The 131,108-nt window shown below is 41.8% G+C and overlaps 7 protein-coding genes and 1 long non-coding RNA gene across 15 annotated transcripts; 4 read left to right on the top strand and 4 right to left on the bottom strand.

The window, feature by feature from the left end:
* Positions 1-13,318: 13,318 nt before the first annotated feature.
* Positions 13,319-17,477, top strand: LOC121681848 (CBY1-interacting BAR domain-containing protein 2-like). 2 transcript variants are annotated; one of them, XM_042061795.1, is made up of 9 exons: positions 13,320-13,421; positions 13,579-13,813; positions 13,924-13,992; positions 14,149-14,250; positions 14,527-14,532; positions 14,742-14,846; positions 15,090-15,203; positions 15,346-15,486; positions 17,008-17,477. In XM_042061795.1, the coding sequence occupies exons 1-9, from the start codon at positions 13,402-13,404 to the stop codon at positions 17,164-17,166; spliced, it is 951 nt and encodes a 316-aa protein (XP_041917729.1). In that variant the 5' UTR covers positions 13,320-13,401; the 3' UTR covers positions 17,167-17,477. The 2 variants fall into 2 exon arrangements, with proteins under 2 accessions (XP_041917730.1, XP_041917729.1); XM_042061796.1 differs by lacking the exons at positions 14,527-14,532; positions 14,742-14,846 and having other exon boundaries at positions 13,319-13,421.
* Positions 17,478-30,458: 12,981 nt separating this feature from the next.
* On the top strand, positions 30,459-36,567 carry LOC121681854. 3 transcript variants are annotated; one of them, XR_006022318.1, is made up of 4 exons: positions 30,460-30,582; positions 31,139-31,207; positions 35,330-35,462; positions 36,136-36,567. It is a non-coding gene; the product is annotated as an uncharacterized LOC121681854 (long non-coding RNA). The 3 variants fall into 3 exon arrangements; XR_006022317.1 differs by lacking the exon at positions 35,330-35,462; XR_006022316.1 differs by lacking the exons at positions 31,139-31,207; positions 35,330-35,462 and having other exon boundaries at positions 30,459-30,582.
* A 1,668-nt stretch (positions 36,568-38,235) lies between these two features.
* Positions 38,236-43,368, bottom strand: LOC121682321 (protein phosphatase 1 regulatory subunit 3D). Its single transcript, XM_042062418.1, has 2 exons — positions 43,241-43,368; positions 38,236-42,737 (listed from the first exon to the last, which is right to left on the bottom strand). Exon 2 carries the CDS (start codon positions 42,508-42,510, stop codon positions 41,593-41,595), a length of 918 nt encoding a protein of 305 aa, XP_041918352.1. The 5' UTR covers positions 42,511-42,737; positions 43,241-43,368; the 3' UTR covers positions 38,236-41,592.
* Positions 43,369-43,441: 73 nt separating this feature from the next.
* si:ch73-103b9.2 (uncharacterized protein LOC100150067 homolog) lies at positions 43,442-45,689 on the top strand. Its single transcript, XM_042062521.1, has 3 exons — positions 43,442-43,605; positions 44,303-44,526; positions 44,660-45,689. Exons 2-3 carry the CDS (start codon positions 44,329-44,331, stop codon positions 45,623-45,625), a joined length of 1,164 nt encoding a protein of 387 aa, XP_041918455.1. The 5' UTR covers positions 43,442-43,605; positions 44,303-44,328; the 3' UTR covers positions 45,626-45,689.
* A 1,005-nt stretch (positions 45,690-46,694) lies between these two features.
* Positions 46,695-55,069, bottom strand: atmin (ATM interactor). The gene is made up of 4 exons (XM_042062111.1): positions 54,776-55,069; positions 52,176-52,301; positions 51,287-51,486; positions 46,695-51,070 (listed from the first exon to the last, which is right to left on the bottom strand). The coding sequence occupies exons 1-4, from the start codon at positions 55,055-55,057 to the stop codon at positions 49,288-49,290; spliced, it is 2,391 nt and encodes a 796-aa protein (XP_041918045.1). The 5' UTR covers positions 55,058-55,069; the 3' UTR covers positions 46,695-49,287.
* Positions 55,070-55,268: 199 nt separating this feature from the next.
* Positions 55,269-62,828, bottom strand: cenpn (centromere protein N). The gene is made up of 10 exons (XM_042062449.1): positions 62,476-62,828; positions 62,089-62,134; positions 58,575-58,634; positions 58,269-58,342; positions 57,981-58,154; positions 57,339-57,440; positions 57,019-57,073; positions 56,625-56,734; positions 56,363-56,489; positions 55,269-55,667 (listed from the first exon to the last, which is right to left on the bottom strand). Exons 1-10 carry the CDS (start codon positions 62,644-62,646, stop codon positions 55,537-55,539), a joined length of 1,050 nt encoding a protein of 349 aa, XP_041918383.1. The 5' UTR covers positions 62,647-62,828; the 3' UTR covers positions 55,269-55,536.
* Positions 62,829-63,204: 376 nt separating this feature from the next.
* Positions 63,205-66,168, top strand: cmc2 (C-x(9)-C motif containing 2). Of its 4 annotated transcripts, none has more exons than XM_042061607.1 (5): positions 63,205-63,412; positions 63,648-63,734; positions 63,969-64,071; positions 64,387-64,458; positions 65,627-66,168. In XM_042061607.1, the coding sequence occupies exons 3-5, from the start codon at positions 63,991-63,993 to the stop codon at positions 65,711-65,713; spliced, it is 240 nt and encodes a 79-aa protein (XP_041917541.1). In that variant the 5' UTR covers positions 63,205-63,412; positions 63,648-63,734; positions 63,969-63,990; the 3' UTR covers positions 65,714-66,168. The 4 variants fall into 4 exon arrangements, with proteins under 4 accessions (XP_041917541.1, XP_041917543.1, XP_041917542.1 ...); XM_042061606.1 differs by having other exon boundaries at positions 63,206-63,412; positions 63,966-64,071; XM_042061609.1 differs by lacking the exon at positions 63,648-63,734.
* A 1,074-nt stretch (positions 66,169-67,242) lies between these two features.
* On the bottom strand, positions 67,243-110,586 carry LOC121681860 (chromodomain Y-like protein 2). Of its 2 annotated transcripts, none has more exons than XM_042061804.1 (7): positions 110,317-110,586; positions 87,232-87,853; positions 80,551-80,768; positions 74,954-75,126; positions 72,951-73,161; positions 72,431-72,574; positions 67,243-70,879 (listed from the first exon to the last, which is right to left on the bottom strand). In XM_042061804.1, exons 1-7 carry the CDS (start codon positions 110,338-110,340, stop codon positions 70,721-70,723), a joined length of 1,551 nt encoding a protein of 516 aa, XP_041917738.1. In that variant the 5' UTR covers positions 110,341-110,586; the 3' UTR covers positions 67,243-70,720. The 2 variants fall into 2 exon arrangements, with proteins under 2 accessions (XP_041917738.1, XP_041917737.1); XM_042061803.1 differs by lacking the exon at positions 110,317-110,586 and adding an exon at positions 107,389-107,642.
* Positions 110,587-131,108: the final 20,522 nt, after the last annotated feature.

The following is a 131,108-nucleotide window of genomic DNA, read 5'->3' as shown; positions in this document are numbered from 1 at the left end:
GAGCCAGGAATTATGGTAAAGACAGACAGAGCCATTTCCGCGGCTAAGCCATTATCTTTACAACAATAGATACACGTATTGATGTACATTTAGATACTCTCTCTCTCACAAACACACACACACACACACAAACACAGAGAGAGTGAGAGATATATACACAAACACACATACACAAACACACACACACACACACTTACATATGCCCATATGCCTTGACTCATTTATAAAACATGTCAAACCACATGGAGAGCACATCTGCTGAATCAGAAACGTTTAGTCTGAGTCACACTGAATGATGAGTCACAGTGGATGATGATGAGGAATGTTCAAATATTTCAAAAATGGATCATGTGACTCACTTATCACCCCGCCTGCCCTTGCTGCTTGCGCACACACACACACACACACGTCTCTCTCTGTGTTTGTAGGTGTGTGTGTGTGCGTGTGTGTGCATGTGTGTGCATGTGTCTGTGTGTGTGTGTGTGTGTGTGTGTGTGTGTGTGTCTGTGTGTGTGTGTGTGTGTGCATGTCTCTCTCTGTGTTTGTAGGTGTGTGTGTGTGCATGTGTCTGTGTGTGTGTGTGTGTGTGTATGACTATGAACGCTGATGGATGTCTGGCCAGGGCCAGGCGAGCTCTTAGGTGTGAGTTCAGAGGGCGCCAGCCTCCCTCGCTTTCCACTTGTGCTGTTCCCACTTCACTTCAGCGCGAGGAGGAAATGTCTGTTCACCTTGGTCAGGCCGTGAGGAACTTCAACTCAGAGTGCACTCTCAGATTGAAAAAAAAAAACAAGACACGTCCTTGGCCCTATCAAGCAGGAGACGAAAGAGAGGGAGGGAGAGAAGTGAGAAAGAGAGAGAGAGGGAGGGAGGGAGGGAGAGAAGTGAGAAAGAGAGAGAGAGACAGAGAGAGAGAGAGGGAGAGAGAGAGGAGTCAGTCTGTCTGTGCTCCTCATAGCCTCACACAGAGAGACTACTGTACAGCCATTTTTCCAAACCCACACTCGCGTACAGAGGACTCTATTTGTGACCACTTACATTCCTCTCCCAGCCAGAGACAAAGAGAGGCCCTACCTGCGATGCTTTTACAGCCAAATAAATAATCATACAAACACAAACACACAAACACACATACACACAAACAAACGCCCCATCCAAATACAAGAACACACACACACACACAAACATATAGGAGAGACAAAAAAACAGAACAAGCCCCCAAATCAGGCTGCTCATAAAAGGAGAGAAAGGGGGGATAATGTGAAAGGAATGTGGCGTTGTGCGGCCCTAACGGGTCCCAGGAGAGCAGAGCCAACGGAGCCTTCTGGCCCTAGCAACGGCAGGCTTACAAATCAGCTTCCAGCCCCCTCTCGCTCTCTTCCTGTGCCGACCTACTGGAGTCGGCTGTTGTTGTTGGCCGCCTGCCCCCTTCGGAAGAAGCTCGCGTTCCCTCTCCACACACACACACACACGCACACACATACACACACACTTGCGCACACACACAAATGCACACACACATACTCCCTTCCCTCCCTTGTAGCGAACTGGTGGGGAAATGCTGATGACATGACATCTTCTGAGAAGTCCCTGGAAAAAGTGATCGGACCTGTGTGACCTTGCCCCCCCCCCCCCGGCCCTCCCAAAACCCCCCGCCATAAACACACACATAGGTCCCCTCTTCACATTCCATCACCCACCCACCCCTCTCCTTGTCCTTCTCCAATGTGAGCCTCCCAAGTTCTGTCCTTACTCCCAACACTGACCTGCCCTGCTACCCAGGAGCTTCTCTCAGGGCAGGCAGGCCACAGTCACATGCCATTAGTTTACTGGATATGGAGGAATATCTGTATATATTAGTTATGTGTGTGTGTGTGTGTGTGTGTGTGTGTGTGTGTGTAGGTGTGAAAGTGAGAAAAGAGAGATGTGGGGGTCAGTGTTTACATTAGATAAGTGTCCACTGATAATGACGAGTGTATTTACAGATGAAAAAGAAAATCTCTTTCTGTAATATATACCTCCACTGACACTGGTGAGCTAAAGGTTGAGTATACATGTTGAGCGTCTCACAAAAAGCACCTCCCTTGACTTTGCCCATCTGTAAGATGAGCCTGTGTGAGCGCATGTACAGTAATGCCTCATTCTGTCCACCCAAAGAACACATCAGTCCACCCCTGCATCTCCGAAAGCTCACGTCGGCCCTTGCATCATTTTCCACCCACACAATACTCACCTACTTCTTCAATGACAGGCATGTCCAGACACACGATTTCCAGCCTTTTCCAAGTTTGGTGTACATGTGTCTATGTATGTATGTAGGTGTGTGTTTATGTATCTCTGTCAAATCTGCTTGTGTGTGTTTGGGTGTCTGTGGTGTATGCCAGAGGACAGATGTACACGTGTGTGTGTGTGTGTGTGTGTGTGTGTGTGTTTCCTTACCCGTGTCCATGTACTGTAAATGGATGAGAATAAGTGTCAGATTGATATCTATGCATGTCTTTTGTGCGAGTGTGTGTGTTTGTGTGTGCTTACATCTGCATGTGTGTGTGAGTGTGTGTGTGTGTGTGTGTGTGTGTGTGTGTGTGTGTGTGTGTGTGTGTGCTTACATTTGCAAGTGTGTGTGTGTATGTGTATGTGTGTGTGTGTGTGTGTGTGTGTGTGTGTGTGTGTGTGTGTGTGTGTGTGTGTGTGCTTACATTTGCAAGTGTGTGTGTGTATGTGTATGTGTGTGTGTGTGTGTGTGTGTGTGTGTGTGCGTGCATGAAAGTGTGTTGAAGTGGGGTTTCCTGTCTGGCTGAAGAGTCATTTCCTAAGGGAAGAGCGGAGGTGCTGGGTGATGCATGAGGTGTCTGGAGGGGCCTGTTCTCCACGCGGCAAAGTTCAGGTGATGCTGAGAGAGAGAGAGAGAGAGAGAGAGAGAGAGAAAATTACCCTGCTTCCCTGAGATTGTGAAGGATGCCTGTGTTCCACTATTTATTTGTTCTTAAAGTCACATATCTGTGAGGGCAAAAGAGAGAGAGAGAAAAAAAAACAAAACCAAAGAGAAAATGACAGATGGAAAAAAAGAGATTTTCTTGGCAGACCAGCCAGGCATTGTGTGAAAAACAGGGGTAGCACACATGTTGAAATATGAGATTACAAGGCCAAAGAATAAGATGGAAGAAGTGAGAGGCTCGGTACACTCACTAGCTGGGCTCTGGCAGCGTTCAGATAGGGTCAGGAACTGGCGTGGCATGAGGGAACGGGCAGCGGGCAGCCTCCGCCGGCCAACACATCCACCACTAGCGCGGGCATGGAGTCTGTGTCAACACGGGCAAGGTGAAGAGAATCATCCAGATCGTTCCTGACAAGTCCCCCACGCATCCTCCAACAACAACATCCTCATGGATTCATCCTATCCCAGTTGGGGGAAGAGAGCGAGAAATGTGTAGAGCTCACAGAGGGTAATATTCACCACCCACTCACACTCTTGGCTGTGCGCACACACACGGACACAGACAGACACAGACAGACACACACACACACACACACACACACAGAATGAATGAATATTTACTCAAAGGCTCACACTGAGACTTTATTAAGCTTCATTAACTCTCGCAAATAGAGCAGACATTGTTTACACATTTGAAAAGAGAGTCTCTCACATCCAAATGGATCATTTGATGGATATTGTAATATCCACCAAATCAAAGGGCCTGCTGTTTGAGCTATAAGCAAGTTCTAACTAAACCCTGAACACAACTGATAACTGAGAATTGATATATCATGTGAACCACCGTGAGTTATTTGTATATAAGGATCAAGTGTTTGTCATGGTTATGCATGACCTTTAAGGGCTGCTTCGGCTGTGGGGTTTGCTGTTGGGGTGGGGGGGGTTTATTAACTGCTCCAGAGCACAGATATGTTCTAGATGCTGGAGGTGCTCACAAGATTGGCCTGTGAAACAGAGGCGCCATTGTGTAAAGGCTTTGGGGAAATCAGAGCATTGCTGAGGAGCATGTACAACATGTGCTTCACCGGCACAGGGAAGAGGAGGAGGAAATGGAGGAGGAGGAGGAGGAGGAAGAGGAGGAGGAGGAGGAGGAGGAGGAGGTGAGCAAGGCAAGAGAACTCCCTGCATGACTTCATCCAGAGGTGGCCAGCCAGCGCGACTCTGCTAGCTATCTGATGTCCCCCTCAAACACACACACAGAGACACACAGACACACACACACACACACACACACACCACTCCACCCCATCCCAGACCTCAGTTTCAAGACTCGCACGTCAGACCCACCAAGCCCAAAACTCAGGGCGAAGTGGAATCGGAGAGAGACACCCTCAAGGAATAATGAGGGATACAATAAAGAGGAGGTCATCGGCGCCACGGACCCAGACCCCTCGGGCTCCAGACTCCTCTCTCTCTCTCTTTCTCTCTGTCTCTCTCTCTCTCTTTTCAGAAGCCGGGCTGTAGGGCAGCCAGGCCTCCCAGCGCCAAATACAAGCCTTGGCCTACTTAGGAGAATGAAGGAAGAAAGAGAAAGAGAAATAAAGAGAGAAAAAAAAACGAGAGAGAAAGAGGGAGAGGGTGGGAGGGGAAAAAAAAAACAAAAACAATTTAAGCATAATGCTTCGCTACCTCATCCCTTTCCACCTCCCCCATTGACGACTGTATTAGTCATAGCATGCCTGTAGAGGGGCCTGCTGCTGCCAAGGTAGTTAAGCTATTATGTGCGCTCCAGGAGCAGACCTGGAAGTGGTGGCGGCACTGGGCCTAGGAGGGGTGGACAGTGGGAGCGCACAGGGCTGGAGCACTGCTATGTGTGTGTGTGTGTGAGTGTGTGTGTGTGTGGGTGTGAGTGTGTGTGTGTGTGTGTGTGTGTGTGTGTGTGTGTGTGTGAAAAGTGATTGTGTGTGTGTGTGCGTTGTGTGTGCTGTATGTGTGAGCGACAGAGGCTGGAGCACTTCTCGCTGCGCTCGCACTCGCCGGCCGCTCAAGGGTTTGGACAGGACACTGCCTGCGGCCGGCGGCCATCTCTACGGCAAACAGCTGTGGTCAAAGCGCACGCCAAGTGCCATTCTATTCACTTAATTGGTGAAAAACATATTTGTGACGCAATTTCTAACTAGAGTCTAACTGGCAGCATACCTTCTATTAAGGACTGGCGGTTGTCTTAAAAAGAGCGTGTTCAACTCCTAATGGAGGGAATTTCATCATCAGTGTTGAGTGTGTGTCTATGAATACATTGTGCAGAAAAAGAACACTGTCGTGTACACACAAGTGCTTTTGCCAGAGAGCCAGACACGGCGAGCTGTGAACAGAATGCGATGACATCGCTCATTTCTTGATGTGAGCAGTCTGAGAGTGTCCAAAGGAAGTGTTGCATCAGCCTCGAGCTTTGCAGCCTCTTATTGTCTCTGTCTTTTCATATCACGCTCTGGTAGTAACAAAGTGCAGCCCAGATGTTCAGAGACGCAGACAGACTCCCTCATTAATGGCTCTGTGTCTTTGTGTTTCCCCATTTCTCTGTTCTCTCTCTCTCTCTCTCTCTCTCTTTCACACACACAGACACACACACGCCCACACACACACAATCCTTTTTACACACACACACACACACACACACACACACACACACACACACACACACACACAAATACACGCACACGCACACAAACACACACGCACACACACACACACACACAAACAGTGCTCCTTCTCCCTCTCTGTCTTTGGGCTGCTTGGCCCTGGGCTTAAGCAACAGCGTAAGCCCATAAAACCTGAGCATATAAAGTGCAGAGATAAAAATGAACAGCAGTAGGTCTCGCCGGACTCTCTGGGGCCTCACTCTTTCTGTCGCTCTCTCTCTCTCTCTTTCTCACTCATTCTCTCTCTCTCTCTTTCCCTCCCTCTCTCCCTTTTTTTTCTGCAATCCTCCAGAACATTTTCACAATTCAGATCCCATCCCCTCCCTTTCCCTCCCTCCGACTCTCTCTCTCTCTCTCTCCCCCTCCTTCACTCTCTCCATCCCCCTCTCCCTCCATCCCTCTCTCTCTGGGCCAGTAGCCAGGATCTTGGTGAATACCCCCCCTGGGCAGGCGGCTCCAGCTCTGGGGGAAGTGCTGGGCTCCAGCGGGGTGCTTCTCCTTTGCGGCTGGTGGCGCGGCTGCTCCACACACTCGCAGCACAGCTGGACGGCTTCCACCAGCTCCTCCAGTTGCACTCCTGTCCCCAGGGCACACCGGAGAAGCGTCCGTGAACACGAGCAGACTGCCCCCCTCCCGACACACACACACACACACACGTGCATGAACACACACACACACAGAGAGAGAGAGGGAGAGAGAGAGAGAGAGAAACACACACAGAGAGAGAGAGAGAGAGAGAGAGAGAGAGATAAAGAGAAAGAGGGAAACACACACACACACACACACACACACACACACACAAACACACACACACACAGAGAGAGAGAGAGAGAGAGAGAGAGAGAGAGAAACACACAGAGAGAGAGAGAGAGAGAGAGAGAGAGAGAGATAAAGAGAAAGAGGGAAACACACAAACACACACACACACACACACACACACACAAACACACACACACACACAAAAACACACGCACACACACACACACACACACACACAAACAGTGCCAGATCAGGAATGACACATGGAGTAACACCTTCTTAAAAGCATGTTACTGTATCTGGCATGGAGTTATAGGATTACATGCCTATGCAACAGTTGCAAACATATACGAGAACACAGACAGACATGCTCATCTCATACACAACATTATTAGTGCAAATTGTGGTACAAATTTGGGAATATTTGTGGTCACACCTTGAAGTACTGCAGTTTGATGGCATATGATACAAACAAAGATTGCTACAATAGTTTGCAACACAGTTCCAGAAATCTGGAATGATAAACACGTTTGGTCCAAAAAAAGATCTCTATAATTAAAATGATCACGCACATCTTTATATGTGGGGAAATCTTGAAGCTTAGTAATAATTCACAATGCTTAGAGATTCAGTGTCATATCTCCAGATTGAAGAGTAATCATGTCAGAAATTGGCAGAAGGCCTTTTGAATGAGTGAATGATGGTCTCTTAAGGGTAGTGGAATTTAATGGAATATATTCTGCCTTGGACAATCAAATTCAGTTCACTGGCTTTTGTGAAGTCCCTGCACATTTTTTTTTTCAACCTTAGTGAAAACTGCGTGAGGAGTTTAATGGAATCTTGTCCGTCTGAATAGAGTGACACAATGCACATGTCAAAATGGAACTTGGCTGCAAGGGGATCCCTACAGTTTACTTGTGCACATGTGAAAATGATCAGTCACCACAGAACCATTCTCTCCTACATGATCCTTTTTGCAGATTGTATCGTATGGCTATGATTTGGGACTTTCAGTTATGCTTGCAGGCATGTCCATTAGGCTTGTCATCATGCAGTTCAAGTATATTCCACTAGAGGGCACCTCTATCAATGAAAGGCAGACACTACACAGTGTTAAAACTGAGATCAGCATTGCAATACAATGAATTTCCAAGGTGGATCCCCAAACTTTAGTCATTCATGGGCATTTAAATGTCAGAGTGATTTGCCCCTTTTGCTTCCCTCTGTTCTGTCCTCTTTCTTCCTCACTTTTTCGATTTTCCTACTTTACAATTTTTTTTCTCTCTCTCACACACACACACACACACTTTCTCTCTCTCCTCTCTCTCTCTCTCTCCCTCTCCTAGCACTACTGTACAAAAGTAAATGAAACCTCAGACTTCTGGGGCTCCACAGCCAATTAGGAGTGTTTATTTAGCTCGGGGGGGCTCCAAGAAGGAGGGAAACTTTTCATCCGGGCAGAAGTGGAAACATCACGCAGGCAGGATTCCCTCCCTCTGACTCTCCCTCTCTCTTTGCCTGTCTCTTTGAATTTGCATGTTGCACACACACACACACACAAACACACACACACACACACACACACACAAACACACACACACACACACACACACACACACACAAACACACGCACACACAAACATACACACATAAAGTCATAACACAAGAAAGCACACAAATCCACAACCCACGGACATATCAAGTTCAGAGTTGAAATAGAAACCAGCAGGAGATCGCTGGATCTTCATGCAAAGCTTAGGAGCTAGGAATGGAAGGTCATGCACTCACAGAAAAAGCAAATCCCTGAGGAATACTTAAGCTTGTGCTCTTTAAAAGCTGGATGTCTCATTTTTAAGTACCACAAACATCATCTGCAAAGGTGAATTGGGGACTTGATCAGAGGACAATGCGTACCTGGTCACATTCGTTTTTCCCCCTGTTGAGGAGACAAGGATATATAGCCTAATGGACGTTATGAGAAGGCCCAACAGAACACTGGCCTGACAGACATGCAGAGGACAAACAAGCACCAATAAAAGCAGTTTAACAAAGGTGCAGAAGTAACACCTAGCACCTACGTGATACTCAGGACTACACAGTAACCCACTTACCCACTTAAAATAGGCAAGGATACGTATTAACATTTGGGGTTGATAACAGTATACCCACTACAGCTAACTAGACTACACCACAGTACAGTATACCCACTACAGCTAGCAAGACTACATCAGCTAACTAGACTACAACACAGTACAGAATACCCACTACAGCTAACTAGACTACACCACAGTGTACCCACTAGAGCTAACTAGACTACACCACAGTGTACCCACTACAGCTAACTAGACTACATCACAGTATACCCACTACAGCTAACAAGACTACACCACAGTGTACCCACTAGGCCTACAGCTAACTAGACTACACCACTGCACCTAAGGATGGAGTGAAGTGTGCGGAGCTGTGTGTGAAAGACGTGGTGGAGCCCACCATAGTGGAGCAGGAGAAATGGGCCCTTAAGCGAGACACAGATTCCTTGGTAATCCCGTCTGGTCTCTTAGGAAGGCTCCGGGATGTGAGCAGACAGAGGTAAGGCTTCAGTGACCTGTGAAAAGCTGTCTTTCACTAAACCAACAAGGCTGTTGCCCTTGGCAGAGTGGAGCTGACCACAGGGCATGTTGGCTGCCCGAAGTTGGCATGCATGCACACACACACACACACACACACCCACACACACACACACACACACACACAAACACAGAATCATGTATTTTCCCTTCGTACCTCAGCGCACAAAAAAATACACAACACATTCACCCATCCCACTCACTCAACTACACACACACACACACACACACACACACACACACACACACACACACAAACATAAAATCATGTATTTTCCCTTCGTACCTAAGCGCACAAAAAATACACAAACATTCACCCATCCCACTCACTCAACTACACACACACACACACACACACACATGAAATGTTATTTCCCTGTAAGCAATACATTTGGACTCATCAACATAAGTGTGCAACAATGTGCTTGGCCTCAAGCTTGAATCATTGCTCTCTTCCCAAACTCTCCTTCCTCGGCCCTAATTCACAAGAGCAATGTGATGAACAGAGAAGGATGTGTTCACTGCTTTGAAACACAACTATAAATCCTTCTTGTCATTTTTAATAAAAAGCAGTCTTGGATAATATGGGCCTAACTAAGCTCTTATTGCAGACAGTACCAATGCAGCCACTGTTTTCTCTCTTTTACTCTCGTGCACAAACATGCACACACAGACAAACACACACACACACTCTCTCTCTCTCTCTCTCTCTCTCTCTCTCTCTCTCTCTCTCTCTGGTTCTGTGGCTTTATCTGTGCACCCTTTCCACTCCACAGGTCATAGTACTCTTAAATGAAGTTATTTCTCACATAAATTATTAAAGGGGCTGTTAGTGACTTAGAGTGACCTATCTATACCCAGCAGTCTCAGGGACCTCTAAAAAGGGCCCATCCATCACTACCCCCACACCCGCCCAAACTCCAGACTCCTCTCTTTGTGTTTTCATTAAGGACTAGTGGGACGTTTTTGGTCAAAGGAAAATAACTATCGCACAGCTAACTTTCTCTCATTAATCAACCCTCCCCCCTCCACCACACACACACACACACACACACACACAGATGGCAAAAGTTGTCGTGATGTATTTGGTTGGTGAGTGATGCCTTAGGCAAGGATGTTTGGAGGCACGGTAATCGCTAGATTATACTGTGCTTATGACTACCCTCTGATTACCACCGACCACCAGAAAGAAACAAAGAAAGAGAAAGATAGAGAGAGAGATAGAGAGAGAGAGAGAGAGATTAAGTCACACTTCCCTGGCCGAAACTCCTCGAGGTTTCACATTATACATCCTCCTCTTGACTGAGGCCCTCTAATCACACCCGTCACAGCCCAGCCTGTGTTAGCGCCAGCACAGTCTAATCAAAACACCACGGCGCCCCGCTTGGAGGGCAGCAGGACAAGAAGGACACGGCCAGGCATTAATCAAGACAGCCCAACAACGGAGCGACGTCAGGTCCTCTCCATGGACGGCTAAGGGAAGTCTACGGAGGGCGTTGGGTAAAAATGAGGCCACACTTTGTGGGAGAGAGCTGATACTCTGGGGGCATTGGAGGGACCTATAGTCACCCTACTGTTACCCTAGCCTGGCCTAGCGTGCTGTCTTCAAAAGTGGGAGTGAGTCGGTGTGCGTACGTCATGTCACGTAGGGGGAAGGAAGTTCAGTGACATCTCCAACATGGCACTTGAGGCAGAGGTGAGCTACATAATCGGATCGGGCCTGACCCTACGAGATGAGAGGCCCGCTGACAGTCATGCAGGGGCTCCATCATTAGATGGGGAAAGAGCAGAGGAGGAGAGGGGGATGATAGAGTGATAGAATAACAATGAGCGGGCGTGCGTGAAAGTAATATCTCAAACACAGCGATCCTCTGGCTCCACCTCAGAAAGATGTCATCGCCTCTGATTGTGTGCGTTCAACATTTATATCCATGAGCTTTCTCTCTCTCCTCTCTTTCTCTCTCTCTCTTTCTGCCTCTCTCTCCTTCTCTCCCTCTCTCTATTTCTGCCTGTCTCGTCTGAGTGCTGTGGTTTGGCTGCCTGGGAACCGATCGTGTGTGCGTGTGGGGGGAAACGGTGTATTTTATTGTGGCGGCAGCCGACGCCATAACTCATTTTTCTATTTCTCCTCATTTATGATGACGCACCCCCTCCATCACACGCAGCTGGCGGGAGTGAGCAGGAAGTGGACTGACACCGAGAGGTCTGAGCGATCCATCAGGGGTAAAAAAATAAATAAATAAAAAACCAAACAGGGCTCCACGCCAGACATGAGCAAATGTTCTCCCTCACCATTAGGACGAAACAAGAGGATTGTGTAACATCAGAGAGAGAGAGAGAGAGAGAGAGAGAGAGAGAGAGAGAGAGAGAGAGAGAGATGAGAAAGAGAGAGAGACAGAGAGAGATGAAAGAAGAAGATTTGGGGAACATCATGTCAGACCACACAAAGTGTAATGAAGGGGGCAGAGAAAACACACCAGCGTGACCTGACCTGGGTTACCCTTTATCTGCCCGTATCTCAAGTGAACTTGCTATCTCTGCGCTGGCATGGCCCTTTCTTTCAGTTTCTCTCCTCCTCCTCTCTATTCCTGTCCTCTCCCTCCTCCTTGTTCCTCTTTATCCATCTGTCCTCCCTTCCTTCCTTTCTTTCTTCACCGGGGTCCCCTTGTTCACGCGAGCGAGCACAGTGTGTGGCCGCAGCAGGCAAGGGAAGTGTACCTGCCCAGGCCTTTGATTCCCTATTTAAGAGGCACGCTGACTGGAGCTCCTTCCTCCCCGAGGCCCTCTCCTTCAGCCCGGGGTTCCCCTTCTAATTAGCACTGCGCATGGGAACCATTGTGTTCGCATTTCAAGGGCCATCCGCTTTTGGAGTCATAGCACAGATGTGTATGACAATTCATACTAGCACAACTGTGTGTAAGGGTGTGTGTGTGTGTGTGTGTGTGTGTGTGTGTAACTGTGTGTGTGTGTGCATTTTTGCGTGGGGTGTGTATGCACGTGCATGTGGACTTCTGTGTATTCATGTGCATTTATAGCGCATTTCTGTTCTGTTCTTGGATATCCGCTTTTGTCGCAGTTGCAGCGTTGTACACATGCCACATGTTGCGTGTTAGTTTGTTTGTGTGTGTGTGTGTGTGTGTGTGTGTGTGTGTGTGTGTGTGTGTGTGTGTGTCTGTGTCTATGTGTGTGTGTGTGTGTGTGTGTGTGTGTGTGTGTATTTATACAAATACAGTATGTGTACAGCTCATCTTTCATCTTTGCAATAATACAACTTGTGCATTTTAAGTTTTGTGTTGTGCTTGTGTATGAAGGTGCATGATACAGCCGTAAATGTATGTGTATCTGTGATAAGTGTGTTAGTGTGTATTTGCTGTTGTGTGCATGTGTGCACTTCCTTACCCATTTATAACCCTCCAGTAATCTGTGAGCATCAGCGTCAGCCAGGCTGTGCTGGTGAAGGGGTTGGCATGGCCAGTGTTTTTGTTTCCCTGTGCAGAGAGCAGCAGGAGAGGAGAGAAGGGGTGGGGCTGCACCTAGGGAAGGGATCTGTTGCTACTAGACAGCAGTGTTTATCATAACAGCTGTCCACCAGGGAAACTTGGCTGACAACATCAAAGCCTAATTCCCAACTCACGTTGTCTTTTTCGCTCGCTCGCTCGCACGCACGCACGCACACACACGCGCACACACACACACACACACACAGAGAGAGAGTGCACTCACTCATCCATAAGAATGCAATATGGGGGTAGGCCCATGGGATGAGATAAATTTGCTGTATTAAAAAAAAACATATATCATTAAGATCCAAGACCACTCAAAATTATTCTGTAGCCTGCATACCTTAAATGCATACTAAAATGGTAGCCTGCATACTTTTACCATTGCTATAGGTTAGGCTATATGAAAACGATATGTTAGCTATAGGCTTACACATCAATAATTTCATTATGACTGATAATCTGAGTGCACAGAGAGGTAATTGAAATTTAATTTGAGTTAGCCTCTCTGTTAGCTAGCACATCACCTGTTTCAGGGAGGTGAACAGAAGGTGAAGGATGGAGTTGGAGACCTCCCTCAACAACCCTCTCTGAAATAATAAGCTGCAGGTTTAGACTAGGGAATACAGTTGGAAATAGGAATGTTTTTTTTTTTTACTTTTGCGTTTTACTAGAGAGAAAGAAAGAAAGCTTACCAATGCCGTTGCCATTTAGTTTACCATTATTTGCGTGTTTCTAGGAGTCTTCTGCCACCGTGTGGTCAACTGCTTCATTTTGTGAGGATCGTTGCCTGAGATCTGTTGTTGTTTCCATAGAAACTCCTCGGCTACCTGCAGCAGGTGAACAGTCAGATAGGCTATTTAACGAAATCGATTGGATTAATCATGAACTCACTTTTCTCAAGGTAAGTCTTATTCCTCGCGCGCATGAAATACGTTTAGTGACTATACATTTGGCAATGCTCAAGCGTTGAATTATAACGTTGAAATAACAGCCTATGACCTAAACGTTTCTGCATCTTCTGGTGGCCAAGTGTTACTACAGACTGTTTTTGCTTTCAGAGACTCTCAAATAAAAGCGATAGAATCATTGTTGAATGACGCAGAAAAGTACCTTGGTCAATGTTGCACTACACTCGCCTCGTATACACGAAAGACTGCCAAACTTCGAGACAAAGCTGACGTTCTCGTTAGGCAGCTGAATGAATTTGCAAGCACTGAGGATCCCGAACTTCGAACATGCATCAACAACCTAGCAGAGGACATGGCAATGGTCCAAGACTACAGACAAGCGGAGGTGAACTGTCACACTATTTAGATTTTGTACAATGTCTCCAAATACTATTTATTGTAGATGTCGTGGTACCCTAACAACCTACTAAGTCGATGATAATGTGTTCTTTTCAGGTCGAGAGACTAGAAGCGAGAGTTGTCACCCCACTGAAAGCATATGGAGATATAGTGAAAATCAAGCGGGTGAGAGGGCACATATCACTTTCCTTTTTTCAAGATACAGCATCTCTCACTTTTTATGGTCTAATAGCAACATCAGTATAATAAAGGACTGGATAGCACTACTACAGTATATAATACAATATAATCTGAAATATAATATCATACTCTTTGATATAGGCAGATCTGAAGAGATTCAATGCTGATCGCAGCAGGGAGATGAAAGAGCTACAGAAACTGGAGAAGATCAGACTGAAAAACCCAGCAGACCGACAGAGCATTGTATCCTTTATCATTTGAGTGACTGTGGTTTGTCCTCTGTTGTGTTGTTGATTCAACTAGATTATTTTGGCTCAAAGAAACACCTTTAATGCAGTCAGATTGCAAACGCTATAGATAAACACGGATATAAAATAGGCCTAAATGCATTTTAAAATCTACTATGAAATGGCAGAGAAATTCACATGGTAGAAGATGAGTGTCATGACCCTTGTCAACTGCCGCAGGTTTGTCGTATATCATTAAGGCATGCTTCATTACCTTGACATATCACCTCAGTCCCAGGTACTCCATTAAGATTGACTGTGTGGATCATTTCCTACAGAGAAGTAGTCCTAAAGGACAGACCTGGCACAGATTTTATTCATTATCCCATTTTAACTCTAACCATTTATTTTCAGTCAAACTACATGTTAGTCATTGATCAATGTTTCAGTCAGCCTCTTAAAATCTGTACATTTTGTGGATATGTTATATGGGTGGACTTTTTACAGGCTGAGGTGAATGCACAGAAAGCCACCAACAATGCCAACAGAAGCACCAGGCAGATTGAGGAGTCCATCATTGACTTTCAGAGACAGAAACTAGAGGATGTGAAGGTTAGTCAGAGACAAACACACATCCAAGCAGCTCACTCCCATGAATTGACAGACCCTGCGATTAGTGTCGTTGGCAGTTATGCACGTACACAATGAGTGCAGTGAGTGATTGCCATTGACATGCTCCCAGAGACTACTGTAATACTGAGGGTTGATTGATTATGTGTTCACTTCTACAGAGTCTGTGCTTGATGTTTTGCTAGAGTGTTTAATGGTTGTTATGCCATTTCTTGACAATTACAGAAGGTCTTTTCAGAGTTCATTATGGTCGAGTTGCTCTTCCATGCTAAAGCCCTTGAGGTCTACACCCACACCTTTCAGAATCTTGAGACGATGGATATTGACAGAGACCTTGAGGTAGGCTCACAGACGACTCACTTTCACTAAATCACTTACAAACTTTGTCCAGGTGAAACTCTGAGGAGGTGACAGACTAGACAAGCTAAGAGTAAAGTGTCTGTGAGGTTAGATCATGATTGGTGGTCTTCTCTCTTCTTAGTTGTTCAGCAGGAGGATCCAGGTGGCGGATCTACCCGTGGACAACCAGACACTCCAGACTGTCCGCTCCACCTCTTCAATCCCACCTTACTCCAGCCGTACCTCCCCCACCCTCAGGCAGACAGCCGACTACTTCACCCGAGTGAGTCTCTGAATGTCTCTGATGCTTAGGCCTGACTGACATTTCCAAACAATCCAAATGCAAAATTGACACATCAAACTTCTGATCCTTAGTTTTGTATAATAGAGTGACCTTTCTCCAAATACTATGCCTCCATTGGTTAAAATGTGCCACACTACACACAATGAAATATGTCTAGTAGTTGATGATGAGATCCAAAGATCCAAAGGTTTGGGAACAGTGGTTTATTGAAGGGTTGGTGAGAAACTAGGACCCTTCCAGAAAACAAAGAAAGAAAACTATAAATATATATATAACAAAGAGAAATGTATAAAAGAGTGACAGAAATCTAAAGGATGGATTCAAAATTCATCTGAATGATGTGGTAAACTAAGAGAGCCTGTAGCATCTGGAGTGCAGGAGTTGGAGGAAAGGACTAATGGAGGCAATTGAAAGAAACTGCACCGAGCCGAGAGAGGGAAATATTCCGTCAGCCGGTGAGAACTCCCAGGCAGGGTGACTGCGGCCGGATGTGTTTACTGAAGGAGCTGGCGCCAGACCATGTTGGAGGAAATGAATAGACAGGTGATGGAAGAAAAATAGATGAACAGAGAAACAAATGAGGCAAGCGAGAGGGAGAGAGTGCCAGAAAAGAAGTAGAGCGAGGAGTATCAGAGGATCCGGAGAAAGTGAACCAATGGTGGAAAGCCCAAATGAAGGTGGAAAGAAATATCTAACAGAGATACAGTATTCCAGGTGGAATACAGTAAACACCTAAATTAGATGGAGAAATTCAGATGATTACTTTGATATGACATCCTGTACTTTAAACTGTCTCTCTTCATCTTCTGAATATGCTTTTGGTTGAAAATCAGAGGTATCGCTATAGAAGAGATGCCATCTTCAAATAGATCCAAATATTTTGGCATGTTACATAGTTTTTTGCCTTTTTTCTCCTGTTTATGTAAAAGTGTTTTTGAGCCTTTTAGTCACCTAGCTTTGTTGTCCTACCATAAGAGGAGAACATAAAGGGCATCACCGAATTAAGAAAATGGGCATATTTAATGTTGTCATCTGATGAAGTTTTCTTATTTTTTCTGAATAAAGTATTGGTGCTAAATAAAAGGCACATTAAATGAGCAGGTTTATAGTATGCATTCCAAATAGTGTATACATTAAGAACATACACATTTTCTACTGCCCAACCAGTGCCAGAATAATTTGGAACTTCACTTCAAGTTTGAAGTTTCATTTTCAAGCCAAGTGGTAAACAGTTGTAATATAGCAGAATAGTACATATTGCAGTAGTAAAATACATAGTGCCCCACTTCAGCTTGTGGATTCCCAGCGTGTTGCTATAAGTACGCTAGCATCCATACGTAGTCCAAATCATTAATGCCAGTCCTGAGAGTGAGAAATTTGACCAGTCATGTTACCATGTTGACCTATCACGGGAACATTAATGCTTTTGTGTCCTTATTCAAAAGTCAAGCCGTTTTTGCTGTTCCGCAACTCAAAAATGTTTTTTCCTGAAAATCACAGTCACAAAGGAGCACATCACGTCGACAAGAAGACATTGAGGATGAGGAAGACGAGGACGAGGAAGAGTATGAGTATGAGTCAGAGGGGCCGTATGAGGAGCCGCAGACACTGAGGGAATCATACGCTGCACAGTTCTCCAGAGTGCGGAGGCAGACATGAGTTGGCATCCAAGATCCAAGATGTTTACTATTATCTTGTGTGGCACTTTAATTAGCTATTTTGTTAATTCCTGAGATATTTATTGTTATTATATAATATTTCAATTCTGTTTGTAAACTTAATTGAATCACGTTGCTGCTAAGAAGAAGAAAAAAGTAGAACAGCCATGAATAAATGAATTTCAGTAAAGATGAAAGCATTTTTCATTTTTTTCTTGGGCACAATTTCATAACAGCTGTGACTGTTATGACTGATTCAATTTCAGAGAAAAAAAAAGTTTAGAACAGAATTTGAAATAAATATTTGCATGGACCCAGATCATACATCTTATCATTCTGTCTAATTGCAAAGTAAATACATTGTTTGTAATAACAGATGATTATAAACCTGACTTGCCTAAAAACCTGCTGTTTTGCATTTTACTTCAGTCTGTCTATTCATGGACATAGTTTTCTTTTCAGCAGTTGTCCATGATTGAAACCTAAGGCCCCCTTACATAGGTGCCAACAGGAGTAAGGAACACTTTCGGTGTTCTATTACTTAGATTCTATTGTGCTCAATACAACCCCACACACCACCGCCAAATCCTCTCACCTTCGCGATATAGATCACAATACGGTTTAAAGTATGGAATCACCACTCTTGGAGGATGTTCATTCAGCTGTTTTATTTATTTATTTATTTTTAGAAAAAAGGCAAATCACAAATGAGCCTCAAAAATATTTTTCTGTAACAGATAAACATTCTGGCTTTATGAAACATAGCTAAAAAAAACATCAAAAGGCAATTTATTTTTTAGATCGATTAAAAAAATATTCTAGATAGATTTAAATATATTGGAAAATATAAAAATATTGACTCACTCAATCTTGAGGGGAAAAAATATGGAATCACAAACCAAAACATCATAATTAATCAAAAACCTTCTTTGGTTTTTAATGACAACTTAATTTATCGGAGGCATAGACACTAATGTAGATATTCTTGATCAATCATATTCCAATTTTGTCGAATAGCAGTTGACAGATCAGCCTTGCAGGATGGAGCCTTGCCATGCACCTTTTTCTTCAGTTTCCACCATACATTTTCAATGGGATTGAGATTCAGACTGTTTGCTGGCCAAATCATTGACTTGATATGTCTTTCCTGAAATTAAGTTTCATTCCTTGCTCTATGGCAATCTACATTATCATCCTGTAAAATTGACTACCTCATCACCAAAATTCCTGTTTGATTGATAGAATGGCAAAAGTGTCCAAAATGTGAATACACTTGTGCATTCACTGTACCGCCATCCTTCTCTCTTGGTCCTTTTCCTGACATGCAACCCCATATCATCAGTGACAGTGGAACTTTTTTTTGTTTTCTTCAGGCAGTCATCTTTATATTACGCACATGCATGCACACACACACACACACACTCACAGATATGCATACCCACATGCAGTAGACACACTCATGCTCCAAACCACACACTCACACACACACACAAATCCCATATTGTGAGCACAACCCAGAGAGCTCAGGGAGATGGAGCTCTATTTTAGGGGTTTCCAGCTTTCTGCCTCTGACACAGAACACTCATCTCCTCTCCTCTCTGCTCAGCTCAGCTCAGCCACGTGATGGTGAAGGGCAGCGGGGCACGTGTCTGTGAGCGTGGTCTCCGTTTGTTTAGAGGTGACACACACACACACACACACACACACACATGATCTCACTCATCTATTTTTATCTCCTCCCCACAGCCATACAGTTTGGACCAGAATGTATGACTAGGAGGCAGAGAGGCAGCAGGAGGCCAGTGTGGATCAGCACTGTGCTGTGGTGTGCACCATCTCTTATGGCTGTGAAGGAGGGCAGTGTGGATCAGCACTCTGGTCTCAGCCTGTGCGGTGCTGTGCACCATCTCTTATGGCTGTGAAGGAGGGCAGTGTGGATCAGCACTCTGGTCTCAGCCTGTGCGGTGCTGTGCTGTGCTGTGCTGTGCACCATCCACGTCTGCCTCTTATTCACACATGACTGCAGAGATTACAGCCTGAGCTCATTCTCAACGCAGGCCATGGTGCCATATCTGCATAGGGAGAAGCTTTCAACAGAGATGCCTTAGTTGTGTCAGTGTGAACTTTTACAGGGTTGCAGGAAGTACGGTGTGTGTGTGTGTGTGTATGTGTGATTATGTGATGTGGTTTTGATATACATGCTGTAACAGCCAGCTGTTGGTAAAGCAAGCTTCCTTACCTTACCTTACCACTTGGAGGCAGTAGAGGTTTGAATGATCAAACACAACATGGAGGGATTCGCATTTCCCATTCATCTATTTGGACCGAATATAATGACAGAGGAAATGTAAGGGCTCCTTGCAAAATGTGCCATATAGTAGATCTTCAGAAATGGCTCTAATATTAATCACTTTTTTATATTTGATACATATAGTTTCTTTCTTGACTGTATTGCCAAAACATATACATTAATAGCTAGTATTATCACAGGGCTCCTGCAAAAATAAATAGCACATACTGGTTGGTGATGATCATCCACTGTGTCAGAATAATTTGCACACTGTTACCTGCAGATCTAGTTTGACAAGATAGGATCATGTGTATTTTGTCACTCACCTGCAAATGATAGTGGTACTATAATTGTAACATCGATGGTGTTACCAGACTGGCAGGGAATAGAACACAAAGGGGTTGCCACTGAAGAGCTTTGTTACCAATGGACGAGCACACATCGCATTTCCTCCATGACAGAGCTGGGTTAAGGGCTCGCTGACTTAACATGAAAAGGTTCCGGTACTCTAGTATGCAGACAAGCCTCATACATGTTTTATAATGACTGGCACAACCTCAAGCAGAGCTTTAGTAATAGTAACCCAAACCACCGTTGTCATTGTATCTATGGTTAACTGAGATCTTCAAGCACACACACACACACACACACACACACACACACACACACACACACACAGAGACAAATCAAAAAGTCTCTCCTGGGTATTGTTCCTCCTATCAAAAACAACTAGTGAGAGCCTTAACAACTCCCAGTGGTGGCTGTTAAAGGGGGAAAGGCATGCCATGTCAGATGGATGGCTGTCATACCCAGAGCACAACAGAGAGGCTAAAGAAGAGATGACGACAGAATAAATTGGGCAGACCTACATGAACAAAAGCACTTGAGTGAAATTAAATGGCTCATTATATACTAAATGACACAGCATTGCAATGTCTGGACCTTAGGGACAGGTGGTTGAGGGTCTTCTTTCCCAGTCTGCTGCTCTTAGCTCAGGTTGACTCTGTGTGACCCAGACTTGGCCAATTCTCTCAAACTCAATTAAGTTCAATTCCATTTATTTAAATAGAGCCAATAGTAACAAAAACAGTCTCAATGCCGCTTTATAGAGCCCAGAGTCAGAATCACCTGCCAATCAAATATAACAAATCACTCCAACCCTGTAGGAGTCTGGAAGGCTTTTCAAGTTAGAGGTTTAGGTTCTCAGAATAGAGATCTCAGATTGGAGTGGTATTTTGGCCAAGACTGATCAGCAGTAATCAACAAATTGACTTTTCCTTAAAACAAAGGTCATTAGACCTACTTCAGATTCAGAGAAAGCATCTCTTGAGTGATTTCAGTTTAACCAAGAATTGTGATGCAGGGTTTTACTAACATCCTCTGAATAAGTGTCTTTCCTGTATGATAGTGTGTATGTGTGATGTTTGATGAGAGCACTCTAAAGACCACCATCATGACGTATCTGTAGATGACATTGTGTGATACATCACCAGGAGATGGCGCCACTAGCAATTCATATCTCATTCATGATCACGGTGAAGGGAATTTGCAAGCAGTCGTAGGCATTCATGCACGTGTACACACACACTCGCACGTACGCATCCACGCACGCACATGCACTTGGGGACTTGATAACAAACCACAGCAGTATCACGGTGCAACCACACAAAGCTGCTCTGCTCTCTACATGCATCAGATAGTTTCGTTTTTGTTTCACATTCTTATAACAAAGCACGCCATGGACGGCTTATTTTCTATAGCCACCGCAGAGGCCTCTGTCCGACTGTTAAACACGTTTAACGGGGAAAAGTGAATTTCTTTAAATAACACATGAGTTGTAAACACGGCAACATGTGTCTGCCCTGAGGGACGCCACGGTAGAACATGACATTGAAACGGCCAATCAGAGAGGCAGTGTGACTGACACTCAGAGTATGGCTCATGTGTGTGAGAGAGAGCTGATTTTGCATGTCTGCCTGTGTGTGTGTGTGTATGTGTGTGTGTGTGTGTTTGTGTCAGTGAAGCGTGAGTGTCATAATCATGTAATATGCACTCGGCTCTTTAAGAGGACAGTCCCCACGGAGGGCTGACCCCGAGCCTGACTCTACTGAGCTGCCTTGTGATTTTTTCATGAGCCTGTGCACATTGCATCAGCCATGGCTCAGGGCACAGCACGGGGCCTATGAAGCAGACATGATGCTCTTGATGCCATTTCACCAGAGGGACTATAGGCACGCCGCTGAGAGCCCGTCACACCCAGGAAACACCCCTGTGTACTCTGCACTGTGCGCACACACACAGACATAGCCACACACACACACACACACACACACACACACCATATGCACATGCATGCACTAACGCACACCTGTGCACACACGCACACACAAATACACATGCACACACATGCACACACACATGCACACACGCACGCACACACACACACACACACACCATATGCACATGCATGCACTAACGCACACCTGTGCACACATACACACGCACACATACACACACACACACACACACACACACACACACACATACACACACACACACATACATCCATCAAGTGAAGGATCACATGACCTCACAGTGAAGACATGCTGTAGGCGTGATAAACTGTCGGAATGTTGCGGCCATAAAGAGGAAGAGCAGAAGAAGGTGGCACTCAGAGGGAAGGAGAGATGATGGTGAGACTCAGAGGGAAGGAGAGATGATGGTGAGACTCAGAGGACAGGAAGGAAAGAGAGAGATGATGGTGAGACTCAGAGGGAAGGAGAGATGATGGTGAGACTCAGAGGACAGGAAGGAAAGAGAGAGATGATGGTGAGAATGGGAGGAGAGAAAGAAAAGAACAACAAAGAAAGATGATGGTTATCTGTGTTGACCGGAGTCACGTTTTGCCGAGTCATGCATGCGCCTGGTGCTGTTGCGTGTCATGTCACATGGAGGCGGGGGGGTAGCCGCCTGGTGACATCACACCCTAATGAATCCCCGCGCAGCCACTGTGGCATTGTGGGAAGGCAAAGGGGAGGAGCCACTGACGCCAGACGCTGCCCTTTCTCTGACCTGACATAGAGACATGTGGCATGGTAAGTGTTGATGGAATGATGAATTGAAAGAAGCACAGGAGTGTGTGTGTGTGTGTGTGTGTGAGAAAGAGAGAGAGAGGGAGAGAGAGATGCAGGGACAGACAGAGAGAAAGAGAGAGTCAGAGAGACTGATGTTGTTGCTCGCTTTATGTGGCCCAAGAGATCAATCTTACGCTTTCCACATAAACCTCCTAACTAACCTCATCCCATCTCCTCATATTTTGTATGGTAAATAAAAGACCGATGATAATTACTTGTCATATTCAGCAAACGCAGAACACCTCATCTTATCCCTCATAATTCCTTGCTTATTGTCTCACTCATGAACTGCACCCTGCATGGAACCCAACATGGAACAAGTAAAGCACACAGCCCCGACAGTGAGACAGATATATCAATCTGACCAGTGGCAGGCAGACAGGGAAGGACAGCAGGAGTGGAGGGCGGTGAACAGGCTGACCAGGCATGATGAACATGGCGCCGCCTCTGGTGACTTCAGGGTACTGCAGCTTTGACAGGCAGAGCTCCTTGCTGAACACACATAGCTGGGGCAGAGGAATTGGACCAGATGGCTTGTTCAAAAACACGCCACAATCACACGCAGTCATGGCACATGAACACACACACACACAGAGAGAGAGAGAGAGAGAGAAAAGGAGAGATACAGAAAGAAAAAGATACAGACAGACAGACAGACACACACACACGCACACAGACACACACACACACACACTGTGAGAACCATACGGCTTAGGACAGACATCAAAACAATCTATCAGCTAATCAGTGTTCAGACTAAATGTTCACAGTTGACAGATTTATACACGTGAGAGAGATAGAGAGAGAGTGATGAAAGACACATAACTGCCATTGAGGGATCATTGGACTCTCCTCTAAACATTATTGATCGAACAGGACATGAGCGGACACGGTCTGACCTAGTGGTGATAATGTTTCCACCACATGCAACACAAACTCTGTGCGTGTTACTGTGAGAGAGAGGGATAAGGAGATAGCCAAAATAAGCATCAGCATGTTCATTATTTATGACCTTGGCGCAGGAGAGTGCCTCTAGCCTGTCAGGGCTGGTGATTAAAGGTGTCTGTGCCTCTGTGGCCACAGCCAGTCTAATTGGAGTGTTTTTTGTCCTGCCTCCCAAGGAGGCCCACCCAGAGGCAGAGGCAGCCATGGTGCTGATGTTGGGAGGAAATTATCATATGGGGAAGAGAGAGAGAGAGGAATAATGTGTGTGTGTGTGTGTGTGTGTGTGTATGTGTGTGTGTGCATGCCTGTATGTATGTGTATGGCTGTGTGGGTGTTTGAGCGTGTGCAAGTGTAGCGGGTAGGACGTAGGCAGTGGGACTTGCGCCTTGATTGGACGTCTTGATTGAATCAGGTGGTGGCCGCTTGGCGCTACACCTTTAAATCCAGCAAACTGCCGGTGCCTCATTAGTGTGTCTCGCCACCCAGACTCTTGGTTCCTTGGAGTATCGGTTGGTCATACAAGTTAATGTGAGTTCTTATCCTTAAATGTATTTTAGCATTACATGTATCTTAGCCATGGTTACCATGGACCTGGTCTGACTCAGGACTATTGCATTGTTTTGTAGCTTGGCCTGGTGTTTGTGCGGTTAGTGCCGTGGTTACGTCCAGCTCCTTGTCTCCACAAGCCCTCGCCGGCTACAAATTGTGTCCGCGTGTTTCAATGAAAATGTAAGTTCTCTGCTTTTACACATGAGCAACGTTCAGCCTTTTATCCTTAGGCACTGGCTGTAATGAATTCACATTAATTTGCGTTCTGTTTATATTACAGTCACCGGTCTAGAGTGTGACCGCTAACTTGCTGAGTGCTGTTTGTTGTGCTGAGAGTGTAAGTTCACTGGCTTCCTTTCTCCCTCACGTGTGTACATCTGTCACAGAAAGCTTGTTCATATGTATGTAGCAGTGTTGACTCGCCACGTCTGTATTATAGTTTGGCCTGGGTATGTACGAGTAAAAACCTGACGGCTTAAAGTGATCGCTACGGAATTATAACTAAACAAGCTCCTGGCTAGACGCCGCGGCCTGCGTTCATACAGGTTGGTAATGTAGGCTACTTTAGCATCTTGACCTGTTCCGACTGCTTATACCCAATTGAGGACCTTTGCAGCTTAAGCCCATTGATGCATAGGCTGCAAATTAGGCATAGATTTGATTTGACCTATATAATTACTTGTATGATATCATAGCCATGTTTTCTTTGCAGGAGGACCGTCGTACGCCACCTTGGCCACTGTTTTTCCTGTGCCCTGTTTTAGTATTCAGTTCAGTGTGTGTGTGTGTGTGTGTGTGTGTGTGTGTGTGTGTGTGTGTGTGTGTATTCTAGGCCATTGGGTTAGTGCAATATTCGGGAGGGGGGGGGGGGGGGGTAACAATCTTGTTGTGTGATCACTGGATTGCTGTGTATAGTAAATTAATTGCTGTGTGTGTGACCTGTGACGTGCCCTATATATATTCGGTGTTTGCTGATTGAAACTTGCTGAATCTTTGAGTGTTACTTATCCAAACACCTTAATTTTGCACATTGTTGTCCCTGTGAGTTTACTGCCCAGAGGCCTAGTGTCTGTTCTAATGTATGCATCTACGTGAATAATAAAATAAACTGTTTTGTTACTTTTATAATACTCCAGTCCCTTTCTCCATTTTATTTCCCTTTATTGGGATAACCTGCTTGTAACATCTAAACTCAGATTGTTGGTTACAAACTGTAACTGGTTTGAAGGACCCCCCCTAGGGGTCACACAAGCAAGAAGGAGGGAGGGAAAGAGAGAGACAGTAATGCACATGTGTGTTGCATTGATTTCCAATATCAGCATGTTTGCCCATTTTACCCAAAGCTTGCACAAAGTGCAGACTCACTGTTCACTGCAGAAAGTTCTAACATTTGGGGCCATTTGGGCTAAATGAATGTGCAGTGCATCTGAATTTGAAGTGGACTTACACAACTGGGACTTGGTTGGCTTATGGTAAGTAGCTAAGATGCTGAGGATTGTGTTTCTGTACGAGAGATAAACAACCTTTTAAACTTGTTTTAGGAGAAACCCTTATAGTAAACACAACAAGCCAAGAGCTTGACTTTATGAGAGATAAATGTGTATGTATCTCTCATAATCTCTGAATCCATTTGTTTCCTCCTTTTCTTATTGACCAGGGGACTAAAAGGAAACACCGCTACCTCTGTGCAGGCTCGTAAAACACTGTGCCTTAATCTGTGGAAATAAATTCAGGTGAGCGTACAGAGAGAAGGGAGGAAGACAAAGTACTGGCAAAGGAAGGAATAAAAAAGAGAGAGAGAGAGAGGGAGAGAGAGAGAGAGAGAGAGAGAGAGAGAGAGAGAGAAAGGGAGGAGGGAGAGAGAGGGGGAGAAATGAGGAAGGTGATTTGTTCTGACTGCCGTCATACCTCATTCTTATCTCTGTGTGTTTTGGATGGAGTGCGGCTGGAGCACAGAGAGGCACCACAGACCCAGAGAGTGGGGGAGGCAGGGAGGGGCTGTCTGGCCTGGGGGGTGTCTGTGTCTGGGTGGGTGGGGGTGAAGAGAGATATCACACAGCAGCTGACACTCAGAGAGGCAGCCCAATGTCACCACACTGGCGCTGAGGCAGCGAGATAAATTAAAGGAACAAGCTGGACAGCAGTGTGCAGAGGTGTCCGGAGACAGAGAGCATGTTTTCAGAAGGGGTCAAACAACACCTCACCATTTACTGTTGCTGGTGTGAAGAATTTCACCACACCTGCTGTCAGCAGTATGTAAGAAGTCATCTACAACAATCCACATTCTCACTCTCTCTCCCTCACGCTCACTGTGGGTGGACCACGACTACCTTCTGCTCTGCTTGAACTTTCTCCCTTTTCCACCCTCTCCCGTGACTAAGCCAAACCAGCCTCTTCTGCGCTGCATGATACAGCCCTTTATCATCATGCTTTACCTTGATGACTTGAACACGTGAAACAGTTTAACAAGAACAACAGTTTTTTCCTTACATGACCACACCATGAACTTCAGCATATTACGTTAGTTCACCAAGTCATAGTTGAGTGTTTTGCTACCATGGTTAATGCTCCAGGATGTCCTCAGTTACGAATCTTTCGGTAACAGTGAGGTTGACCGTTCTCCATACTCACAACAAAATAGAAGAAAAACAAGTCATGTTTTAAATACTAAGCAGTCAGATAATAGTGACACTATGTTGTTAACTAAACTAAAATGTTTTACTGGCATTTTTTATACAGCACCAGATGGTATCCAATTGCCATCTGCCACATGAATCAGATATGACTAAATTCCACTAAATACAGCAATGATCCTCTAAATAGCAACAGTGTTCAGAACTTTACAGCAAACAGCTTATGTTAAAGGGCATTACATATTTGTTTGTCAAGCTAATTTGTAAACAGACTTAGGCCTACCTTGCAAAACTTAGACAGTTTCATTGCTCCATCCATGACTTGTTCCAAGATGGTCAGAGGTCTTCAGAGCATACTTTTTGTTTGCCTGCATTATTTGTATTTTCTTCAAGGGGAAGAAATAGCAATAGTTGATAGTAACACATGGGAATGCATTATAATGATAGGTATGATAGGTAGTATGAAAATAGTCTGTGGGAGGCAATATGCTGTCATTGGTTTGAGGTCAGAAGATAACATTGATAAAGGCATTTTTGACAAATATATAAAGTGTTCACAGGGCAACTATATTACACTGAGCTAAATGGAAGGTGAGAGAACATCGTAGGAAAACAAAGAGGTAAACATTAAATATTTACAGAGAATGTACCAGTGAGTTAGCTTGGCCATGTCCACCTAGATCTCCTTTCAAGGAGAGAGTCTGGAACCCCATAATTCACTAACATTTCCATCAGACCTCAGAAAGGTCAAGCCAATCAAAATCAAAAGTGGCTGTAGTAAATGGTAGTATCAATGCCTGCAAACATCAAAAATGACAATAAGAAGTAGGCCTACATACCGTTTTTGCTTATTGCTTACACACTTTTTGCAGAATTTGGCTCATTATGTCAAAATTTTACACACAGCCAAATAAGACATAGCACTTGGAGATAGTCAACTCACATCTATACCAAAGAATTTTCCCGGTGGATTTTAGTGCCCCACTCCGCTCCTGGTGGGTATTACCAATTACCATTTTGAATGGAAGTGTTTTCCCAATGATAACAGGAAATTTTGTTTTTGAACAAATGTCTAATGTAAGAAACCGTGAGTAGTGTTTCGCAATAAGTGTGTTGCAGAATTGCAAACAATGTGCCAGTGTGTTTAAGGTATGCTACAAGAAGTTTAGGCATTGAAGGCTTTGGTCTAAGCATTTGTTTTTAGTGTGTAAGCAATTGGCAAAAACTGTAATATGCTATACCAAGATTTCCAGACAATGAAAAACAGATAAATACTTTGTGAGTGTGACGCCCCAGTGGGCGTGGCTTCCTCCATGCGCTACGTTGTATTGTCTTGTGTCTGTTCGCAGGTGGACGGTATGCTGACTGATAGTGATTGGCTGATTAAGGAGGATGGTGCACAGGTCACCTGATCCCTTTTAAGGCCGCTGGTTCCCATTCTGGGGGGGGGCAGCAGAACGAGGCGTTTGCCTTTGTTCGATCTGGGTTGTGTGCCTCTTGTGGGACTATATGCTCAGTCGCTGCCTACACCTGCTATCGATTGTCTTTTAATTTTAAATAAAGTTCTGTGTTCTGACTGGCCGAGCACAGCGCGCGTATTCCGCCTTGTCCACTGACGACAGTCAGATTTATGAGAAGGTAAAATCTGCTGTACTGAGTTAGTACCGGAGGCGTCAACATCGTTTTCGTTCTATGCGGAGAAAACCTGGTCAGTCTCATATGGAGTTTGTGCGGGACTTAACATTACAATTTGGTCGGTGGCGTAAATCAGCTAATATTAACACCATGGAGCAATTAATTGATTTGGTCCTACTAGAACAGTTTAAGCAGACACTCCCTGAACATATTACGACTTTTATGATGGAGCGCGATGTTCAGACCGCTCCTCAGGCTGCTGTGCTGGCTGACGAGTGGGAGATTGCGCATCGTTCTCGCCCGGCTACTTTGAAGGGCGAACATTTTCGTCCGCGTCCTAGCGTTTTACCATCTGTAGGCTCAGTTCACGACCGACGTCCCACTCAGTACTCGCCGCCTCTGCGTGATTTGACGTGTAATTATTGTATGGGGCAAGGGCACTGGAAGACTGATTTTCCGGTGTTGAAGGCTAAAAGTAAACCGCAAGCCTTTTTTGCCAAACCGTCGGTCCTGGCTGTCAATGTGCCTGCGACCCCGGCTTCGGCGACGCCTACTGACCGGCCTGCGTCTACATCTCTGTGTGCGGCAGAAGGTGATGAGAAGTTCGAGCCGACAAACTGGCCGGACACGCGGGTGTCAAAAAAACATATGATAGGGTTCTGAGATACTTTTACTGGCCGCGCATCAAGCGTGATGTGGCCAGTTTTGTGAAGACGTGTAATACGTGTCAATTGCCAAGCCCAATTTGGTCCTAAAACGGCACCTCTGCGCCCAATACCGTTTAAGTGTCAACCGTTTCAGCACCTTATAATTGACTGTGTTGGTCCTTTGCCCCGTGCAAAAAGTGGTTGCGAGTACCTGCTCACAGTTATGTGTCAGGTCACTCGTTACCCAGCCACCTACCCTTTGCGCTCGATCAATTCAAAGTCAATTGTTAAGGCTCTTAGCCAATTCATATCTATTTTCGGGTTGCCGAGAATTGTACAGTCTGATCGTGGCAGTAATTTTACTTCTAGTCTGTTTGCTGAAGAGCTTTGACAATTGGGTATTAAACAAAATCTGGCGACCGCATATCACGTTCAGAGCCAAGGCGCTTTCGAGCGCTTTCATTCAACTTTGAAGTCCCTGCTCCGAGCATATTGTGTTGAGCTGAATTGTGATTGGGAAGAGGGCCTTCCCTGGCTGATGCTGGCAGCCAGGAAGGTTACTCACGAGAGCACGGGTTTTAGCCCGAACAACCTTGTCTGAGTGCGTGGATTACTATCTACTCTTCACGATCAGTGGGCTGATTTGGATCCGCCAGATAATTTGTCTGATTATGTCTCGGGGTTTCGCCGTAGACTCTTTTCAGCGTGGAGATTGGCTAGTGACCGGTTGCGGGAGTCGCAGAAAAAAATGAAAAAACTGTTTGACCGTCGCTCCGAACATCGAGTGTTTAGTGTGGGGGACCGGGTGCTTGCGCTTCTCCCTGTCGTCGGTTCGCCGTTACAGGCTAAATACGCAGGGCCATATAAAGTCCTGCGTTGTGGTTTAAAGGACAACTATGTGCTCTCGACCCCCGATAGGGGCAGGTGAACACGGAGGTGTCACGTGAATCTTCTCAAGCCTTTTTACCATCGCGACCGCGACAAGCGTATTGTTTCGCCAGTCCAACCCGTGGTGCTGGTGGACAGCTCCCCGTTCTCAAGTGCTGTTCATCCGACGGTGGCAGCGCCGGATGAAGAGTTGAAAACGGTGGATGACTGTGTTTTGCAGGGTCGTTTAAAAAATTAAAAAAATTAAAAACATTAAAAAACTTGTACCCTGTGTAACCCTGGTTAGTCAGCCTGTTAAACAGTAGTGAATAGGCATGACATCAGAGCAGGTAGAAGGACTGTAAAAAACACTTCTAACATGTATTTGCAACTAGATAAACCACAAACGTCCATATTAGAATTAGTTTTAATATTTTAAAACATTTTTAGAAATGTATTTCTTAATATTTTCTTTTGAAAATAAGTCTATCGCGTGAGCTGATAGTCTTTTGCGAGATGTTAGAACCGGAGCCCACTTCTTCCTTGAACGATACAGAAGACAGTCGAGGTGGTGAAAGCCACTACATTTACCTCGACCACCATTATTTAACTTTTGAATAACTTTGAAGCGAACAGCCCAGGATCATCTATGAACTTAACATCTTACGTAAATAACTACTTTAAACAACATGAGAAACTTTATTTGCATCTATTTGGGTAAGAGAAACATTCTAATCCCTAGTTAGCGATTGCTAGCCACCAACGCTAATTCAATGGTAAACTAGAAATGCAATTCCGAGGAATTACACGAGGGGATGCAGTCTGCTGGTTAGGGTGTTGGTGGGGCTGTTGAGCTTGCTGCTAGCTGGTTGGAAGGGTAATTGTGATACCTGCAAAGGTGCTTTTGGAGTAACCAAATTTGAATCTTGTGTGACATGGCATTATTGAGATATCATACTCAAGGTGTTTTTGACCTTGACATTTGACCTTCAACCTCCAACTCACTTAATCTTTGAGTCCATAAAAACACTCGTACCAAATTTGAAGCATGTACATCAAGCCGTTCTGGAGATATAATGCTGAATGCATGAGATATGGCTGGGAATTTTATTTTGACACACAGGAAAAGAAAAATAATAAGGTAAAAAGAAAAATAATAAGAAGAAGAAGTCTCCGGATTTCAATAGAGGGGATGCATCCCCTCTAACAAGATATTGCCAAGTTATTGTCATAAGCTTACATCTTGTGACACACTTTTATTTAATTCTTTAAGTACTTTGACCTCTGTCTGAGCAACCCGGCGACCTGTCTTCGCACATATATGACGCTTGATCCCGCATTGGTGAGCTTTGTTCTACCATTAACCATCAGTACCTAGGAATGCTAACAAACGGCATTCACTTAGACTGGGTAAAAGAAATGGACAAACAGTCTCCGTCGTTTTCAATGGGAGGGCACTGAGTCAAATAGAATGATTTTTCAGTTAGTCCCCCCAGTACTGCGCAGACTCACACTTAACTTCGTGACGTTAGCCATCGAACTGAATCTTGTAACTCATATGATAGATACACAGAAATTCTTCTCACACTTCCTTCGCCTTCAAAGTTAAACATTTATTTATGTATTATTATTAATATCATCCTCACCAAGTCGTGTTAATGTTGAAGCTACCACACATGATCATCTTCAAAAACAGTCATGCTAAAACAAAACAAAAAAGTTATAGCCTTGAAGCTAATCTTCTTTCCACTTTTCCGACCTACGGTCAATCCATCGAAAACCTCTGAAATGATTAGTGCCGTTTTTAAAAAAATTAGGTTTACTTTTTTATTATTATTAGGTTGCCTCTGTGTAATGCTTTACCTTAACATACGGTCGTGTATGCTAGGTTTTGCTTATGAGTTACCGTCATAGACAGTAAGGTGGAGCTTCTTATCCAAACAATACGGTTATCTCCCTACGGCGCGAAAGAGAGATTACGTCAAAGCTAGCTTCCCTCCAACCAAACAAGCTAACCATTCTTCTTACGGGTGACCAACGTTACGGACGAGGTAGTGGAGTCTGTTTTGCCTTTGTAGTGTTTATGTAGATTACACAGAAGCTACAATATCGGCACAGGATATATGTTATATGAAGTTATGGTATTTCAAAAAAATCCTAGAATGAATGGGCTTCTATGGGAGTTAGCAGAGAGGTGGTCCCTCCAGCCTACGTCGATTCTTCTACTTCCGGGAATTCGCCTGCCCCCTTGGTTTTACCGTAGCTGCTGTTACTACGGCTAATTGTTTACATTCGAGAGTTAACGGTGCTACAGGCTAGCGGTGCATCAAATTTAAACATCAACACATCTTAGCCTACATTTACACTACACACACACTCACATGATAAGTTTTCTTTTGTTATTATTATTATTATTGAATGCTATATTATACTGTTTGAGAAACTTAAACGTGTACTTTAGGTACACAGTTTATTTTCCTGTTGTTTAAGCTTGAGGTCATTCTGATGACTGTAGGCTAGAGACATTGCATTATATGCAATAAAGCGATCACTGCTTTATTAGTTCTTAACTGCTTTCTTTATATTGTATGCACATTAGACTTCCAGGGGTAGGTAGTCCAGGGGTCTCCAACCTTTTTGGGGTCGAGGGCTACCCGAGGGTGAAAAATTAGTCGGAGGGCTACTTATTCGAATAAATAAATAAATAGAATAAACGTCTTAATTTCACTATAAAACTATGACTATGTAAGATTATTTGTGTTAATCACTAATAATCAATGAAGACAGACATTTAAACATGAACAATGAATTATTAATAGTCTCAACAATCTTACTCAATAATATGAATAACTTTTATTTTTCAATAATTCCAAAATGTACATTAAATTGAAGATCAGTAAAGAAATCCAATATATATATTTTTTCTAGTAATCTCATATAGGGATAATTAAAGCTGTTACAATTACAATATCCAAATTCCACATCAATAGCTGTAACATAAAAATAGAAAAATAAATAAATAAAAAAAGTGTTTTTCTGGAAATGTCAGAGGCACAATAACAAAGCTGCATTGAGCTCACGCGCCTTTTCCGCCCTCAGTGTGCTGCCTGGTGGGTAGCTTGCATTGAACGTTCTGTGTAATGTAGAAAAATGTCTTTCCACATTGTGTCTCTTAGCCAAAGCTATGGCAGCTCCACAAATCATACATACGCTCTTGTCTTTTACTTTAGTAAAGAACTCTTCCTCCCATTCCTCCTGGAAGTGGTATGATTTCCTTTTCTTGTTTTCAGACATCGCGAAATACACATACAGAATTCATTCTTGTTTACATTCGTCTTCTAATCAATGTTAAGGGGAGTCTGCGCAGTGGCGGTATAGGCTAACTTTTGGCGGTATAATTATATATTTTTTAAATTACGTTACTAAATTCATTTTCAAATGTTGTAGGAAATCTTAAAAGTTGTTCTCTTCTACAGCTAAACTCGTATTAAAACATGAAAACATTAACAAATATTATTTAAAAAAATGTACCATATGTGATTTAGAACTCTGCGTCAACCAATGGCTATTTTTAGAACATCCACCGCGGGCGCCTCATAGGCTCCCGGCGGGGTACCTGGTGCCCGCGGGCACCGTGTTGGAGACCACTGGTGTAGTCTATCATATCCATTACTCCATAACTATGAAGCAGCAATGTGAGATATTTGAATATGGATTCTGGCCTATTGTAGGTCAGGTTTTTTATCTTTTGCATGGATTTGATTGAGTTTGATGGCGAGCCTCCCATGAACCTGAGAGGAATTGCATGTGAAGAAAGAAGACTCTTTGAACTTTGAACTGTAGAATAAGTAACCTTTGAACTTTTAACCATAGAATAAGAAGTCTTTGAACTTTGAACTGTAGAATTAGAACCTTTGAACTGTAGATTTACTCTTTAATCTGTACATTTGGAATTTAGATATCTTTTTACCATTTTGTTTATTATTTTGTTACCCGGGTAATACTTATTTTATTTTTGCTTTAATTATTTATTTTCATAGTTTAATTATATACATCTTTTATATTAAAAGGAAGTGGTTTACTGCCCTTCCAAAGATAAACTACTGTGTTGAGTGTTCTATCTGGTAATATTGTTTGGTACACCTGGCTCTGTAGGCGTTCCTAGAAATTCTGATCCTGCTGGTCCCAGTGAGTATTTATAATTATTCTTTACCCTTACATAAGACTTACCCTTCCTCTATTTGTCAGCCTTTTGTGCAAAGGAGAGCTACACCAGTTCTTAAACATCTAGACCCGAAACAAACACAAGAGTTAACTGACTTATTAAAGAAATTCTTAGTTCTGTTTTCAGACGTGCCTACTCAGACCAATGTGTTGGAGCACGATATTAACGTTGGGGATGCTGAACCCAACCGCCAACGTTTCTATCGTGTTCCCTTGGAGAAGAGGGAGGTTTTGGAGAAGGAGGTTCGGTATTTGTTAGATAATGGGTTGGCTGAGCCTTCTTTCTCGAGCTGGTCGTCGCCCTGCCTCCTCGTTAAGAAGTCTGATGGTACTTTTCGTTTCTGTACTGATTACAGAAAACTTAACACCGTAACCGTGACCTGTTTCCTCTACCCCGAATAGAGGATTGCGTAGACCAGGTAGGGTCTGCGAAATTCATCACAAAACTAGACCTGTTGAAGGGGTATTGGCAGGTATTGTTAACGGAGAAGGCACGCAAACTGTCAGCGTTCATTACGCATAATGGGTAGTTTTCTTACCGTGTTATGAGCTTTGGCCTCCGCAACGCGCCGGCTTGTTTTCAACGATTAATGAACCGTGTTGTGGCTGGTTTAGAGGGGGTGACAGTGTACCTTGACGACGTGGTTCTTGTGAGCAACGACTGGTCGTCTCATTTGAAGCGGCTGCGCTTGCTTTTTGACCGCCTTGCTCAGGCACGGCTCACGGTCAACGTAGCAAAGTGTGAGTTCGCTGGGGCGACCGCGACCTACCTGGGCAAGGTGGTAGGACAGGGGCAAGTGCGTCCGATATGAGCTAAAGTGAGGGCAATCGATAACTTCCCAGTTCCAGAAACTAAACGTGAGCTAATGCGTTTCCTAGGGATGGTTGGTTTTTATCGCTGTTTTTGTAGAAACTTTTCGTCGGTGGTCGCCCCCTTAACGGATTTACTCAAGTCAAAGGCATTGTTTGTTTGAACTGGCCTTTCAAAATTCAAGTGGATGCCAGCAAGGTCGGTGCTGGAGCTGTGTTAATTCAGGAAGACGATGATTGCGTTGAACATCCAGTTTGCTTCTTTTCGCAGAAGTTTGCGTCTTATCAGAGAAACTATTTGGTTATTGAAAAGGAGGCCCTCGCATTGATTTGGGCGCTTCAACATTTTGAAGTTTATGTTAGTGGGCGTTGTTCACCTGTTGTTATTTATAGCGACCATAATCCTTTGACATTTCTGCATTCTTTCCAGAATCCCAACCAATGGCTGATGAGGTGGTGCCTCTTTCTTCAGCCGTATAATCTGGATGTTCGGCACATTAAAGGCCCAGAGAACATAGTGACAGATGCTCTCTCGCGTGCCCCAGAGTGTGCAGAATGAGTGTGTGAGTGTCTGTGTGGATGTGTGGGATTGGATGTATGTTTGTGTCTGTAGGTTAGTATGCCTTCTCAGTTCTCATATTACTATTCAGCTGATGCTGATGGTGGGTGGATTGGGGAGTCTCTAGCTCTTGTCTTTAGTCTACAGTGTTTATGTCTGTGTTTTTGGATATTCTTTGATTATGATTATATTGATGTTCAGGAAACTGTTTCCTGTTTAGAAGGGGGAGGGTGTGACGCCCCAGTGGGCGTGGCTTCCTCCATGCGCTACGTTGTATTGTCTTGTGTCTGTTCGCAGGTGGACGGTATGCTGACTGATAGTGATTGGCTGATTAAGGAGGATGGTGCACCGGTGCACAGGTCACCTGACCCCTTTCAAGGCCGCTGGTTCCCATTCTGGGGGGGGGGGGGCGCAGCAGCACGAGGCGTTTGCCTTTGTGCCTTTGGGTTGTGTGCCTCTTGTAGGACTATATGCTCAGTCGCTGCCTACACCTGCTATCGATTGTCTTTTTGTCTATCTTGTTGGTCGCAAAATAAACTGTTCAGGCTTGCTAGACTACTCCGTGCCTCCTCCATGTTATTTCCCCTACTGGGCGTAACAGTGAGTTAGAATATTAAAATGAACATTGTGTTTTTTGATCCCAGGCAATTGTACTGATGCAATCGATTCCCTTGCAGGCATCTGGGTCATGTTCTGCGCTGTTCCGCCTCTAGCAGGTGAGTTTTAATTATCTCATAATCAATCGCTGGTGCCAGACGGTCACAGAAGGTAACACTGGAGGAAGGGCTCCATGATCTCGTCTCCTCGCTTCTCCTCTCGTCTCCATGATCTCGTATCCTCGCTTCTCCTCTCGTCTCCAGGATCTCGTCTCCTCGCTTCTCCTCATCTCCATGATCTCATCTCCTCACTTCTCCTCTCGTCTCCATGATCTCGTCTCCTCGCTGCTTCATGTAGACCTTGGAGTGTTCACTTATCTCATGAGCTCTGGGACCTCAGTCCCACCCTCTGCTCTTACAACTTGACCTTCATATCCCATCTATGACATGACCAAAATAGCAACCAATAAGTCTATGCCCACTGAATTAAAATGCTTGCACTGTTTTACTAAATATATAACTTCAGTCATTCATTGCTTTAAAATTACAACTGTTAACAGATGTATGTTGCTGTTTATTCATGGGACAACATGAGTTTTTCCCCACGCATTGATTTTATTTTCCACTCTCATGCATCAAGTGAGAGCACCATAGATTTCAATTGACTGATGGGTGCTGCTGAGGTAGCTAATTTGTTTCAAACCAGTGACTCAAAGCCAGTGAGTTCAAAGCTATCAAAGCTGGATTCAATTTCACGGAACAATATTTCCTGGGTCCGTAGTGTTGTGTTCAGGGAGCCATGAGCCTTGTTTTACACTGGCTGAGCTCAGGTGCCTCACATAATCGCTCTAAAGACAGAGACAGATTTTCTAGACCACTATAGACCAAACCCTGCTGGAAATGTGTATAAACTAAACGTATCAATACCACTAAAATTACTCAAACTAAACTTGGTTCAATAAAAGAAGCCAAATATTGCGGAAACTTTACCCACAGACCTAAACAAAAACATTGAAATGTCAAATGTCAAAATTAGTTTGACGGTCATTCAAATTTGCTGTGGTCTCTTAATTTTGCATATGACCGTCAAATCATTCTAATAATAATATAAATGCATTAAATCAGCGTTGTGCTTTAATACCACAACTATTTTTTTCCATTTAAAGTGATGGAAATAATGGGGCACAAACAGACAGCAGATGTACTCTGACATATAAACATACTGGTACACTAGTCTATTCCAGTGATAATCTTGTCAACTACACTAACTAACTGTGCACATTCCAATATGTCTGGAAAACCTAATAATTCCTTGGGAAACTAAGCTTAACTTTCATATTGTATTTTCATAAACACCACAAGGAGCAGGATAAGGATCATCTACAGTATGTTTGTGATAAGCAGACCTCTAACTGATGTCTTATGTAACAAAATAACAGAGCCCTTTGACGCAGCCTTTCTAATAGCTTGTGTTGGTAGTCACAGACAGCCAACACCCTCCAATCTGCCTTGGGAAAAAGAAATGCAGAGGTCCATGGAGGCTGATGTTATCTGATATGGATCCAGCACAGAAATAACCCTGAAAACATCACCCTGGTACATGTTTATATCAAGCACAGCAGCACCAACAGGCTGATGTTCCACCCACTGCTGAAGGTCCCAAAGGCTACGAGACCCTGGAGCTTCTGCAGAGGAGACAGCCAGAGCGGACACACAGGATAGTGGTGCAGTCACTGTTCTCGCTACAGGATCTTTATAGGGTACAACAGCAATATTTAGTCTATGATTAAAGGATGTATTATAATATGTAATTTAATTTACAATGGCAAAAAGGGGAAATTAAGGTGAACACCAAGTGTTCATTATGAAAGAGTTACTTGTATGAGTGTAAACTAGATATGTTTCACCTCATCTGATAGAACTGAGTGTTTGTAGGGGTTTGTAAGCCACAAAAGTGAAGACCATCAATTCATACACCATCCTTATGCCACATATAATATGACGGTAATGACTTCATAAGTCTAAGAAATAAATAAATAACTACATTATTAATTGATAGGTTATTATTATTAGTATTAATGTATTGTATAACACTGTTATTGTTTCTATACTATATAACAATCACACTGGCAAATCTTTAAGATGAGTAACAAAATGAGGCATAAGCATTAAGTTCCATCACGAAAAGCCTTTAATACCACGAATTAGTAAAATATAGGCTAATATAAATTACAAATCCACTGTAAAAGTAACAATGGGTATTTTTTAGAAGCTGGTCATGCAACAGGTATGGAGTGGAAAATGTACATTTAAATACAGATTTTTCTGAACTGAAGCTTACAGCTTAACTGAAGACGTACATGTTGCATAGATACAAAAACAAAACCCAGCCAAATTTCCAAAATTATTTCTGAGACACAAAGTGCTATGCAAAATGCCTAACCATGTGCACAAGAAAATACAGTACAGTAAACAAAATAAATATATAAGCAAAAGTGCATGAAAATATAAGTTGAACACCAAAAGCAGTACAACTTGGTTGAACAAGTTTCTCTTAGATGTTGCTACATTTCAGAAACTCTTTTTTTAAACTGAACAAGATGCTTAATCAACATAGAACTGATCTGAAAAACCTAATTACAATCATTCCTGCTCATCAGGGAAAGTGAAAGGTGCTTCTGGAAGCTAGACTATTGTCCATCAATTCCAGTCCACAGTGTGCAAACCAAGCCAAAGACTTTTGGCCCTCATGACAATGTCAACAGTGTCAGCACTTTATCATCAAGCACATTGATACACATTTTCATTCACATTAGTTACAACCAGACCCCTGGATTCAGCCTCCTCAACACCTAATTGCCAGTCACAACAAAATTAACTTTGTGGTGCCATTAATTTACCTCCGACATCTCAAACAGTGCTTCTGCTTCATTTAGAAATTGATCACAATGAGTGTAAACGTACATAGATTTGAGCAGTATAAAAATAATAATAATAATAATAATAATAATAATAATAAATTCACAGTAATGTGGGAATACAGTCATTCTTACAATCTGTCAACACTCTGCATCTGCCTCTATGTGTGCTTACTTTTTGGGCTTAACTACTTTCTCCATATTGCTAACATATACATTAATTACTCACTCTTTTTTCAACACTAACCATCTATGTGAAAGTAAAAAAAATAAATGTTCTAACATTGTATAATTTGATGATAAAATAGCCTACTCAAAGCATATATTACTATTGCTTTGGTCGATGTTCATGACTGACTGAACCAACTATTTTCACATTTTCGGACTGTAGGTACACTGATGCACTTATTTATAGTAAAACTGTCACAACAGCAGTTTATAGCCTCCCTCTCACATAAGTGTCAGGGCATGTTAGGTTTCACCATAAAATCCATCAGTCTTTGTAAGATAATGTTCAAGTTTCTTTACTGTCTGGCAGGCCTAGTCAGCTCCAGTTAAATAAATATTGTGCCAGTTTTACACAGTAACATAAATAGTATGAAGGCAAACATTTTCAGTGATAGCTCCACACCAACTCATAACCTGACTAAAACAAATCTCCTATGACATTCAACATGTCATTCAACACAAGTCATTCAACATGTCATTCAACTCAAGTCAATCCCCTCTATATTACCGTGATGGACAGAGTTAACCAAAACAAGCACATTTTAAAATGACTGAAACTAAAGAGAGCATAACATGCAATGGAAGATATCCCAACACTTCACTGACTAAAGTTAACAGAGATTAACCATGTGACCTGACTTTTAACAGGCCTTGTGATGACAAAAAATTAACATAATTTTCACTCATGGAAAAACAGATTAAAGACCAAATTAAATACCAACACCTCAGTAAATTCATTGCACTTTTCTGATAGCTGGAGAAGTGGAATAAATGAACAGTGATTGTAACATAGAGCCTATACAATAGTTGGCTTGCTGAAGACTTTATGGCACACTGCTGTAGTTATTTACAAATACTGACAGACTGCTTTTGTGGAAGGCAGAATCCTTGATGAAAGGATATTTCAGATGTTTTGGAAACAGATTAAACAAAATCCACAAAAATACTTCTGGAGGATTATAAAAAAAAACTGCCCATGACAAAAGCTTTCTTGTATCATTGTAGGGCTAGATTTACTAGAAAATAAAAGGTGTTACCCTGAACCTGAATAAACATATTCAACCTGGATTTACTGACACTGTATTGTATTGTGAGATTCACAATAAATATGCCTTTTGAGATCTGAGGTAAACAAGTCCATCAACAAAACAATGCCTGCAACACAAGTCAAGAGAAATACAATTTCTACTAAGTCCATTTCTGTCCTGTCACTGTGAATGTATCACTGCATAGCCTACACAGACTTGTACAGCTGAATCCTTGTGTCAAGAAAAAAACATGAATCCTACTGAATTTGTAAGGCAGTAGTCTGAAGCATTGTTCAAAGGAGTATCCCTCCACCACATTCCCTGTAGCCTGCAACCTGTTTACTAAGAGACCAAAGCTTACATCGTATATACTTTGTACTTTGAGATTTACAACAGTGTTGAAGAACAGTATTGTGTCTGACAAGCACATATGCTATGCTACGAGTTTAATTTTACAAGTGAAATCAGTGACATCAGTTTGACAATGCTGACTGATCTGTGCTAGCTTAAGAGTGGGTGGGGTGTTCTATTGCTCCAGCCACTGCTCATACTTTTTTATTTTATTATTGTGTAGCCTAATTTACCTGATTCTGGGATTTCATTCAACTTGGCATGAGGTAGGCTGGGTGGATGCTACGTTTTTTCACCCCATAGGATAGGCTATTGTTCGAGTATCACATGCACCAGACAGGCTGTCTGAATCTGCCGGTTAGTACACTGTGTACCAATGTCAGATAGGTCTACCCTTCGATACGATGGGCTAAGGCATAGATAGAAGTAAGCGAAATATAAGTATGACATGCATTTTTTGTAAGATTGGACACTATGGTGAGATCGTATTGAACCGATTTGTAGCTAAAATCCCATTCCCACGACACTGAATGATGCATTTACGATTACAGCATTCAACTGTTGGCGACAATACTGCCATGACTAGACATTGTGTAACCACGTAGACATAAACCATAAAGTAATATTAGGATCTTGTGCAGAAGGGGGCAGATGACTTCGTTCAGTATCTAAGAAAGACACTGGCTTGTGATACGTGAACTACGCATATGCTATGCGTTTCCTTCTGCACGTGCACATGTTACATAAAAGTCAATAAAAAAGCGACTTGAAATGAAACGCGTCTACATTAACTGTTACAATGCAATCTGAAGACATGTAATATTGAATGTAACACCCAGAGTAAGGACAAATTTGATTGCCAAAGAAGTGATGAGAACAAGTCCCATAAAGCTAACAAAAGCCCTAAGCAGAACCGGCGTTTGGGTAGCATTTGCCTTTTCTCAAGGTCTGATAGGCTGCAGCAGGAATTTACGCACAAAAACGCACAGTGTGACGGCGATCGCTATGCACGTTTAAATAAAATGAATCCAGCCATCCTCCCATTCCCGTGGCGGCGAAATTTTAAACTTGTGGCGTTTCACCTTGTAGTTATTCCCATAATTGTTGTCCCAGTATTCCTCTCCACCGACCGTGTACTTTATTGCAAATTGCAACGTACCGCCGCTCTCCAAAAAGGTAGGGACAACCATTTTAAATGAGAACCTGTCAGTAACTCCATCATTCGATTGTGGAACATAGGATGCCAGACTATCCATACATGTCATCCAGTTGTTGAGAGTATACCTTACAGCAACGCTCTTTTCGAATGCAATGTTTAGGACCCTTATAAACCCAGAGAGGCTGAAATCGTCACCCCGAACACATTCCAACAACACTTTTAACTCTTTCACTTTCTCTATAAAGTCGGGGAGAGTGCCTGGATTTGTGAACTCCATTTCCATCAAAACAGTTTGGGTAGGCACAGAAGGAAACTTGTCAAATCTTTTGAGAAAAAGGGGAGTCTGACACCTGAATTTGGCCAAGATGCGTTCTGGAATCTCCGGCACATCAGTGTCGTCAAAGTGCCTGACCGAAGTAAGCTCCAAGCCCAAAGAGTCTGCAAAGCGAACCTTCTTCTGACATGATGGGCTTCTGGTCCGACAAATCTCAAGCTTGGCTCTCTCGGTTGGGGTCGGCAAAGACTTGCACCTGCGGCGCAGTGTTGGACTCTGTGGCGGTTTGAGAAAGCTTTCTCTACCCCTGGGTCTTTCTTCCACCACCTGGAATTCCAATGGCTCGCAGTTTCCATTTAGGTCCTCATCTCCCTCTTCTTTCACTTGATTCACAGCTGCCAAGCTCCCGAAAAGCCCAGCAATACAACTGTAGTTTCTCGGGATGCAGTTCTTTGGAGGCAGCATGACCACGACAGAGTGCAATGCTTCAGCTTCCATAGAAGGCTGCAGAGTGGTCTACGTGGGGTGCTGCTCGGAGTTTTTGGGGATGCTGAAGGCACGTCAGGTGTCCGGTGACTTGAGCACGTGTCTGAAGCTGTGGTCGTTGTTAGTGACACTGCGGATTTCTTAGCCAATCTTTTTCATGCAGCTGAGAGAGCAGCCGGCGCATAGAGAAATAGTCTTGGAGAGGCACACCCCCTTTTACTTTCAGTGCCGACAAGGTTCTGAAAATGAAGATATTCGTAAGAATTAAATGACATAAGAGTGTAATTATGATAACTGTCGTGGTGATGTGAAAGCTGCGTAAAGCGTGACATGATTTTCACATGATTTTCAGAGAGCAAAGCGATGATGGTACAGTCGTGCTGAAAGGGAACACGATGTGCCGACTTGATGATACTTGGCAAAATTACTGAATTTCTAATGTTACGTAGCTTTACAACACCATTTAAAACTATTACTATAAGAAACTGTCATTTTCAATTAAATAGCGTTTTATATCAATGTTATAGCCTATTAGTTATTGCAAGTGAGCTGCTGTCAAATTGCACACTGCACACCAAAATTGAGTACGTATGAGGAAGAAATAGACATAGTAATCACAAAATAATAAGCTTAATAGCCTAACATTTAGGCTTAACTATTCTTGCCAATTCTATAATATATTAGGCTACACACTTTATCTTGGCAACACACCAAAACTATTTAAAAACATGAAAGAACTTACCCTTCCAATTAACTCTAGGAAATAGATGCAATGCAAACAATCACGCTGGTATCAGCATGTTACAAGTAACTGATACATACTTGCAAAGATGAGGATATGTGCGGTTACTTTGTTCTGCTTTCTGCCCGCCCCTCCCCCCCTTTCTAAAACGTCACATCCTCTCGTTCGGTTCGATTGTCATAGCAACGTTCTACACTTTATGACCTCAGGTTTGTTGTAGCGTCCTGTGTGTGGACAGTTAAAAAGAGATAAATATTTGATGTCCTCGGTCGCCTTTGCCAAATAAACGGACATAGATAGCACTTGCAGGTAGTCCCTACTTGGGGTCGTGTGTGTGCAATATGTGTAACTCTGCAGGTTAGTTGGTAAGTATCTTTCATTAAGTTCTTATAGACTATTGTGTGTGGGGCTTCGGCACTATGTTATCTAGGCCTAGCAGCTATCAATGTTATCACATTTCTTCGCGAACATAAGGATTAGCTTCTAGGCAACGCTCTGGATTTTAGCTGTCTGTGCATTAACGTTATTTACAGTGTAATTTGCAGCTTTGTCAACTAACGTTAAGCGAAAAAACTGTCAAAGCTAAACGTCCATAGCTTATTTGCTGAGCCAGTACAAGGATACAAGGATACAAGGAAGTTTATTGTCACATGCATATAGTTACTGGAAGTAAGAAATGCAGTGAAATTATGTCTGGTGTCAGCCTATTTGTGCATTAATGGGGGGGACAGACATTGCCTTGATGTCCATTTTTAGCAAGTTGCAAAGGTTACATCGGTTAGGCTATATACCTCAAAGCTTGTTCACTTTCTTCATCCAAGTCATGCTTATGAACATATTCATGGGTTTCATCAGGTCCCTTTCCACAGGTGTATAAAATCAAGCACCTAGATTATGAATGCAGACTGCACGGTGTTTGATTAATACACCTGTGTAAAGGGAGCTGGTGAAACCCATGAATAACGTTATTCAGTTGCTAAAATGATGGTTAGGTAATGTTGCTGATGCTGACAAGCCTACAACTTGTGTAGCCTTCCTATAACGTCACCGTTACCCTTTCAGCCACACTCCTCTGAAAGACCATCGGAATGGAGTCTTTCAGAGGATTTGAATCAGCCTGCGAGTATGGTGATAATAATGGCTGCATGAGTATGGACACATATATGGAAGAACATCAGTTATCGGACAGGGACCTCGTTAACACACTTTTGGATGTGAGTGAAGAATATTTATCAAACGACCAGGACACTGATGGATTTAGAAATCACAATGGCTGGGAAGAAGCTGTGAGTACCATTCAAAACTAATTCTAAGATTCTGTTTTGTGAATTTTGAAGCATAACTTTTAATGAAGATAGCCTAATATGGTGTTGCAACAGGTCTTTAACCAGCCATTTTTTTCTGGTTATTATCTAACAGGTCCATGGGTGGGGTAGGGGCCCCTCTCTCCAAATGCAAAGGAGAAGCAAGAGACCAAAGACCTGGGATGCAGACTCTCACTGCCTTCTCTGTGTTGACACAAAGGTAGTGGAACCCCATGTATCAGAGACTGCAAGACATTCTCCTGAACTTTGCAGCAGGTCATCTCCAAAAAACTCAAAAAAGACAATCCCACCCAACATAGAATTATTAAAGGCACGCCCAAGCAGCACGTGCTCCGTCAGCTCTGCCTATAAAAATACACTAGATCTCCTGCCAAAACAAGCTGTCTCGGCAAAAAAGTTCTCAGGCATGAGTGGCCTGCTCATCAACCGCACAGCTGCTACTTGTGTAGGCCTCTCCCACCATCAGGAGGATCAGTGTCTTATGCTGAAAGACCAGCATGCTGGAAATGCCACTCTGGTCAACTGCAATGCTGTACTGCCTCCTCTCAAAACTTTCTTGGATGGAAACACGAGTTGCCCAAATCACCTAGAAAGTGGTGAGGTCAGCTTTGGAGCCGACATACAGGACACGGCTGAAATTTGGCGGAGAGGTGCCTCAGCGACTGCCACTGCTGGGGGCAGCAGAGGTGTCGATGGCTGTGGGGAAATGAGAACAGAAGCTCACCTGGACTCCAGGTCTGCTGAGGATGGTTTACACAGCTCCGATGCCTCCAAGTACTGGACGTGTGAGAATAGTCACAGCCTGCTGACGGCTTTCAGCATTCCCATCACCAAAAGGTCTGATCAGTCCTTCCCCACCATGAACGATGCAATGCCTCGAGTCACGTACCGCCTGGCGAGGTACCCTAGACAGGAGGACCTGGCCAGATCACCTGCGAGGAATAATAGTGGTAAACTCTACTTTGGTTACAAGACCAAGAACATCAGGCGGGCCGAGCCTAAACTGCCAATGCTGTTTGGCACAAGGGTTGCCATCCCTGCCTCCATTCACCGTCTCTGACGCACTCAGGGTGCAACGTGTTGCTGTCATGGGTCAGTCAGCTGATTAAAGAGGTTTGACCTCAGGGCATGTGTTCATAAATGGTGTTCTTAGAAAATGTTAACAGTAAATTAAATGAGCACTAAGATTGAACGGTTAGGTAAATGTTTGTATACTTCTGCAAGTTTTGGTATGAGCATTCTTTTATGAACAGGTGTCATTCCCCAAAAATAGTGTCTATTGCTGAACGAAGGTGTTTTGTGTACTTGGATGACACTTTCTGTATTCAACTACAAAGAATGTGTTTAAGGGAGAAAACTTGCAGAGGAAGGGCTCACACTAGGACAATAGTCACTTTTGACATAGAATTAAAAACACGGTACCTCATCACAGATAAGCCTTGCAGATGTCTGTGACATGGAATTTCAAGGCTTCCTTCATTTTAAGGCATCAAGGCTCAAATGGGTATCCCTTCAGTTACCAAGCAACGGAGTTCCTCTTACAAGAAACCCCAGTGTAATTAAGTTTGTTCAGGAATGCCGGTGTGAAATTTCAGCTGTAGTCATCCTAACCTCACAAACCCAGTGGAAGTATCCCTATGGCAAACAAACTGTTCAAGCTACTACAACAATCACTGGAGACTAGGGGTGTAACGATACACAGAAGTCACGGTTCGGTTCATACCTCGGTTCGGTACGAGTTCGGTACAATGGAGGGAAAAGCAAAACAAAAATGCAGAAAGCAATTTTTTTTTATTGTGCATGTCTCAGGCTGTACCACCTAGTGTCATACAGTCTCTTCCCTGAGCTATCTGCAACAGCCTGAAGTGTGTAAGATGTAGGCTAAACAGTAAGTACCCAGACTCGTGTAACTTGTAAACAAAATAAGACAATAAGCTATAAAACTGAAAATAGGCCTACAGCATCTCTTATTTCTGAAAGGGACTGTTAGAAGTACTGTTAACAGGTTTTTGAAAGTGGGAGTTTGAGCCAGCCACCATAATTTTGGTGTGATGACTGTTACATTGTTGGTGGAATGTGAAATGAACAATTAATAAAATTGGAACATGCATTAATAAATGTAAAATGTATTGAACACAAGTGCCATTTGTTTATTCACAGACTCAGAGAACAAATGTCAGTTCGTACAATTTATCACGGTCACTGCTTGTTTAGCAGAATGAACTTAATTGACAGTTTACATTTTCAGCAAATTAAGACACCTCCAGGAAGGAAACTAGGGTTAACTTAACATCCACATCATGGCACAAACAAGCATGCATTCTCTGGAAAATAACAAAGCGTTTTAAGTGAACATTTTCAAGTAGAAGTGGATACATTTTAATCGTTTTTTTTTTTTGTAAATGGTGTGTGTGTGTGTGTGGGGGGGGGGGGGTCAAGTATATATATATCATTTTCCAGTTTGTGGTCAGAGTGGTGTAATGTATTGCTTGTTGCTTGAAAGTTTGAGTTTGGAAGTGTGAATCCAGCATTGGAAAATGCCCGAAATAATTACACACATCAAAGTGATAATATGTTGTTGAACTTGTGGCCTAAACAACTACCAGTAACAATAATGTCATTTAGCTTTATGTTTTGAAAAGGTTTACACTTCAACCAATTTCCACACTCAAGCACTGGTAGTGAGTAGTGTCATGCTAGTAGGCGCTCTCTCTCACACACACACACACACACACACACACACACACACACACACACACACACACACACACACACACACACACACACACCATCTATGGGCACAGTGCTGCTTACATTCTACAGTTGACAGAGATACACATAGAATAGTATTCTCCATCTATGGACAGAACATACATGAAAATGACAGTTGAGATCCAAGCTTATAGGGCAGATTCTAAAGGGTTGTAGTACGGATGTTGCCACCCAAGACATGTTTAAATAATTTTAGTACCACGTTTCCAATTATAAACATACATAGCTGCTGAAACAAGTTGTTTCTCAATACCAGCATCTAAATATTTTTACAGAGTACATTTGGTAGATATTCTTGGTTTACACCATAACATGTACACATGCGGTAATGCCTGCTTGGAAACAAACGTCAAAGTTAAAGGATACAGCATGTATGGTTGTATAGAAATACTGGTTATGTTCTTCCCTCCAAACACACAGACACAGACACAGACACACACAGACACACTCTTTGAGGCACTCACCCAGTCAAAATGCACAAAGAATGAAAATTACTAATTCATAGGCACAGGTATAAGGTGTTAACTTAGAGGGTTGAAGCAGCAGGTGCTGGATTGAGCTAGATTTATAATGACTATCACATGCGTTGATAAACACTCCATAATCTTAAACACACACACGCACACAGAGTGGTAATAGGTACGGAATGCTGGTTAATATGGCTTCCATGGCAGAAATTCAATCATTCACACAAGTATATTTTTGCTTTACACAGCAGTCACCTATGGCTGGGCAATTGTTGCCCAGACTGGAGATGTCCAGCCAAAAATGTATTTAACAAAGAGGGAAATAAAATGAAAAAACAAAAAAAAGTGTTGGTTTATCCACAACACATCATGGTATATTACACCTGCGCAACACAAATGGCAATTGCTTACCTTCTATTAAAATAAGGCACCAACTAAAGGAAAGTACTCGTGCAAATAGTTAGCAACAGCACAAATAAATACAAAAAAGCACATTCAATGCAGGTATTTCTGTGATATTTCAATGTTTGATCGAAGTATCTAGGTAAGCTTAATGATGAACCGAATACATGTAAACAGCATTACTTTGAAATAAAGGAAAGTTGCCTCATGATGATGACTAAGTGTATTATTAACAGTCAGCAAGAATAAATGTGTGCATGATTCCTGCTAAAGGAGCACAGCAACCATATCTTCACAGTGACAGACTTCTGTTCTATCTAACAAATTGTAGACTCACAATTTACATCACAGGTCATAAAGGTTTCTTTTACACCTACAGCAAGCGCACACATATGTAAAAAGCAATATATTGGTTAAGAAATATCTTTTTGGCCCATAGTGGTATCTGACTTGAGCATCACAGGATCGTTCCAGTTAGGTCTATGGGCAGTTTTCTCACAGGTGATGTAGCTTCATAAGGGTCTACTGACAGAGCAACAGTCCATGTGGACTGACAGATGTACATTTCAATATCTTTTTATGTGATTACTGTTAGTGTTTAGTCAGTTTAGTCACCCTTCACTGTATTGACTGGTATTACCTTCCAACCTTTTTAAAGAGTTTTCACAAGTACATTTACTTTGACATTCATTTAGAACAGGTCAAAATGAAGCCTAATGAAAGAGAATCTTTCATACAGTGTTGAATTTAAACATGTTCAGACTGTGGAGATGACCATATACAAATCTGTACTTTAGTATTTATGTTTTGTTGCTGTGCATATCACAGAGGCATGTGGAGAACTGAAAGTGCTGCCAGTACATTTTCTTCAATGTTTTCATTTACTCACCACCTCACACATTTGGAATGACATTTTAGTGAGTGAACACATTGGCAGGGGGCTTCTATAGGCTTATTGAGGAGTGTCTGTCTGAACACCCATTCTCTGACCCTTCAGCCTCCCTCCGAAAGGTAGATTTCAGAGGCCAAGAGATGCTTTCTGTGGGATCTGAATTCCAGCCGCAGCAAGGGAGCAGGGCCTTCAGCTGTTGGGCTTCTCCGAGTGTTGAAACAGAGAGAACAGCTCTTCGCAGGTTTGTGTTTCTACCGAGCTGAAATGAGACTCCATGTTCCAGGCCAGGTCCGCTGACATGAAGTCGTCCACGACCGTCTGGGTCTCGTTGCTTGTCAGGAACAGGTGGCCCAAGCTGTCGAAGGAGCTTGTTACTGTTTGGGTCTCTGCGCTGCTAAGCCGCACCTGTCCATCAGATGTGCAGGGCAAGGGTAACGTGGGCGGACGGATGTCCGTCTGTGTCTCGTTGTCCGAAGACTCTGTGCTTATATTAAAGCTGGACTGCCTCAGAATGTTTCCAAGTGGCATGTGACCACTTGGGTTGAGAATGAAGTTCAGGTCTGTCTGCGTCTGAGTGTCAAACATCTCCATCTCCAAGTCGTTCGACTGGGTCCTGGCCATGTCACCTCCACTGAGTTTGTCCAGGAGCAGGAAGTCGGTTTGTGTCTCAATGTCGAGCAGCTCCAGTTGTGTCTCTGAGCTTAGGCCTCCCAGATCACTCTCCTCAGTCTGTGTCTGAATGTGTGCAGCACTTAAGAACTCCTCCAAGTCAAAGTCGATGCCCGTGCTGTTCTCTTGCACGTGTTCCAGTCCTGGTCCACAGCCCACTGCCGACACTGACAGTGTCTGGTCATTCTCCAGGGCCCCTTCTCCCATGCCATCGGACAGGATATTCTCCAGGTCGTTCAAAAGTGTCATGGTCTGAGTTTGGTTGTCTGCCACAGAGCTCTGGTTAAGATTATCTGTTTGGGCTTCAAAACACATGGGTCCTTCGGTTTTGTCACTGTAGAGCACAGAAGCTGATGAGCTGAGGTGGTCGTGGACACTGCCAGTGCGGAATGGAATGTCCGTCAAGACCGTTTGCGTGGAGACACTGGGCGAATCAGAATCAAAGAGGCCGGAGCACATCACAGACTGGTTCATCAGAACCTTTTCCTCTTGGGTGCCACCAACACAATTAGTCTGAGTCTCCCTGGTGATGTTAAAGGGTTGAAAAGAAAGCGGATTGTGGGTTTCAGTTTGCGCGGCGATGGACGAAGTGGTTTTGGCCCGTGCAGGAAATGTCTGGGTCTGCACACTGACCGGCAACAAGACCTGAGCGCTCACGCTAATGTCTGTTTGCGAGCAGGAGGAGACCGAGGACTCTCCCATGGAGCTCACCAAAGCCCCGTCCACTGAGGGTCCCTTTTTGAGGTATGAAATGTCTGTCTGGATGTCTGTGGAGGTGCTCTTACCTCGGAGTGCCAGCCCTAGACCCAGGTCCCCAGGGGACACTGCACTGTCCATGCATACCTGGACACCAGTACTGACAACACCAGAGCCAGGCCTGGAGTATGGCACAGTGTCTTTAAAGGTAAAATTCTTGGTGTTTAGTGTCGGCACGACCGCTCCATAGGACTGGGGGATAAGATGGTACGTGCTCAGAGAGCCTTGCGTGTCCAGAGCCAGGATGACGGACCTCAAGGCACTGCTATCACCTGATGGGAGAAGGACGGGAAGGTGGGCCAGATGCATCACGGGCACGTTGACCAGGGCCACTTTAGGCTTTGGCAGGAGAAGCTTCTGCATGCTTTTTGAAGGGTTGGGATTCTGTTTTGCCGTGTCGTGGGTTTGGCATGCTCCTTCAGTAGGGATGGCTCCCTCTGAAAGCTCCTTTTCGGATCCAGGCATCGGAAACGTCTGCTCCGTGGGTCGGACTTTCATTGCGCTGCAGATCATGCGCTCCATTTTTCTTTTCTTCACCGGCGGGTACCTTTGGGAAACGAGAGAGAGAGAGAGAGAGAGAGAGAGAGAGAGAGAGAGAGAGAGAGAGAGAGAGAGAGAGAGAGAGAGAGAGAGAGAGAGAGAGAGAAAAAAAGAAAGAAAGAAAGAAAGAAAGAAAGAAAGAAAGAAAGAAAGAGAGACTATTTAGCAAACTGTCCAGCTGGATTGCGATGTGACCTGCTTATGTGTAATGTGAAAAAAGTACCGGTGTTCATCTGGAATCTCATGACCAGTTCTGTAGGTGTGAGACAGGAGAGCAGCACGGCTAGCATAAGGGCAGCCACACGTACAGCTGTACGTTCTCCCACAATCCTCTGCATGTCTTCTGAGGTCCCACTCTGTGCTGTAGCTGTTGCTACACTTGACACACTTATGTTTCTTCTCAGTGTGCATCTTCATGAAATGCTGGTGTGCACATATGAGCACATATTAGCATGTTGAATGGCACAGTTCATGTACATTGTGAAATGTACTGACAGCAATTTTCCATGATTTCCACATGGTGCTAAATTTAACCATTTTCAAACAGATCATAGACAAACTATAGATAGATACATTGTTACTTTATTAATCCTGAAAGACGTTTTGGAAAACATCAGCTATTCATTGTCTCTTTTTGTGAGTGACATTGATTTATCCTAGAAACTGCTTCCGTAATCTCAGTTTAGCACAAAATATAGAAAGTCTCCTGAAGTTCAAACACTTCCTTTTGCTTTCTGGACAGCATCAGAGACACATCAATCGGCTTTAATGTGCAGTTATGTTGACAGTATAAGTATACTCTTTTGATCCCGTGAGGGAAATTTGGTTTCTGCATTTATCCCAATCTGTGAATTAGTGAAACACACTCAGCACACAGTGAACACACAGTGAGGTGAAGCACACACTAATCCCGACGCAGTGAGCTGCCTGTTACAGCGGCGCTCGGGGAGCAGTGAGGAGTTAGTTGCCTTGCTCAAGGGCACTTCAGCCGGTCCTACTGGTTGCGGTTCGAACCGGCAACCCTCTGGTTACAAGTCTGAAGCGCTAACCAGTAGGCCACGGCTGCCCATAAAGTTAAAGCGATGACAATGCGAAGATTAAAATAACTTTACCTGTTTGACTAAGGAGAACTGTGAGAAGGGTCGATTTGGTCCTCTTGGACACCCCTCTATTGGACAGCAATAGAGTTTTTGTGGGCCTTTCATGTCCTTTCGAACAGTGGGGTTGACAATGCCATCCTAATAATGAAAAGAAAGACTTGTGACATATCATAACATCATGACATCTTTTCTTTTTTAGTATATTTTTAAGCATATTTTTAAGTATATTTTTGGGGGCTTTTTATGCCTTTAATGATAGGACAGTGGAGAGTGACAGGAAGCAAATGGGGGAGAGAGCAGGGGTGGGATCCAGAGAGGACCACAGGGCAGGAATCGAACCCGGGTCGCCAGCGTACGGTGCAGGTGTCCCAGCCAGTTGCGCCACAGCTGGGGCCCACATCAAGACATATCTTAACAACCACTACAACAACCATTACAAAACTGACACTACATTCTCAACTAAATTACTCTTTCACCAGTTCAACACACCTGACAATCCCTATGAAAACAACAATTGCTGTCCAAAATAACGTTTCAAATGGCAAATGAATTAACAAACAGACCATCAGTAACCAATTAATTTTTATGAGAGTCTATGCAAGTGGACAATGATATAAGACTTGCATAGCAGACGATAGTATTCTAATTAAAATGAGGTACATAAATCCCTTGACAACACCCTGTGATGTCTGAAAAGCTAGAGCAATAAATGTTCTACTGCACTGGAAAACTTGGCAGATGCCAGGTCAGTGCACAGAATCAATGTGCAGCATGATTGCTTACATAACCGTACAGCACATACACGGAGAAAGACATTCCTCGTGGGAGATACTGCATTATCTCAACAGCAAACTATACTCTAGCCTGCACTGCTTTTGATCCAGACCATGCAGTCTCTGCCTTACGTCATGCTTTAAATTAAATTGTGCTAATAATGCTAGTAATCAGTAAAAATGCAGTGTGTGTGTTTTTTTTAATTATTATTATTAGGCTATTCTATGTTCTTGCTTTTTTATTATTATTATTATTAGGCTGTTCTGCATTCAAATGAAAAGGGCCAATATCAATGAGAGAACTGAGCAGTTTACTGCAGCAAATAGAGAAACAGCAAGAAGCAGCCATAGGTTAACATTCAGCCGGCATCTGACCAAACACCATGGTCCTGTCCCCCAGTGCCATGCTACACAGCATTCATTTGTCTGCCAGCCCTGGAGACACTTCAGCAGGGCCGGCTGGGCTGTTTTGTTTTTCAACACTAGAAGGAGGGTAGTCTGGACAGCCCCGAGTGGCGCACAGTAAATGGAGGGAAGGCTTTTCAGCTTGCAATGTTGAAAGTCAACTAAACGCTGAAATAATATTTTTAGCCCAGGGCCCATTAGCCTCGACCTGCTACCACCACACCCAAGATTTCCTTTACTCACAGCTGTCTAGCTGCTCTCTGCCTGCAGTCACAGAACTGTAACGTCCACCTGAAATCATACACTTTTTTTCTGCGTGGACAAATAAATAATGCATGAGGAGAGCTGGATGAGAGTGCGCCACTGCCTGCCACACGTACTGCTGCTTACTGATCATGTGTTACTCAGAACATCAGTTCTAAACATCCCACAATCATACAGCCTATAACCAACCTGGAAAATCTTAAATGACCCTAAGTCAACATATTACAAAAACATAACCAATTAGCTTCTAAAGATTGAAATTAGAGGGCAATTTTAAGCACATTTTAGTCTACTGTACATGGTCAACTGCAATTTCAAGTGCGAGGACAAGTGAGCATATGGGATCTACAAAACCAGATCTGGGCATATACTCTTTCTCTGAACATGCATTTTAATTGGTGTTGCGATCTCAGCAATTTAATGAGATCAGAACGAGTTCATAATACTTCATCACCAAGGGCAAAGGCTATGAGACGTGTAAATCAATCCAACGTTGTTTCCCTTTGTCAGTCAGGACCTCTTGGGGATTTTTGCTTAATTTTATCGCAGAACTAGTAGATCTACATTTGACAAAGAAATGAATGCACCATCATAACATAGGACAACAACAAAACAATCAATGCACATCGTGACGGTGGTTTCCCAGTGGACAAGTGTAGGGCCCACAGAGCACGCCAAGGTGGTGGGATGGATAGGTCCTAGGGTACCTTTCCCCATTGTACCGACAAAAAGAAATTCTGAGACCATATACCCTGAAGGAATACACTGTCAAAGGAGAGCTGAACTTTCTTTGATATTGATCATGCTAGCATGCTAGCTAAATAGCTAACGAATAATGACGTTTGAATGACGCTCCTACCGCAGCGGTCTGAAAGAGAGCATACACTTTAGGCAAAGATGAAAACTCATTGACAATATCAGCTTTAACTACCAAAACTGGTTTACAACCAACTATTTTCTAAAGACGTGCGCAGTTTCAATCGCAACAACTGGTTTGTTCTTTCACTAAGCGTTAACGTTGTCGAATGCGATCAAGCTAGAAACTCTCTAAACAAAAGCACTCATTTGGTAGACTTTCACAGCAATCTAGTGTGCTTTTGGATTTGACAAGTGTTTATGTTAAATATATAACATTAGTTAGCCAGTCATCGCTGTCGTTAATACACTTACCTTGACTCTGTGGGACTTAACAAGGTGCATGTTCAGAGCCGGGGTATTTGGAAGGATCTTTCCACATCCTTCAACAGTACATAGGATATTGGTCCGCACCTCTTTGGTTAGCTCTGCTATATCAGGTTTTATAATTTCTTTCGACTGTGAAGGTACCTCCTCGACCACATCTCCGTTATCTGCAATATTGCGTTGTGGCTTCTCCGATGCAGAGGCAGCCATGTTTCCTCTGAGAAGAGACCGCCCTGGATCAGAGAAAGCGTAGGGAAGCAGGAGCACCATATATGCGTTCACGTAAACTTCCGGGAGGGGGACCTTTCTTAGCAACCAGCTACGCCCCCTAAACTCTACCACGCGCGTCGCTCCTCATAAATAAATTGATCTTAAAATTCATAGTTCTAGATATTTTTGCTTATTATGATCTCTGGTTACTACATATAGTCTATCCGCATATGGTGCGTACTCTTAATATAATGCACAATTCACCAGATAATTTGTTTAGAATCTTTATTCAGATACAGATACACAAACAGATATAAACATAAACATACATTTCTGAATTTAATACCTAGTAAAAAAACAGGACATGCTTTCTCCACTGGACGAACACATCAGTCAAACCAACCAACAATATTAATATTATATAGTTAAAACACTAGCTGCTAGTAGATTATCCACTGGAAACAGATCTGATTCCGATGAATACGTTTGGTGCAAATCTACTCAGACAAGCACGTCTCACAAACACTAACTTCCTGCTCTTAGACCTTTGCTCTAGAGTTCTGGGTGGTGGCGTTGTGTCCTTTGTCTGCTTTGTCTGTGATTACAAAGTAATTTCGACCTTTCTGAGTGATGGATGATAACAGTGGGGATACAGGAGCTTCGGCAATACCTGTACAACAACAAAACAAAAGCTCTGGTCAAGAGTCGTAGATCAGAGGGCTATACTACGAAACAAGTCTACTGGTTTACCCAGGTATCTTCAGGAGTTACAGCTGATCTCAAAACACCACCTCACCTTTAAAATTATAGATGCTTGGTGGCGTGTTCTTTTAGAGATCAGCTTTCATTCATTACCTGGATAAGCTAGTAACCCCACTTCATAGTAATCCTCTCCGTAACAATATAGGACTTTCTGCATTTCTCTTGTACAAGAAATGATGAGCTGACAGGATTACAAGTACTAATGCCCACTTCTTTGTCACGGGCCCTCTTGTGGGATGACAGGAGTACTACAGGCATATTTGTTTGTGATGTAAGATACGGTAATAATATGATACAGTAATGCATTTATACAGTGAAACTGTTTGACAGCATGACATAAGACACAAATCATTTGATATTTCCATTGTCTTGTTTTGGTAAGTGTGAGTACCTGATGATTTGGGAAAAAACTCTGATTATGATTCCTGCTACGATGTCAGCTCATATTTATGTGTGCAGATGGTCTCTAAAGTTCACAGAGATGTAGCTAATCCAATCTCTACAGACGATGGGGTTATGATCAGTCTGATACTCTCACTGGACCAGTTATCATACAGTAAATGCTCTGTTAGACCGGACAGTCAGTGTAAGAGATGGCATTACCTGACGATACACAGTGACGTAAAGATTCTAGGAGGCTGGTGCTGGCAAACTGAACAACGGTTCTGAAGGGTTTCTCGCCATCAGAAAGGGTATCCATGCCTCCACCCCCTCTGAACCTGGTCTCCAACTGGAAATCAAAGAAGAAATACAAATTAAATCTACTGCTAACCTAAGCAACTGTCAATAATAATCAACATGTCATAATAGTCTGTTGCATAAATGTGGATGTAGAAAGGGAGAAAACACATAGTGGATTAAGTACCGTGTATGTGGCAGTCTCCAGTTTAGGAATGTCTCCCTCACCAAATGCTTCATAGGCTACCTGCTGTCTTTTCTCAGCATGCTCTTTGTGCTCCTTTTCAATATTGGGATCTAAAAAGATGGAAGACATAAAACATACCAAAGCAAGTCAGGAGAGATAGTTATATTATTAAGACTAAAAACTAGTATTATTAAGACTAAAAACTAATTTTAGTATTTTAATACCAACGCAATACAGGAAAGATAGCAACATGATGATATTAAATTAAGGAAAGACAATAATATCAAAATACAATCACTTCAGTATTTCACTACAACAGAAAAGTATAAATTATTATGCTGCAAAGTGTTTCCCTTCTAAAAGGCTTCTACTATTGACACAGTTCCATACATACGTGTTATAGGAGGGTTTCTCTCCTGAAGAGGCCTTAGGTGATTTGTTGGAAATGACTATAAAAACAGACAAACAAAATGCATTATTATGACATTACTAGATCTGTTTAAATACACATTCATCATTACAGCAAAGATAAGATAAGATAAGATAAGATAAGACTTTATTGATCCCACAGCTGGGAAAACAACAGCCCAGTAGTATTTAAATAAGAGAGTAAAGTACAAAGTACTATTTACATTAAGTGACAATTACACAGTCAAGAACAATCTGTTGAATGCAAACATACACATGAACCCCATAATATCAAGCTCATATTACCTGCTGGTAGTGGCCCATCAGTAGGTCCCTGACTGCATGAAGGCTTCGTCCGCTCAGATGTGCATCTTTAATGGACCCATGTTTGGTGGCCAGAACCAGGCCCTACGGTTGCAAAACATATAATATGTTAAGTTTTAAATTTAGAAATATGTAGCATCCTGTGAGTGAATCATACTGGATCAGCCAGGATTTAACAAGATTATCATATGCATAATACATGTCATGTAGTATGCATGTGTAGCGACAAAGTGATAACACAACTGAGCCAATTAGACAATTAAGTTAACAGTTGTAAACAGAATCACATGAGGTGTTAAGCCAATTCTCAGTCCCAGACATAGGTCACTATTAAGATCAAAAACATTTGTAAGATTATTGATTGATTATTTATCTGAGTAAATTTTACACACTTAAATCATACATTTAAATGCTAAATGGAGGAAACCACCCCAGCACCTTAAGGGCCAATGTCCCATATATTAATCAAGCCTAGTTTCACTGAAGTTTTGTGTTCATCTTAGACTAGGCTTGATCCATGTATGGGGAAACCAGCCCTAAATGTATTATAGTAAAGAATACAGGATAGTTTGTTGCAATGATTATGCTGTACAGTAGCACAGAACACAATGTATGGTAAACTACCTGGTACAACAGTGGCTTGTGCTTTGATTTCAAATTGGAGATGAAAACATATGGGGTTTGAAGATCATGCACCACATATGTAGGCTTGAAGTGATTAGGTTTGCTGAAGTTGTCTCCCCAGGCGATGCGTATCCAAACAGCCCCATTATCATGCTTCTTTATTTTGATTGAGACCTAGAGGAAGAAAAGCATTGGAACAATCAAAAATTATGAGGACTGCCAGCAGCATCAGGAATTCATCACATTTGTAGGAATGTTTATGTGGTCAACGCAAAATGTATTACTTACATTTCTGATCAGCTCCGCTAAGTGGGACTTGAACTGCTCCTTAAAACTAAGCAGCTCTACAGATGTGGCATCTTCTAAAAGTGTCAGTATGAAAAAGGAGATCTGGCTATGTGAGATTAAAAACACTCATGCTAAAAACCAACACGTGTACAAACAAGATTTGAGATTATTAGTGAGACTTAAAAAGTAGTGTCATGAATACAGATTAAACAACACATTAAGCGAGCCACAGAAAATGACTAATGCAGAAAGACTCTTTGCCTTTTGGTTGCTGTATCTTTGTGGTAAAACAATAGTTTGCCATACCGTCAGCATCTGTAAGATGACAGGCCCTCCAAGTTCCTAGGTTTGGATTTTCCATACAATCTGTTTTGATAAATGAATGCTAACGTTAAAGAATTAATTATCATGACTTGAAAATTCACCTGAGAGGAACGCTTCACCGTCTGTAACACCCACCAACATAATAACTTCTCACCATAAATCAGTGATTTATTACACTGGTGGGAAGTTATTACAATAACTCTTTTAACCTCCCACCAACATAATAACTTCCTGCAAACGTAATAATTATTGGGTTATTACGTTGGTGGTAAGTTATTACGTTGGTGGATTTAAAACTTGCAGATTTTTATTACGTTGGTGGTTTATTAAGTTGGTGGGAATTTATAACGTTGGTGGGTGTTACAACCGTCTCATCAAAAAGTAGATAAGCCCAGTGTCATTCTAGTCTGGACCAAACATTGAAAAAAGGCCTCAGAAAAGAGACAGTAGGCATTTTTGAGGAAAAGTTGTTATACAGCATTTTTAGATAGTTCAAAGGGTCCTTAATACAAATTCACCATATAACATTTTTTTTAGGTCCCAAGTTTCTCAGAATTTTCCTTCAAAAATAGATGCCTTGCTCTCAGGCGAGAAAATACTGGTAGATAGGGGAAAAATGTAAACCTTTATGGATCACCACAAAACTTTCCCAGTTTGTCACGTACATTAAGACAAGTATTTTTTGTATTACAAGTTTTCTGAAATGTAATGTTTAAATATGTAAATGAGGCTCAATCTACTGAAAGACTTGGCCACGCAGGATATTGAAAGCGAGCTGTTGACAGCACCACAGAAAGGTCAAAGTCAATTAGATACATTTGTTGTTGAGAGGCCATCTGGGGGGGGGGGGGGGGGATGGGGGGGGGGTGGGAGTCTCGTTCAGGGACAAACTTAAAAAGAACAAGTATTTAATGTTTGCGTCTTTGTTTGAAGTTAAGAAGTCAGATCTAAAAACTGGAAAGGTAAAAACTGTCAAGCCAGACCGAAACATTCTGCAACGCCTCATTGCTGTAGATGCAGGGCGCCCAGTCAATCTTGACAGCATTATGATGCATGAACTATTTGTTGTGCCCTTGTCTCTGGCAGATGTAAATGGACAGCTTTGTTCAGGTTCAAAGGCAGTGTTTACTAAGATTCTAGCTGCTGGCATTCTATGTACCAACCACCTTGATAACAGAGACCTTCGGGATGAACCAATGCTCATCATTGATGGTCAAGCTCTGGTCATTGCCATTGGAAAGCCACAAGCAGCAAAGAGTTTTGGGGACCTTGCTGATGTTTTTGTGGAATCTGTTCTCAGAAGTGGAGCACAATTCCAGCGAATTGATGTTTTGTTTGATCGCTACCACACACATTCTATCAAAAGTGGAACACGAAAGCGCCGTGGTAGAGGCTTGGTGGCAATCAGAAGACCAATTGAGAGCAGAGATTTGCCTCTTCCTGCAAAGTGGGGAGAACTTTATTGCTCATGCAGACAACAAGGCTGATCTTGTACACTTTTTATCCCAACAGCTGATTGTTGGAGGTCCAGCAAATAAGATCATAGTTGCTGCAGGTGGCTTCAGTGATGAAGAATGAGTTGAAGCCTCTAATTCAACCTTTAACACCGACTGCTTGAAAGCCAAGCATGAAGCAACAGACACAAGAATTGTTCTTCACTGCATTAGAAGCAACGCATCAAACATTGTTGTCTCAGCGAGAGACACCGACATCTTGGTACTGCCGATTGCCCATTTCCACATGATGTCATGCCAAACGATCTGGATGAAGGCAGGTACTGCAAAGGACAGAAAGTACATTCCAGTTCATGCCATAGTGAAACATTTGCAGATGGAACCACAGGTCCTCGATCTGCTTCCAGGTTTTCATGCGCTGACTGGAAGTGACTCAACTTCGTATATTGACACACAAAAAAGTCATGTTGGGATGTATTTGTACAGCATCATCATCTGTTTAAGGGGCTTGGTGAAGGTCCTGATCTTAGTGAACTCACCATTCAGAATGTGGAACGTTTTTTCTGCAAACTGTATGGAGCATTGAATGTTGACAACAATGGCTTCATCAATGGCTTTCGAGTAAGCATGTTTGTGAAGGGCATGACAATAGAAAGACTGCCACCAACCAGAGATTCTCTCTACTCCCACATTCAGCGTTCTCACTTCCAGGCTTTGGTCTGGCGGCAGGCCCACATGCAGCAGCCAATTCTGCCACCCCCTGAGACCATGGGATGGGAAATGGAGGAAAGTTCACTTGTTCCTCAACTCATGTCACTACCTCCGGTTCCGGATGCTTGTGAGGAGTTTATCTCCTGTGGTTGCACCAAAGGATGCAAGATGTAAGGATGTAAGCCTAACCCATTTACTGCTGCTTGCAAATGCAGAATGTCATGTGATACTTGTATGAATCAATAATAAGTAAAAAAGAAGATTTCAGAAAACTGAGTTTTACGGTGATATCTATTTTTTTCCCCCATTCATATGGTGGTGTTTTGAAAATGTCTGAGAAGCATATTGTTTCAGTACAAAATATTAAGAACTGGTACCCTAATGAATATGTTATATAGTGGATTTATATTCAGGAGACATTAAACCTTCAAAATATCATGTATAACAACTTTTCCCCTCAAATGGCTTCATCCAATGTGTACGTGTCAAATTTGGAAATTTGTGCATATTAGCGCATATTTCAGTAGATTAAGCCTCATTTGCATATTTAAACATTACATTTCAGAAAACTTGTAATACAAAAAATACTTGTCTTAATGTAAGTGACAAACTTGCAAAGTTTTGTGGCTGTCAAGATTGACTGGGCGCCCTGCATCTACAGCAATGAGAATGAGGCGTTGCAGAATGTTTCGGTCTGCCTTGACAGTTTTTACCTTTCCAGTTTTTGGATCTGACTTCTTAACTTCAAACAAAGACACAAAGATTAAATACTTGTTCTTTTTAAGTTTGTCCCTGAACGAGACCCCCCCCCCCCCCCCCCCCCCCAGATGGCCTCTCAACAACAAATGTATCTAATTGACTTTGACCTTTCTGTGGTGCTGTCAACAGCTCGCTTTCAATATCCTGCATGGCCAAGTCTTTCAGTAGATTAAGCCTCATTTGCATATTTAAACATTACATTTCAGAAAACTTGTAATACAAAAAATACTTGTCTTAATGTAAGTGACAAACTGGGAAAGTTTTTTTTAAAGGTTTACATTTTTACCCTATGTACCAGTATTTTTCTCACCTGAGTGCAAGGCATCTATTTTTGAATGAAAATTCTGAGAAACTGGGGACCTAAAAAAAATGTTATATGGTGGATTTGTATTAAGGACAATTTGAACTATCTAAACATGCTGTATAACAACTTTTCCTCAAAAATGCCTACAGGGTTACAGAATCCTGAAATCTGGTCCTGACTATTCATCTCAGTAGCAGTTTTTAAAAAATAAAACAGTAGTGTTTTTAAAAAAACTAATGGCATTGGTAATCATTGATAATTCACTTACAGATCATCTCCAGTTCGCTCACATGCCTCGTTGTCAATCCATTTTCCTATCAGACACATTAAATGGTAGTATATGATAAACTTAAATGTATGAAAATTATGGAAACAATGTATTCTATGGAAGGTGGGTAAACAGAGGTAACAACGAAACATTTGTCAAAGCATTAACGTTAACGTTACATGACTTAAACTTAGATGCGAACGTTAGCTCTAGAATATTGATAAACATACACTGGTACTACCAGTGGTACCTTAACCAAAGTCCTCTATACTTTAACTAGCAGCTGCTGTGTGAGGTTCAATGCTGTTACGGGGAGATAAACCATTCGTCTAAAAAAAAAAAAAAAACAAGGCCACCTGCTTGCTAAAATAAAAATCTAAACCTTACCTCACATAGAGAAACAATGTTTTCATGTAATATCCATTTTGATTGGGTGTAGTTCACAGATTGTTGTTGTCTTCTTGAAAGGTGGGCCCACTTTTTTAGCGTTTCTTCTAACTTTCCAGTCGGTATTTTACGTAACGTTCGCTGTAAAAGGGTCCTTGCTACATCACCCATGCTAGGACTAGTGAAACACACATGCAAAAATACACTAATTCATAATGTTAAACAATACGGAGATACAACGTTGTTCAATCATAAGCCCAAACACAGAAAAACGCCAACCCAACCAAACCGCCAAACAACCGCTCAAAACAACCAATCGGCAATCAGATTTGCTTTTGACGAAACTTCCTCTTCCTGAAAATAGTAAATGATGAAGTCTCTACTGCCGCCTGTTGGTTTGGAAGTAATATACATTTTTGTTTTGTTTTGTTTTGTTTTGTTTCCAGTTATTTTTAAAATTCGTGAAATTGATTTAGCCGACTTACATATATTTGCCTATGCATACTGAATAAATTATGCATTGAAAAGTCCTTTTCATTAATTAATGACCATTCTATTAGGCTTGTAAAATGTTGTTTCCCATAAAACATATTCTATCCATAAGCGCTTTCTATCTCGCTGTCGCTTCTATAAAACCATTTTATAAAACCATAGCCAGAAACTATATCACATGTCTACTGTAAACAGTCATTGATTGGCCCATGTGCAGTCGGTCTGGCACGCGTAAGTTACTTCCGGGTTTCCATGCCGTTATGCAAGGGTGAAATAAATGGCAGTGAGTCCTCTGTGGACTTAACGTGGTTATAACACAGTATAATCTAACGTGACTTGTTTTCAGACAGTCAGACAGAACAAATCTTATTGTACAGCTGTGGCATATGTAGTTGCATATATCAGCTGTACGGGTTGTTACTTTGTGGTTATTTCAGTTCAAAAGGTTTGTTCAATGTCATGCCCTGTACCGGTAGGCATGCTACATTTTAGGCTTAAATAGAGTGATAACCATGGCTATTTTCATGGACCTGGATCTATCTGTTGTAAAAGTGTTTAATTAGGCTACATTTACTGCACGTTACCGTCAGTCTATGTACCGCGATTTGTCGCCTATACAATCTGGACAGTAGTTCTAGGATCAGAGAGTAAACGTTAGCACCGTGTACATGTTCTTGCAGACCTCACAACTTTACGATATTGCATGACAACAGTGGAGTGATTGAACCTCAGATCTGCTGACACAGTCCTCCCTTTCTTTCTTGCAGGTAAGTGCTTCAGAGGGGGAAAAGTTTCAACATGAGTGGTGACGATGGAATGGGATGGGGAGGCTCTAGTATCCTTATTATGGGTGAAATGGAAGAGCTGCAGTAACTTTGTTTGTGCTCTTTATAAAGTCTTAATTCAGTTCTGATATATTAATTAGTGTGTGTGTGTATAGTGTTTTCACTATAGTCAAAGAAGCCTGCCTTTTTTGTTTAATGTGTTTTAACCCACAGCAGAGAAGTGAGACCTTAACTGAGGATGCACCCAGACCTGTCTCCTCACTTACACACGGATGAGTGCAATGAATTAATCACACAGCTCAAACAGTGTCACAAAGAGGTAATACCAGTGTTTCCCATACATTGCCTTATTTGTGGTGGCCCACCACAATATCAACATTGACCACCACACAATGATTTTCCAGGTTGTACTAAATTGTGCTTAAATCTGGTTAGCATCATAACCACGCTGTGCTAATTTGTTAAAAACTGTTGCATTCAAGTTAATTCTGCAAACCAACCACCACAAATAGAACACTGAATACTCTAGCAATTCAAGACAGTGGTTTATGTGTATTTTTCACATTTACACATTTGGAGTGTTGGTCATGACCGATGTTTTGACTGAACTCTTCTTTTCCTCTAATGTCCCCAGCATAATGTCCTACGCTTCTTTGGTACTTGTAATGACTTGGATCGTGCCATGCGCCAGTGTCTTAAAAAAGAGGTGAGGAACCAGCAGTGGTGCATTTAAAGGAGAATTCCGGTGTGATATTGACCTAAAGTGTATTGAAACATGATACCGAGTGTGAACGTATGTCTCATAGCCCATCTCGACTTGTCCCCTGCACTCCAAAATCTGGCGCTAGTTAGCCGATGCTACCAACAACTTTTTCAGTAGTGGTGCTTCGGCATCGGGCTAGCCATGCAAATAAATCACTGTTTTACACCCATTTACGAGGCTCAATGTATCTCCACACTTCATTGGTAGACTTCCTAGGGCCCTGACATTTAAAACGAGACATTGAGAACTTTGAAAAAGCACTGGTAGTTTACTTACAAGACGATTTATACAGACAGTATCTTCACGAAGTTTAACGTTTGCAGCCATCTTGAATTTAGTCACGATAAGTCGAGCAACGAGTAAGAATGAACAGGTATGATAAGGGATCAGATTCCAAAAATAATTCAGTGGAAATGCATGGATTCCAGTTTCTTCCAGTAGCAGCAACTGGAATCCATGCATTTCCACTGAATTATTTTTGGAATCTGATCCCTTATCATAGCTGTTCATTCTTACTCGTTGCTCGACTTATCGTGACTAAATTCAAGATGGCTGCAAACGCTAAACTTCGTGAAGATACTGTCTGTATAAATCGTCTTGTAAGTAAACTACCAGTGCTTTTTCAAAGTTCTCAATGTCTCGTTTTAAATGTCAGGGCCCTCGGAAGTCTACCAATGAAGTGTGGAGATACATTGAGCCTCGTAAATGGGTGTAAAACAGTGATTTATTTGCATGGCTAGCCCGATGCCGAAGCACCACTATTGAAAAAGATGTTGGTAGCATCGGCTAACTAGCGCCAGATTTTGGAGCGCAGGGGACAAGCCGAGATGGGCTATGAGACATACGTTCACACTCGGTATCATGTTTCGATACACTTTAGGTCAATATCACACCGGAATTCTCCTTTAAGTAGGAATGTTACATGGACCCCCCCCCCACACACACACACACACAAAAACACACATGTCAGTTATATGTTCATTTTTGTCAGTAAGTGACATACTCCTGTCCTGACTGAAGTCCTAATGCAGATGGCAGCCAAGAGACCATACATTTTTTAATCTTTGTTTCTTAACACTAATGGTAGCATCACCCTTCATTCTGTTTGCAGTACCAGGCCAGGAGGGAGCGAAGCAAAGCTCATGCAGCTGAGATGCAGGAGAGGCTGAAGACAGGACCCAAGGAGAATGACTATTGAGGAGGGGTGAGCCGGCATAGAGCCAAAGCTGAGGCCATCCACTCTGTGATGTCCGCTGCATGCAGGGTCTCTATGACCTGGCCGTTAGGAAGAGACTCACATAGCTCACTGAGCTCATGGTTTCTGGACTAACAAACAAATATGAGGGAGTGTGTGTGTGTGTGTGCGTTTGATGATGTGAGCTTGGGTGTTGGATGGAGAGAGAGCCTTCCTGCAGTTTCCCTGCTCAATGGAGCTTGCCAGAAGCAACAGGACATTTTGAATGTGGCACTGTTCCCTCTTGTCCAGGATTATACTTGACCTAAGCTGTATCTGGATGCATATTTAAAGCTATTTTAAATGAACATTCTGTTGTTGACTCAGTGTACTATCAATCGGGGATGTTTATCCTACTTGAGATGCAGTGTGATGACTTTGGGCAGTTCATTAAAAAAATAAAATAAACTTTTTTTGTGGCCGAGAGGCACCAGCCTGTGAAAATTTGTGAAGATGCTCTTTCTGAAAGTGCTCAGTTGATATCTGTTTTCTGGTTTATGGTCTTGTGAAATGTCCAAGCTGAGAACTCCTCTCTAAGCATAATAGATAAAAAGAAATATGTTTATTCTAATACTTCCTGAAAAGGTATTGTCAAACATTAAGTCTCCTTGTAATCACCTGCTAATAATGCACAAAAAACTTGCATCATTAGCAGGTGATTACAAAGGGCTAACATGGTAAAACATTGTACATTTAATATTCTTTTACATTGTGGGCCATATCACATTAAGTATCACATAACATATAGGCCTAACAGTAAGAGGAATTTCACCAATCTAAGTGCCATTCTGAACTTGGTGGAGAATTGTAATTAGCATTTCCAGCCTAATGCTGCCAGCTGAACATTCTTATCAAATTTGTCCGCACAATTATATGTAAATTAGTGATAATGTTGAATTACTCTCGATGGAGTGAGCACAGAGTGAAATCAAGCTGTTTGAAAAAGTAATCTTAACACCAGATGGTGCAACAAGAGCATTAACAAGTGCAACTAACCATCCACTCCACTTAAGAGTAGTAATAGTACATTGTGTTTTTGTAGACCCTTTACAAAATACAGCAGCGTCATTTGGCAATAGAAAATGACAATGTTGAATAACAATCGACTTTTGTGTGGTTCAGATATGTTTAGAGATGATAGTTGTTTTTGCTCTGCTTAACAATATGCAATACCAGTACATCATATTTCCTAGTGGTCAGACCATTTCTATGGCTTAGCCATTTCTGGAAGGTGAGGAAAGGCTGAACAACAATGGAAAGAAATGGCCCATAGTAGTTTATTATGTGTTTGAACAAATTAAGTCTGTTGCTGTGTTGTCCTGAATAGCTAGCATAGATGAGGCCACCAATGCAAAGAAAGGACAAATTCCTGACCCATCAATTACTACTAAAAAGGTCATTTTCGATTGTTGCATTTACAAAACAGTACATCTGGACATGTGTACAAGTGTCTACATGTCCATTGAGAACAAAATCAACACACAAACCATAAATACGTGTTAACTTTTTATTCTTTCATTGCAACCGTCTCTCTCAAAACTAATGTGAAGACAGTGTTCTACAGATCCTACAGGAAACGACTTCTAAGGCACCCAGAAAATTTGAACTGAACTATATTGTGGTGTAGGAACTGTTCTCCCCTGGCGTTGTCAGGGGGACATCAAAAGATTCTTGAAGGGAATTTAACAAATTCATAAAAGCATTATAAGAAAGTTGGCATGCAATAAATTATCCAAATGCAATACAAGAAATTAATTATGTTTTTAAATAATACAGAGGACATATTTCAACACAAGATTGACACATTAAACAACAACTAAAATCAACAACAGAAGAATAAAGATTTTCCCCCAGTCAAGTACATAGATGGAATTATTTGTCAGTTTTGAACGTTTGTATGTGCTGTCTTGCAGAGGTACAATCAAAACGTATGTTTCTTTATTTCTTGTTGACATTGTTGAGGTTATCCATCAATTTCATACAACATCAGTCATTAGTGCAATGGTATGAAATGGTGTTTGATATTATCCAGGATTCCATTAATGACACTCAAGGTTGAGAGGACAAAATCAGAAGTTACTTGTGATGTAATCTCAAATAACTCGCCAGCCAAATTCATTTTTTTTTCCATATTGCTACAGGATGTCAAATGATTACACACATTTTAAACTGTACACTGCATATCGTCCATGGGTCAGACAAATGGATGACAGATTTGGCAATGTTCTTTGTTTTTTAAATGTATGTAAATGACATAAACTACCAATCAATGTCATGTTCACTCATTAATCCTCTCTAAGATAAAGTGATTGTACACAGGTATGTCCAGCATCACAACCAAATTTGTATATGTTAAAATACATTACACATAGTTCACAAGCTCTTATTAACGCTTTTACATTCACGTGAAATCATTTTCTGGGGTTATGTATAAGTCAAAAAGAAACTCAAATGTGCTTCAGGGAGAGTTAAATATTATGGCACTGTCGCCCCACAGGGATCACTGGTTAAAATCTTTAAATAAATAAAAAAATAAACTGTGCAACATTTCTACAATTGCTCACTATGCCTATACAAAAAACACCAGAAATATAAAGTTTTGACGGTGACAATTATCTACAATATATTACATGCATAATTACACGATATAACAGCCTATACTATACTGTAAATGTGTACAGATTCATACCATAAACAGTATCAATATTGTAAAAATGCTCGCAAAAAAACTACATCTGCCATTGTATATAAACAAATATATAATATATTTATATATGTATACACATATATCCTGAAGACATGACATGCAGACAGAGTTACTTCTGCAGCACAACCACCATCACAACAAGGACACCCTAACTGATGACAGGTGTGATGACACGATCTGATAACTTTGGGACGAAGAGGACATTATGTTTCTCTTTATACAAAAATACACAATCTTATGAACCAGTGAACGTATAGTTACTTGACCTAATTTTACATATGGATACAAACTATGCACAATGATTTAGACCTTTGCCTCTCTTATATTTACACCACAAAGATTCAATTCAACCACACACTTTAAAACTAAGAGCAAATATACACACTTTTCTCCAGGAAGCATCTTCTGGCAATAAATAAATAATAAAAATCTCCACCCCCTCAAGCTTTTCTCTGAGCTCAAATGTCTCTTCTGACAACCATCTTATGTGGTGTTTATTGTCACTTTGGATATTTCAGTGCTTAAAATGTGCACTCTCCACACTGCCAAAACACAGTGCTGTCATCACTGCTTGAACAGCTTTGACAGAATAGAATAGGAAGAACCACAAGTGCTGCATAATGAAGGCGGCAGTGACGTGATTATGGGATGCTGCGATGCTGATGTGGCTCTTGGTACATCACAGCAGCCTAGTAAGTTGCCCACTGCATGTGATGCTCCTTTCGGTGATTATTTGATAAGCCTTAACAAAAAGTAAGGAGCACCATTTTAAAAGTAAACTCCACAACACATTTCATCACCACATCCTTCAGAAGACATGGTGTCATGTCATGTAAGTAATGACTGAATGCATGAGAGTTTCAGCTTCAGCTCTTGAATCATTTTACAAAAAGAAAGAAATGCATGTGTTTTCGGTCTCAGGTGTCTATTCACCCTTTATATACAGAGCTGTATCTGTTAGTAATGGCCTTTTCAATGATCCTTTAGTGCAAAGGGCATATCTACACATACATAGGAAGCTGCATTGCACAGATATAGATGGACCTGACTGTTTACTATAAGCTACACACACAAACATTGTGAAATAATGTTAATATTCAATTGTTTTCATCACACTGTTTGGATTTAATCTCATAATACGAAAGCCTCTGAAGTCACAACTCCCTAACCAAGTGGCTGAGCAGGATTCCACAGTCGGCTCAAAATAAATTATAAATAAAATGACCTCCTGTTATAATTAATGTTCATGTTGCTTGTTGCGTCTGTGGGAAAAAATACTGAAAGTTCTAAAAACAAATTGTGGTGTTTATGGTTTGCAACACTGCCTCCCCTTTGCGAAGACGGTGCATTTTAGAAGCTTTTAGAAAACTATAATTATGTTCATACACAGTTTCGATCCGCACAGTGAAGGTGAAATGCATTCTAGTCAAAAAGCAACTGTGATCTGTGTCACCAACCTTTGGTTTATGATAAGAATATGTGTACATTTACACACCTGGAGAGATTCAAAATCATTATTACAAAATTGAAGACTGATGAAAACCCACAATTTAAATATTGTACTGCTAATCAAGTAATCAAGGAGGAGCACAACTAACATGGCTATCATAGCAGTTTTACACTTCATTGCACTGTTTTGCATAACAAATAAATATGACAAAGGGCTTCATACATGAATAAGTTCAGAAAGTTTCTGCCGTACCCATGGGCAATCAACAAAAGAAAAGACATTTCTAGAATTTCTAGACAGGTTCTAGAAGTGCTCTGAGATCATTACTCCAGCCTTACCACCTTTGGATGACTTAATGACCTACCACTGAGAGAAAGATGGAGGCCAAACCATGACCCCTCATCTCCTCACAGGCTGATCACACAGCTAGCTCAGCGATCCTGGACCTTCCTTGAAACTAAAGCTCTGGGAACGATAGGGGTGCAAAAGCACAACGCTGGCGACAGCACATAGAAAACCCAAAAGACCCAAAACAAGCCACACCTTGCACAGTACACATTAGAAACAGTGAAAGGTCAGAACACATCTCTCTCTCTCTCTTTCTCTCTTTTGTTGTGACCTTGACCAAGCCTGAAATAAAAAAAACAAAAAAACAATCAAGACTGGTCAGGCTTTGTTTTGTTCTCAGGGCAGTGGGAAGGTCTACGGTCAATCACACGCTCTCGCACTCTCATTCTCTCAAGATCACAAAGCCTTGACCAGCGCCGGCTCTCCAGCTCCCGTCTCCAGACGATGCGGGTGTGCAGGTGCTGGCTCAGGCCTCGTAGCCCTTGTTCTGCAGGTAGTTGAAGAGTGCCTCCAGGCCCTTAGTGGAGCACCACAGCTGTTTCAGCATCTGACACTCCTTCTCATTGACGTCATCGAGAACGGACAGCAGGATGCTCCGCACCAGGCATTTGGACTCTTCTAGAACCTGCACCACACAGAACATGTCATGGGCTAATGTGACCCTTCACATGGCGAAACCAGTACCAATTTTTCAAAATTAAGTTACAGTAATTTCCTGTGTATTAACTGCATTATTTATAAACAACAGGACAGTGTTTTATGCTAGTTCAAAAAACCCAAAAGCATATTAATACCATATTAACTGCCCCCTGTGTATTAACCTCATAGCTGAAGAAATTTAGCAAAATCATTGTATAAACCGCGGCTAATAGTTGGTAAAATTACGGTATTGTGTTCCATAAAACTTCCAAAAAGGTTTTTAAATAGCGCTAGTGATGGTCATAATTATATGTTTTACTGTCTCCTCAGGAAACAGAAAAATGAAAAATACTCAAGAATGCCTGCATTGTTTTTTATTGTTCTTTCTTTTTTTTAGAAAACACAATTAGTCAATAAGTCAAAACCCATGCATTAGCATTGCCTTTAGTGTTAATATTGAACATTAGTGGAGAGAGTTAGTACTTTGGTACACAGAGCATTGAGACCCAACAGTAAGGATGATGACTTTACATCTATCACCATAGTAAAACTTCAGAGAAACACCACCTGCTTTTGCTATTTTTGTATGTAACTGCACTGCTATTATAAGCTCTGAATTATTGGACATGTTGGTTTGCCTCAGACTGTTTCAAAAGCACTGAGCGCAATAATCATTTCCACCTCTCCACATTTAAACCAAATCCCTCCAGCTAAATGGCTCTGCTTCTACAGCATGACATGCCTCACACTAGTTTGTATTTTCCAGGCTGTGCAACTTTGGCTACACATTTACAACATGCATATCTGCATGCAAATCACTGAGAGGCTTTGAGTGTGTGTGTGTGTGTGTGTGTGTGTGTGTGTGTGTGTGTGTGTGTGTGTGTGTGTGTGTGTCTGTGTGTGCGTGTACATGCGTGCGTGTGATTCTGTGTGTCTGTGTGCATCAGTGAACACCTAGCCCTCAGTTTGAGCTTTGCATTCTCTGAACTGTGTGCTGTTAGCGTGAGGGAGCTTTTGTGCTTTCCTAGACATAAACCTGTCACAAAGCTTGAAGCAGACATATGAGCTTAAGACAGGGCTGCTAAATCCTCCTCCTCCTCATGAGTTTGGCCCAGACAATCCGTCCTCTGTTCAGCTAATCAAGGTTCTGAGGCGCATTTCATTATCGCAGTCTGCACTGGATTAGGAAAGAACCAAATCCTTGTGAGTTGGAGGATGGACCACTTGTGGCTTCAGTAAAATATGATGTTTTGGATGAACACTACACTGGAGTTCATTTCAGACCGTTTCCTCTTCTGATACTTCCACTTGCTATTTTTGACAGAAAATAAGGAGCACAATAATGCTTATCATTTTTTTGTGTTCAATAGGACATTTTCGACAGAGGCTTGGACAAGTTAAAAATAAATCCAATTTACGGCAGACATATTACAAAACGGATTCAAAGAGTTGACCATTTCTGCAGCAATATGCGGAAACACCCACACAGCACATTCTGGGACACACTCTGACCATTCACGTAATAAATGGGCCATACCACTGCACTGCAGGCAGCCATTTCTTTCACCCGCAGCATCACTTCCTGGTTGAATGTGGTGGGCCAGAAGACCTGGGAGACCAGCCCACGACTGCAGGCTTCCTGTGCTGTGAGCTTCCTCCCACAGAACAACATCTCATTTGCCTGGGAGGGAGGGAGGGAGAGAGAGAGAGAGAGAGAGAGAGAGAGAGAGAGAGAGAGAGAGAGAGAGAGCAGCATGGTCAGAGACACAGAGGAGAATGCATACACGTAGGCACATTCTCATTCACATTCACAGAGCCTTCCCTCAAATCTAAAACAATCATTTGAAGGGTTTCATTTCATTTGAATACGGTGGTAGCTCATGTTAGCAATGGAAAAAAGGCAGAATGTTTAAATGTCAATAAATGCATAATGATAATAAAAGATTGTAGAAAGCATCACTGTAATCATGAGACAAGTCCAATCAAGGTGTAAACAAGTAACAGTACAGTGCTAGTGTTTTTTCTCCTGACAAGACCCTGAGCTCTCGCTCACTCACCAGAGCCACCCCAAGTATCTGGGGGAGGGTGTAGGAAGAGCAGCCGGAGGGGGTGAGGCGGAGGGCGGCACAGGGCGTCTGGAACCAGGCTCTCTCGCTGGCCCACACAATGTCACACAGTGGCAGGATGGACGCCCCCAGGCCCAGGGCGGGACCGTTGATGGCCACCACAATAGGTTTTTTAAAATGGATGAATGCCTTCACAAAGTCCCTAAAGACAGAGACGACAAGGAGAAGCAGTAGTGTACACTATAGGCTGGGCTACGGTCCCTACACACCACACAGCGGTTCAGCGGAAACTAAGGGCTTCTGAGAGACCTGGCAGCATCAGACATTAAGGCTGAAAGTGAGAATGGGTTCAGTGGGCAAAATGAGCACATTTCTGTGTGGATGATAAAAGCTTACAAAGTTGCTGGAGAAGCATACTGACAAGAGTGTGTAATTCCTGACAAATTTGCAGTCTCAGTCTCTCTCTCCCCCTCTCTCTCTCTTTCTCTCTCTCTCTCTCTCTCTCTCTCTCTCTCTCTAGCTCTCTCTCTTTCTCTGTGATTCGCTCGCGCACTCTGTCTCTATTTCTCTTTCCCTCTCTCTCTCTATCAGAATCACTCGCTCATTTTTATCTGCCCTTCTCAGCTGCAGTATTTCACTTTGCATGAGTCAAAACGTCACCTCTGATTGCAACAAATTACATCCCTCTTTTTTTTTTTATCCCTCACAGCGGAGCAGGCGCTGCCGCCGCTACTGCCGTCGCCGCCGTAGCCCCACCGCCCGCAGCTCTGACCAGACTCCTGCTCCAGCTATTTCAGTGCAGATCTCCTGCTGGGGCCCTGATAGAGACTGAGGCTAACTTCTGTCAGCTGCTGCTTAAATACCATTCAAGACGAGAGTCTGAGTTGCGTCTGAGAGTCTAGCCAGTTGGCGTGTGAGCTGACAGCTCTGTTAAATAAGCCGGTGATAACATCTACATCAATGACCTTGACAGATCCCAAAATAATCCACCGCTTATCATCCTTAAATGACTGGAAATTACAGCAGAGGTGTGAAATGGTGAATATTGGCAAAACAGTGACACTGAGGCACTTCTGCAAGAGATTTATGCAAGCCTTTCAGCCAACGAGAGGGACTTAGAAAACATCATCCTCAACTGCTCAGAAAAGGAAACTTCAAAGTGTGGTAGAGAACTCAATGAATAGAGGTATTCACACCATTAAAAACTGTGATGTGTACGAGGCAAATTTGTTCCTAGAAATCCGCGGAGCATTTATCATCCCGTTCACCAAAAATCCAAGTCTTAAACACCTGTTTTAAGTCTTAAGTCTTAAACAATAATCCCTGCTTCCTTTAGCTGGGAAATGTAAAACACTAAACTGTATTTAAAAGCTCTCTCTAGAGAAAAGCCATGTTTTGTTGTTTTGGTGTACTTGCCTAATTCAGCAAAGCATTCCGTCAATATGACAAGTGACGTATGCATTCTCTGCAGTCTAGCACAGTAAATATTACACTTAAATAGACAAAGTGGAATATCATTTTGAGCTCCAAGGTTTGTATATGTATTTTTTTTTAATATGGATAGTGATATGAAGAATCAGAGCTTCACCCAGCCAACAGGTTTTTACTACCCATACCAATAACAGTCTGTTTCACAACTTAATTAGTCAATTTCACAATTTCAATCAGTTTCAATCATGGTCAATGAGAGCATTATCGCCTTGGCAGGGTAAAGTGTCTTCTGTCCTTCCTGTAGAGGGCACTGTAAAAGCGAGACTTTCTACGACTCTGGTTACATCTTCAAACCTAAACCTCTCCAACCTGACAAAGAGGCTTTGAAAAAGCGCTGCACCTTTAACTGATCTGTTTAGTTGACAGCCAGAAAGCAGTGATAGCTTTGACATTTCAGAAGCTTTAAAATGGGCAAATTGCTTGGAGAAAAAAAAATGAAGGCACTGGGAGTTCTGCAGGTGCAGAGAGTGTTATGGACTGTCGTGTGTGCTGGCCAGTCCTACCGCACAGCATCGGCGATCCGACTGCTTTCTTTCCGGCGGTCGGTGGACAGGCGTCCGATGAGGTAGGAGGGGTCCAGTCCGCTGCAGAAGATGCTGCCCACGGCGCTCAGCAGCAACAGCTTGCTATCGTCGGCCGCCGCGTTCCCCAGGGCACGACACATCTCCTTCATTATCTGTGGATGGGCAGGAGACACACACACACACACACACACACACACACACACACACACACACACACAGTGCATGCTGAGTGGGAGGTAGCTCGTTTGCAGCACTCTCTCGCCCTCCCTGCTGACACACTCTTTTATCACAGGATGACAAGACAAGATCTGAGGACAAAATGGACTGTCTTTATATAGCATTTCATATATTTATATATTATTAATATCATTCAAGGTAGTATTTTCTTACATCCAAATCAAAAACGTCTAGTTTCAATAAATGTGAGCATGATATGATGGTTTGTTGAGATAACAGATCTGAGACAAAATGGGCTGTCTGGCTGTAGAAGTTTAATGTCACATTTCCTTACATCCACTTCATAAAATGGATTTTTAATAAAATGTGAACCTTATACGATACAATACTTTGTAGAGTCCAGAAAGTAAACAACACAGGATTTAATTTTCAAATATACACATTAGGGATGTTAAATTCCTAGTGCTATAGGTAGGGGATTTCACACAGTGGCCAATCAACAACCAAGGCCATTTACCGTCAAATACACAATCACTAACAAATCAACCTTTATAGGCAAAAACCATCACCAAAATAATAGCTTTCAAGAGCATTTCACTGGGATTATCAAGCAGGCCCCTTCCTTCATGGGTGTTTCATTGAATTAGGCCCGCAACACCTCCAGAAGGCTCAACAGTGGTAACTGGCGTCCCAGACCCATCCCCCTCCACACTCATGATGGGCTCTCCACCAACAAATACCGACAAATTCTTTGGTCATTCCTCTTCATTGCTTTGGCCATTTATGATCCAATCTGCAATGTAACCAGACAAACTACAAGTTCTTGATGCAGGCACCGAAAAATACTAACTAACTCTTCAGTCAATCCTCTTCATTGCTGTGGCTGTTTATGACCCAATCAGCGACATATACAAACAAAATTTAAACCCTTGATAGGGCACCGACAAGTACTAGCAAATTCTTTGGTCATTCCTCTTCGATGCTGTGGTCGTTTATGATCCAATCAGCAGCATAACCAGACTAATGGCAAACTCTTGATGCAGGCACAGACATATACCAACAAATACCTACACATTCTTCAGTCATTCCTCTTTGTTGCTGTGACCATTTATGATCCGATCAGCAACATACCCAACTGACACCAAGCCATTTAGTATAAAAACCAAAACACTGCATAAATCAGCTCTGCCCATTCCAGCATCTGCCTGAGGGCTTCTCCCCATCCGCCAACACAGAGGAGGAGGAGAGGGAGGATGACAGTGACATAGCCCCCCAGTGGCTCCAACCTCAGGGCAAAGGCCATCGCTGTACCACAACACACTCATTAAGGAGCCTTCTAACTAGGCTCCTCTCCACCACCCCCCCCCCCCCCCCCGCGTCCTCTTTTGTCTTTTTATAATCTAATCTGATAAAGGGCCCAACATGACCCAATTTAGGCTGTCATAGCATGCTGGATTGAACTGCTCCCGGTCCGTTTTGTCAGAGAGTAATCCCTGCCGTAGTTTTGGTGGAGATTGCACGCAGGGAGTCAAGTGCCGGGGCTGACACCGGCTTAGCAGCACAGAGTCAATTAAAGCCATGAGCCTCCCAGACGAAAAGGGTAATGATAGCAGTGCGAAATTAAGAACTGGGAGGGACTTCAAACATTCTCCACACACACACACACACACACACACACACACACACACACACACACACACACACACACACATGCCACGGGAAGCCAAGAACCCAAGGGGATACGCACACACATGCTCTGGGATCCGCTGCTGCAAGGGCTTGTCAAACAAGTCGGTAGCATGTACCAGTCAATGGTCCTATGGACCAGCATATTTGAAAGCCAGTCAATGTTTTTCTGTAGAAATTAAGTTTTGGACCGAAAGTGCTTACGTGGGAAAATAATTGGGTGGTGGGTGGTTTGCTTTTCTAGGATTTTTAGGACACATTTTTAATACTGCTGGTCTGCCTGCATTAGGCACGCTAAATCAAGCACAGAGAATGTTTCAGCAAAGACATGAGCCTTGCCTACTAACTGTAATATGCCTGATGCTAAAATGACTCTTTCATCTATTAATTTGTGTGTGTGTGTGTGTGTGTTTGTGTGTTTGTGTGTGTGTGTGCGTGTGTGTGTACCAGCTAGCTGTGCAGCTTCAATAAACACATAAATAAATGTATTCATGCATTTATCCAGTACATGTGTGCGAACACCATCTCTGTGTGGCTGGAGTCTATATGGAGGGAAGGCTGAGGGTCACACAGCCACACAGCCCCAGGCCTCAGCTCCCTGCAGCTCCCTGCCCAGCCTTTAGCATTCATCCATCCTACTCCTCAGTGCAGGGATTGAGGTCAGTGGAATAAGCTTCTATCTTCAGTGTGAGAGCACAAGAGAGGAGAAGAGAGGGGAGGAGAGGCAGAGCTAGAGGGAGAGAGAGAGAGAGAGAAAGAAAGAAAGAAAGAAAGAGAGAGAGAGAGAGAAAGAAAGAAAGAAAGAGAGAGAGAGAGAGAAAGAAAGAAAGAGAGAGAGAGAGAGAGAGAGCAGTGGAGAATAGATTGACAAGTGTCCAGTGGAAAACACCACAGTGCAGTGCATGCCAAAGCAGGTTCCACTATTCATATTATTCAATTTCACTCAAACGCCAAACGAGAGGAAATTCTGAGTAAACCACTGAGCATCAATGACCTCAGCCTGATGTCAGTATTAGATGTGAATAGGGGGCTGAGAAAGACCGGAGATATATTTTTTTTCCTTCTTCATTTCAACCAGAGGGCATGAGCTGTCTGTATACGTTTGGAAATTGTGACGGCAGTGTCTTCTGTCCAAACCGATAATCATTAGTAGGCAGATTGCAGGGCAGCAGTGCATACTTGTGCATACGTTCACATGAAAAGGACTACTCTCTGTCCATGTCTAATGCAAAATACATCAGCAGGGCACAGCCCCCCAGTGTTTCTACAGCAGACCAAGGATTGTTGGTAAGGGTAGAGAGGAAGAGAACACTTTCTTATGTCAGGCTCTAAGTGTAGGGGTGCTTGTCCACACCTCAGTCTCATGCATTAGACCTACTGGTGCATTGATCTCCTCTCCTCCTCTCACTGTCTGGGGCGTGAACATGAGCCATGTGACGGAGGAAGGGAGGTGGAAATGGAGGCGATTTCTCCCTCCTGACGGACGGCGAGGCCAATGGGACTGTACCACCGCACAACTCAGAACAGTGCGAGTGCATTGGCAGAGGGAATGGGATGGCAGGAAGCAATAACACACTCCCTCTCAACCATTTCTTCTCTCATTCTCTCTCTCTCTCTCATTCTCTCTCTCATTCTCTCTCTCTCTCTCATTCTCTCTCTCTCTTTTGCTCGCTTCAATCCATTTTCCACTTCGCTCTGCACTGTTGACTAACTCTTGAGAGGCTGAGAGCGAGAGGGGATTTTTAAGGCCTAAATATGTTGGCTCTCTGAGAAGGCCCACTGAGCCCCAACATGAGCAGAGGAAGAGAGAGAGAGGAAGAGAAAGAGAGAGAAAGAGTTAGAGAGAGAGAAGGGAGACAGAGAAAAAGAGAAAGAGAGAGAAAGGGAGAGAAAGGGAGAGGGGGGGGGCTCTGAACATCTTCATAAGCCACAATGGAGTTTAGGATTGTTGAACGACACACACACACACACACACACACACACACACACACTAATTCATCGGTGTTCATCTCCTCACAATTCGCCCCCTGAAGGTTGGCTGGCATTATCAGCATCCCCCACTGTCTCTGCGGAGGAGGAGGAGGAGGAGGAGAGCCGAGCCGTCCTGGGGTGCTTATCATGGCTCCCTCGCCCCCGCTGAGAGCAACTGTGAAATGAACGGACCACCCATGTTTCAAATGTGTGGGTTTCCGCCACTCGCCTACCACAAAAATAGGTGACAAAAACACTCTTGGCATTCACAGGAAACAAAATAGATCTGCAGCAAGACAATGCAGAACTATCGTTCAGGTTCACTGTTGAATTGCTCTGGTCTCATTCAGCAATGCTCCAACTGGCAAATGAACAGCCAAGCCCCTTTTGTGATTGTGTGGGGAGACTGTCAAAGCTTCCAGCACCATGGACAGAGCATCATTAAAATGGCAATATGGTCGGACAGATTTCTCCAGACCTTTAGGACAGTCTGCATCATTTATGCACCTGCTACAAATTACAACCAGGGGCAGTCAGAGGCTGCTCCCTGTACTCATCAGACAAGACTGCCCCGCCTTCAACTGACAAAACATTGACCTTGTTTCCTAACGGTGCTCAGGGCAGGCTGCCTTGTGAAGTGATAAATGGGTGTGTGGCCACAGTCTGCATATCAGTGCTTCAGCAACGCTTGCGCAGAGTAACTGCTCGTTTGAAGTCTGTCTCTTGTGAGTGCGGCCGAGGACACACATTTTTTCTGGCGCAGGAGGGGTGGCTTTGCTGTAAGGTGTAATTAAGGTAGCTGACGAAGACAACTAAATGAAACATTTCAGCAGCAATGACATAAAATGGGAAAAACATCTGATGTTGGGATTTGGCATAGATGAACCTGATTTGGTTAAAATGTCAGGTGAAAATGTTGATGTATTGAGGACAATTAAAATGTTGCAATCTGTGTAAAATACACAATTATGTAAATACATTTTACAGGATTTCTTTCAAGGCCACTGTAGCCATTCTGCCACAATTTTTGCTAGTTCTTCAATATTTGCAAATGAAAACATTGTGTAACACTACCCAGCACAGATAGACATGTCATTATTGATACATTTGGTCTCTAATCAATGCATGCCACTCAAATGTCGGCAATCTCGCATGAGAAAATGAGTTATAACACACTGAATACATATTGAGATGATACAGTTGGTGTGTTATTTTCATAACAAATAACAGTAAAATGAGTCACACAAAATGTGTAATGGTAACATTCTTGTCATTGACATTGTTGGCCAAATAGGGAATCCACCAAATTAAATATCAATAACATACTATTTTGCAGGATGTGTGCTGCTGCCCCTTTTGCATTCAACTAGTTTACATCATTGAAAGGGTTGATGAACAATATGGCACTTGATAATGTTTATTTAGGTAAACATTTAGATGAACCAAATTTCTGGTGTTTTACCTGTATACACTGTACTTCTAATAGCTACGATGCTTTTTAAAAAAAATAAAAATAATTCATTTGTAACCTACTGTATACCATGTAGACTATTTAGCACACATCCTCTGCATCTCCCAAGAACATTTTGATGCGATGTTATGTCATTGTCTAATGGAGTACCTACCCAGTGCTCCAGATAATAGTAATAATTTGCTGCTAAAATTGGCTTCAGTCTGAGTGTGTTATTCCCACTGAATGAGTCCTTACATTGTTCCAGTGACTCTGCTGGTCGGTGGCTTACCTCTGGTGTGAGTGCATTGTTGTCTGAGGTTTGGCTCGAGAGCAAAACGTGCGTGAAGCCTTCTTCCTTCCTGACTACAATGTCTCGGAACCGGCAGTTGTTGTCGCTCTGTCGCACGTTGTACCTAAGTCTCTTGTCAAACACATAGCCTTTGTCCTCCGCCAACTTTCTTTTCACTGAGCTGTGCAAATTTAATCCTCCATTTGCGAGAGTAGCTCCTGTTTGAAAGCAAAAAGATGAATGGGAGTATCAGTATACTGGGTTTTCTTCTGCAGACAAAATAAGGTGGATTTATCTACGGTTACAAAAACCTTGTGATACCAGTTAAGTAGGAGTCCTGGAGTAAGCAAAGTAAAAAATGTATCATAATTACAACTGTAATACAACCCTTTAGAACCATGTGCCTGGCATGGAGAACCCTTTTCCTACAGTACTGTCAAAATAGCCAAAGTGAATTCAGAAACGCCCTAAATACACTTACTTACAAGCACTTTCACATTTCAGATTACATGTTTAGATCACTCAAATAGGGCTCATATCACCAACAATAATATGAAATAGGTGCTATAGTAATGAAAATATAACACAGTCCTGAACCAGGGCACCATGTAATGCAAATTGAACATCATCATCATTTATCAACATTAACATCATCAACATCATTCATCTCTTGTTGGTGGAGTGGGCATGTAAAATGCACTACCCTTGTGTTCTCACATCTATCATTGTATATGCTCTGAGAAACAACTCTAGCCTCTCAGACTGCTCGAAACCCAGTAATAGGGGGGGATCTCAGCCCTCCTGAGATCCAACCAATCAGGACATTGATTTGTCTGTCAATCATATGTCCTGCCAGGGCAGCATGCATCCAGGCAGAAGAATCTCTGAGGGGGGGTTGTCTGGGGGGAGGTGTATCTGTTTGGCTCCCAAGTCCCATTATACTGACCCCAAAAAAACATCTATACTGTGAATATTTATCTTGGATAAGTTCTTGTTCAAAAAGAGGGCATTTAGAGTCATGTCTTTTGTGTCGAATCTGTATGGATAAAGCAGGCCGCGGATGGCTTTGTAAATAAAGGTCTGGAATACATATTCTCATGACTGCCAGTGCCAATTCTTAAGAGTCTCTTGAGGTACTGAGGAGAGGCCCATAATGCTTTCACTTACTGAGCGACCATGAAGCCATTCAGAATCAATACAAGCACTGTCATTGACAAGCCTGAACTAAAAAGGCAGCCACTCGAAACGCTTTGGGTTTATGGGCCAGCAATTCTTCTAGGTTGAGGAGGTTGTCTCTGTATGTTCCAATGTAGATTGTGTGCTGATCGCTGGAGCAACCTATCAGACAGCTCCGAGTCTCTCCTCAGACGCAAGGTGGAGTAAACCTAATTATTTCCACCTGGTACAATGGTTCTCTGTGGAGAGTCCATAGGTGCAGCTGCAGTGTGGGATCTCGCCAGCTGTTTTGAAGCTCATCAGTCAGTGTACAGTGGAGTGTGTGCAGAGTCCCACCTCCTGACACGCAGGTTGCCTTAGTAAAGCTAGACGTCTGACAGGCAGATGCTTGTCCTGACGGGCACAACACCTGTTCATCCTAATTAAGACAAATGATATGTTACACATTTTGGGCCAGTCACAGAAATGTATTTCTTTTCTCCACAGCATTTGCTATGCTGGCAAGTGCTAAAAATACTATGAAAAATCCACCAAATATGCCATGTGTTCTGAATTAAAGCTGTCAAACCCTTTGAAGGGGTTGTTAAACATGTATTTTGACTATGGCAGGGACGCCAGCAGTAAGCAATGCAAACCATTCCAAAAGATAGGCCTCAAAGCTTGGAAATAAGTAGCCTGAAGCAGCCATACTCAATTCTATTCAGAATTTGTGTCTGATACTGCATGTTTGGGACGTGATTATTGGGTGTGTGTTTCAACCGATACTGGGGAAAAATGCCTCGCACACAATTGGATAGACCTAACTAATCAGAGCAATGAAACAGCCTACTGTGAATCCAGTAGGCAGAACAGCCAAAACATCCTTCTTCCTAACACATGCCTTAATTGCCTTAATTGCAGTTTCCTGTTCGTTATTGCGCTGTCAACATCTTGTACAACAGACACAATATCAAAATCTAAACATCTAGCATCTCTAGCGACAGCCAAAATGAGAATTAGACTGTATAAAATCTGTCCTTTTTGTTGTTAATCAGAACAGGCAAAGCAATCAGTATCCTAGGATGACAATCAGAATGGAAAAGTACAAAGATTTAAGGACAATGTGGATTCATATGGGCCCTTATATTTGTGAATCAAGACTATATGTTTACTACATTCATCGTCCTACTGTTCAGGGCCCCCATCTATCAAATGTCTAAGTTAGAGACATTTGCTCTAAACAGCTCTCATAATATGCTTTCCCAAATCCAGGCTCCAACAAAGGGCAATGTCTTTACCTTTTTTTCAGAACCAATATGAGGGTGGATGGGTGAATGTTGAAGCATAACCAATTCAGAGATTCTAGATTTCTATGCAACATTTTTAGATATCCAAACAACAGTTGGTTTCCATTCCATTCTCTATTTGGTGATTTGACCTTGCACAACAGATGCAACTTTTATCAAAAGTGTTAACCAGTCTCAAGGTATAAACCCTGGCAGTCTCAGGTCAGCAGTCATGCACCATACCCATGTCTTTTCAGTTTCACAATATTTTCTGCCAATGACCAGACCTGACTGCTAGAAGCCACATGCAACACTGGTCTACATATACATCATATGGGAGATATATTGAGCTAATAAGATGATATTTTTAAAGCAACATCAACAAACTTTCCCTAAGCCGCACGCATGCTATTTGTTTATCCAGCACCGGCTTTGCAAATAACGATGTCCAGAGACAAGGTAGAATATGTTGCATGATTTTATGAAAGTATGATGTATTGCAACATCAGATGCAAGGCAATTTTGTAGTTTCTTATGTCTCATTCTATCGAACTACAGATCCGCTACCCGATCTGGCAAACTTACACAGTGCAGTTATAGCTGATAGAGGGACGCGAAGCGAATGCAGAAGTGCCGTTCACCCTGTTACGAGTTGATGAACCACAAACTGAAACAAGTTTGGAAACATTATTTTAAGGTACAAAAAACTCGTTGGTGTTGCTTTAAGGTAAAACAAAAAAAAGCTAATAAGGGTTTACTTTTGAAGTAAAACTAAAAAAAAAAAAAATGTTAATGTGATCATTTAGACATATTTTAACTGCAAAATGGGACGTAATGTTGCAAACAAACTAGCAGGCTGCTGGTAAAAGAACCATGGCTGAGGAAGACTACCGACACCCTGCTGGGCCAAGCAGCTGGCCAATCGGCAGCAGCCCTCCTTCTGGGCCTCCGGTGAGCAGTTCCTGCGGGACTGCAGCAGTTCCTAGGGTTGATCGATAAATATGGGACTTGGCCCCTCCAGGGAAGGAGGTAAAATTCCTTGCCAATGCTAGACACTGCTAGACAATGCAGAGCAGGTGGTGCAGTCTGTAGAAACGTTGAGACTTCTTGCAAAGTTTAATCCATGTATTCCTCTCCATCATGGTTCAGGTAAATAACCCAGTGTAGGCTACATAGGTCAGTGGTCTATAGAGACAGACAGGCATTTGAGATGATAGAAATAGTACCATTGAAGTGTCTTCACAAGGCCAAGGGGGGAAAAAAAAATACAGCAGGTTACTTTTGGGGAACAAAACTTCTCTTGTATACACGCTGTGCAGGCAGCTGTTATGTTCTCTATATTTCTACCAGAAAGACTCAGTAGACAGAATAGAATCAGTTAACAATTTAATTATTAAAGGAACGGCTTGGATACATATATAAACAATCACTCCTGATCAAGACCTTCGCTGTACCTTCAACTCTTCTTCATATTCTAACTTTGTCCACATTTCAGAGGGAGGGGGGGGGGCTGACTCACACTATTCTGATGCCCTCCCTAAGCCTCACCAGCATTGCATTGCATTGCATTGTATTGCATTGTATTTTATTGCACTGTACTGTATTGTTCTGTATTGTACTGTATTGTTCTGTATGGTACAATATTTATTTACCACAGAGTACATAACATATATTTAATCACTATATGTATATTTACTTATATGGTATCTTTGTTGTTATGTTAAAAAAGTGTCACTGACACAAAAACAATTTCAGACGGACTAGGTCAGTATTAATGGACACTTAAAATATTGATTAAGGCTTTTCTGGCCAAGAGGTTTTGTCAGGTCTCCTTAAATACCCTCCCTGGTAGCATGCTGTTCTTAGAAGTTCTTGGAATTTATATATTGTTTTTAGGGATATATTTTTACCACGCTTCAACCTATTCCATTAGCTTATTTATAAGACATTCTGGAATTCTGCTTGCGGGCACTTTCACCTGAGTGGGTATTCTTTCTTCAATATGGAACCAAACTTTTGGAATTCCTAAGAGCCCAATTCCAGGGGGAAATTCTGTAAGTAGTTCTGCGCACCCTACTGGTTTCCCATTGGCCACACTGGTAGCACAGATGTGGCCACATACCCCGTCTCTGTACAGCTTGATGGTATGGTTTAGTGGTGAGAACAAAAACTGTCCAATTAGTGCCTTTGTTTTCAGGGCTTATTCCAAATCACTTAATCAAATCAAATGGTATTCTGCTCACTGTGTCTGTGTGTTTTCAGTGTCTTCGTAAGAGCATATCAATGCAGAAAGTCAGAGAGACCTTAACCTTCTCTGTCCTTCTCCGCATCTCTGTTGTAGCTATTGTTTTGGCTTCAAAATGGTGCCATCACCTCCAGATTACTATCTTAATTCACTTTGACAAAGAGACTTGAATTGGCATAGGCAGAAAATAAATGTTTGGTGGAACAACACAATTTTCAGAGTTGACATTAAACCTTTCCTGGCACTAGAGGGGTCTACTATATAATCATCTGTTTTCAACTGAAAGCATGACCTTGATAATCTCTGGCAAACCAAAATATTCTGCACAGACCTGCAGACATTGATAGCATGGGACAAGAGGACATTACAATATAACCACAGAGCAAATTACTGAAGAGGAAACAGCGCCTACGAACACTGTGCCTGACCTCTAACCTAATCATATTACATTTCAGGGTCTTTGCCTTCCCTTGAATTTGGAAAGGCAAATACCAGTGTACAGCTGAACTATAAATGTGCTGCCTCACCATCATTTATTTTCATTCCACAAAAGGAACTATACAGAATGTAGAACGGCAGTATTCACATGATTCTACCAGAGTTATATGGAACACAATGAACAAGCCACAAAAGGGGGCGACACATGGTACTGTATGGTTGCTATCCCAAAACTGTCACACATGTAGGTTATCCTATTTGGCCATCTGTAGAAAGGAAATACAGATGTTTAGGAAATACAGCTTATTGTTTGTTAGTTAGTTTGTTGGTTTGTTTGTATGTATGCTTCGGGCAGCACTAAAGAAACAAACATATAAAACTCATGTCTCTCATTTGCAGACATTATTATTGCAATTACAAGGGTACACAGCTTCAGAGGATATGACTCATAGAATCTATTTTGATGGCAATGTCAATGGTTAAAACAGCGGAAATAGGACTCTGTCTGTCTGTCTGTCTGTCTGTCTGTCTGTCTGTCTCTCCCTCCCTCCCTCCCTTCCTATCCGGGGACAGACAGGAAGAAGAAAGCCCAGAAAGAGTCTATTATTCTGTATTATGCTGATGTGTGGTATACTCCACTATTATGTTGTGATACTGAACTAAGCAAAAAGACTAGTAAATTGCACAGTGGATGTTTTACAAAGAATGGCTATCAATATTGACACTATTGAGTGATACCGCCAATGGTCAAACTATTTTGGATTAGATTTATCTTTTGGCTTTTCTGTTGGAGGTTTCTAGTCTGTTGAACAGCACATGAAACACACTGGAAATTGTAAATTTGCAGACGACAATGAACAAAGAGATAAGATAGATAAGGGACGGGAAGGGCACTTATGAAGTCAGCTCACGCAGTGAACAAGAATGTCCTCACACTAACAATCATTGCTACATGAGTCACACTGTCAGCAACAACTTTATTTATTTCAAACTTTCAGAAGTCCTAGATGAGCTCTTTCTGCCATGATTGAGTCTGGGTTGTCTCAGTGAACTCTGTTTGTTATGACCCGCTCACATAGTGTATGGTCATAAGTCTTTTCCCAGCATTAAACAGGCACAGGCCAAAGACAGCACTGAAGACATCCACTGTTTTTATTCTTGACCCCTGAGTTTATGGAACATACAGTTCTGTATCTTATCACTGCACTGTTATTTCTGACTACATTTCATACTTCACACATGATGAAACTGGCTGAAAGAAAACCTCACGGTAATATTTTAATATATATTAACCTCCGCTGCTAGAGAGCCAAATTAAGGAGATTACTGGAATAGTACACCCATTACACTAAGCAGGTGTTGCGAGACATGTAGATTATGTTGTAGATTATGCCAAATCTAAGTTCATTTGCATTGCAATTGACTGAAACTCTCTTAATATGCGATGTTAATCCACCACTTCTAAAAGCCGTAGCTGACCACCGATTTCAACAATGTGGAAAAAGAGAGAAAGGAATGGGAATAAATAGCAATACGCCATAAGAATGAAGCACTAACCTAATCTGCTCATGTGCGGTGGAGCTCCACTGATGTCCATATCCCCAAGCATTCTTTCCATCCTCTCCCCACTAGGCATCGCATGTGCTGTTCTGGCATTAGTCCTGTAATGCAAGGGGTCCACATCCCCATTCTGTAGTCCGTTAGGGCTGCGAGGAGAAGGCACAAACTGAAGCCCTCCTGGCACGCTCTTGTATGGCATAGTTTTGGTCACTCTGTCCCCGGTCGGCTTGCTCCCTGCTGGCACCTTTCTGGGTTTATGCTGGGAGTCCAGTCCTGCTCCTCCAACGGCCCCGAGCCCAAGCCCTCCCCCGACCCCAGCCACAGTCCCTGTCACAGAAGGACGTTTTTTCTTCCGATGGTCCCCTCGAGCCCGCGTGTGCTCCGGGGCGCCTGGACGGCTGAGGTGCCGAGGGCAGCCCCCACTGGACTTGGCGGCTGGTTTGGTGGTTCGGCGATCTGTGTGCAGATGCAGGCTGTTGAACTGGTCGATGAACTCCTCGCAGTGGAGCAGGTGGTGCTCGGGCTCCCAGGTGTCCTCCTTGCTGCCGTAGCCTTTCCACCGGATCAGGTACTCCCATTTGCCCTTCTTGTTCTTCCGCTTGTCCACTATTCTCTCCACCTGGAAGTCAAGATCAATAAATAGTCAACAAGGTGACTTTAGAAATGAGAAATGTGTTGACTGTTGACTGACTGACTGACTGACTGACTGAATATGACGCTGTTTAGTCAGACAGGTTTAGTCACAGTATTAAGGATAGCACAGAGTGAAAGGTGGTGCTTTAGTCATGCCACAAAGTGTGGGTAATTGGTAAGTACACCTGTCCCCATGGTCAACAATTCGTTGACCATGGGGACTTGCGTCCCATAAAACTCAACATTATTGGGTGTACGTTTTCACTGTAGATATAAATGAATGAAATTGATCCAGTACTCAGTTTGAACACTAAAATCATACATTTGAAAATCCTTTACAATGGAAGTGTATGAGTCAGCAAAACGTAAACATAGACTAGGCACAAAATGTTATAAAATGTGCTTAGTAAAATGGAGAAGACTCTTACTGACATAACCCTATGTTTACAGTACTTACTTCCAAAAGTACACTTTTAAAGAAGACAAGGTATGGCACTGAATGTACAAACGGTCTTTGTTTTTGGGACACAACATGATAGGTACCGGTATATGCCATTTCTAAGCCCTACAGAGTTCAACTGATCATTGTCCTATGCTCTTTATTCTCCAAGGTATAAAAGCCTTCCTTGAGTGTAGCTGCTCTGAGGTTGGGGCAAGCACATAACAGGCTCCACTGAACACACCATCTTGTTCACAAGCCTTAACATTTTTATGACAGTACTTATGTTTATGATTCTAAGCAGACACTTTTGTCTGAAGCAACTTACAATGGCATCAATAATTATTACATTAACATCAAAATGAACAGTTTAAGGTAAAGTTATAACCTAATATGAATATTGACTAAATACAATTCAACAAAATAATACCAATACCCATAAACATATACAAACCCTAACTTTGTAAGAACTAAAATGTTCAGGAAGTATATTATTATTAGCATACTGTTTACTGAATAGTAGCAGCTGGAACTGTCGGCAGGAACATCAAGGACAACTGTGGTGTTTGCTGACCTGAAACAAGCCCTTCAAAAGATCCACTCAACTCCCTACTCAAGTGGATATAAACCAACATGAAACTGAATCTGATCAAATGAAGTATGCCAAACGAGTTCCAGGGCATGGTAGTGAATACACAAGCCTCTGAATAAGACTTGTATATGTGTCAAGGATGTGGAGAGAGAGAGTCATAGTCTCCCATACACAAACTACACCTTGGCAATAAAGTAAAATGTGAAATTTAAAAGAGAAATACAGGTATGTATAGATATTATGGAAATTATATAAAGAGGCTGCTTGTTCAAAGTCTGGAAAACAGTAGTCACAATATTTGTCTGTATTCTAACAGCACCAGATCAATTTAAATACATGCAATGAATGTCCTGAAATTGAGAAATGGAATGCACCATAACACTGAAACTCTATTTGTGGCTTCAGAACGACATCTGTTTTAATGATAATAACAACATAAATTACGCATTTCTCTTTCAAATGTATACATGTAGAATTTTACAAATACATCTTTAAGTTGTTCAGTTCAGACAAACAAGATTTTCTTTTGGCTGTGTGTGGTGACTTATCCCCTCCTCTGTGGAAGCTTAATGCATCCTACCTGTTTGGCATTAATGCAGGAAATGCATTATTAATTGGAGTGTGTTTAGGGTCAAACAGAGATGCACTCAGGTAAATGTGTCTTTGGTGCAGAATTTAGATGAAAGTACAGATCTTGCTAGTGCACTTTTTATTGTTATACCCATATGTCGATACCTCCTCTGTACAAATTAGCCATGGAATTAGTAAAACTATTATTTGTCTCAAAGTGTGTGAATGTTTTTATAAAAACAAATGTTCTTATTTTTTATTTTGGTGTATTTAAAAAATCAATATTACAATGCTACATTTATGTACAACCATGTATATGAAATTAGAGGCCATAAAATAAAATTCAGAATATGGAAGAAGTCGGCAAACCTGCCTCAACATAACATTCACTAATTTGATGTTAGAATATTGTTGTGAACAGTTGAAACTGTATATGATGCAACAGGTTGCTTTGACGAGATAAGACCAGCTCACTGTGGAGCTGAGATAAGGAACCATATGCTGTAGAGTATGCCCATGTACGAGTTACCTAAGTATAGTTTTGCAACAAAGTTTGTTCCTGGTCAAACAATAATAACTCCAAAAATGTGTAGTCATAATAATCTATTCAAACTATATAAAGCATATTATGAACAAAGCAGACTAGTTACATACCACTTGGTGGCTGTAAAATGGAGGTTTATGTTCTATGCATGTTTTACTTCTACACATACCATAAATGTGACAGCAGTATACTAACATAGCCATTTCTTCTATAATGCCATTTACTTCTAACCTCATTTTCAAAGATCACTAAAATAACACTTTAGTTGAGGCAAAATAACTGCCATGCCAAAACTCCAACTCCAATTATATACATCTTACTTGTTAAGTGCATAGCACTTGCATTACATTGCAGAAAAAACACAAACCAATCAGTCTTGGAGGGGGTGTATACATGCAAACCAAAAGTACTACCATAGCATACAATCACAATGAAAGGAGCACAGATGAACACAAAACATTAAAAGTTATTTTTCCAAGATAAATGTGAGATGGCTTGGACTCATATCAGTAAAAAACGACTGGGGACACGACTTTTCCTGCCTGGCTCCAAGTTAATAGGTAGAGTTTTGATGTTTGAGCATTTATTGCTCATGAGGATAAATTGCTAGCCTGGGTGCCAGCCGAACTTAGTCCCGCCCACAACATTTGAGGTCGGGAAGTTTGGTCTGGCATTGCTCCGTTGTGGAGCAACTATGCTCGCCCTAGATCTGGCGGACCAATCAAACCGGGCTTTATGATGATGGACAGGTGACCATAATTACGTCCCAATGGAGCAGTATCAGACTCATATTCTAACTAGAATTGAGTATGACTACATCAGGCTAATAAATTGCCATCTTGTCAAATGTTCAGCACAACCGTATGAGTTGTCTCACATACAGATATATGTGTTCCCGGCCAACTGGAAAATTGACTGAAATGTGGGTGGATGGCATATTTTTTGGGTTTGAATTTTCTGAACTAATTCAATGATGTGCAACCCCAAAGTGGCAGAGCTGCCTAAAGGCACATGGAGGAAAACAGCAATGGTGAGTGGTAAAGAAAGTCTGTTATGATTTCACTTGAACATTTTAACACCATGTTCAACAAAATGTTCAAGCTGTGTATCTAACCTAAGGAAAATAAGATATGCAAGTCATATGGTGAAGACATGTAGCAATAACTGATGGAACGGGTGGAGCTTCAACCCACTTCTTTGCTGTTTAGGGAACCTGTGCCATTTCCATGCCATAACAATGTTCAGAGTTATTCACGTTTGTCATCCAACTATCTATCTGGATTCTTTTGATTGAGGCACTAAGTCGATCTGGCATGTTGGTTTACCTAAAACACAGTCATCTGTGTGTGTTATATAGACCACCACTAAAACCATAAAAACTCTTGAAACTGAACCACTTGAACTGAGCAGAAAACCAATTTAACAGGGTGCTTCTAAATCTTTGCTCGGACTCATAAATCTTTCAGTGAGGAGCTTCAGAGCTTTTAGTGGAGGCCCAGCATCAGACATGGTTTGTGTATTTGTCAAGGCCTTTGAGGGAGTACAGAGGTCAAATAAGTTACCTATCAGCTGTAAGCTGCTACCCATCTCCAATTATCAGAAATATAATGGTGAATGAAAGTCACAGTACCAGCAAACTAAATAACTGCTACTAATCAAGTTTATATATGTTAACACAATTCAGTGTATAAGTATAAGTATATATACTCTTTTGATCCTGTGAGGGAAATTATGGTCTCTGCATTTATCCCAATCTGTGAATTAGTGAAACACACTCAGCACACAGTGAACACACAGTGAAGTGAAGCACACACTAATCCCAGCGCAGTGAGCTGCCTGCAACAACAGCGGCGCTCGGGGAGCAGTGAGGGATTAGGTGCCTTGCTCAAGGGCACTTCAGCCGTGCCTACTGGTCGGGGTTCGAACCGGTAACCCTCCGGGTTACAAGTCCGAAGTGCTAACCAGTAGGCCATGGCTGCCCCTAAGTATAAGTAAAGGCTTATGGTTGTTTTACATAAGCCTTTACTTATTTAATGCTGTCTTGGATAAGCTTAACTCTCAACAGTAATTTATTATGACTGATAGGCACACATTCACTGAACTCATTCATCAATTTGACACACTTATTTCACAAAACATGTAACAAGGGTAAACAAACACACAGGCCAATCTGTTTTAGATCTTGGTACTGCATTACAGGACAATGGAAATATTTCTGTTAGTTTGTTCCCATGTCTAGAGATGGCACATAGCCATAAATACAAACATATGCTGACAGGCTCAGATGGAAAATATTGTGTTTCTGAGATAATGTGAGCTTAGATCCCGCAGTTTGGAGTGTTTGAAAATCTAATTGTTTTTTTTGTTTTTGTTTTTTTCTCACTGTGAAATTCTTTGATTGTGTCATTGCCAGAATCTGATTCCCAGAATTGATGGGCAAGCTTTATCCACATCCTAAATCTGTTTCTGTAACGCTGTTTCTGTAGAGCTAGGACAGATGATTTCTATCAGCTTTACAGCACATAGATAGATGAAGCATAAACCACATTTTAAACATTTTTCAATTTGTCTCCAGTTACAATTTCTCTCTCTCTCTCTCTCTCTCTCTCTCTCTCTCTCCCTCTCTCTGTCTCTGAAAGCATCCTCCAACCTCCACAGTGACACTCCTGCTTCAACTACAGTATGCACAATTTGGACCTGATGTCAAATTTGAAGCTAGAGGTGAAATTTTGGCACTAAAAATATCAGTAGACAAAAGACAAAAAAATGTTTTGTTGCTGCCTGAGGATCTTGTATACCATTAATAGGGTGCAATCTGTGCTTCACAGTCTGCTCTCTCTCGCATTTCAATTCAATTCAAAAGAAGATCCCATGTACAACAGACATGGTTCAGAGCAGATATTTCCTACTCATGTACTCAGGTTAGTGTGTGTGTGTGTGTGTGTGTGTGTGTGTGTGTGTGTGTGTGTGTGTGTGTGTGTGTGTGTGTGTGTGTGTGTTTGCTTGTTTGTTTCTTCAAGTGTGGCAGGCATCTAAATATATGGCTGCAACTCCGCCACAATCCTGTTCCTCACCTAATAACATTCTTAGAATTCGATTGTCTAGAATTTCAAAATCTAGGTAGATTATTTTCAATTTAGGAAATCATTAATTTTGGATGCCTATTAATTGGCAGCATTAACTCAAAAAGTGAAACACTGTTTCTATCATGCCGTAGCAGCAGTAGCACAGTCTCTCTTCTCTGGCCAGCCAGGTTTGCCTGTGTCTGCCTCTTTCAATAGCCAGGCTGTGGTTGCTTAATCTGTACCTGGTCAAGGGTTTCCTCTGTTTGACATTGTTTCCTCTGTTTGACACTGGGGACAGGTAGTCTGTTATAGTGTAGTCTCTGTTCAGGTCCAAACAGCATTGCAGTTTATTTTGTCTTTTTTCTGAATATGTCAAATATGTAAGACAGTTTTGTTTTTCTGTGTTTATAATTTGGTTTGGCTGGACTGCTTGTGCAAGGATGGCATAGTCCTGTGGCGACTATTGTTCATATTACTGCGATTATTCTCGTTAGTTTGTGTGAGCCTCAATACTAGCTGGCAGAGGGAACTTATTTTTGTACTTATCTGTTGTCTTTTCAGGGCTTTAAAACAATACGAGTTAGGGTCACTTGCCAGAATTTGATTTTGTTCCCAGAATTTGATTTTGGCTTGTTTTTCAGTTTTAATTGATAACGGTTATTGGCCTAATTCAGCCCTGCATACATTGTGTGCTCCTCTTTACTTTGAAGATGTTTTTACAAAACTCTGCATGCAGGGTTTCAACTGGGTGTTTGTCCCATTTTCCAAACCCACTGTGCTTAAGATGGGCCCCACACTTCACTGTCATATAATGCAATTGGGCTATGACTGATTGGAAAATGCTGAGCCAGATTCCCTAATTGGTATGTCAAATTGGATAGACTTTTTAATGGCACAGAAAGCCCTTCTTGCTTTCTCTTTCAAATCATTCAAGGCCAGGTTGAAGTTTCTAGTTGTAGTGATCTTAATTACGCAAGGTATGTGTAATGTTTTGCATGCTGAATTTCTCTAATTTTCTCTCTCTCCCTTCCCTTAGTGTTGTAAATAGAAGACAGCAACAAGATATAAGGAAACCGCACACACAAATGAGTGGTGTCTTCTTTCCTAACAGCCTACTGTAGTAGTATCTCTCTTTAACTCCCTTTGGCTAAACAAGTAAACGCACAAAAAGAGGTCCGGACAGAAGGTCTTTAAGGGTAAATGTTCAAGTGGCCTTTGAAGACAAAAAATAGAAAAACAAAATAAAGACCTGTCTTTCCTCAGAACTTTTGTTAGTAGTTTGTCAGTGTTTTTAGACAAGCACCCTGCTGAGTAGCTCTTTTAAACAATGATCTCCATAATACAATGTGATGACTCAGAGGAAGCTGCTTGTCTAACTTTTGCATCAGCAGGACGTGGATGTCATTCATTCAGAGCGTTAATTTGATTTAAACACACTCTTGCTGTTTTTGCAATCATCTATAATGGCATAGTTTTTTTGCAACTTCATACTTTATATGTTTAAATAATCTTTATCTATATATATATATCACCCTTTACCTGCTTAAATATGTTATATATGTTTGGTTTTTTTTACATTCCCAATGAATGCAGCTATATACTGTACATGTTAAAAGTGCTACCAATGTCTGATCACATCAGTTGATTAACAAACTGGAAAAGACTGTTAAGTCATTTTTTCATCTAAATGTATAATATACCATTTCTTTCTATTTGTCATCATCACCTAAACAACCTTGAAGGATAACTCTCTTACATTATCGCATACCAGTTGCATATCACTTTACATTGTAGCAGCGGGAATCCATCACTTTGAAGTCACTTCTATGCCAATTTTATGACATAAACAAATCAGCTACTCACTGCATAAAGGTCACAATACTATATTGAACTTTTCCACTCCCCAGTTGGTCAGTCTAACCATCAACAAGAACACAACGTTTTTGCTAGCTATGATCAGAGGACTGCCATGAGGACCATCTGTCTTGTTTATGACTAGAGTTACAAAATGTGTGGATATCATGCCAACAAATAGGCAATGTTTACTCTCTAAAACAAACCATAAGCATGCTTCGCCGGCCAGGTCAGCACACCGTGGGGAATGCCAGAGACTTGGCACAGCTTATTATAATGTTGTACTAAGAAATGCCCTCCCTAATTTATACAATTATTTCATCCATTGTATTATGACACTGTACTCTGAATGTAAATGAATACATTTTCATGTAAAGGCAACTATAAACTGAACTATATTGTAAATCATCTTATGAGGACAGCTCTGAGCAGATAATATCTAATATCCACCTAATTTACATAAATAGGCTATAGCTACATGTACTGCATTTTTTGCATCTATTATGCTGAATTAATATTTCAGAGTAACTAATATTGCATTACACTGTTTAGAAGAACTCATTATACCAGTACAGGGTAACGAATGACACAAATCCTGTCCACACTGTTAGTGCAGTTTCCATTTTCATCGCTGCCAACCAAGAGATAATTATTATTTATATACTATATACAGTAGCTAATGGTCTTGTTTATTTTCCTTTCTCACACAAGCTGGAAGTGCGATGTGTTGTGGCAAGACAGGGCAAGAAACATGAGCCCATTTTTGTTTGAATCCAGGGAACACAAGCTACAAGGCACGCTTTGGTTACACTGGCAATCATCAAGTGAAAAAGCTAATTAGCCACAGCATCGCGTGGCATCTGAACAGTGACACATCTGGTGCATCTATCCCGACAGCGCAGACATTTTTGCAGAAATTGTCTGCACGCGTAATGGCAGCTGACAGTGGCTGATGCATTGGCCTCATTTGGTCAACTCCAATCTAGTGAAAAATCTACCCAAACTGGATCAGGGTGTTGAGCACAGAGTGTGCTGTCAGAGTAAGGGACGTCACGCACACCTGTAGATAAATCACTGCTGTGCATAATACCGAATGGACCAGACCAGGAGAAAGCATCTTCCAATTACAGGTGGCTGATCTGCCCAACAAATCACAGTCTTTTCAACACATTCACAATCAACAATCTCAATTGCAAATGTACAATGTTTCTTCCCAATTTTGGGAAGACTAAACATCCAGACTTGATACAGTCTGTGGACTAGTTTATTTCCACTTTTATAACACAGGGCTCTCATTTGAAACTGCAAAGTGCACTGCAATTTGGGTGTAGCCATCCATTGATATTAATGCATTCATCTAAGAGCAAATAAACCAGTTTGATCAAGGGACTTATAAATATCAACACTTGTGTTTATGTTTGTTTATTTTGGAAACAATGAGATCAATACTGTTTTAACGTCCATTATGGACAAATGTGTATATCTCATGATATTCCATTTACACCACAACATGTATTTTGTTTTCACTGAAGCTCAACCACTCCTTTCTCCACTCCTTTATGCATTGTTCTTATGCTAACACATCATATGTCCATAATCCACAGACTGAGCTGTGAGCTGTGAGTTGACATAGGGAGGATCCATCACAAACACTTTTTGACAAGTCTGTGTTCTCACTGGGTTTACACAACAGTTCTAGGCTACATAACTTTTTTTCAGGAAGTTTAACAAAATAATGCAACATTTTAAATCAAGTTTGTCCAATGGACAATGGACAAACTTGATTTAAAATTTTGCAAGCTATTTTGCAAGCTCTGTGATTGCCACTCTGGCCCCTAATGTGTCACAGTGTTTGCCCAGCTGTCTCCCTGAAAACACACACAAGCACCTAATGTGCCTTGAGGTCAAAAATAAATGAATGGGCTGTCTAATGCCTGGCCACTTAGGCAGACGATCCTGCTTCATCCAACAAGCCGTGGGCTGCAACACCTTGTTGCACTAGGACAATAAATAAAATACTGTACTATACAAAAATGGCAAACAACACTGTAAAGCCTTCCATATTGCAACAAGTGTAACATGCCTTACATTTTCACATCTGTCAAGAACACATGAATATATATTATGGCATTTTATGTGTGCTAGCCACATGGGGTTAAGATGTGATAGTTGATTATTTTTCCTCTTTTATATTTATTTAATACACAATTCAATTTACAATTCTCTCTGTGAAATGCCACTAGACAGCATGGACAAGACCTTAACTGTAAACATTAATGGGTCAGCACAGTCCTTCCAAATGCCACACTATAGCTATAGTTTATGTGACTTTGCTTGTTGACAGACTCTGCACTTTTCCTGCCATTTGAATTAGGGCCCAAAAAGTGCTAGAGGATGGCCATTTTATGGTGTAAAAAGTAAAAATGGCAAGCAACTCTTGATTTACCAGAATATATACAGTAAGCTTTATTAGAACATTAGGATGAGGAATGACCACTACCCTGTAAAATTAAAATCTTAAAAAAAAAAAAATTAAAACCTTTTTTTTATTGTAACGCCTCCAATTATCACCATTTTCGTTCGAAAATTCTAAAACAATGATGTCTTTCAATACTTCAAAATAACATTTGATAAATGAACTCGGAGGTTAGTGCTGGCCTGGTGGGTCGCCTATTTACACCATTTCAACAGCACATGAACGGTTAGACCGAGAATTCTCGTCATGAAATTAAAATTCCACTGGAGCTCCAAGCGGATGTGTACACGCAGCCTTACAACACTGTTTACAGCTCTTCGAGTCTCGGTAAATTGTCATTGTCACATAGCTCATTTAGATACACCTATGGTGTGGGTGCTTGCGTTTCTTTAGGAATCCGCCGTCTTGGTTTGTATATAAATGCATATTAAGTGACATATACACGCAAGACGGCGGAAATACGGGACCGACAGTAATAGGGGGAGTTCCGATAGCATTCTAGGTTCAGCACTGGTGCTCTCCACAATGTATGTACCAATTCAGTCATTTACTCAAAGGCACTCTCCCATGAAATCAACAAGCTTTCCACGGGTTTACTTTCATGCCCAAAATAAAAAAAACTGATGAGAACTAAGCAACCTACTTGTTAAATAATTTTAACCATAATTATAATTCTGTACTTTTGCTCTCTAGCCATAAATGCTCTAATTTCCAGTCACACTGTTCCCCTCTCACAATTTTAACATGCCTGTGGGACTGTGAAAGCAGCTGCGATATTATAGGTTGGCATAGCCTCGTTAAAACAACAAGAGCTGCACTACACCCATGTGTCACTGAAATAATTCTGCTCAACATTAATGGAAAGGAAAATGACATCAGAGTGATAGCATAAGCACACCGTGGCTAAATTGCCGAACTTTACGAGCTGTCCCTTTTCTTTTCACAGCTCTCCACACACACTGGGGGGGGGTAAACATCTTCCCACAGCAAACACAGACAGCTCAGTTTTACTTGGATGTGGTCTGCTTGAGGGCTGCCCATGTGGCCTACTACATTGGATCCTGTAAACTAACAGAACAATCCACAGCCCAGCAGGAGGCTGGATAGGATACAAACTCAAGGACATATTTTTGGGTTAGGGCTAGGGTTGTGGTTGGGTATGGATTCCCGGATTGACATGAGATGATGGCAACCCCCTCCCTCCCCCATCACCACCACCAAATGACCAATGTGAAACCAATGTGAAACCCTAGCACAATATATTCTCCTGGGTATCCAAAAACATGGTTCTTTTAGCATTTCTTCTTCACCTTATACTCAATCAAAGATCTATGGGTGCCTTTACATTTCATTATTACGCTAACAAATCACTTGCTGCAAAGTGCCAACTGCACAAGCTCTTGCAATTTATTATTGCAGCATGATGCATAACCCAATCGAGTAATCTTGTTGGTTTGACTCTAGTTAAATTGTGTCAATGTGTAGTGTCAAGTTTATTACACATAAACATGAAACTACAGCACAACTTAACTCAACAACATGACTTAGATAGATAGATAGATACTTTATTGATCCCTAAGGGGAGATTCAAGAAAGAAATTCAAAGAAATTCAAGACTTGACTGGGTTATGTCGAGTGCACAATTTTTTATTTAACCGTAAAGATAACCACCACTTTCTATTCCTTCAAACAATGCTGGCATGCAGCAATTAGTTTCTGCTCTAGTTCTCAACAGCCTGTTGACTAACAGCTGTGGCATGACTAAATGTCTTCCAAACATCCTTGCCACACAGAATCATGGTCAATTACATGACCTAGTGCAGTCTAAAATAGCTGAGTAAGCCACTGTAGGATCAACAGCTGAGGTATCAACAAGTGTTGATTCACAGCTAGGTAAAAAAAAACCTTGACCTGACTAAGACATAACTCTCTATTGATATGATTGATATCTTTGTATGTTTAATTAATGAATTTATGAATGTCATGACTGTGTAAGCAGTGTGTTGACCTACTTTGTTGTTTTTCTGAATTCTATTTGTGGTGGTACGTAGGTTTGCAGAATTAACTTGAATGCAACAGTTTTTAACAAATAAGTGCAGCGCGGTTATGATTCTAACCAGATTTAAGCACAATTTAGTACAACCAGGAAAATCATTGTGTGGTGGTCAATGTTTATACTGTGGTGGGCTGCCACAAATAAGTCAATGTATGGGAAACACTGGTCTTACTCTCTAGACTAAATGACAAAACAATCCAGAAACACAAAGCCACTAAATTTAAAGAGAATGTTGTCATATTGGATTTTAGGTGTATGAAAAGGTTATTTCTCACTCTAGCTGTATGTATTTCTCAGATAACCATATAAATAGTTTCACTCATTTTGAGAGCATTTTATTATATTTTTTACATTAAGAGAACCAGTAGCAACCAGCAGCTTGTGACTAGAGCAATAACTACGGCCATCAAGTTCAAACAAACACTTTAAATATTTTGCAGCATAATGCAAATGTGCTTCTTGAAAGGACACTGCATTCTTGTTTAAGTTCGCCATTGGGTGTGACTAAAGGAATGATGGGCAGGAAATACAAATGATTAATGTTTACTTCCAGTAATGTAAGATGTTTTGTAATGAATATTGTTGAATGCTAATTGTTGCTTTTGTCAAATGTTTCCATCTGTTCCTGTACTTTTATGTGGATTAGTTCATGGTCACAGAATTCACAGTAGGCTAAGGCAGTGGTTCTCAAACTGGGGTCCGGGGGGCCCTATGGGGACCGTGACCCATAGCCAGGGGGTCGGCAAAATAATATGCTTGAAATTATAAAGTTGAGTTTTATCATTTTAAAACAGATGATGTCTACAGATGATGCCCCTTTTCACCCATAAAACAAGCAAATTGTGTCTATTTGCTCCTACCCACATTTAACTTCACTTAGGTCATGAAGAACCATTCCTACTACTGCTTAGCTTGGCTTATTTGTTAGCCAGCTAGCTGATGAATGTGTAGACATGTTTGAGTCAGTCCATGTTGTCAAGTGACGGAAAAAACAAAACTGACAGTTGCACATTTGCCAAAAAACATGGGATAGTGGACCTGGCCACAACTGCAGAGAATACAAATGGCATGCTTAATTGTTACGGTTATGAGGGGGTCCTCGGAAAATTTTCTCCCCCAAAAGGGCTCCTTGGAACCAAAAACATTGAGAACCCCTGGGCTAAGGAATCATGTGCATAGTACACAAGGAATCATGGCATGGCACCACTAACAATCCTAAATCTGAAACCTGAAACCGAAATTAAGAATTGCTCGCTAAATTGAATCCTATATTGAAAATAGCTTTTTTTTCTGAAACTACAGTATAATGAAATACAGCGCATACGGAAAGTATTCACAGCACTTCACTTTTTCCACATTTTGTTATGTTTCAGACTCATCTTAAAATGGATTCAATTCATTTTTTTCTCATCAATCTACACACAATACTCCAGCACTCCACAAAAAAACAGGTGTTTGGAGTGTTTTGTAAATTAAAAAAAAAAATAAAAGACTGAAATATTCCATTTACATAAGTATTCAGACCCTTTGTTATGATGCTTGTAATTGAGCTTTGGTGCATCCTACTTCAATCATTGGTCCTTGAGATGCTTCTACAACTTGATTAGAGTCCACCTGTTCCAAAATTAGCCATGTCACTATGAGTCCAGAGCTTTGAGAGGATGAGCGAAGTGTAAAGAAGAACAAACATCAGTGCATCACTCCACCAATCAGGCCTTTATGGCAGAGTGGACAGATGGGAGCCATTTTTTTGCCTGGAGTTTCCCAAAAAGCACCTGAACGACTCTCAGACCATGAGAAGTAAATATCCTCTGGTCGGGTGAAATGAAGACTGAACTATTTGCCCACAATTCCCAACGGTGTGTGTGGAAGAAACCGGGCACTGAGCTGCACTGGTGTTTGTCCTTCTTTACGCTTCTCTCATCCTCTCAAAGGAACTCTGGATCTCATTCATAGTGACCATTGAGTCCTTGGTTACCTGTCTGACCAAGGCCCTTCGTCCCAGATTACTCAATGCTGCAGAAATTTTCTTGTATCCTTCCCCAGATCTGTGTCTTCACACAACCCTGTCTCGCAGGTCTATGGACAATTCTCTCGACCTCGTGGCTTGGTTTTCACTCTGACATACACCATCAACTGTGAGAGCTTAAAAGTGAAGCTCTGTGAATACTTTCCATATGCACTGTATTAATTAGACGTCAATGAGGCTTCTTTCTTGAATTTGCAGTCATTGGATTGAATTAAACTCTGTACAGTTGGATGCTACACACCATGACTGGCACAACAATAGTCCTAGTGCAGACTAATATTGATAGTGTAGGTCTACCGTTTGGTTGTCTTGGGCTCAGCATGACGTGAACAGCATAGGGGCAAGTCTATTTCTGTCCCAGCAGCTTCCTATTAGGGCCTGCTGACGTTCCATATATGACCATAGATTTACATGGGGAAGTTATGTGGCGCTGTGAGTTCCTGTGGGCAGAGACGCCCTCTGAACCCTGATGTACCAAAGCTACACTGACACAAACACATTAAGCTATGCAGAGGGGTTTGACCTATACCTGCTGAGCAAAATGTGTTATCCACATGTTTGTGGCGCTAGCTCAGGTGCTATGTCACACATTTCAAATAGGGACACATGTGTAATACACAGTGCCCAACCTTGCCTGTTGTAAAACGATTTCATCAGTCCAGTCTGTTCTTCCTTGCGAATATAAATATAGTTTGCTATTAAAGGGCACTTAAAGTGGCACAATACTATAGGTTTTTATTTTTGCCCAACAGCCTAAATCAAAGCACATACACAAGCTCTGTACCTGTGCTCTGCTAAATGATAATAAAGTTGAATCTAATCGAATCATATTAGATATTAAGGCTAACAGCTAACACTGTGCCTGAATTCAGGCATGGGGCGAGATTTGAAAGTAGGCAATTAGCCTATATAATATTAGATCTTCAAAAATGTCTGATAGCCTAACTTCAGGCACAGATAATGCCCTTGCTTTAAGCCCTGTAATAGCCTAACCTATGTGTGGTGCTACCAACTGCATGACAGGCCTATAGATATTTTACAAGTGTCCTTGGTGGTGTCTCAGTAATTTAGGCTACATACTTGGAAAAGGCAGTTAGACGGTGTTGGATATGAAAATCTTTTTTATCAACTAGCAGGTCTAGCCTATTGTACAGGGGAGACACTGATTCATAAAATTCATCCTATAAGGGGTCTGGGGAACACTGTGTGGGCAGGTGACTTTCCAAGCCTATGGACTTTTGAATAATATTCAAAGAAAGATTAATGGGAACAATAAATACTGTTATTAACCGGTTATCTAAAATTAGAATAGCATTCTCACTCAAGAACAAGTAAAATTGGTTTTGTACCTGTTTTCAGTTACGTTCACCCAAAAATGTTGTATGTTTCCGGTTTTCGGTCTTTAAACCGCAATCCCTGATTGTGTTGTATTCAATGTATGTTATCTTCCATTCCTATTCTGACATCCAATAGCATAACAGGAATAGTTTGTCTTCTTTTCCCAGGATCTCGCCAGATTGGCTTCACTGATACTATTTTTACCACTATGTGTGTGCAGCTGCCAGTAATGTAACTGTGATGACTACTCCAAATTGGTTTGCATTGGATAATGGAAGAGGCAAGGTGCAAGGTGAACCTCTTGTAAATATCTAATCTATGTTTTGCTATTTCAAAACATAAAACTAAAAAACAATTCTTCACTACTTCCTCCTAGCAACAGGAATGCCGGGTGCTCCTTTGTTTTAGCGACTCATGGTTGATTCTAAACATTGTTATACATATTTTATTATTATGTTGTTTTATCACCTTCCCAACTTTGACATGCATTCAAGTATGATGCATCAGACATGATCTATTTTGATTTTACTATGCCTTCTGCAACTGACTTGGAAGAGTTGGATGCCACTTTTAGTGGTAACATCGCCTACCTATGCCAACAAGTGTGTTACACCAGTTAGCCTATAGCTAGCCTCTAGCTAGAAGGGAGAGAATGGAGGAGACTGGGTTATTGTGCACACAGAGAAGAGAAAGGTATGTATCCTCTTATCTAACCCGCATCTTATCTAGACGGCAAATAAGTTAATGTTCCAAAAAGTTGGCGCATTCTATTGAGAACAGACTGCAAAGACCAGGAAGTAAGCTCCCATTACCTGCTTTTATTCTATCAAATGTGTGATCACTGAGAAATAAAATGGATGAGCTCCTGCGCTTGTGAAATTTGATTCTGATTACTAGAACACAAGCTTGTGTTGTGGTTATCTGAGGGCTCATCAGTGAGTCTAGATGGATTTACATTCACAAGAAGGGACACAAGAAGAACAGGAAAATCGTTCGGGGCAAACTTTGCAAGGCAGATGCAACCAGAAAACGACAGATGCATCCAATTTCATAGTGCGGAGACCGACTGCTCACGACACTCCAAAATCGTTTCTGTGTCATTTCATCCCCACTATTTACCTTGTGAGTTCAGTCCGCTGACTGTGATTCTTGCATATGTCCCTGGACCCAGACTACATGCTAGCAGCAGAATGCATTTTTTAGAGAGCTACAACAATCCCCTCCCCAGGGCAACTGATCAGCTGGTCTTTCTGCTTGGGGATTTCAACAACCGTGAACTCACCACGCTACTCCCTGGAGCAGTGTGTAACATCAACGGACAGGACAGAAGGCTGGACCTAGGAAACATACCTGGCACATATGTCTCCACGCTTCTCCATACACATGGCTTCTCAGACCACAATTACATATTACTGCTGCCAAAGTACAGACAGAAATCAAAAAATCAAAAATCAAAATCAATCATTCTAAAACCATCCAGGTCTGGAGTAATGACTCTGTGGAAAAAAACTAAAGGAGTGTATTGAGCTCACTGACTGGGATGGGGATGTTGCCCCAAGTGAGGGTGAGGGTGACCTGAATATTCTCAGTCTACTTGTAAATGTCATTCTGTGCTGACAGTGTCACTCCAAAAAACAGGTCAAGCTCTATTTCAACAACACTCTCTAAACCATTAAAAATGGCATTGAATGTGTCAATGAACTCGGGAGCTGAGGCACAAAACCAATCTAGTCAAACTCCGATAGAAAGATGAGTTGGAGGAGAGGTTCACCAGGAGATGTGAGGGATGCAAGGAAGGGTCTGGACACTATGGGGGGTCCAGCTCAGAAAGCAGCCAAGAGCCAGTGTCCAACTCCCGCTTCCTTTGCAGTGAAGCTGAATAACCTCTACACCAGGTTCAACAGAACGAATCCTATGGAGGACTGAACCCCAACTAACACCGGCTATGCCCCTGCACCAATTAGTGTGGAGGAGCAAAAGGGTAATTTCCATTCTCTCCCAGCTACATCCCAGGGAAGCTCCTAAGTATAAGTATATATACTCTTTTGATCCCGTGAGGGAAATTTGGTCTCTGCATTTATCCCAATCCGTGAATTAGTGAAACACACTCAGCAAACAGTGAGGTGAAGCACACACTAATCCCGGCGCAGTGAGCTGCCTGCAACAACAGCGGCGCTCAGGGAGCAGTGAGGGGTTAGGTGCCTTGCTCAAGGGCACTACAGCCGCGCCTACTGGTCAGGGTTCGAACCGGCAACCCTCCGGTTACAAGTCCGAAGCGCTAACCAGTAGGCCACGGCTGTTCCTAAAGTTTTGACTGAGTGTGTAGATCAGTTGGGCGGCACAGTGGCACAGCTTTTTCAGCTGTTCCTGAATGCCAGCTGTTCCTGAATGCTGTTCCTGAATGACAGTTCCTGAATGCCAGGCTTTCTGTTTCTATGTCCACACCCCCGAGGTGATATTTGGTAAGGAAAAGGAATTATGGTTGTCTCCTTCCATGCCCTGGGGACAACCAGGGCATGGAAGGAGACAACCATAATTCCTTTTCCTTACCAAATATCACCTCGGGGGTGTGGACATAGAAACAGAAAGCCTTTTGGCTGTTGTGGCTGGCAAGCGGCAGCAAGCAAGCTAGTTAGGCTTTCAGCTAAAAGCAAACGTTTGAGTCTTCATGCCTCGACAGCTCTCGCAGCATCTGCCATCTTGGTCAGACTTTTTTGTAACTCCCACCTCTCTCATGCACCAAACACAAACACACTGAACTGATTGGTTCTCAAATGGTTCTCATTTGAATAAAGTTAAAGGTGCTATAAGCGATGTTACGCGGTTTCTAAGCTAAAACATTTTTGTCACATACTGCCAACATCCCCTCACCATCCGCTAGCTGCCTGTGACCTGAATACTCTCTAAAAAAACGCAATCTCTGTGGACAGCCCAGGCTCCAAAAATGGCAACAAAAACAACTTGGTCCAACCTGGACCATAAAAATATAACAAACATTTCCAGCAAATCACAGACAAGATGTGCGTTTAGTAGAGTTTCATTTGCATGGGAGGGAGGGGGAGGGAGTAACAAGCTAGCTCTCTGTTTTGTTTGAACGTCAACAGTAGTGACGTTACCCAACATCGCTTAGAGCGCCTTTAAACTTTCGCCAACTCTATTTCACTTGCCTTGGTGAACGAGAGCGAAGCTAAATTCGCTGCAACGGAAACGCACCATAACACTTCTGGACACAGTTGTCAGGCACTTTGACTCTCCAAACTTATATGGCAAGATTTTGTTTGTGGACTTTTAATCTGCCTTTAATACACTGAACACATACAGACTGCTGCACTGACTCCAGGAACTACAAATCAACTCAGCACTGGTGTTATGGATTAAGGACTTTTTAAAGGTTTGTTTTTTTAAATCCAACAATATAATGTTAAATACTGGTGTCCCACAGGGCTGTGGTTTGTCACTTATCCTCTTTTCTAAATACACATACAAAATCACCTACAACAGCAATGGATTGTCACTATCTAAAACTATTTAAATACGCTGATGACATGGACTTGGTGGCCCACCTGACAGATGAGCACTCACTGTTTTCATACGAGAAGTGTGTAAACACCATGGCCTTTTGGTATATGGAGCTCCCTGGAATTGAATCAGGTAAGACCAAAGAGCTGTGTTTGGGGGGGGGGGGGGGGGGGGGGGTAACTAATATTCCACACCCTCTCTCCAGACCACTCAGGCTAGAGGAACAAGTGGTGGAACCAGTTGAGGTCTTTTAATACCTGGGCAAAAAGACTGACCACCACCTGTCCTTCACACAGTATGCTGGTATGCTGATGGGGTGTATAAATTGGCCCAACAGCACATGTTTCAGAGGAGGCTGAATGGCAGGCCATTCAAACAGCAGTCTATCAGTCACTTATTTAACCCTCCTATTGTGTCTGCGGTCAAATGTGACCGATTGACAATTCTTTTCTCTCAAAAATATTGTTATTCTGACTAGCATGAGGCTCCATGACTTTGTTAACACAGGGCATCTGAACTCACAAAACAAATTTGATCATTCTCATAACAATTTGAGTGTTTTATTTAACTTTAGAACACTCATGTGTATTCCCGGTCAAAAATGACCAGCCATTAGAAATGAATGGGTGAGAAAATGGTCAGTGTATAAAATTGAGTCCAGGCACACATTTATTGATCAGATGGACTGTATGTGTGCTTCTGTACATTAAAACACACACACAAACACACCCTCATTCCCCCTCTTTGCTTCTATGCCAGCCCCCACTGGAACCTTTCCCCAATAGAATCTTTCCCTTTCTGACTTGCATGAGCTAAGGTCAATGAGGCCTGCAGGCCATAGCAAATAGAATTTCAAAACTGGTTATAGTCTATCCAATAGAACACAAGTTGATACAAAGGTCTATCATAACATTAGATGATAATATGTTTGTTACTATGGATTTATAACAAGTTATAATGCAGCGATCATTTTTGACCGGGAACACAAAATTAGTAAACATATAAAACGAACACAATAGGAGGGTTAATCAATACTCACTTTTAACATCACATCCTGGTACATCTTCCTATCAGAGAGAAGCAAGAAAAGACAAAGATGCCACCAAGATAACTGGCACTTCTCAGAACAAACTCTCAGACCTTTACAGTTGACCAGTGGGAAAAAAGACTCCATAACAAAAGATTGCTAACAGGCATCTGCTGCACAACTTCAGCAGCTCCCTTCAGACAGACGCTTTAGAGCTCCTCTAGCCAGAAAGAAAACCTACAAAACTCTTTCATAACCACTGCAACACAGTGTTTCCCACAGAATTGGATTCAATTTGTGGCGGTAGCTGACTTGGACAACGTCTTGGTAGTGTATAGGTCTAATTGAGTGCCTGTCACTTGAGGGAACCCTTGCAAATTGCAATTGTAACACCGTTTAAAGGCTGCTGCTTCTATGTGGCAACAACAATCCTTCAACAATCGTGAATATTTTGTTAAATGCACATGCAGAGGAGGGGCAGCGGGCTACGAGAGAGAGAGCGGGGCGGGGCAAGGAAAGGCTGCGTGCATAAAAAGCGCAGCTCAATGGCAATGCAAGGATTTGATCTTATATTTCATTTAATTTAAATTAAATTAAATTAAACATAGAATATTTATGCCTTAACCCAAGACAATTTCCTGTCATTATGTGATACACAGTAAAAGCTTTCTGAATCCTTAAAAACTCTAATTGAATATATGAACAAGCAACAATAAATCATTGATAACACATTCATGGATGAGCCATGTCTGAAAGCAGCTTTTATGAATACCAGGAAGTTGGATACAATACAGTATACCCAGTAAAAGGATATGCAGTGATGATTAATCTGCCACCATCCTCCACACTGACATGCTAAGCAGAAAAAACATTTGCATAAAAAAATGCATTCTCTTAACACAGCAAGCTCACACATTTAAAATATATATATTTCCAAGAGCAGCACTGGAGGAAGACACCTGGCAAAAGTAATATGCTGCTGGTTGTGCACCATGGTGGAACAACTGCAACTTTTCCGTCACGTTTCAAAATGTTGTGGTTATAATACCAGCGGTATTCATTTGGCATTGAAAATTCAGATACCGGTGGACAATCTATCAAGCAGTCCATGCAGTTTTGGACAGAGTAGATGGATTTCACTACATATTACACTTTTGGCAGGCTGACAGGCTACTTCAATCTAATTGTAGACATCAGACAAGATACACCAAGCTGCTAAATAACCAAATGAAACAATAGCTAACTATAATATCGCACAAGGGAAAATCTGTATTTCATTTACTTTTATAAAATGTTTGGACACAATTAGAGTTCAATACAAGTGAGGTAGTGTGCAACATGGTCCATAAGATTAATTAAAAAGAGCAACTGAAACAAAGTCCCACAGGTGTCAGATTCAAGCCTGCAAATGCTTGAGTGCATACATGGCAAAGAACGCACACAAGTGAAAGAAATTATTTTTGCCATTGTAAGTTAACAGTAACACTTCAGTGTAACGATAATTATTGACCCTTGTATTTTCAAACAAAGACAACAATGTAAAGCCATTCTGGACAGGCCTATAGTCAGACCATGCGCCAGACATGGCAGATTTATTACATGGAAAGAACAAAATGATGTCTGACAGTCTGTCTCCCTGCCTGTACACTGTATACATTTCAGGGAGTATTTATGTTTTCAACATTCGTAAAATCTCTTATCCTCTGTTATTTTGTGATACTGTATAACATATGCACATTACTGGTGGCACAAACTTAGACAGCAGGGAACAGGACTGCAACGATGACATTACAAACATATCCATGTTAAGACACCTGTAGATCTGATGGTAAAACATCACAGGTTGGCATTCAAGTCAAGTGGTCGCATAACGACGATTTAAAGCATATGCCTCAGTTTAAAAATCAACGTCGGTGCAGAGTCGACTTGACTCCTCACCTTTCAATGAGCAAAGCACACCTGGATTTACGCATGCCTGTTGGGATATTCCTAGTAGCTGCAAATACACAAACCACCCCACCTTTGATTTGGCTTGAGGAATTTGTTAGAAACAGACACCTCAGGTCCACGGTGGACAAACACATAACCCAATTTAACCCGTGAGCAAGACACCTGAATGACGCAACAAAACATGATCTACTTTTGTGGCAAGAGCAACGCAAAAGGGAAACTGAAACATAGAAGTGGTAACATTATTAAAGTAACAAGCTGTCATTAATAGTTTTACTTGTTCATACAAGTCTACATTACAATCAATTGCAAATAATTAGGCGTAAGTTAGTTGATATGAAATAAACAGGCTATCAATGTCAAAACTTTCACGAAAGCCTGTGTCAATAACATATGGTAGCCAATCAATGGGACACACGTACAACCTTAAAAACTCGTGGAAATAAAGTCAACTAAAAACTGCAGACATTAACTCTCCAATAAGACAGTGCATGGTTAAATGTTCTCATCTTTATGAAGTCTCCCGAACACTGTTTCAGTAAAGCGTGGTCACCTGCTACAAGCAATGTTAAACGTGAGCTATTTGTTGACATATAACTTAAAACAATATTTCAGCTTCCACTAAAAAAAAAAACAATCGTGCACTGCAAAAACCATCAACCTCTCTACCGCTTAAATGTCTGCACTGTCATGTTACGATAGCCTACTTTATCACGACTTTAAAGACTGGGGACGTGGAGTTGACATCTTTCGATGCCGTCGCTATCAAATTTACCCGGCCCCGAGCTCGACACCCGACAAAAGTATAGACCCTGCGAGACAGAAAAAACGGAAAGGTTTCATCTTCATATTGCTTAGTGGATTGGTTAGTTTCGCCTGTTAAAAGGCTTAAGATATAGGTTTTCCAAGCGAGAGGACCTCCCCTTACTTCCTAATTCCAATATTCGTCTATTTTGTGAAGTATAACCCTCTGACAAGGACTAACCGTACCTCATAAAGATCTCCCGAAGCCATCCTTGGGTGCGGAACTTGGTCTGCGCGATGTTCTTGACTGCCTCACTCGCCTTTTTTTTCGCTATCTCTCGCTCGGTGTATAGGAGAAAGCCCCGATAGACGGGTATTAACGAACTGCCTTGTTATTCTGTGCCAGCCGCAGTAGCAGATCAGCAGACAGTGTCAATCGAGCCCGGCTGCGATGGATTGTTCCTCACTTAAGACAAACAAGTAAGGGGGAGAGCGGGGCGGTGCTGTTTGTACAGTACGAAGTGGTGTATGGAAATGAGTCAACCTAGTTATCTCCAAAACGCTTTACTCTCCTTCGTTGGTGGGTAGCTTCACAAACCAATGGTGAAGTTACAGGACTCCGCCACGCACAGGCTACCATTGGTTGACTCCATGCGCTGACACCAATTTGGTCTCCATTTATTTTTTCCCTCCATGAGTTGACAAATGACCATCTCGAGACCTTGTTTACTTGTTTGTTAAACACATGAGAAAGCAAAAAGACACGTCGCGCGCAATGTTCAACATAAACGCAAATTACACAGACAGTCCACAACAAACGTTGACAGGAGGATGAAATAATAGCCTAACAGACATATTAAATATCTTCAACAACAAAGCACTGGCAACTTAATGAAACAGAATTACAGTGTGGTTATTCTATCAAAGCATTCAAATGTGAAGCAGTGCGTAACATTTTGAAATATTATGCCAGTAATTGTAGGCTATATTCATTAATTTATTCTCAAATAGGCCATATTCAATCATCTTATGTGCGTAAAGAACAACAATTAATAATTTACACCAAGACAGGGTGCATATTTTACATATTGGTTCCTTGTTGCCTCTCCTGCAACCCAAAAATTCTGCATTTAAAACGTGTCATTCATAATTTTTGGACCATCAATGGTCCATGGGAAGTTTCCATGAGCTGTACATGTTATGAAATTAAATAACACCAAATTAATAGTGTTAATATAACACAAAGATACATTTACCAACTAAATGGAGAACTCCATGATAACTCAGAAAGGTATACTATACAATGACACTCACCTTTAAGACAGTCAGCATAATTGCCTAATAATTCCATTGGGTGTGATTCTGCAATGGGATGCATTTTTAAATAAGTTATGCAACTTTTCTTACTGTACTTTGTATAGCTGGACACCCTCACTATTGCTTCACTTATAGATGTTGTATCAGCAGTTGTTGGCGAAGACTGCACCATCACAGATGCCTTCTGGCACAGTAAAGTTGCACCAGAGACCCTCTGCCTTGTGTCGTCCTTAGAGTCTCCCCTAAGTAACCCCACATGTGACATTATTTATTTCAACACGTTACAAAGACTATGAATGAATGGTAAAGTAAAGTATTAAAGAAATTAAATTCCAAAAAGATCTAAATGCAATCCATAGAAGTAAAGTACATATATTGCTATAATATAGTAATACACATGTAATAGCTACAGCTATGTTCCCCATGTGTAGCAGTCTGTCAGTGGCCTTGCCAATTATGAGCTCTGGAATTGTAACCCCTGCAAGAATGCAGGCATAAGACTCACGCATTCACCATATAGTGAGCCACTTCAGTTTAAACTCTTTGAAATCCTTTGATATAAATTAAATATGTTGTATATCTATAATGATTTTCTCAAGAGTATATGTAAAAACATTTATCATGTACATGTTTAAATTGATTCTAAAACAATGTTGTGTCATACATTTTTGTAATGAATGCAGTATTATTGACCACTGTGCAGTTGTGACCTGCTAGCCAGGTGTTTGGGCGGAAGATCAACTGAAATGGCTGCTTTTGAACACAATAAATGCATTTGGTTAGTGGGTGTCTAACCAGTTCCTTTCAAAGCCCACCTCCATCAGATGAGGGAATAATAACCAAGAAGTACGGAATGAGACTTCCTTCATATGCTGGTGTTTGGACTTAAATGTTCCTATCCTCCTAAGCATTCTCTCCATATTCCACTACCATAAGACCAAGAGTGATTGTCTGGCAAGCCATCAGCTGGCTCTCACTCTCTGAGTCAATATTCTGCAAAGGAATCCAAAAGGTTTTGGCTTAAACAAAGACAGAGTCACTAAGGAATGCCCAATTGAGGATCACATAACCATTTCCTGGACGCAAGTAATGCAACACTTTCACCAAACATACATGGATACATAGTATGAATGGATAGTAATGAATTCTTGCTGATTGTGGAGTGTTGAGGTGCTGATTGAAGTATTTTATAATCATATCTGGCCTGGTTACATTTGCTGAAAAACCATAACTAGCCTGACAAAAAGTTTGTTAGGTGCTGGTATGCAATGATAAGTATAAGTATAAGTATATATACTCTTTTGATCCCGTGAGGGAAATTTGGTCTCTGCATTTATCCCAATCTGTGAATTAGTGAAACACACACAGCACACAGTGTACACACAGTGAAGCACACACTAATCCCGGCGTAGTGAGCTGCCTGCATCAACAGCGGTGCTCGGGGAGCAGTGAGGGGTTAGAGATGTCAACTCTTGTATCTCATGGATACTCCACTGTGTTCTGGACACACACCTTCATTGGATTCCATTAGTGTATGCCAATGGAAGACTCAATGGCATCAGTTAGGAAAGCAAATACACACTTCCAAGTTGGTGTGCCATTAAATTGATATCCTCTTGAAAGGCCATTTTTTGGAATATGTTTCCATGACTTAAAAGTGAGCTATGATCAATTTAACCTCGAAAGTGTGGCATCTTTTCTGATGAGAGGCCATCTTGTCAATGTAAAATTTGTGGTGAAGCCACAATGTCTCATCATTTGCATTGTTCCCCACAGTTCACTGTTTGACAGCCGGCAGTTCAAAATCTGTGGAAAATTGAGTTGACCCTCCACTATTTTTTTTTGCTTGTTGAACTAACAAGTGAATTTTGGCAAGTTATTAAATTAGATTTAGTTAGACTTTACACTTTTGCCAAGAGGCTGGTTGGATTAATCAAGAATTCCAGCCTGTTCACAGTGAGAATAGGCTACCAATGAGGTGCACCCAGTGCCGCCACTTCCCTGACTGATAAGCAGGCTTTCAGCTTCTCGAAAATATGGGGCTGGATCCTGTGTGAAGGCGGCACAGACGAGGCTAATGAGGAGGGAGGAAGGGAAGGTGTTACTCTCTCACTCCCACACACCTTGCAGCCTAGTCAGTGTGTGTTCTGAATCAACAATCCTTTAGTTGCATTCATGCTTACTTCTGAAGCCTCTGGTCCAAGCTTCAATATCACTGGGTTTATAGTTCCTTTAAAACAGTAGGTAGGCAGGTAATTCACATTAGCATTTTAGTACTAAGAATAGGACTCCTAACTCACTAAGACCAATTACCAAAATACTAGCAGCCGTTTGTATTAATTTAATCCATCTTGCAATGTTTTTAAATGCACATGCAAAATCAATATGAAATGTCAATTGCGAGGAAATAATTGTACAGGGTTGCAATAACACCACCAACAACAACCAGAACCATTCATTGGCAAAGTCTAAACTAATGTAGGGTTAGATTTGATTGTTTACTGTAATTGTTTACTTTACTTTATTTTTTTAAATTTAATTTACTTCCTGCATCATGTGATCATAAAGATACATACAGTACATGCATTTTTATAAACTTTGCAAAGATACTGTGTTCATCTGTACTGTGTTCTGTTACTGTTTTACTTGTAGCTGGTCATCTTTATCTCTATCTCTATCTAAGTATACTCTTTTGATCCCATGAGAGAAATTTAGTCTCGGCATTTTGTAAAGCACACACTAACCCGGAGCAGTGAGGGGTTAGGTGCCTTGCTCAAGGGCACTTCAGCCGTGGATGTGGGCATGGGAGAGCAGTTCTTGCCCATATTTTTCCTACTGGGTCGGGGATTGAACCGGCAACCCTTCGGTTATGAGCCCGAAGCCCTAACCAGTAGGCCACGGCTGCCCCCGATCTATCTGTCTAGATATCTATCTATCTGTCTATCTATCTATCTTTCTATCTTATTTATTTATTTATTTATTTATTTATTTATTTATTTATTTATTTATTTATTTATTTATCCATTTATCCATCCAACTTCCTTCGCCTCCTCAGCAGCACAGACCCATCACTCGTCAGGACGCAACTGTAAACAAGCTTGTGCATGAGAATTGACATCAGTCATCATAGCAACGGAGCTCTTGAGTTGTCATTTCTCCTCATGTTACTAAAGGTTGGTTTGTGGCTAGTTGTTAAGAGAAAATAGGCCCAGAAATATAGGCAGTAAACATGTACAGTGCTTATTCTCAGCTGATTTATAGATTTGTCCTTGTTTGGGTTGGGCAATGTACTATTGAGTACGCAGAGAGGCCTAAGAAACTCTAGCTCAAGCTTTTCAAACAGGATCCAGCTGATGACATATAACATACGAATATAGACCTACATCAAAGTCCTTTCAGGCAAGTCCCTTCACTCAGCGGCCATATTGTAACGCTTTTTGGGCGCTTATCGGGCATCTATTTCGGCAGAAATGCATGTGCGCAAGGCTTCACGACACCAACCTTGCTCCAGCTGCGAGATCACAACACATGATTGGCACAATGTATTCACATGTTGACTTTTTTGTCGCGGAAGGGGCAGGATATGTGTAGACAACTAGTTACAAACGAACCCCATGCATTTCTATGGAGGACTTTTTGAGTGCTGTCTCCTCATTATAAAGTCTCTGCCTACACCTTATTTCTATCCTCAGCATTTGCTGGGTTTCCATTCAACTCATTCCCATATTTGTATGCGTATTCATGCAAACATTTGGCTGGGGCCAAGCAAATCAAATTTTTATGCTCATTACAAAATCATATGCACATTTCAAGTGCTTCGGGTCAGGATTACTTATTCAAATGGTCAAAATGCACATTAAAGAAAGTTGAATGGAAACCTAGCGACTGGCTTTCAGCAGAACAAAGAGGTCAGTATAGCATGCTCCTTCTCTTACTGCTCCACTGCAGTGTAAGAATGGACACACATCTGCTCTACTGCAAATCAGCTATATTTTCATCCCCTGACATTAAGGAAAGCCAACTGCATCCCAGAAGACTCTACCTATGTCCTACACAGAGGTTTTGAATGGCTACCCTCTGGCAGGCGTCTGCGCTGTCCTCTGGCTAGGACTAACAGGAGGAAGGCCACCTTTACTTTTGAGGCTATTCGCCTTTTGAACTTGAATATGCTCCAAGCCCTCTCCTCCTCCATCTCCTGGGACTAACCTCCCCACCCCCCCTTACACGCCTGTCTGTCCTGTTCTTTCTTTGTCTGTCCTGTTCTTTCTTTTGTGCTGTCTTATATGTTGTGTTATGTCTTATATGTTGTGTTATGTCTTATATGTCACTATGCCTGCATAGAGAAAATTGCCCCTCGAGGATAAATAAAGTTTTTTTGAATTGAATTGAATTGAATTCTTTCTCCAAACATGTCCTTTTTGTAGGACAACGATAAATTCTATTTTTAACTCTAACAATTTGTTCCACTTGTGATGTCGATTTTTGTCTGAGTTGATGAGGTATAACCATTTTCTTATATGGAACATATACCAGACAACGTCTTTCTTTCAATGAGTCCAAATGAGGCTCCAGCAAAGTTGAGTGTGGTTAGCCACAAACCGATACTCCACATATGACTAATTCAACTTCATTTCAGTACAGGAACGTTTGTGTATCAGATTCTGACCTATTGTGCATGAGAATTGACATCAGTTATAGCAACGGAGCTCTTGAGTTGTCATTTCTCCTCATGTTACTAAAGGTTGGTTTGTGGCTAGTTGTTAAGAGAAAATAGGCCCAGAAATATAGGCAGTAAACATGTACAGTGCTTATTCTCAGCTGATTTATAGATTTGTCCTTGTTAAGAGAAAATAGTCAATCCAAATTTCACACTTCATTTTCACACAATGCTTTACCGAATATAAAGAACACAGTGTGCATAACGGACAACAAACAACTGAAAAATAATACTATATGAAAGGATAGGCTAATATAATTTGGGCATGGAAATGTAAGAAGATATTTTATGTGTAACTTTGGAACCACTTGGAATTAATGTTTTACATGTCAGGTTCAACATATTCAGTCATTTGTTGCAACCTGTTGCAACCAAAAACCAGTAGCAGAAATCAGAAGGTTTCAGTTAAACCTTCAATGGAATTGGTTTTACTAATTTCCAACCTTTCACAGTTACTCACCCATTCTGTTTATGCAAATGACCCCCATTCAAGCTTCACTCAAAAGTCTACAATGTTTCAATAATCTTTCCCAAATCTTCAAAGTCTTCTGGTGTAAATAGGATGGCTTTATTTTTGTGCAGTTTCTGCTTAAGATTGGTGTTGGGGGTCCAGAGGGGAAATGTTTTGTTTTTTTCTGTGGTAACATTTTAATTCTTATGATTAATATTGTCAATTTAAAGTTTGTATGTTTTAGTATTTGCACACTCATTACATAGCACACATTGCACACATTCAGGGAAAATGTCTTGGAGAGTATCTCCAGGCCTGTAGATGGCACCCTGGGAGGGAGGGACGGGGATGGGGGCAGGTACCATATAGCTGGCAGAGAAGAAGGAATTTTGAATGCCAGTATGCAACACCTGAACCTTGCCTTGTCCGTTCTCTTTGTATTTTAAGGTATGTGTCATTTTATTCTTAATGTTGCCATCTAAGGTTATTTTGTAGAAATTACTGGTTAATGTGTTGAATGATCCTGATATGATTCTTATTAAATTGAAGTAAATGTTGATTCAAGCAAATGTTTGTTTGCCACCATTGCCATGGCGCCGCCGCGTTAAACGTTCCACATACTCGACGCACCCGACCTGTAGCGCGACAATGTGACGTCACAGAAGCGCCGTAACCATTTATAGTCGCGCGTCGTGGTCACGACACTAGTTGCAATATTCTCCTGAACAGAGGTGTCGCTGTTGTGAAAAGATTAATGCTAACTACGTTACACAGCAGAAGAAGCTGCATTAAGAAACACTAGTAGCAGAGAATGTAAACGGGCTCTGCTATTAACTAGCCTCTGTGATGGTACTTCAGACTTTGGTTGCTACTATTCACAACTACCAACATCATTATCATCTAGTTTCCAAGGTGTGCGCACAGGTAGATAGATAGATAGATAGATAGATAGATAGATAGATACTTTAGTCATCCCGAGGGAAATTTTATTTAAACAATTTAGTTAGCTGGCTAGCTTTGTGGCTGAGTTTGTGTAATTTCCTGAAGTGGAAAGAGATTTTGTTCAGGCCTTAATAGATATCCTTTGTTTGAAAAATAAATCGTTTCTATTCTTTCCTCTTAATTCCATGTGTTGCAACTCTCGCTGGTAACTTTATTAACTTATCCAGCAAACTATTACAAATTCACGACCTTATCAAAACACTGCAACTCTCGCTTGCCCTCGAACTAGTCCATCTTCCTGTTTCCGCTTTGTCGCGCTCGTCTGAAAAAAAATTAGTGGTGCGCTACCTCGCGCTACCTGGCTAAAATCCTGGCGCGCCAGCAAGATCTACGTCATTTTGACGTCACGGTGTCGCGCTACCGGTCGGGTGCGTCGAGTATGTAGAACGACTTAGGACGCCTTTTTGGTTGCTCCGCCTAATTTGTGCTTATATTTACTCTTTTACCTTTTATTAACCCCTAAGCAAGTGGTGTGATCCTAGAAATGTCACCGTTCTCTCAAAGTCCTGCTCCGCTAATCTAGAACATCAAGCGATCGTCTGTCGACCCTTCTACCTGCCCCGTGAGTTTACTTCGGTAATATTCAACGCTGTCTACATTCCTCCACAAGCCAACACAGATGCTGTGGTTTCAGAATGGCAAGAAGTGTTAAATAGACAACAACACACGCACCCTGGCCGGTGATTTCAATCAAGTACATCTGAACCGGTCCATGCCTGAATTTATTCAACACATTCACTTCCCTACATGTGGTGACAACACACTGGATCACTGCTACACACAGTTCAAGAACAGTTACAAAGCTAAGTCTCTACCAGCTTTCGGAAAATCAGATCATGCCACTGTTTTCCTACTGCCTATGTACAAACAGAGAAGTCAGACGGACCCCCCAGTGACAAAGGAGGTCAAGCGCTGGACTGACCAATCGGAAGCCAGGCTACAGGACGCCCTTAGCAACGTTGACTGGGAGATGTTCAAGACGAACTCTGCTGACATAAATGAGTTTACGGAAGTATCATTGAGTTACATCAATATGCTAACTGATTCCATCATCCCAACTGTAAAGATCCGAAGCTTCCCTAACCAGAAGCCATGGGTGGAAAGTGAAGTGAGAACGGCATTAAAGACACGCACCATGACTTATAATGCTGGGCTTATTTCAGGGGATATGACGGATTACAAAACAGCATCTTATAGTTTACGTAGAGCTATTGAAGATGCTAAGCGGCGCTATAGAGACAAAGTTGAAGCAGATTTCTTGGAGGGTGATCCAGCACGAGTGTGGAAAGGACTGGCTTTGAAAGAAAGTCCCCTCCTATGATGAATGTTAGTAAAGCCCTCCCTGATGAAGTTAATGCTTTTTATGCTCGCTTTGACATGAACACAGACTATCTTGCACTAGCTGCAGCATGTGAAGCAAATGAGGATGCACCTTTCTGTGTCTCTGAGGTCGATGTGAGCAATGCCTTTAGGAGGGTTAATTGTAGAAAAGCTGCTGGACCGGATGGAATTTCTAACAGGGTTTTGAAATCCTGCGCTGTTCAGTTAGCTCCTGTGTTCACTTATATCTTTAACACATAATTGGCTCAAGAGACAGTTCCTACTTGCCTCAAGCAGTCTTATTGTTCCAGTACCGAAAAACAAAAGTCCATCATGTCTGAATGACTACCGCCCAGTAGCCCTGACGTCTACAGTAATGAAGTGTTTTGAGAAGCTTGTGAAAAACATTATCTGCTCATCCCTCCCTGCCTCCTTCGACCCCCTCCAATTTGCTTACAGAGCCAACAGGTCTACAGAGGATGCCATCTCAAACCTCATACACACCACCTTAACTCACCTGGAGGAGGGGAATGGGAATTATGTGAGGATGTTCATTGACTTTAGTTCAGCATTCAACTCGATAGTACCTCTCACCTTGGTCACAAAGATGAAGGCCTTAGGACTGAACACCACCCTGTGTCACTGGATATTTGACTTCCTCACCAACCGTTCACAAGTGGTTAGAGTGGGGGTCTGACATCTGACTCATTAACCATCAGCACTGGTGCTCCCCAAGGCTGTGTTTTGAGTCCACTGCTGTACAACATCTACACACATGACTGCAAAGCCAACAGTAGTCATACCTCCATCATCAAGTTTGCAGATGACACAGTGGGCCTGATTAGTAACAACAATGAACAGCTCTACTTGGATCAGGTTCATGAGGTGGCACAGTGGTGTCAATCTAACAGCTTGACACTGAATATCAATAAAACCAAGGAAATGGTAGTGGATTACAGAAGGAAGCAGCAGAACTACAGTTACACCCCACTAATGATCAGCGGGCAACCTGTAGAGAGAGTCACAAGTTTTAAATACCTTGGTGTCCACATTACTGAAGACTTAACAGTATAAGATAAATGTACTATAAGAACTCAACTCCCTGCTCTACAAGATATCTATTCCAGAAGAGTACTCCTAAGAGCCCAAAAGATTCTGAAGGACTCTTCTCATCCTAACAATGGATTATTCCTACCGCTGAAATCAAGAAGACGCCTATGTAGTCACAAAGCCAGGACTGAGAGACTCAGGAGAAGTTTTTATCCCCAGGCCATCCGAACTCTGAACTCACACTATACTGACTTTGCACACATTCACTCCTCAGCACTCTCAAACATTTCCCAACTCTGAATTCACACTATACTGAATTTGCACTCATTCACTCCTCAGCACTCATGACCCCCCCCCCCCCACACACACACACACCTACATGACTTTTAGCACTTTTACATCCCTCTCCCTATGCTACAGACCTTTTATTTATTTTCTATTTTATTATTTATCTATTTATTCTATTTTATTTATTTTTATTTATACACACACACACACACACACACACACACACATATCTGACTTTCTCCAACTCCATAGAACTTTTTATTTATTATTTTTGATTTCTCCTCCATCTATCTACCCATGTCCTTGATTGCCTAGCCTTTCTGCCCCCCCTGAGGTGCCCCCCCCCAATCCCAATCCTCCCCCACCTTTCTTATGCAGCCCTTGCCACTTAATCTACTAAACCCCTCTTCTACTGCACCCCCCCCCCCCCCCCATAAATGCACAAATAGGCTGACACCAGACATAATTTCACTGCATTTCTTACTTCCAGTAACTATATGCATGTGACAATAAACTTCCTTGTATCCTTGTATCCTTGTATTAACCATGTGGCCATGGCTTTTTAGTGAGGTTACAAAGGAATGAATTGGTTGCTAAATGTTGTGTTTATTCTCACCACATGTATATTCTTATGAAAGATGCTTTAAATGTGTGTGTTAATCGATTTAATGTTGAGTGTGTCTGAACATTGTTAAAGGAGAATTCCGGTGTGATATTGACCTAAAGTGTATTGAAACATGATACCGAGTGTGAACGTATGTCTCATAGCCCATCTCGGCTTGTCCCCTGCACTCCAAAATCTGGCGCTAGTTAGCCGATGCTACCAACAGCTTTTTCAATAGTGGTGCTTCGGCATCGGACTAGCCATGCAAATAAATCACTGTTTTACACCCATTTACGAGGCTCAATGTATCTCCACACTTCACTTTATATCAGAAATGGACGGTCAGAGGAGTAAAGTTTATAGACATTAAGAGGCTTATCTTGGCGATCTAAAATGCTGCGCATAGCGTATTCTTATCGTGACGCAAAGCTTCACGCAAACGCATCACTTGACAACATGGACTGACTCAAACATTTCTACACATTCATCAGCTAGCTGGCTAACAAATAAGCCAAGCTAAGCAGTAGTAGGAATGGTTCTTCATGACCTAAGTGAAGTTAAATGTGGGTAGGAGCAAATAGACACAATTTGCTTGTTTTATGGGGGAAAAGGGCATCATCTGTAGACATCATCTGTTTTAAAATGATAAAACTCAACTTTATTATTTCAAGCAAATTATTTTGCAGACCCCCTGGCTCTGGGTATAAGCAGATTCCTTTAAATGCTGATCAAAATACTGGTGTGCACTGTTTGAAGTTGTGCTGCTTGCTGTTAAAGGGAATGACAGATGTCATTTTCATTGGTTTAAAGGATGTTACGCCCAAAACACACCCATGACTGATTAAGAAACATAAGACCAACGTTCGTTTTTGTGCCAAACGCCTGAGAGTTTGGAAATGTTTTTAAGGTGGAAGAAGGCTGTTTTAGTGATGCAAGTAATGTGAGAGTCAAAGTAGAGGGTAGAGTCGTTTACGACACCAAGTTTTTTGACTTCAGAGGTAGTCGGGGTGAAATGAGTGAAAAGAGAGAGGGACAGAACCAGTGCGAATAAATTCATTTATAGACCCCGTCAACAAGGTAAACAAAAACAATGCTTGAACGTTCTATTTGGGCCCCAATCTACTTCCTCTGCATTAAGATAACATATGGAATGTTAAAAAGGAAGTCTTGTGGGGCCAACTATGATGCTGATAATGGAACTCTCCTGAGGGTCTATAATGTGAACAAGGAGGGGGCACAGGAAGGCAGGCAGGCAGGTTTTGACCAGTGGGGCAGGCATAGGGTCCAGGAAGCAGGTCGGACCTATAGCCTTAGTGGCAAGGTCATGGACAAAGTGCTCGTCCACAGGTGTAAAGGCAGAGAAGGAATGAGCTAGTAAATCAAGGGTAGTGGGGGCATCACTTAGTGTAGTAGCAGTAGGGAGTAATTGAAGCTGCCTGTAATTTTGTTTTGGAAAAAAATGAAGGAACTCACAGCAGAGATCAGTTGAAGGGGTAAGTGGAAAGGGATTGGTAGGCTGGAGTAGCTTGTTGACTGTGGAGAAGAGGGCTCTAGGGTTATTCTGACCTTTGGCACTAATGATGGAATAATGTAGAGATTTAGCCTCATTAAGAGCCTCCTTGTTGGTCAATACATGGTCTTTATATGCCTGTACGTGAACTGGTAGGCCAGTCCTTCTGCTAAGTTCTCCAGTTGGCGGCCAGCAGCCTTTATTTTGCCCAGTGAAGTGAAGAGTTCAGATACAAAATCCTCTAAATCAGTCTGACAACTTTTCTTTTAAATGAACATTTTTTTGTGAGGCTCCTGTAGGTTCAAATCGATATTTCAGACCAGAAAGAGAGTGTTTAGCAGGTTTTTTAGCTAAATTATTTGATTAACATATACTATGTGTGGAGAATGGAGAGCATTCACTTACTATTGTTATCACATTTTTGACGGAGGTGGCGTTTAGAAGCTTTTGCATTTGAACTCAAGTGTTAAAGGAGAATTCCGGTGTGATATTGACCTAAAGTGTGTTGAAACATGATACCGAGTGTGAACGTATGTCCCATAGGGATCAGATTCCAAAAATAATTATGTGGAAATGCATGGATTCCAGTTTCTTCCAGTAGCAGCAACTGGAATCCATGCATTTCCACGGAATTATTTTTGGGTGCAGGGGACAAGCTGAGATGGGCTATGAGACATACGTTCACACTCGGTATCATGTTTCAACACACTTTAGGTCAATATCATACCGGAATTCTCCTTTAAGTTCTCTAGGAGATTTTTTGATCCGATTCTCAGAACACATGACTTGATAAACTTTGTAAATTAAAATAATAGTTTTTAACGTCATGCACATGCTCAGATGAAATAACAAAACAGACTAGGTAACAAACTGGTAACTAAGTCATGGTGTCAATGTGATGTCAACCCCAAAACACGAGGAAAGTACTGATGGTATCAATAAAGACCTCTGAGGGACTTGACAACTGATGTGGAAAGACCTGGATAAATATCAAGACCATAATCACTTTAAATCTCCCAAAGGGTTAAGGTGAGATCAAGCTGGAAGGTAGAGCTGAAATGAGGGCAGTGTGTGAGTGCCTGAATAAATAAATGCCAAGTATTTCTGGAGAAAAGAAAATGAATAAAACATGGCTGACGCAAAAACTACTACAGAAACAAAGTTAACTTGCTCCTCTGGGCTGAAGTGGTCAATTGTCCAAAAAAATTACTTACATTTGATGTGAATATAGAGAGACCCTTGCAACTCATTTGCATGGTGATGAGTATATCCTCATGAGAACTGAAGGTTAGGAGTTCTGTAGCTCCACTCAAATTCTGCTTTTTAACCTCCAGTTGTTCACCACTGTTGAGTTGGAATACATGTTCGAGGATCAAATGAATCACCAGAATGTGCTTTATTTTTCAGGAAAGAGAGATCAGAAGGGATGACAGTATTGTGGTTGTTATTTGCTATTGCTATTTATAATGATGAATTAAAATGATGTATGCGTCTAAGTCAAAGGTAAACACATGGCCAATGCATGGCACAACAATTCCATCTCTATCTATATCTCAAATGGTGCTCGCCCATGGCCAGCTCAAAAGGGACACAGATGAATGCAACTTGTGTGTCAAATGTTTCCCATTATTTTAAAACACTTTTTGATGTGGACTGAGTCTCAACATGACAAGGATTTATACTGTTCAGCCTCCTCTCTAGACACATAAAGACTATAGATAGCAAGGATATTGTTACATCCATATAACTGTTGAACAAACCATAGTGATGAATGCAGTTTTTTAAGACATAACTCAGTAAAAACAGTTTGTGGAGATTAGAGATCTCCCTTTCCCTGCAAAGCAACGTGTCCCTTTCACAAATGCCTCACACTAAAAAGTACAATTTTGTTCCAATTAATAATGTGACAGATTTGGAATTCTTTTGTTCAAACAAAAAGTACTTTGAGGCCATACATACAGTACTGTACAATACCCAGTACAACGGATATGAAACAAAAGAGAGTCTTCTCTGATCAGCCGTGAGTTAAGCCCAATTCAGTTGATGACTCAAGTGGAAGGGAGCTTTTCTTGTGGTAGAACAAATGACTGTCATTCTGCCCAGAGCCATGTAGGCCAACGATGATGATGAAGATGAGTCTGGGGTTGATCTATGACAGAGTCAAGGGCAAATGCCAGGAATGGAGAATTATCTCACCTTATTGCCCCTTCCTCTCTCTGTCTTTCACTGTATGTTTATCTACTGCTGTTGTGTGTGTTTTTATGTTTGTTGGTTTGTTTATTTTTGTACAACTAATTAAGTGTGGGATAGCAAAAGCTTTTATCTGAAGCAGCAGGGGGTCTCAACGTTTGGTTCAGTAGATGAACTGGGGCAGACTGCTTTCTAGGCAGCAATGCTACCACTGTTCCACCTCTTCCTTTTGTCATACTGTAAACGGAACCAAAACTAAACCATTCCATGGTTCTTTCATCTTGCTCTTCATAAAAGCCCAAGTGTCCATCTGCGCTCGCACGCGCGCACGCGCGCACGCACGCACGCACGCGCGCACGCACACGCACACGCACACGCACACGCACACGCACACGCACACGCACACGCACACGCACACGCACACGCACACGCACACGCACACGCACACGCACACGCACACGCACACGCACACGCACACGCACACGCACACGCACACACACACACACACACACACACACACACACACACACACACACACACACACAGCTACTTGAATTGACCCAAAAGCAGGACAACACACCAAGAGTAGATTTACTGACTTTAGTTACAGAGTGCAACGCAGGAATAGTACAACAATGACACCGAAGGAACATAATGAAACTAGGGGTTTATATACACAGGGATTTAACAAGGCTCAGGTGGACAAGGAACAAGGTAAAACAAGACAGGTGGAAACCATAATTAACAGACTAACGCGGATCAGGTGAGGGGCGGAGACACGGGCACAGGGAACAGAAACACATGGCAAAACAAACAAAGAAACACATGGAACAGGACACAGGAAGTAAACAAGAGATGAAGACATGAAGGAAAACACTAAACGGGGAAAACAAAACACGACAGGACCCTTACACACACACACACACACAACCACACACAACCACTTGTTCTCACTCATTCTTTCTGCTCATTCCTACACTCCTACACATGTTTTACTACATTGCTTACAAGTCATCCAGGTCAGATAACAAAAGAAGGTGGTACAACCAGTTCACAACCAATCCAAACCATTACTTTAGCTTAGCTTAGCTTAGCTTATGCAGGCTAAGACAAGTAACGAATGACTGTATATGTGTGCATGTACGTTGTTTGTTGTTTTTGTTGTTGTTTGTGTATGTGTATGTATGAATAAATGAGTGTGTGCATTTATGTATGCATGTACAGTATGTACAGTATGTGTTGAGTGGTAATTTAATTCATGATACCATGAATCCATGGGTGGTTAGAAATTAAAGTATGAATAAAATGATCTTAATGTTGCTATTTAATGGTAAACATTTTATCAGGAGAAGATCTGGCTTTCCAAACATGGGGAGACAGGAGGCATGGTAAATGTATGGCACTTCTCTTTGTATCATGCCAAGAACCACAAACCTGTAATTACACACAGAGACAGAGATACAGACATTAATTCACCTACTTATTATGTTATATGCCCATTCAATTGCTATCTGGTTACAAGCACTCTCACACCATGACTACTCTGAAGGGCTTTCAATTCATTTTCTATGTCATGGAGAGCATTATAGCAAGTTTGCATTAGCACTTAAGTGCATGCATGTGTGCATTGTCTCCCCCCACTGGTTATTTCTGGACTACCTGAAGAGGATGTGAAGGTTGGTATGGCAGGATGACACACACACACACACACACACGCTCATCAGAGAGCACATAATGTTATTTCTCTGGGAGCTGATTGGAATTAAGAAATTTCATCTGATTTCATCACAATTTTCTCTTTTGCAGATGGTTCTATTTTAGCAGACTGAGGAGACATGATATTTGTGTGCCTAAGTATAATTTTAGAAATATGTTACATAAAGACTTACTGACAACAATGTTTTGTCAAAGGTTTGACATAAAGGGCAGTAGACAGGGCAAAGCTGGATGCCAGGTCTGAATATGAGTGTGCATGTTTCACTGTGTATATAGTGGGACTGCAGCTCAGAGATCTGTAGTATTATGCACCTTTGGTACAACACTGCATGAACACCAATTAGCTTTGGCTGGCAGTGCCAAGGAGTGTGTAGGCGGCATCTTCTTTCACGCCAGTTATTTTCACAGTCGTGAAAAAAGTGTAGGCTATGCAAGCAGCTTTTTGGATGTGTGTAGCATTTTCTACAAGAGGGTGGTGTACTGTACTACTTACCCATCTCAGTAAATGCAAACAGGTGGCTCAGAGAATCCCAGTCAGTGAATTCCATTTTCTGCCTTCAACAGGTGAGGCTAGAATCTGTTCATGTGTATGCCATCTTGTTGTCTGAGGTCACACTGAAGATGAAGAGTTTCTTGAAGTCGGCGGTGACAGCGCTGCCTTGAAGTCGATGGTGGCAGCGCTGCCTTGAAGTCGACAGTGGGGGCCCAAGAGACCATCAAGCCTAGAGTAAGGCATTGTATGCATGGCTATTGCTTGGTCTGAATCCAAACAGTCTGCTGAAGATAACCATATTGATTAGATCATATATCTTTGCAGATGTTGGTGTGCTCTTGTTTTCATCGTGACCTTTCCGATGATAGAGAGCACAGATATGAGATCCTAACTGGCCAGGACTCCGGAGGCTTGTGTAAGCACTCTGTAGTGTTTTTGGAAAGAAATACAATGAAACCATCTCGGAGGGAGGAGATTTAAGTTCAACCCTGTTTCACTGCAGTGGTGGGAATTCATATTGTGGTTTTACAAGTTTTAGGTTTCTCAGAAGTCTCTGGTGGATTTGGGGGTTTCAATAGACAGGATGCATTGTGCTTCTTGCTACAAAACAAACATTTTCACACTAAGTTTTCACATACATGTTTCAACAGTTCAGCTTTATTTAATATCTATTTTGCATTACTTGCATACTGTAACTATCACATACTAATGGACCTCTCTTTCACTAACTATTATTGGGATTATGAGAATAATAGTAAATAGCTAATAGTGGTTCAGATAACTATATAATAGGCTTGCAGTCAGGACATGAAGAGGAGACAGACAATCTGTGTGTATGTGTGTGTGTGTGTGTGTGTGTGTGTGTGTGACTTGTGTGTGTCTTGTATCATTGATGAAGATAACAAGGCAGGGCAAGGCTATGTTTACTGTACATATCACTGTGTTAAATCTGCTATTGGTTCCTTTTTTTTCCAGCAAGAGGATGTGAGTTTACTCTAGCTGTTCTTTCTGTTTTGCTTTCATATGCACCTTTATACTGATAGTATATTTGTACTACCATATTTCTCTTAACCCTTTAGGCGCCAGAGGTTTTTTTCCGAAACGATCAATTTTGACATCTTCATTTCAAAAGGCTATATCTTAAAAGTGATAAGAGATAGAGACTTTCTGTAAATTAGAGAAATATTAAGGATGACCCAAAGTTTATGTAGAGATCAAATGTTTATATCTAATTTGCATATTATGACGTCATATGGTGGCGGCCATCTTGTATTATAGAATTTTCATGAAAAGTCGCATGTTTGAATGATAAAATGCACCACTTCTTCCCCCCCAAAATGTCCCTCACCTTCTGTATGCTATATTGCACAATACTGAATGTTCAGGTAAATAGTAAGTAGTGAACAAACTGTGTAAATCATTACTAATAAATGGCAGAAACAAACCAAATGCATGTAGCGGTAGACTGGCCTTTTGCTGTAGAGATTTTCCATTTACTACATACAGTAGGCACTCTGATTCCATGTATGGGGCACATATATATTATTCAGATGACACACAAACACAAGTAGACAAGACCTGTTTAGTTCAAAAGCTCATTTGCCACGGCAAGGCAAAGATCAGGAGTGAGATGACGAGACAAGACAAGAGACAATGTTAGTATTTTTTTTTCTTTTTGTTGTTTTTGTTGATGTTTTTTTGTTTTTTTTCTTAGCTGACAAAGACACACACATCACAAGAACATGAACACACAAAAAGGAACACATAGTGTATGTCCTAAATGATCAGGGAAATAGATAGCAAATCAACAGTGTAAATCATTACTAATAAATGGCTGACATTTTTTTTTATGTAGCAGGCCTTTTGCTGTAGAGATAATGACTCCCTATCCCTATCCATACAGGGCCGGCATTCCCATCATCTTGTGATAGACTATGCATGACCTAATGTGTGTGTGTGGGAGAGGGAGAGGGAGAGAGCGTGTCACCACTTCCACCATGCGAGCAGCATGGCCAGATCTGCCTCGCGCGCGCCGAGTGGAGAGAATTTGCGCAGCTCGGACTAGGCCTACTGTCATTCTCATTGCGACTCCCCACACTGCCACTACGTTCCCCCCTAACTATCCTATGAGCACTTCGACCTCGTCTAACATACCCAGTGGCATTAGACAAAGGCTCCACCACGTTACCGTCGCCGCGATTGTGGAGAGGCACACGTTCAGAAGACAGAAGCTAGCGCTATGGATATTAGGCTACCTCCAGCCTCGTTCGCCACACCACTAACACCCTGCTAACTTCCTGATGAACACTCTGAACCCGTGAAACATTATTCCCACCAGTGACATTGGGCAAACGATTCAACGTTTGTGCTTGGTGTAAGCTAAACTATGGAGTAAACTCTCACTTTGTCCAGCTGCATCATTGCAAGGCAGGGACGCATCTGAAGCCTCACTAAATGAATCACCGTCATTTTCTGAAGGCAGATATTCCCCTTCAGAATCAGGGTCCGCGAATAGAAGACCCAACACTTCATTTCAGGTAAACTTTTTTGATGCCATTAGACGATAATCTAATGCAAATACTCGCTGACGTTGACAATATCGCTCTGATAAAGTAGCTCACACGCACACTAGCTCCGGTATTGCACGCACTGATTCACTGCAGCTGTAGCGCGAAAGTTTTGTTTAAAGCATGACTTTTTTTCGACTCAGGGATGACGTATGACATGTCTGCCATCTAGTGGAGTGGAAGTCGAACGAAATATGACACCCTATTTGACTAAATCGGCCGTTTTATTCAGTACCGCATCTTGTCGACTAAAGTCGACTGTGGCGCCTAGAGGGTTAAACTATCTATCTATTAAACTAGCTTTCTATCAACAACTTTTAAACTATCTACATTCAACTTTTAAACTATATACATTCACTAGCTGTCTATCAACAACTTTTAACTTGTCATCAACTATGACTCCTACCCACTGTAGCTAGTTAGCATGGTTAGCAAAGTTAGCATGTTAGCATTGCTAGCACTACTATAAAACATTAGCTAAGTAGCATGGTTAGCAGAATTACAAATCTTAGCATAACTGCTAGCAAACATTAGAGCCATTCCAACTTTCAGTTATCGTCAAATATCTACCTATACACAGCCATTAAACTATTTGAATATCAACATTCATTAAACTGCTAGAAAACATTAGCTAAGTAGCATGGTTAGCAGGTTAGCATTGCTAGCACTGCAATAAAACATTAGCTAAGTAGCATGGTTAGCATAGTTAAAAATCTTAGCATAACTGCTAGCAAACATTAGAGCCATTCCAACTTTCAGTTATCGTCAAATATCTACCTATACACAGCCATTAAACTATTTGAATATCAACATTCATTCAATGTCTGTCAACAACTTTTAAACTATTTACCTTCAACTTTTAAACGGTCTACTTTTAAACTATCATTAAACTATCTATTAAACTAGCTGTCTATCAACAACTTTTAAACTATCTACTGTCTATCAACAACTTTTAAACTATCTACATTCAGCTTTTAAACAGTCTACTTTTAAACTATCAACTTTTATTAAGCTATGCAACCACCATGTCTATCCTAGCATCACCGTAGTAATCATCTCTGTATTATCTGTTTTAACTATACATGATATTTTACATCACAACTTTAGCATTTTCATGCACTGGTGATTCCTTGGAATTGCATTTCTAGTTATTATTATTCTTCCCACCAAATTTCTGCGTCTAATTCAGCTTTAACCGTTTAACGTAGAAACTTGGTTCAAACTTTGAAACGTAGGTCTTGAAAAGGACACGTGGGGAATGTATTTTTCACTTTTGTAAACTTTTTGAGATTAATAATAATTAATTAATAAAAAACAAGCTTATTTTTCCCCATAGACTTTGCATTAGACTATGACATCACAATGGACTAATTAACTTGATTTGCACCTGTATCAACTTCCAGCTGCTCACTACTAGGACCCATCAAAGGGCCAGTTAAACTGATTGCACCTGTATCAACTGCTTTCTGCTTAACTAGGCCAACTCTGTCTCTCCATTCTACAAGGATAGGCACATTCCATCCAACTTTCTATCCATTCATCCTCTTCAAACCATTCACTCATCCACCCATTAAACTATACATCAACATCTATTAAACAATCTGCCCATCAACATCCATTCAACCTTCTGTCTATCAACATCCATCACTATCTACATTCAACTTTTAAACTATATACACTCGGTCTCAGGCTTTAAGCATACAATCTGGCTCTCTTAACACTACTATTTCCTCTGCCCACCACTGTTTCAAAATAAATACTCACTACAATAATTCACTATTAAATAATTTAACTTTTTAAACTACTCAACTAT

The sequence above is a fragment of the Alosa sapidissima genome, chromosome 14 (genome assembly GCF_018492685.1).
Source record: "Alosa sapidissima isolate fAloSap1 chromosome 14, fAloSap1.pri, whole genome shotgun sequence".
Lineage (NCBI taxonomy): Eukaryota > Metazoa > Chordata > Actinopteri > Clupeiformes > Clupeidae > Alosa > Alosa sapidissima.
Note: the sequence above shows the minus strand (reverse complement) of the source record. Positions and strands in the feature narration are given on the sequence as shown.

Excerpts from the sequence above, each read along its gene's own strand:
- cenpn (XM_042062449.1), bottom strand. The coding sequence starts at position 62,646 with ATGGGTGATGTAGCAAGGACCCTTTTACAGCGAACGTTACGTAAAATA. Across the intron at positions 62,135-62,475 it reads ACATTGTTTCTCTATGTGAG|GAAAATGGATTGACAACGAG; the intron begins GTAAGGTTTAGA and ends TGTGTCTGATAG. Across the intron at positions 56,735-57,018 it reads GAGAAACCCTCCTATAACAC|ATCCCAATATTGAAAAGGAG; the intron begins GTATGTATGGAA and ends CCATCTTTTTAG.
- atmin (XM_042062111.1), bottom strand. The coding sequence starts at position 55,057 with ATGGTGCTCCTGCTTCCCTACGCTTTCTCTGATCCAGGGCGGTCTCTT. Across the intron at positions 52,302-54,775 it reads TTAAGTCCCACAGAGTCAAG|GATGGCATTGTCAACCCCAC; the intron begins GTAAGTGTATTA and ends TTTCATTATTAG. Across the intron at positions 51,071-51,286 it reads GAGATTCCAGATGAACACCG|GTACCCGCCGGTGAAGAAAA; the intron begins GTACTTTTTTCA and ends CGTTTCCCAAAG.
- si:ch73-103b9.2 (XM_042062521.1), top strand. The coding sequence starts at position 44,329 with ATGGAGTCTTTCAGAGGATTTGAATCAGCCTGCGAGTATGGTGATAAT. Across the intron at positions 44,527-44,659 it reads ACAATGGCTGGGAAGAAGCT|GTCCATGGGTGGGGTAGGGG; the intron begins GTGAGTACCATT and ends ATTATCTAACAG.
- LOC121682321 (XM_042062418.1), bottom strand. The coding sequence starts at position 42,510 with ATGGAAGCTGAAGCATTGCACTCTGTCGTGGTCATGCTGCCTCCAAAG.
- cmc2 (XM_042061609.1), top strand. The coding sequence starts at position 63,991 with ATGCACCCAGACCTGTCTCCTCACTTACACACGGATGAGTGCAATGAA. Across the intron at positions 64,072-64,386 it reads TCAAACAGTGTCACAAAGAG|CATAATGTCCTACGCTTCTT; the intron begins GTAATACCAGTG and ends TAATGTCCCCAG. Across the intron at positions 64,459-65,626 it reads GCCAGTGTCTTAAAAAAGAG|TACCAGGCCAGGAGGGAGCG; the intron begins GTGAGGAACCAG and ends TTCTGTTTGCAG.
- LOC121681848 (XM_042061795.1), top strand. The coding sequence starts at position 13,402 with ATGAACTCACTTTTCTCAAG. Across the intron at positions 13,814-13,923 it reads AAGACTACAGACAAGCGGAG|GTCGAGAGACTAGAAGCGAG; the intron begins GTGAACTGTCAC and ends TGTTCTTTTCAG. Across the intron at positions 14,847-15,089 it reads AGAAACTAGAGGATGTGAAG|AAGGTCTTTTCAGAGTTCAT; the intron begins GTTAGTCAGAGA and ends TGACAATTACAG.
- LOC121681860 (XM_042061803.1), bottom strand. The coding sequence starts at position 107,523 with ATGGAGTCTTTTTTCCCACTGGTCAACTGTAAAGGTCTGAGAGTTTGT. Across the intron at positions 87,854-107,388 it reads ACCAGGATGTGATGTTAAAA|GTGGAGAGAATAGTGGACAA; the intron begins GTGAGTATTGAT and ends CTTGACTTCCAG. Across the intron at positions 73,162-74,953 it reads CGGATCGCCGATGCTGTGCG|GGACTTTGTGAAGGCATTCA; the intron begins GTAGGACTGGCC and ends CTCTGTCTTTAG.